General features: G+C 46.4%; 1 protein-coding gene across 3 annotated transcripts; it reads right to left on the reverse strand.

The window, feature by feature from the left end:
* Positions 1-16447: 16447 nt before the first annotated feature.
* On the reverse strand, positions 16448-104159 carry LOC126538522 (uncharacterized). Of its 3 annotated transcripts, XM_072286752.1 has the most exons (6): positions 103665-104159; positions 32371-32597; positions 25758-26230; positions 24979-25165; positions 21778-21863; positions 16448-17066 (listed from the first exon to the last, which is right to left on the reverse strand). In XM_072286752.1, exons 1-6 carry the CDS (start codon positions 104122-104124, stop codon positions 16643-16645), a joined length of 1857 nt encoding a protein of 618 aa, XP_072142853.1. In that variant the 5' UTR covers positions 104125-104159; the 3' UTR covers positions 16448-16642. The 3 variants fall into 3 exon arrangements, 2 of the variants coding, with proteins under 2 accessions (XP_072142853.1, XP_072142854.1); XM_072286753.1 differs by lacking the exon at positions 21778-21863 and having other exon boundaries at positions 16644-17066; positions 103665-104158; XR_011893060.1 differs by lacking the exons at positions 16448-17066; positions 21778-21863; positions 24979-25165; positions 25758-26230; positions 32371-32597 and adding an exon at positions 93838-94362 and having other exon boundaries at positions 103665-103753.
* Between the last annotated feature and the right edge of the window lie 40020 nt (positions 104160-144179).

Here is a 144179-nt window from a genome sequence, read left to right on the forward strand (position 1 = left end):
GAAAAAGCCGGCAATCTTTACTGGAAGCCCAAAGCCGATTTGACCGCATTGACCACACAGTGATTCCTCAAGAGAAGCAAACAAGGTGTGCTCATTGCCATGAGAAGACCACAACACGTTGTGAAAAATGCGACATCGGAGTCCATGTGAAATGTTTCAAATTGTACCACTCAAAGGAGTAGTATATGTGCCTAGTGTCCTATATGTAGGACGGCTACAAAAACGCAGTTCGAAAAATTTTTTTTTTGAATAAGAGGTTGATTCTACTTTCTGAGGTACCAGAAGCAATTATTACGGGAAAATAAATCACTTTTCTTAATTTCCCCAAGTTCAGGCATATATGGATTAAAGCTGAGTGGCTGAAACTTGCTTTCCTCGAGGCGTTTCTAGAAGCTAGCGCTCGATAATGGAGCCATGCTGGCTGCGGTGTGAACGAACTAGCGAAGAAATCAAATTGTGGCACGACTTGGTCGCTTGATCTGGCTTTGCTTAGCTCCATGATGCCGAGGGAGATTTAAAAAAAAAACTGTCGTTTGTGACTGTCGACAAACCACATTGTGATCGTTTAAGAACACTCTCTAAAGACAGTACTTAGGACTGTTTGCCGATAGACAATGGCGATAGCATAGCCCTTATGTAGATTTCCTGAAGTTAATATTCAAAGGTCGCCACCAACCGAAGTTTTCAAGGAATTAATAGAGCGCATGTATTGCAAGGAAGTTCACTTTTTTTCAAACTGATAGGTTTTCAAGGATTCCATGGAGGCGTACGAATTCTGATATTGATAATCAATAATATTGGCTTTTCTTTAATTGAATTGTCATTATTCCTATAAGCCTACGTTATGTGGGGCATTTAAGTAAAAAGTTGTACACAGCAACTTGACGGGCCTTAAAGCCAAGTCTGAGGGTAGCAATGGCAGGTACAGGCACGAATTCGGGACCGACGACAGAAACAACACAATATAATCCAATACAGTGTTGGCTTATACTTGTGCCACCAAAAAGAAATGCAATATAAGGAAACACTACAAAGCATAATAGTCAAGAAATCCATAATTTATGCATGACCAACAAAAGCATCGAAAAGACTGAAACAACAAATTCAGTCATAATCAAGTACCGCTGAAGAACTCATAGAAATGCGAAACAGGACAAGAGGTGACATCAATGTTATTACGCTGGTGTATGTTTAACAGGCGCTGTAAGCGATGATCTAACATTTGAAAAGCATGGTTAGTGCGAGGATGTGGCCCACACCAGTGGTCTGGTAACCATGGATGCTATTCCATTCTGTTTCAAATTAACTGCATTAAGGACGTAATGTATGACTGGTTTTGTTTGTCGTCTCTAAGATAGGCTAACGGCATCCTGACGTCTAACAGAAAGTGCAGCGTAATTTCAACTCATTGAGGAGAGTTGCAGTATGAGCATCTGCCGGAGCATTACAGATGGTACGGATTACCTTTTTTTTTTGAAGCAGGAATAATCAGTTTATGTTGGCAGCAGAGGTTGTACTCTATACCAGACAGCAGTAGCGTATGTGACTCAGGAAGAAAGCATGTTTGACTTTACATGGCAGTGGTTTTAAGTGTAAGAGTATTCCAGCGACTTGCGCAACTTTTCCTTCAAGGAAGTCTATATGATCAATCTATGACACATGGCTGTCAAAAAACACAGCTAGCGTTTTCGCAGACCGGAGTAGCTCTATTCTTGAGGAGTTTAGTAATATGTCGGCCTCTAAGTTCAGACGTTTATTATTGGCTTTAAATAAAATAGCTTTGGTTTTACAAATATTAATTTTAAACCATTGTCCTGTGAGCACCTATCTATTTCAGCAAGGACAGAATTTGCGGTTGAAATTGCGCTTGCAATATTGTTCGACAAAAAAGAGCGGTAGTGTCATCTGCGTAGATTTGATATTTTCGTTCATAATCCACAATAACAAGATCATTTACATACGCATAAATATGGGACTCCTGGGGAAACAAATTAAGTATATAATGTAATGTCCCTTAGCGTGGCATGGAATTACAAGTTCACCATACTGGGCTCGAAAGAAATGCGCGTATCGCGTGAATACACTGCTTTGTACAGTGTCTGTAACCAAAAAGCACCATTACATTTGCATGTGTGTGCGTGCGTGCGTGCGTGCGTGCGTGCGTGCGTGCGTGCGTGCGTGCGTGCGTGCGTGCGTGCGTGCGTGCGTGCGTGCGTGTGTGTGTGTGTGTGTGTGTGTGTGTGTGTGTGTGTGTGTGTGTGTGTGTGTGTGTGTGTGTGTGTGTGTGTGTGTGTGTGTGTGTGTGTGTGTGTGTGTGTGTGTGTGTGTGTGTGTGTGTGTGTGTGCATATTTTTTTCTCTTTATGTCTGTAATTACCCTTCCAGAGTGCAGGATAGTAAACTGAATTACTGTTTTCCGATAAGCCTCCCTGCCTTTCGCATCTCATTTATCTCTACATTCTAGAGCCATTAGCTTCGTCCATGGGTTATTGATTACTTGCGAATCATTAAGGTTTCCTCGTAAGTTAAGCTTCGTTTACTTTGTTGACATCTGCGGAGCTTAGGGACTCGCTTATTCACAATATCTGCACCAAAGGCTCCGGACAATTTTTCACTTATTGCTGTGACCGTCTTTTCTTTTTTTTCGTGGGCATTAAAGTGTGCCCATCACTGTACGCGATCTGTCACGCATTGACGAGCAGCTGAAATTGTCAAAGCTTTTACTTTCTGTTTTCGCGTTTCTCGTCGTCGCTTTCCTTACCTTTGAGCGATTTCTGGCTTCGTTAAGAATGTGATTAGAAATCTTAGGATACTTCATGCATTTGCCACTATCTATCTGCCTATCTGTCAGCCTCTTAAGCCGACGCAGTGGACCAAGATGTCGACCAGCTTGAGGAACTAGCTATGCGCTCGTGGTAGGGATGCCGTCGTGGTCGTTGCATCGTCGTCATTTACGATTCGTGACCTGACCCTCGCTGTACCTCGTCATGCTGTCGTCTTCAAGCCTTCTACGCTGACCCCATGGCCCAAGTTGTCTGATAGCTTGGGCCACTAGCTATAGGCTCGAGCTCAGGATGTCGTCGCGTTCCTTGCAACGTCGTCATTCAAGCTTTATCATTCGACTCTCTTCATGCCATCCTCCTCACCCCATTGTTGCCAGGCAGTCGTTACACATATTCTTGTGTTGTCGCACCTCCGTCATGATGCCGTCTTGATCGTTTTATTGTCCTCACCCGAGCTTCATCCACCGACCCTCGCCATGCCATCGTCGTCATGCAGGCCTCGTGAAACAGCCGTTATCATGCCATTGTCATCATCGCGTTGTTATCATACTGTTCTCACGCGCTCGCAGTCATTGCGTCGTCGTCATACAGTCGTCGTCACGGATTCGTTGACATGTTGTTGGCATGATGTCATCGCGGCTGTGCCGTCATCGTCATTCTAACTACGCCATCTGACCCTCGTCACGCCATCATTATCACACAGTCGTCGTCATCCCGTTGTCGTCATGTCGTGTTCGCTATAACCGCCTTCGGTAATCCACCGAAGTCATTCCTTCTTCGGGAATTATTACGGTAATTCTACCGTAATAAAGCTAGTGTCATTCAGTCGTGAGTAGGCCGCCGTTTTTATGCCAATGGTCGCCATTACGTCATCATCAGACCATCGCTATGATGCATCTGTTGTCATTTGGCCGTGGTCGTGCAATTGTCATTACAGTTTCGCCATCCGGTTGTAGTAATACTGTCGTATTCACACCATAGTCCTCATGCACTCATCATCATTCCAGTGTCATCATGTTGTTTTCGTCATGCTGGCGTCGTTAAACCATGGTCATCATTTAGGAATTGTTATAATATTAAGGCGAAAGCCTAATATGCCTCATCAGTCAGTCGACCTTCGAATTCCTTCAGCAAGATCGCGTCGACCACACGAAAGGTACAAAAAGGCTACGAATACTCGTCCTTTGGGGGGAGTTGAACCCACGAACTTTGGTGTTAATGAAGGCTACGAGCCCTCCACCTTTGAGGAAGTCGCACAGCGGCCATTTGTGGGAGTCAAACCCACGACCATTGCTATTAATGATGGCGAAGTTAATTCAGGCATAGTTAAACAAAATAGAGTTAAGGCAACCCACCACTCTTGGTGGTATTTAAGGGGAAGTTAATTGAGGCACAAGTTACTAAGATATAGTTAATCAGGCCCTCGAACCCGCGGCCTTTGGTGGTAGTTGAACCCACATCATTTTTTTTTACTTTTTAAAATATTCTGTCCGCAAAATCCAGGCCCCTAGTCAAGCCACTGCATAGGCCTTTAGTCTGTACGCCTAGACATCCGTGTGATGCTCAATTAATTTGGTTTGATTTGATCAGATTTGATTTGATCGTTGTCGAACCCTAGACCTTTGGTAGGAGTCGAACCCACCACCTTTGAAAGTAATTAAGGCGGTGGGTTAGTAATTCGGTAATTAAGTAATTAGAGTATGTGGCATTAGGTATGGGCCGCCCCCTAATGAACCTCTCAGACACCCACTTGGGCCACTGGGCATGCGCTGCTCTTCGACGTTTAAAAAGATATTTTAAAATTATCCCGGGCTGGGCGCAATCGAACCCATTTTATATAAAAGACAATCTTTTGTCTAGATATATACGCTCGGTGAAACGCCCGCACGGCACCACATGCGGACTTCGCGGTGGTGCTGCCAGACGGCGCAGCGTGTCCAATGAAAAGGGCGAGAGAGGAGCCCGGCACCCATGACACGCTTCGGCGTTGGTTATATGGTGTGTCGGTTCATATCATCTATGCTGTTCGCATTACATCGACATTCATTGTTAGACAAATGGTGCTGTAAATATTTTTAATATTCCTTATTTCATATACTCTCAAATGCAAATTCATTGCGCAATGAAGTGAGCTACAAATTTCCGAACGAAAGAAATATCCCAATGTGTACAAAAGGGAATAATAATGAAAAATAATCTACTAGAAGAGGTTAACAAAACGTACTCCTACAATTCAGTCTACACTAAGTAAGTCAGTTTGGACAAATACCGTTCTTATTTCAGCAATATGTGGTGAGGTCGCCTAATGTTTCAATGCAAGTAACAGTCGTAAAGAACCAATGCACAAAGAAGTCTAACAAAATTTTTATACTGTTAGCGTAACACCGCGATCATTTCAGTACGTGCTTATATGTTCCTATTGTAAGCATCACTGCGGTAATAAATATGATCGATGCCAAAATAGTTCTAATGAATTTGTTTCACTGATATTTCAGTGTAGAACTGCTGGCAAATCGAGTGCGGTATATTGGGAAGTGAACGCCAGTCTGGAAAAATAATTATGAATGACCCACGGTATATGAAATTGCAGAATCCGTTACTTGTGCTGGCAACACTCTCCAAATAAACAAAGATGACTATGATATCCCTGGACGCGGTGGCTTTTTCCCTTTGCACTTTGCTCAATTTGCTCGATTGTAGCGTCGAATCAAGGAGTTTCTTTGAAGCCCAAAGAGTCCTTGCTGCCGATCACCTATCGTTGGTTGGTCTCAAGGACTTCAGCAAGGACAGCGCGAAAATAGTCGCGCTGCGTGAGGAAACGTCCTGCCTGCCAGGCTAGCCGCATGATATATATTTAAAGACAAGGAACGTTTCAAGCGACACGGAGGTCAAATATTGAAAGCCCAAACACCTAGTGGGTCTGTCCGAAAGGTCCAAACACTCGTTTATGGCATTGCATCTGCAGCTATAGATAAGATGGGGGGCTCTTTCCTACATTCGTATCGAACTCTGCGCTTCGACTTATGTTGCAATTTATCGCATAACTTCGTCCAATATATGGACAGTAACATCTGTCATGCTTTCAGAACTTAAATACACATATTCAGCACTAACCGTATGAAGCTAACTCTGTAAAACTACCTAGTCAATGTGTCTTCGGATACAAACAAATAAAAGTGCCGTTTGTGAATCGGAGTGGTGCTTTCTCTTTACTTTGATCCTTGTTACAAAGTCGTCTGCGTCCTATGACTGGCAATTGTTCGTGATCGCAGTGCGGAGTGCTCGAGGCACGATCCGGGTTTGGGAACACAGCAGGCACTCACCGTCCGTAAGGATTCCCAATCGCTCGCGAAACTACAGAATTTGAGTAACGAATACCAATCAACGTAACCAATTTGCGCTTTACAGCGAAGCTGTCTATGGCTAGGATCTGGAAAAGAACGTGTCCCCGAGGTGTTGGCAAAAACAAATTATCATGTGGGCCGATCGCTCTCAAAGCGAAAAAAGGGTCCAAGCTCAATGGCAGATACTCCTGTGGGTTCGGGGACCTGGAACGCGCCCTTGAACTACCCTTATCAGACGTGGGACCCAAAGAGGTCCCAGGCACAAGGGTGAGACAAATGTTTATGAAAAAAAATGTTTTGTATAACTTTTTCAAAAAGATCGCTAAAACTTTTGAGTGCCACTGCTCGCGCGTTCGTCGCCGTTGTCGTCTTCTTCCACAGCTGGCTCCGATGTGCAAAAAAACTGTCATCCTGAGCAATGGCTCGAGCGTCGTCGCAGCTGGCTCCATTGCCACTCATCATTCCAGCGTAGAGTTTTACTTCTCTTATGTTGTCGTAATGAGGAGGCCAGGTTTACGGGTGTATGAGCCATTGGTTAAGGGGGCATGAGCCATTCATTGTCTTACGTGACTGGCTTATTTCACAGAGGTTATACGCCAATGAGTGTGCGCACCTATCTCGCCATGATGACCACACATTGGGACAATAAATATATACGTACCTTTGTTCAGCATTCTAGGTCACCTCTGTGTCGTGCGCTAAACAGTTTTGCTGGTCTTCTATCTTGACCTAGTGGAAGGGCTCTGTATTTTTTTCTAAAATACTTCCAAAATTTATCGAGGCTTTTTTACTCCGTTAGCATTAGGAGCATCAAAGTGGAAAAAAGGGATTCTGTGTGAAGCACGTGCTACAAACAGAGGGAGGATCGGTGAGATTACATGAGCGGGTATATGTGTATGCATGCATACAAGGTGATTACTTTTAAGAGTTCCAGAATCGTCAAAAACCATCTGTTGCAGATAACGTAGTTATAGTCATTCAGCTAAATTACTCAGAGAAGCGGATCTTGCTTTCTCGAGAAGTCAAAACAAGCGTTCAAATTATTTAAAAAGCACTAATTAACTTCGTTGCGGCACATATTGCAAGAAATGCGGCCGGAGAAGTTGCAAGGCGTTTCCGCTTGTAATGAACTTCCAGAACGGCAGCAGTTTGGAGATATTCGCAACCAAACTTGTGTCAGAATTCACTATTTTCCACTTACTTTATGAAGAAAACGCTCTTTTATGCATTGAAGCACGAACGTAACTGGAACGCCCTTCTATGTTTGCCACACTTTGGGAAATTATACTTCTTCGAATCTTGTATAATCCTGGAAATTCTTTTCAAATGGATTCGTATTGTAAACTCCCCGGCTACAATTCGTCAGTTGTGGCATGTGCCGTAAGGTAATTAATTAATAAAATTAGTACATTTCAGTAAATTAGTTGCGCATGTGCTTTGATTTTCCTTGATAGCATTACCCGCCTCTCAGAATTATCCAACTCAAAGGCATGTACTATGTTATGTTATCTATCATAGGCAATATTTGAAAATTCTGGAAAACTTAAATACGACCACCGTGTATATTACAAGTGACGGTGGCCTGCGCTCCGGGCCACCGTTAGTTGCACTTCGCTCCTCGAAAAGGCACGACTTGTGCCGAATGAGCTCCTGAACAATACATTGCATTCCGATGGACGCGATTCAAACCATGGATCCGTTACCTCAAAGAGGTGCCACGTAATGCTGACGCATTTCTCTCACATTTACCGCTAAATCGCTACAGATTCTTTTCAGAGCAACGCCATTTGTATTTGTGTAAATGCGTGACCAGTTGTCTTGGAATTTAACTTTGTGCACAGTGTCTGAAGGCAAATTAGCGCTGCTGTGCGCAGGTCGAATGCTACAATGCTGGAAGGAGCGCTGTTTGCAGTTGCTTCTGAATTTTTGCGAGCAGGTAGGCTGACCATTCACCTTGTTGAATGAGAAAACAGCACCTTCTGCTTACACCGCCAAATTAAAGCTTGTCAAAACAACACGTCGTCTCGCGGTCTGACATGTGTAATAGTATTTAGAACTTCCTAGCTAGTTATCGTTCCTACTAGCGTGCCGGCGGACAAAAGTCTATCAGCGAGGTCATTCCTGCTGGTTAAAGGATTAGTAACAATAATGTCGGGGCAGAAAACTAAACTAAGTAAATGTAATGAATCTTAAGCGTACATTATTATAGTTTATTAAGGCACCCACCTTGAGGAAAGTACGCTCAGAGGTATGAAACGCCAGCAAGATATTTCAAACTTATAACACGGAACATTTGTTCTACTCGCCAGGAAGAAAGAAGTTGTCTTGAGTGGAAGTGTTTTGATCAAACCGTCATATAGCGCCAGTCACCTTTTTCAAACGCAAAAGTTTTTATGCATGCTGCTATCCGATGGCGCGTCATCTGCTTCTTTCGGTAAGCGAGGAAATCATATGCCGTTGTTTTTCCACGGCGGTGACATGCATAATGATACACAGTGAAAATCTTTCGACATTCTCTCTTTCTTTATTTTATTTTTCGGGCTTGCGGCATCACGATGATTTGAGAACTACGAGGCATTAAGCGCATGCCGTGATAGAAGAAAATCTTTTGCTTCAAGCCTTAACACGGATCGGCTGATTCTTGTCGGGGCTCCTAGGTGGTGAGCCACAACTTCGAGTCGCGAATAGCACCTTGCTTCCTCCGTAACGGGAGGATGCTGTTTCCCCATTTTGCTTCGAGATATGCTAAGGTGACTATAGCAATTCAATAAAGAAGAAGTCATAAGCGTTGTCGAGCGGGGTAACAGTTGTTGCGCTTCGCCTGTAGCTCCGAGCTACTGCTTGGAAGATCCTTTATTACTCATTTCCTTTGTGCCTTTGCCGCCCAGTTGCCATGTCAGGAACAGTAGTCACCAAATCCTTCCAGCAGCTTCTGCCTAAACACGGTTTCCGTGTGAAGGTCCAGCCTGATCACTTCCGCTTGCTGACTCGCTACCACCTTTACCGTAATATCAGACAGTGGTGTCGCCACAAATGCTACCCGCCTGTGTTCCACAGGTAAAGATAGCCTCAAGAAACTGTGGGTTCAGACTTTTTGGTGATGTTTTTTACAACAAACCTGGTACTGCGATTACACGCGCTTGTTATATGCCTGTTTTCGAAGTGTCCTCAGGCCACATGGCGTCGCGAGCCACTGCCATACGCCACGCTATTCTCGCCATTGCGAGCACAGGTCAGTCAGTGTATAGTGTCCTTCCCACACACACTCAGTGCTTACTCTCCCCCTTTTGTCTTCTTTCTATTCCTCTTTCCCTCACCCCCAGTGTAGGGCAGCAAACCATGTGCTCCTCTGGTTGACCTCCCTGCCTTTTCTGTCCTTGCTCTCTCGCTCTCTCAAAGTGTCCTAAAGAAAGGAGAGAACTGACAAATTTATATTTCAGGCAAATACGAAACACGTTAGGGGTGATTTGGAGGCATATTTTGTAGTGTCTTGGCCAACTAGGGGCTAAATAAAAATTTCCAAACTCTCATTTTCTGATTCTTTAGAGCCGTTAGATGAAACGCTTGTAAAGTTTCCCGGTTGCCCTAAGAGGACAAAAATTGGCAGTAATTTGATATACAGAGAAAACATGCGAGAGGTTATGAGTGACCAGTACAGAAAGCATAAACAGGGTATGTTGATTAAAGCCTGATGAAGAAAATATTTCTATAAACGTTCCAGATCTTAATACACGTATTTCACGAACCGCCAAAGCAGTTCGCGCAATGACCTGAAAGAAGTCGACATGCCACAATATTGACAATTTAGGATTACAAGGAATATCTTATGGTAGATCTGTGGGCAAAGCTTAAATATTGTGATGTAAACTCCGTTCCACCGTAACTTGGCAAGCGGGGAAGGCTGCAGGCGCTGCGTCTCAATAGTATAGCGCTAGAAAGCCACGTGACTAATCGCATTGTATCACTTCGCCCGCGCCGCGGCAGACCGCTCTCTACAGTGGGAGCGTGGTCTGCTTAAAACGAGAAGAAAGAAGAATTCACCGGCGATTACGATGCTCCCAATGCGGGAATGAGAGAAGCTGTAGAGGTTCTTTTATTTCGCGATATATTGGCTGGTGCTCACAATGTGTCTCGCGCGGCACGTTGCAAACGGAGCGAAGTGAGGCGCGACTGCCTCGCTGATCGAGAGATCGCGAGAGGCAGCGCGTGGGTGACGCTGCCTTCGCTCTCGTTGCTTTTTCGTACCCCGCTGCGCTCCGCGTTTGCTCTTATCTTTTGTTGTGCTCGTTCGCTCGGTTATGAGGCACGACGCAGGTGTTCGCCGCAGGAAAGGGCGCCTAAAAGCTGCGTCTAAAAAGCCATACTGCGGACATTCCAGAATCATGTTTCCAAACAAAGCACGCGCCACGTATGCCCGTGTGTTTGGCACGGCGGGCCAAAATGAGAGCTATCGTTTGCTCAAAAAAAAAAAAGAAGAAGAACACAAGAAAGAAGCGGTGCCGCAATTCAGACATTCTGGAAACGTATTTCGTGCCCCAACCCCTTAATCCGTCTGCCCAAGTTGCTTGTTCCAAAATTTGAAAAGGTAGGTGGCGCCACATATGTAAAAAATATTTTCAAGCGACCTTAAATTCAGAAAATGCCTGATGATATGTAATGAGAAAGACAAAATTTACTTCGAACAAAGAGATTCGTATTAAAAAGAAAGAAAAACATGGGAGCTATGTTCCATGCACTTCAGAAGCGGATGGCTCTCTTCAGAGTGAAATGCGGAGGTACCGCAGCCTTCTCCATTTGCCTGTGAAATAGACCGTAGTTATTGCCTTCCTAAAAAAAATTATCCAACCAAGTGCTTTAAATCGTTATACCGCGGTCCTCATCCCCAGAGTTTGCCGAGTCCAAAAACAATACATTACAACTTGTTCATATTATTGAACTTGAACTGGCGTTTTAGAATAATGTGGCGTGAAATTTCAATGTTTACTGCTTATTTAGTAGTATATAATATAAATGACGAACGCTCGTATTCCCCTATTTTTTCACACGTTATGTGAGGTTAACATTACAGTTACCCTGCGTCCTTGTTGAAGTATACGAGCGACGTTGTTTATATGTGGGTAACATAAGGGGTGACTTGTGGGTGGTGTGTAAGCACTGATCAAATTGTGTGAATTAACTATGGCATTTGCAATAAATTATGTGTGCGAGCACTTTGAGGCATTATAGGTGTGTTTTACGAATGACGCAGGATATAGCCTGCGGCCACAGAATAAGTACCAATGCCACCGAGATCAAATTTAGCCCAAGTAAAGAAAAGCCTGTAAAAATTTGGTTTGCTAAGTTACTTAAGTGTGGCACGACGCTTATGTCTGGGGAAAACGTTTTAACAAGGACTCAGGAGTGTTAAGTGGCTTTTGTCCGCTATGTCTCCCAGTGTTCCGTGTGAACACTACTCCAGACTGGGCTTTCTTTTAGTGAAAATTTAGGGCATGCTAAGTGCAATACCTGCTGAATTATTAACGGGTCTGTCCTAATTAGGACCGTTCGAAATTATTACTGAACGCTTCATTTTCCTGTGCTTTTGTCTTGCATTATATGAGCTTCATACTTATTCTCCCTGGTGTCCTCGTTCAATCTAGAAAAGTACAGGGTGTATAGTTCTTTAAAGGGACATTAAAGGCTAATACTAAGTCGGCGTGGACTGTTTAAATACCATTCCAGAAACATCGCAACGCTCGTTTTTGCCAAGAAATAACTTAGTTTACGAGAAAATTGCATCTGAAGGGTCCGAATACCTTTGTCGAACTTTAAATCTCCTGCCAACCAACCGGGGGAGTGGTGACGTTGCATACGCCATCGTCGCCCTTTGCTGCCGTCGGTGAGTGAAACAGCGTCCCACAGACGGCGGTACCGAGCCAAGACAGATAAAGACAGAGCGGTGGATTCTCCGCTGCAGCTGCTGTTTGGCCAAGTAGTGTAGATGGTTCGGGCATCTCGTGACATCACATGGAACTTGAGTTCTCTGCTACTTGCCGTTTGTGCGAGTTTCGCGAGCCAGCAGAACCGGCGCAGCACTACGCGATGACTAGTGAAACGCGAAAGCGCGGGCGGCGCGCAGTCTAGAGAAAACGAAACCGTTCGACCACCCGTGTCGTTGTCAAGGGTAATTTCAATTAGTTCTTTTGTCTAAACATGAAATAGATCTGGACAAGTAGCATTTTAGTTCCTCTTATAATACAATACGAGGATGTTTTGTGCAACGAGTGGTTGACCACTAGTGGCATAATTTAACTAAGGAGTGCTTTTGTCATCGGGCAAGTGCTTGAATGTCCTGGGGAGTCTCTAATCATGACATGCATTAACCTCAATTTCTCGATTATTAAGGCTCTGTTCGCGATAATATTGACGCCTCAGATATTCTCGAGCACTAATCTATCACTTTAGCTTGACTTAATATTTGCCTTTAGTGTCCCTTTCAGTGACATCTTACACATGCTGTGTAAAACAAGTTCGAAATATGTGGGTTAATTACAATTTGCAAAAAATAGCATACGCGAGTGCTCAGAAGCGCTACGAGTGCGTTGTACGAACGGTAAAAAAATTCGCTTGGCGCCTAGGGAGAGCCGTACATCCTTCCATAATCAAATTCAGGATAAAATGCACGACGTTCTGACCACCCTACACACCCCTCCGTTTGTGGGCGCGGTATACCACACGAGCGCATTGGTCACGTTTTCACTGGGAAACACCTCACTCCACGTAAAAGCGTGGTGCAGCAACGCATTAGACAGCTTCAACAAAAAACCAAAGTCTACTTCATACACTAAATACCTAACAAAACTCGTCCGGAACCACTGAAACAACACTGTCTCGTTCCGCTCGTGTCTCATCACTGCGTGTCGAGGCCGCCTGGCTTCGCGTTTACGAGCAAGCGTGAACTCGTGTTCCCACACATTCTTCACTACGCATCGAAGCTGTTGCGTTTCGCGTTTCTGGGCGAAATGCTCACGGCTATGCTTGGTGCTCATCGCCACCACTCAATGCTGCTCCACTTTGCCTTTATGAAGCAACATATGTTCGCATTGTAAGCCACGCTACGCTGCGCATTGAACACGTTCCTGCATTGTTCAACGCTTCGTTTAAAACCTCTGTCTACTCCACACTCGTTGCGCAATGTGACCCCACTCGGGGAGTGTTGGAACTCGCGTCTGTTCAAGGTCAATAATGACCCTGGCTGCACTGGGCCGCCATGGTTTGCACCACCACCCGAACCGGCCTATCGTGCCCGGCAGCAGCCAGCAACCGCAAAGTTGAAGCAAGAGGCAGAAAGAAGGTTTCGCCTTCAAAATTCGCAAATCAGTTTTTGATGACACTCGACCGGTCGTCCATCACAACTTTGGCATGCTGAAGGGGGTCTGAATGGTGGTTCCAACTTTTTAATTGAAGCAAAAGTGTGTGAAGAATGTGCATTCAAAGATTATTTTCAATCGCTGCCCAAGCCACATTACATCTTAGGTTGCGGGCTACGGAGGCGCAGCAACGTGTGGATTTCTGCAGAGAAGCCAGCAGGAGTTCCTGAACAATTATTGTGCACCGGCGCCGAAAGCCGATGGTGATGCGGCGGCGTGTTCGCTATGAAGTGTCAGCCAATGAAAGGCAAAGCATTGGCAGCGACAGCAAGCATTAATCTTGCGCTTGAACTCCTCAGATGGTGTCGTAAACATATGAGGGTGCGACGCGGCTTAAAGCTGCATGCTAGGCAACTTCTGGTGTGTGTAAGGTAGGTAACCAGGCAGCTACCAGGCAAGTGAGATCACTAGCGTCATGAGCGCCGTCAGTGGTGTTGTAGGCATCACACTACGATGCTTCACGAGGTGACACTGGATGAGACCGATGGGAAACCGTCAGCCAGTGAAATATTACATCCGTAAATAGTATTGGCCAAGGTACCAGCGGAATTGCGCCATATTGAGATTGCAAGGCCAAATTGTGTGTTTTTTTTTTTTCATTTATGATAGTACAAATAAAGGCCATACACTAGGAATTACATGTTCATGTTCTTTCTTTCAGAGCCAAAACACTGAGAATGAGCAAAACGTGAACAAGGTGAATGCTGGGGCCAACGTTTCGACAAGTGGACTTGTCTTCTTCAAGGCGACGTATGCTTTCCTCGCCGCTTTCCTCGCCACGGTGGCGAGGAAAGCATACGTCGCCTTGAAGAAGATAAGTCCACTTGTCGAAACGTTGGCTCCAGCATTCTAGACCATAAAACCTGGTCAGTGCAGCTTTGGTGTTTCGATGATATAGCATTTATCCAGCAAACAGAAAAATCTATCTGGACCATCACATCATGGAAAATTCGCCAGGAGTGCAATTGCTTTCGCACTAAAAAGATTCAGACATGCAGCATGTATCGGAGCTCCGAAGTGCACTCGTAAAACAGTTGCACCATTTGGGGTGTATATTTGCCACACAACAACAATCGTCATCTGCCTTGCACGCATTTCCTTTCTTTAACGCTGCGAGCCCAGTACTTCCAAGTCACGAACGACATACGTGTTATCAGCATGACATTGCATTCTCTACATGAAAGTAACGAGCGCACCGTTTTCAAGAAAGGAAACGAAAGCAAGACAGATGGCGATTATCGTTGTGAGACAAATATACACCCCCAAGGGGGCAACTGTTTTTAGAGTGTGGCTGTAGATCTCGGCAAAGGCAGACCACGAACAAACGCTGCGAACCCGCAGCCCGGCGCCGGGATCAATAGAGCCACGCGACATGTAAAAGGATGAATGTGACACAGCTGAGTGTAAAAATATGCTAAGCTTAGATAAAGTGAAACTTATCAAATCGGCTAGAATCATGCGAAAGAATCACACCTGGTACAACCGCGAAGCACTTTCAATGTCATGAGTAAACTTTGGGCAGTGACAAAACAGGTCCGTAGAACATCCAGAAGGTGTGCGGACTCCTTTCCACAGCTACACCGTCTACCAGTTTTGTCAAATGCATGCAAGGCCAACATTCTCGCTGTGGAGAGTATACAAAGTTTACGCACATGCTTAGGGCTCCTTCGGTGCACTCAACACCACCGACAATTGCCATCGCGAGAGACCATTTGATCCAGGCATACGTAGTTGCCGACTCTCTCAGAGTGCACATTCCCCATCTGTCAAGAATACCCGGCCATCAATTAGCTTCCCTAATCGCCGAGAGACTGGAAGCAACCTTTTCCCGAGTGATTAGCGCTCATCTCGAGTCTATTCCGTCGTCTTATGTACAAGCGGCGAAACCTTCATCTCTCCTGTGGTGCCTGCGACAGCCTCGAACAGCAACCTCGCTATTCCTGGAATTACAAAGAGGGCCAATCATCCGTCGCTGGCTCCGAAGCAACTGATCGTGCTATTACTGCATCGGACATATTGTCTACCTCAGTCTGGATAATGTGGTCGTTATCTATACTCTTCATCCTTTTTTCGTCTCTTTTCACTACTGTATGTTACATGTGACGTGGAATAGTAGTGAATAATGAAGTAGCAAGAAGCCAATTCGCACATGAAAACACTCCCATTTCATTTCCTCCTTTGCAATGTGAGCGTATATCTCTCTTGAAAGGCGAGCGTGTGCCACGCCTTCGAAAGGAGATAGAAAATAGATGAAAAGGAGATGACGTCAGACAGTGAAAACACTGTCTGTAGGCCCTGGGCTTCTATATGAGAAGAAAAATGCTAGAGATATGATTCAAGTACGGAGGAGCTAAGACGTTCTTAACTAGAAAAATAACTTATGTCTATGCTTGATTTCTGAAGCAAAGTAGGTGACCGCAGAAACTGAGGCGAGCGAGCTCTACAAGATCGATGAAAGAAATCACTGTGAGGTTTAGATGTAGCACGTGGTCGTATCCCATACACGCTGCATGTAATAACTTGCATTCCATGCATGTTATTAAAGCACAATCTACCTTCTTAGTTTTATCGAGTCTCAAGAGTGGAAATATATATAGTGTTGAAAAGCGTCTTTCGGCAACTCGGGACCCTTATCTTTACAGAAGTTTAGACCGATATTGGCTCAACATTTGGATGTAGCCAATAGCCACGAGCAAGGTTGGGTCTCGGAGCGGTCAATACACAGCGGCGGCGGCGCACTTCTTCACCTCAGACAAGGCATGCTAAAACAGCTGCGGCTGTCGGTTGGAAAGGCTTAGAGGCAGCGACTGGGAATGGAAATTTAAGTTTATTGTGTCCATTAAGAGCGACAGTTTATCGTGTATATAGCCATATTCGTCTCTCTACTCTCAGTTAGACACACAGACAACAACAAAAAAATCTCATGGCCTTTTTACAGCGCACTGCTCATTGCAACCAATGGCGAACATGATCCTCATGCCAGAGTCGACAGTTCTGAACTGTCTATTACACTAATCACTATGCACTATTTTGTGCACAAAAGCGCCCTCGTCACGTAATTCTTCGCAATGTCTGCGACGTGTTTTTCGCCTAGCTCGCGGGCAGCCTCACTCGATGTGGTGCAGCATCTGGTAGACGAGGACCGCGTACGTGGCCAGCATAGACATGGCGGTGATGGTGCTGCCGCGGTGCGCGTCAAAGCAGTTCCAGCCCGACATCTCCACGCGCGCTCCTCGCACGGCCGTGGACAGCATCAACAGCTCCTGATTCAGGGCCACCTCCTCGGCCTGCGTGCGGGACGCAGAGACTCCCGCGTGCTGGTCGCAGCACGCGAGGCGCAGCACGTGAGGCGTCAGCGAGTCCTTCGCCAAGCGTCCGGGCTCTGAGGCCGCAACTAACAGGGCCACGAGGAGGACGACGGCTAGGGTGACGTCGATGGAGGCCGCGGTGTAGGCGGCTGGCTCGTCTACGTCGGCGCGTGCCATGATCCACGGCACGCCGAAGATGAAGCACAGTACCGTGTCTCCGCACCTGCACAGGAAAGTAAAAAAAAAACGATGAGAGAGAGAGAGAGATAAGGGAAGGAGGAAAGGCAGGGAGGTTAACCAGACTGAGTCCAGTTTGCTACCCTACACGTGGGGAGGGGAATGGCGCGTGAAAGAGAGAGAAAGAGACAGAAAACATGAGCCTACAGCGCACTTTCACATGCACTATGTTAGGTGCAGGATGTCTATAGCCTATAGACTCTATAGTCTCTACAGACTCTATAGTCTATAGACTAGGTACAATTTGAGCCTTCTAGCATGCTCATGCGACAACGACAGCAAATTTTCTACCATATTGAGTAAATTCGAGCAAATTGTGGAGGCTTTTTCATTACGTTCGAAGGGGGCAAAGAAAGACAGTAGTCTTACTAGATCTTGCGGAATCACACTCTAATTTTCATCCAAGATGTTTTCGCATTAGTAACTTAAGTTGACGATTATTACACTGTACAATTTCATACTTTTCCCGCTAATTACTCGCACGTTCGAAGCCTTGCCCGCATGAGACGCTTTCGAGCACTAGTCGACGGGTTTTTTTACTCACCAAGTCTGCAATTCATTCCCGCACATTTGCCGTCTCATCTATTTGTCATAAAGTCCCCCCCCCCCCCCCCCCCCCCAATTTCACTTGAGTTCGATGTCGAAGTCACTTATAGCTCCTCTGGGACTAACGGGCTAAATTCTGCATCGTTCGTGAAACACACCTATACCGCTCCGAAGCGTCTCAATACGTAATTAAATGCAAAGGCAATTAATAACTGACCGATACACTTTGAACATCGCGTAGACATCAGTCATAACTTGCACTTAAATTTCCCTAAACCTAAACAAGCGGTCTCATTTGGTTTACCTATGAAACCTGGTAACAACTTACTATGGACCGCCTAAAACGCATGAAAATATTGAGAAAACGAAGGCTCTGTTGTTATATACATAGCTTCCAATTTATTTAAATTAAATTTTAGAGTTTTACGTGACAAAACCATGATATGATTATATGACACGATGTAGTGGATTACTCCGGATTATTTTAACCACTCAGAGTTCTTTAATGTGCACCCGATGCACGGTACCACAAGTGTTTTTGCATTTCGCCTCCATCGAACTACGGCAGCCATGGCCGGGATTCGATCCCGCAACGTCGGGCTTCGCACCGCAACGCCAAAGTCACTACGCCACCGCGCGGGTGCAGCTTCCGATTCAAGAACTATGTTTATCTGCGCATTACATTAAACATTATTTTCAACAAATGTAAACTCGGTGAGACTTGGAGATTTTTCGAAAGAGCTTATTATACAAGGGATAATGCCTGTATATAAATTTCAAACCGAACCCTATTTCATCTATTAAGCACAATTCATTTTCCCTGTGTTGTCCTTGTGTCAGTGTTTGTCGGCTTCTTATGATATGACTAATAAAAAAAAATGGGCCCCTCGCTTAATCTCCTTCTTTCTCGTTTATTACATAAGGAGGGTCTCGAATCCGGCAACATTGATGCCTTCAGTTAGCATGTGTGGGTATATTGACCAGTCGCCTTCACCCGAAAAGATCACGTTCTCGTGACGCCTGCGGCCGAAAGGACATTCCACGTTCGCCGCCAAGGTCTGTGAGTGGTGGCGCTGGCTAACACTCCCAGGGTTCTACTAGGAAACATAAATACCCAAGAAAGTGAATGGGCAAACGGCGCCGCGGTAGCTCAATTGGTAGAGCATCGCACGGGAAATGGGAAGGTTGTGGGCTCAGTCCCCACCTGCGGCAAGCTGTTTTTTCATCCATTTTCATTTCCATTAATTTATCGTTTCCTTATTTCTTTTTTTAAGCACAAGTAATTTCCCCTATGTTGTCCTTTGTGTCAGTGTTTGTTGGCTTCTTATGATATGACTGATAAAAAAAATCTGGCCCCTCGGTTAATCCCCTTCCTTCTTGTTTAAACCCTACATAAAGGCATTTTTTTTGCAAAGGGCGATTGATGCATACAAATTAACCTTCGCATACAAACCTTCCATTACGTTCTTACCTTTTTCACTAAATTTGATCTGGATGGCTTTTATAGGTCGACCAGGGCTGCGGGATAAGTTCTGTGACGTTTGTAAAACGCGAATATAACGCCGTAGAGCGCCCCTGATAAGTAATTTATTGCAAATGGCGTAATTAAACCACAAAACTTGATCTTAGCCTATGAATCGCCCACAATATGCAGCTTATTTCCACCAAATATAAACAAGTTATCTCGCAAGGTTTTGAAAATGCTAGAGAAACACAACGCTCCCCTCATTTAAACTTACTGAGACTCACATTTGTTTCTTCTCAATTGCTCGCGTAATGAGATTAGGCCAACCAATGAGCATAGCTTAAATCGGTCACACACAAATGCTCGAAGCTGGAAGCGGCGTAACGAGTGACGACATAAAGGAATATGACGAGGGATATTAGGTCTTTTCTATAGTCCAGTACTAGACTACACAGCATCTACGTTCTAAGCCTGGAGCGCAGCGATGACAAGCCTAAGGCGACTGGGCACATTCGCCGAATATTAGGTAGAAAATAAGTTATCAGATGGCATCGCACCGGAAACGTTACTGATAAAAGCCGTCGCACGGCGCGGTCTCAAAGAGATCAGCAAATAAACAAAAATTAAAATGTCTGTATTTATGCCTGCCGTTACGTGAAAGAGCAAATTTTCGGTACAAGACGGTTAAGACATGCACTGACTTAGATATCGGAAAGTGCGTGAGGCATCTAAGCTATGCTAATTGCATAAAAATCACGCTATAACCAACTTCACGATTACTCTCGACGTTAATGCAATTAGCATTCAAGCAGTGTAGCCTTGAAGAAAGCACATTTATTTAGAATCTCTGCTAGTGATTCTGAAATTACCATTCCTCCGGCTGTATGCGATGCACAGTGTGTCTGGTATTGGCCCACTTTGCTGTGACACTCGTTGGTCATGACCATGGTGGCATGACGGCGACTGTATGACGAAGACACAGAGACGACGATGGGATGACAAAGAAGAAATGTCTTCGGTGGAACGATAAAGCCCGTATGACAGCGGCGGCATGACGGCATGGGGATAACGATTCTGAAATGATGACAATAGTACAACACACGACAGCGCACCACGATGACGATACCACGACAATTGGATGACAACGCCTGCATGAAGACGATAACTACGACAGCACGACGAGACTCGGATGACGAAGCTGGAATGACAACGATGGAACGGCCACGACGGATTCACGACCACGCGCACACAGCTAAAGGTGCAGACTAGTATATAACTTGGGTCACTAGGCTAGATAATGGTTAGAGACAAACACGCAAATATAAACCGGGTAGTGCGAGAATTATCACAAGAAGGCGAATTTTATCAAAGAGAATAGCAAAGGTCTGTGATCCTTATCTAATTCAGTGGCAGAAGGTAAGCACCATGTATGGGCACATCATATACGGCGGTGCTCGCGCCGTTTGGACAAGGAGTAATGAAATCGCGAGGATGAATATGCGACATTTATGAGCGGTCTGAATGTTCGCCAAAGCTTCATGCTGCTCATTCTTTCAGTGTCGAGGGCACCGACCGAAACATCAAATGGCTCCGCCGAACCAGCAGCCGTGCGCTGCCATTGCAGACAGTAGGGAGCATCGAGGAAGGAAGGCCCCGGCAAGCCCAGGTGTGTTGAAGAGAGTGTGTCAGAAGTTACGAGCTGTTTTTCGCAACGGAGCACTGGCACTTACATTCCAAACAATATCGTTGCCATAGCAACCGCGCTCGTGAAGCTCTCGCTTTGACGCACTGCCTTCGAAAAGTGAGATAGGATTTTTGGGCCCCTGTATTTCTCGAAGCACATTGCATTCGTAGGACATGGTGAGTTTGGAGTGCAGTGTGTGAGCTTTAAAGTTGTTTTTCGGGTCGGTGGGTGTGTCAGCCAGCAACACAGCCACTCCCGTAATCACGGCACGGGTCCTTGTCGTCTTCTTCAACGTGCCACGGAAAAAAAACATGGGCGCGTCTGCTTCACTAGCACTGTTACAGATGTTACGTAGGTTTCGTTTTGATGCAGGTCAGAAGCGCACACTTCAGGTGACTCGAAACAATGCAAGTTCAGAGCTCGCGCCATCTGCCCCGGCGAGCTGATTGGAGACACAAAGGGCGGTGCCAAACCAACATGGACGAACTTCTGGCTTCAAAAGCATGGCTTCGGAGCCTCCCCTATTCTGTTTCTTCCTTCCATGGTATGGAACCTTCAAATACACCACTACGAACAAAGATGGAGCGCATGTGTGTATACAAAAGCAAACAGACAGGACGGAGGAAGTCTGGTCCCCGTATTCTCAAACGGCACTCAATGCGAAGCTCTTCCTTCCTTCTACCTAGTGGAGGATAGCGGCGCTCTTCGACTGATGAAGGCGCTACACTTCTCAAGAAGAGTCGTAGATGACCACGAAACGCCGTGACCTCTTCTGTCGAGGGGTGCCGCTGCTATGCACTTTCGTGAGCCGAGGCAGAGTGTTGAGGGGAGGAAGGTTCTAGAATACGGGAGTGGAGGCACGCAATGGCACGTCCCTAAGAGCCCGGTGAAAAGGCCTCTGTATATCATAAACCATACCTGTAGTCAGGCACGTGCGCTTTAGCTTAAGTGGTGCGGGTTTGCAACTCGCGTCAGATGCGTGCGCGTGCCGGTGAGACGTACCAGATGAAGAGCAGCCAATTGTAGAGGTCGTCGCAGCGGCCGATGGCACGGCACAGCGACGCATGGCGTAGCCGCAGCTCCCGGACCTGTGTAGAGCCCCGTCAACGTATTAAAGAAAAGCTCCGGTAGTATTTTGACCATGCCAAGGTAATGGCATCCCTAGGTTCCCAAGAACCCGGTGTCATGCGTCTGATAGATTTGTTTCGCAAATTCGAAATTAATTCTAAATAAGCGAAAAGAATCTCAACAACGAAAACGAAAAACGACCGCGCAGTTGCGCGAAGCTCTTCCTTCAACGTCACCAGCGGCACACCAGGGGGGAAAGTGCTCAAGGCATGCTGGTTACGCCAGCGCGCAGAACGAAAGCGGTGCAGAGTAGACGCTCAGCAGATTCGTGACCGCTCCGGACCATTTGTGGAATGTCTTCGGGTGATTAATGTCAGCAGCACCAGCTATTCGGAAATGTCAAACAGTAACAGCTGCGAATCCGATAAACAGCCATGAATCGCCATTAGCATTCGACCCACCGCCATGACAGCCAGCGCCCAGCATAACACATCGCGATGCAACGTAAACTCATGGTAACACTAACCACTAATTTGACACGTGCTGCTTGCTTTTAGGTGTTTTCCCCTTTTCAGGGAAACGTTTCACATACTCACTATGAGATGTTGTTGATCGCTGCTTTCCGAATTTGTATGTCCATTTATAAGGCGCACTATTTCCCGGAAGAACGTCGTTGAGTGTCCGAAGCACCGGTACACTTATTTACATCGGCATTGCACAATGACTGCTTGTCGATCCCTTTTAGTATCATGCAAGTCGTTCATCAGTGACATCAAATAATATCACAACGTAGCGAAACACTCATATTTTGTGCATCTAAGCACTGTCGCATCACTCCGAGTCGCGTTGATGTGAGCGACTTGGAAATAACGAAAACAGCGAGTGGGAGACCGGAGCACGCGTTGTTATACTTCCTACTCATCATCCTTTGTGCTCTTTTCATGCACACAATTGATGTTTTCCGTAAAGTAGACACAAATTAAGACATTGCGCGTATGATCGCTCATTTAGAGAACGCATAATTCTCTCGCGATAACGCTGAGGACAGTACCTTTGGCGCAGGCTGAATGAGGCAGTCAAATGAATAAGCTTCGCTATCGAAGGGGCCTCCACATGTTGCCCATTTGGTATCTGAGGCAAACAGTGCCTCTCGGAAGCAAAATAATGAGTCAGCATAAGAATACCTGAAAATATAACCATGGGTGTAGGAACATTTAATTTAAACAAGTACCGGGGAGTGCGACTGGCAGCGTTCGAGAACGCGGCAACGTGCCTATGTTGATAGTGCGCCGTGTTGTTTCTTCTCGCTTTTTGTTCGTGCACCGTGCGAAATGTATAACAGTTCCTTTTAAATCCGTATGGTCAAAACTGAGCTACAAGAGTGGTTTTCTTCATCCTGACGGATTAATGAATTACCTTCAGGTCAGCCGCTCAAGTAGGCCTGTAACACCTCGGTAACTGTGACAAGCCCAACCTCGTGGCTCAACGCGTTCGGCACCAGCTCAAGCTGTGTGCGCGGCTGGCGAGGGCTGAAGTTCGTGCATCCCACAAGGCAAGACGACTTGCCACCTATCATGTGCCCGCCTGCGCATAATGTAACTTCTCGAGACAACAGTTTCTCACGCGAAACACAAGCGCACTATTGCTAACTATATTCGATGCTGTTGACCCTGTCCTGCGCCATTCATTCCCAGCCCACTATGCGTATGCCACTTTTTACACCATAACCCAATGTGGCTAGTAAATAAGGAGCAGGCAAGGCATGTGGCTCGAAGAAATCAACAAATTTTATTTGTTCTGCGCAATTTTCAAACCTGCTTCTTTTGAGGGCATGACGGAAGTGTGTAGAGAAACGTACCCAGTGAATTTCACTGACATCCGCTGACAAAAAAATAAAAAATCGCCGGAGTGACCCTTCGACGTTTGACGCTTCGCAACGCGGGGATTCGTTTTGACATCGCGTTGCTGGAAGAGCGCGCCTTCTTTTAGCGGCATGCCAACGGGCACGCAGCGGTTTACATAGCAAGATACGGCGTTCTTACAGGGGGTGACACAGTTTGAGCCAATAGAGTGGTATTGCTAAGACGTTGATGTTCCTTTAATAAATTCTGTATTTTATTCTGCTACAGTTTTGTTCTTTCTGTCTACAGCTATATTGATGTGCTAGTATTGTTTTGCGTTCTTAACTTTCATAACTGTTTTCTTGCATGAGCTCTGAACGCAGTCTCTGTCAATTGGGCCTGTTTTTATATACGGAAAACCTGTTACATGACCGAACGTTTTGTAATTCTGATTGCTATTGTCACTGTGGTATGGCAGTGGCGCAAAGGGAAAGAAACCCCAACATCGAAGCGGACTTGCACGAACTTGCAGCACCAGCACTAAGCTTATCCAGCGATGTTGATAATTCAAATACAGCCAAATAAACGGTTCCTTATCTGCGACTGCTAACAGAGAGAACGACAGTAGAGTGGACATCTTCCACAGGTGCCCAGCTAGGATAAAAGCTTTGCTTAACTTGTGATCTGGTTTGCCTGAGCTTTACCGTCGTATGTAGTAGAGCGAAGCTGCTCAGGGGAGTTTCGCAGGTGTTTTGTGTGCTGGTCAAAGCCGGCGTAAGGCGTTGTACGCTGTATCAGCCAGCAATTTAACTGCGTCAGAGTCTCAAATTTTCCTTTTCCATTGGCACGTAATTCTAAAGTATTGCAATATAATATGTAGCGTGTGTATGCCTCCCTCGACTAAACAACAAATTCTTTTCGGGTTTTGTTTTACCCAGTAATCCGTTTTCATTCCCACGTCATGTTCCACCGGATTCATGCAGAAAGTCTGATAAGAGTGACTGCGTCTGCGTCGGTGGAAACTGACGGCCTGGGCACTATTAAATAACAGTCGAAAATAGCCCTATTGGGCGCCCGGAAGCATCGAATGAACGCCCGATGAATGAACGCCAGCAAAGAGATCTCTATGGTACTTCCGACACAGCATGTGAGAACTCGCTTATGCAGCTTCGCTGTCTTTGATCATGTATCAGTTGTTCAGATTGGCATACACCTAAGAAGGAGTTTCTTTTTCTCTCGCTGAGGGTGTAATATGCAAGTCCATACAATGTCCCTTAATTACAGTGTCGAGTACCTCGGCGGCTGCGAGGTATCTCCCCTGTGGTTCGGCGGCCAGTTTGACGCTGGTGGACAGCTGCTCGGCCATCGCGCCCAGGAAGAGGCACAAGGAGACGTGCAGGGCGATGCTCCAGCGAGGTACCGCCACAATAGCCCCGTACAGGAGAGCGTCCAGCACCGGCACCACGTAAACTGCTGGTCCGCTGGCCACGAATAAATAAACTTATAGCAGCAAACGGGTGGTATTCCTCCGCTGTACTCATTCGGCACCGCTAGAACTGTTTGTAAGAGCAAGCTCAAGACAATCGTGACGTTGGACATACCATTACGGAGTGTTACCGGCCACTGGCAACGAACGAGCCTTATCAACTCAAAGATTTTTTACTGCGGCCCCTGCTATATCCAATTCTCTTTTGTCACACATGGGAAAGCTTACTATTTATTGCCCATGCGGATTACACCAGCTCTCATAAACGTAAGTGCACGGAGTTACCACGTTCGTTTTTTTTAATTCCTTCAGGCATTTATTTTCTTGCGTGTTTGGGTGACGTCGCGCTGTTACACTTCAATCAACTGCAGCATCGGTTGCAGGTGTTTGCTAGGAGTACCCCTGACGCCCACGCTCGCCTTTTTCTTGACCCCACATTACATTACCTAGCAACTCGCTTGCTACAGAGTGCTTGGGCGAGATGAGATGGCAAAGCCGAGGCATTGAGGTTGATCAGGCTGCACCTCGTTTACTTTTGACAACGTACAAAACTTTCGACGTAGAGACAGGGATAAAATGTGCCTCACCCATCCCCGCCAGAGGGGACAAAGCCGTACAGGTACGACACGCAATACTCTCGCGGGCCTCGGCGACGGAGCGTCGAGATACGCAGCCCCACGAACACCAACCAGCTGAGCAATGCAAAGCCGCTCGAAGCGATCACGATGCGGCGCATGGACGACCAGTTGGAAGGCTTGGCGAAGTGGTCGCTGGTCGAAGGCTGGCCCCCGAACATGGCGGCCGCCGAGTGACGCAGCAGGGAAGACACCCTGGCGCCGTTGAGGGCTCCGTGGACGGCTGTCAGGAAGGACACGAGCGCCCGGCAGAGGTCGGACACGTCAGGCACGACAGCCATCATGGTGTCCTGGTCGCGCTTGAGGGCCAGATACAGGGAGGCCGTGCAGTGGACCGCGTATGCCGCGCAGACTGTTGGGCATGCGAAAGCTGCCGCACGCTCGAGCAGCAGCCTTCGCCTTTTCTTGATGCCGCCTACGCTGGACTGAAAGAAGGTGAAAATCGCTGTTCATAACTTCGCGACGCTAAATTTAGCGAATGTGTAGTGACGTTGACGATAATGTCGCGTTTTCTCGAGTCCTTCTGGAACTTTTCAGTGGCATTATTTTATTGACGTAAGTTTCTAGCCATTCAGATAAGTAAAATCACTCACAGGACTTAGGCTGTGTTCAATGCTTCGCTTCCGATATATCCCAAGGGGCACATATCTGGCCCTCCAAGTCTCCCTATTTCTAAAGACATACCGAAGACCATATTATCAGTTAGCTCGCTACATATCACAGCTGCTTTTCTAAGTTAAGCAGAGTTTTAAATGTAAAGCCAATTTGCAAAAACAGCTGCTGTTTTCCTGTTTGACCTTCGGACAATGACTCATCACCGCAGGCGGTAACTTTTAGCTTTTGTTTAAAGCAAAATAAGCAGGACCTCTGGGAACAAAATAGGGGAAAAAATCTGAGCAAGAATTGATTATTTAGCAATTTTGTTTGAAATATTAGGCGTATTAAGAAATAACCAGGCAAGCTCGCGAAAAAAATTACTTACACTGCTGTCAAAGCCCTGTACTTTACCAGTCTTCATGTGACACTAAGGATAAATGCTAAATCAATTAACACAGGTAACGTATACATTGGAAATTCTATGTTCAGTAATTTCGCGTTAATGACTGTTAATAAAAGAGAAAATGAAGGACAAAGTTCCCTTTCTTGAATTTTGCGCCCAAAGCCCAGTGCTGGTGTGTCAGTGCAGCGCCCAAAATTTGTATTATTTCTAATACAAATAACCGCGCCATACGCAGCTGCCGCCGCCGCAGTACGGTTGATAGCGGCTGGTAATGGCTCGCATCGATAGGAGGCAGCGTCATCGACCACGCCCACGTATGACGTCTTTCAAACGTGACACCGTTCAATTACGTCACATGATGCGCACAGCACGCATCGGCCAGGGCTCATCATCCACGAAGCAGCGGCATCATCCAAACGCACTATCATCCGAATTTGAAGAAGGAAGAAGAATAGTAACAAGAACCAAAGAAGATACATTGTACATAATAAATGTCGTATATGTTCGCTTCATTTACAAAATCTCTTTGGTCACTTCATCCCACGTCCACATCCTCTGGGAGTTATCTATAGCATGACTGAACATTGCTACTGCTCGCCTCTCCTTCGTCGTCTCATGCTGGTGGTCTCAGTTAACATTTCGGTTTTGCAACCGCGCTTGTGCCTGCAGAATATCCCGCATTCATCTAACTCAGCGTGCAGTTACAATCTTGGCAATGTAGGGAAAGAGTTAGATGAATGCGCGATATTGTACAGGCACAAGAATGAAGATACGCGTCTTATGGTAGAGGCATGGCATATCTATAATGGTGGAAGTGCGTGCGTGAGTCAACCTTCGATTACTTTACATAAGGAAGAGGTTAAGCATCTCAACGTCTATCTCTCACGTAGACCGGCACATGTGTGTGTGTACATTTGTAGTGTATATTTCATATCACCACCCGATGTGTTAGCCCAGTGGCAATCGCCTCCTGCTGCCACTGGGCTAACAGCTCGGGGTCGCTTATTTGACTCTGGCCACGGTGGCCGCATCTCTATTGGGGCCAAATGTAAAAAAAAAATACAGCAATAATGCATCTCGCGATGACTGTCGACAGTATTGCGTTAGCATCAAATCAATGTACCTACACAACGTATCGCCACCGTCTAAACTAATTATGTAGGAGGCGCGTACTACAGCGGGTCTCATCTCTCGCGCTTCCCTAAAAAACACTCGGCGCCATTTAGCGCCGCCGCGCGAAGTTTCCGAAACGCATGGCGTGCTGGTGCGCGCGAACGCTGAGAAGTGCGTCATGCGGGCAACCGAGCGCTTTTCTCGCGTTTCTTCCTGAACACGCTGTGCCATCTAGTGGCACTGCGCAGAAGTACGCGCATGGACTCCGAGACGAGACGCCTGGCCCGCCTGTGCCTACGAACGCTGAGAATTGTTTCCTCGCTTACTGCACACTGACTTTCCTCGCTTAATCTCGTTTACTGCACACTCAGTGACACATGCTCAGTGATTCAAGTGGGCGAGAGGCTCATTGTAGAGCGTCACATGCACAGTGCATTTACGACGCTGCTGACTAAAGGGTCGGTGTGAAAGGCGTACAGTGGAAATCGGCTCATACCCAGTGCATTTGTGGGGCAGCGTGCTCACGCGTCTGGTTGCTATCCTTGAAGAAACATTGTGACGTGGTTTCGGTATCGCTCATGATGGGACAAACTTGGCGCATCATTTAAATCCGTCAAAATTTCTGTGTCTATCCATCAAAGAAACCCGTCACTCAGTCACATAAGACGAATTGCTATAGAGCTATTAGTATATAAAGAAACAATAATTTCGAAAGGAAAGACCTTGGCGGTGATGAGTTTCGAACCTGCGATCCCGCACATAGAAGCCGATTGTCTGACTTACTGTGTTAATCTTCTGCAAGCGTGGCGGCCTCCTAGATGGCTGCCACGCAGCGCCAAGTCTCGGAGCCCACGATTTCATTGTCGTTTTCTTTCTTTATTTGTTTATGTGACCGGTAACGTTGCATGCACCGTCCAGCGATTTAACGCAGGTGCTTGCACCACTGTTTACATGTTGCGATGATTAGCGGACGAAGCTGTTGTTTAACTTTATGTTACTTTTATTTAAATTGCTATTCGTTACATTTCAAGATGCAACATAGCGCAACAATCATGCCAACTGTTAATGAGAAAGTAGAAGTTTATGGTTTGGGATATTGTACTTCAAATAACTCAACCCGAAAGCAGCATTTGAGAAAACCAGCAAGAAAATTGAGGCGCAAACATTGGATAAAGAAGAGACACGACAACGCTGGACTAGAAGACATTTTGTTGCCTTCGCGTCTAAATGTTTTCGCTGGTTTTCTCAAGTGTTAGCATGAACCAACTGACCCAGCAAGCAGTACTTCTACAAAAGGAGCATCATAAATAAGTGTGCCACGTTTCTTTAATGTCCATCAGCTCGCTGGAAAGCCAAGAGTACACAAATGGTAGACAGCTATTTTTGCAGCAACATTCAGAATGTGGTAGAGACATGTAAACAGGAAGAAACTGCGAAATGCAAGTAATGGAGTATGCATAGAAATGAATGGCGTAATGATAATAAACGCTACACAAGCCTAATAACGTACACAAGACTGTTAAAGTATCCAGATTTAAAAAAAATCTACACAAACAAGCAAGCAATTCATTTGCTGAGAATGGGATTGTTTTAGGAGATGCAAATATGACGCTCTTTATTGCATCTACTTCTTCGAAGGAGGATGAATTAAGGTAGGAAAGTTATGTGAATGGTTGCGTGCCAAAATAAAATGGTTGCATCAACAATTGGGCACCTGTCAACGTCGTCGTCTCTAATGTGCAATCCAGTTAGTCCCCCATTAAACGCCTGCAAGATATTGGCATCACAGCGAATTAGGCTCTTCGACTGTGCTGGCGATCTTCAGCTGCTGTCTTCGAAACGTTGAGATCATCTTCTTTTACTTGTAAACTTGCCCTTGAATTTACATGCTGGCCTTTAACTGTAAAGTGTGTGTTGAGGCAGGAATAGTGGAGATTCCTGTAATACATGGAATGACAGAAGCAGAAGGTAGGAAATACTGGAGCTTTCAAATTTTGAATGTAGGCGGTCCTTCGTGTAATGAATATTTTTCTTATCTGACACAGCGACTATCTGTGGTATTATTCTATGTCATCAACAACAATGGCTGACAAGGAAACGCTGTTATAAATGCTAAGAAACAAGAAACTTTCTACGGTTAAGATTCCATGCACTATTCAAACAAGAAAACTCGTATCGTCAGCCCAATGCAAAACAGCTAAAAACGCTCGAGGTCACATAGCGTGGTACACTGGTTAAGAGAGCGCGCATTATTGCCTTAATACCAATATTGCACGCACTCGGCTTTAGAAATAGCCATTATTCTTATGGAAAAATGGTGCATCGTACTTTTTCGGAAGCCTCTGTGCGCAACCTTCTTGCATAAATCCACATAAATCCTTCTGCATTGAATGGCATGCGCTCATAGGCTGCATTTCTTAACGAACAGTTTCATTTGCCTATATTTTTGAAATTCTTCAGTTTCGAACGTGCCCCGCAGCTCACACGCTGCCACGTCGCAGTTATCGCTTGCATCACCACTCATTGCTGCGCATGATAAAAAAATATCACAGTCTTGCGACAAGAGTAAAGTAATGAATCCGATAGCAGCATTTTTGAATATTGCACGAACTGTTAGACTTGTAGCTGTAGTGGCAGCAAGGATTAAATTAAACGTAAGCCGAATAAATAAAAACGAACTGTTGTGTTCGGATTCCTCTGTTTGTAAGCTGTCATCACATGATTTCATTTATGTTTATTAATTAAAGCCAACGTACTTCTTAGAGACTTTACCATGACTTTTCCGTATCAGGTTTATTTCGAACCTCTTTCCTGGGCGGAGCCCGGAGGTGCTGCACAGCGGCGCCAATAAAGTGACATCATTTTCTGGTTTGAGCTCTGTTATTGTAGCGCACTTTTAATATTTTAGTCTTCGAAGATTTAAGATGAAAAGCATGCGCTGTCGGTGTATTGTTTCAAGACATTTGTTTGTGGACTGCGGAATGGAACTTGTGGAATGTAAGACCTCGTCTGAGCAACTTCAGTGAAAGATTGGTGTGACAATATAACCCGCATATATACCGCATGTCATATAGCACGGCATGACATGTACATATACCTAAATATACATGGAATCCCGTGGTGACCACGACGGCGAATATTCGTTCGGTGCGTCCATATAATTGCGATCACAATAAAAAAAAGAATGCACAATTAAACTCAAGGTCACAAATAGGCAGCAGCTGTCTATAGCTTCAACGCCGCCATGCCATTGTCACTCGTTCATGCGGCTAACAGTAACATCACAAATAGAAAGTCTTTAACAACGTGCAGAACTTCCTGCGGCCTTACCTAGAAACGGCGACGAAGCATTAGTGTCAGACGCTGGCAGAAGAGCCCAAGAACGATCCTTAGGTGTATTTTACGGGGTAGTGACGTCTCGAGCCCGGCGTCGGGGTCTGAGTGGGCTTCGCACATTCTGGGTCGTGCCGCCTGTCAAACTGCAAGCTATGACCACAGCCACCGCTTTGGGAAAGGGCCACCTACCGTAGGGCCACCTACCGGAACAGGCGAACCTCGAGTTCGGCCGCGAAACGGCTCGAGTGGTCACTCTTATCGTTTACTATGTTACTCTATGCACAGCGTACGGGAAGCTGTCAGCCCTCGGCGCACCTAGACTGTGTCCCCCATCGCAGATCGATCTCGACATAGGGTCCGGGCGGCCGCGCACGGACGCGCCATATGCTGCCACCATCATAGTAGGACGTCCCCCCCCCCTCGCCACCGGTGCCTTGCGCGCGATGGAAGACCGCACGTTTCCTCGTCGCCTTCCTCCCTTGCGCGCGCGAGACTGAGCCATCATCCTGAATACACCCTCGCACGATTTCCCTCCAACACTGTGCTTACGCCATGGGGCCACGATGTTATCGCGCTTTGACTTTATACTGATCATCACGGCAACGCCAATGACGGCGGAGCTGCGCCTGGGGCGTCCATATAACTGTCATCGCAATTAAACTGCAGGAAAGGTAGCTGCCAGTGTTTCAGTGGTTGTGCAGCGGGGAACACCGCGTACGTATGAGAGAGATGCGCCGTATCCGCCTTCCCCTCTGATTTTTTCTACCTTGTAGGTTGGTGGGTAGATCCGAGTCAGACATGCGTGCCAGCTTTCTTTACAATGAGTTTTTTTAACTGCTCGCAGGTTCTTCCCAGTAATCATTCAAACTTTATTGTGTCTCCAGGGCAAACAAGGAGTAACAGCCGGGAACAAGGACTTTATGAGCGCGTCACGTACTCACGTACTCCACGTACTTACGTAGGTCACGTGCGCTGGCGCTGCGCACACAAATTTTAAGGCGGGAAGGGAGAAGGGTAAGGACATTCGGATATCCCTCATAGATCCACGCATTCTCCACAGTGAGCGATTGTAGGACGCAGTGTACCGCCGTACGCTCGAACAGTGTAGGAACGTACCTGTTCTCCAGGTCTGGAGCCAGAGAAAGGAAGGCCGTGCAGCTTCAAGACCCAGAAAAGCTCTTTGAAGAGTGCGTCGACCAAAACGCTGTTATCCGGGAGATCGCTGTTCGATGGAGGCTCAGGGAAGTCGACTACCGTTGCCGACACTGTATCGACATAGTGCCGTCCCCTGGGTGGCTCACTTGTAGCTTCACACGGGAACGTTGCCTTCATGTCGTCGTAGCCTGTATTTATTAAAAGCCGCTGTGTATTAGGGGCCACATTCATATTGATGAACCCTGTTCGCGAGTCAGCTTGTCAACTGTGGCCGCTTGAGCGACATTGTTTGACTGCACACGAGTAGTAGTACAAGTGTAGAGCGTTTTCACACCAGGACAAAAGAAGTGACAGTGCACACTATAGCGCCAAAGTTATCCTGTCACATTTATTTTTTCCTTGTGCGCAACGCGCTGCGTGTCTACTCCTTTCAATGAATCATCAACAAGCCAAAATTGCCACTTAAACCCTATAATAACCAACGTATTGCAAACAGGGTGTCCCGCTAACTTTAGGCAAGGTGGCATACCCCCTCCCCCCCCCTCCCCGCCCACGCCACCACTCCTCACACACATTTCTAACGCAGCGCAAGATCAATATTGACACTTGACAGCTATTCGGCGGTCAACGTTTTGCTGCCTTTTTCGCTACTTTTGGATTGCTGTAGTTATCGGCATCTCCTGGAGTGTGAAGGCCAGTTTTGTCGTCGATTCGGTGCCTCGCGCGATTAACTCGAGATCCGTTCAGTTGTCACCATTTATTTAACGGTCACGCGCATCGCTGTTGCTTTGTTAGCTCAACCTTCCTTGTTTAGACGGATCCAGGGACCAGGAAAGGGGATCGGTTCGTAGTCAGCTGGTCTGTATGGTCGTGGAACGAGTTTCGGCTGGAAAAAACGCCAGTTGCATTTAACTTTTCCTTTTGCTTCGTTACTTCATCGAGTGACGGCTCGCCGCAACGCTGGCAGATCCTCTGGACCATATACCCGCGATATGGATTAGAAAGGATGGAAAATAAAATAATGCGAGACGGCACCCATCATCAAAGCTTGCAATAACCGTTAAACCAATAAGCAATATGACTGTCACCCGTTACCTCTTTTGGGTTTTCCCTAACTGTACAGCACTTTTCGTGCAAAATTGGCAACTGCAAACAAGAATCGCAAGGAGTTGAGACATTAAGCGATGTACTCAGGGATAGTGCGAAGGCAACACCCAAACAGGAAGGAAAAGTGAAAATTAACAAATTTAGCCTTTGTTTATTAAAGTTTTTATGAATCAACATCTTTTCATTTAAAAAGGAAGTAGAGAAAACGCCGCCGGAAGTGGAGAACAATTCCGTGTGTTTTGAATGGCGCTTCGGCGGTTATCAGTCCAGCCGCCTGACGTAGCCACTTCTCTGCTGTGCTTATGTAGGTGTTTTTCGAACCTTCTGCGGTGGGCGCAGTACGCCTAGAACCGCAGCGTCCTGCACTCTACGCGTTTGTATGGGACTGGCAGCCACGCATCGTTACGCAAGTTCCCAAATAACAATACGACTCGGTTTTGGCACTTAACTTGGTAGAGCAGTAAATCAGGGATCCAGAAGAACTGTGATTGTCCCGCAGAGATATATTTCTCTATAATTCTTCCAGAGCTAATTCAAAAAACGCTACTATAGTGGGATACAACTTAAATCTACGGTGAAGCCTCGCCGACGGCCTCAGTAAAGGTACCCGCCTCCCTCATTTGCATAGACAAGTTACCTTAGGTTGCCCCCCCCCCCCCCCCCCTCTGAAACGAAATCCTGGGTACGTGCCTGCGCGGTGCGTTCGAGAACAAGCAGTCGTGGTGGGCAAGCGGGCATGTGGGGTGCGCTTCTTCGTTTTTTCCTCGTATTTCGCTCACTTTCTTTAGGTAGTAGGAATATTTATGACGCAACAGGCACGAAGTTCGAAGCTGCTTAATTATACATTTTTTTTAACACTATAATTTTTTTATAGTGTTAGAACTCTTTAGAAGTATTGCACTAAAGTTGATACTTGAAAGGTTGGTACGTATTTTGACTAAGTCCGTGATGAAGCAGAATACAAGAAAAGGTTGGCTTGTTAAATACAATGACCAACATCGCGCATTTGACCATGATCGCCTGGACTGCTCCGGCATACTTTTAAGCTTAGGGAAAGGTCAGGTGGGACAGCCTGTGTATCGTATGCTCGGTTTGATGCCTCAAAAGGTTGGTTTACGTGGGCAGAAAACTTAAAGGAAAGCTTAAAATGTGTTTTCGATATACTGGAGTGAAGTTTCAGTCGTAGGTGGTTCAACAAATCATTGACTAATTGATTGATTATTACACTAATTAGGTTCTAACTGAAATAAGGTGTCATGGTTTTGTACAAGCTTACTCTCCGCGGTCAGAAATAATGGTGAATAATTTGTTCCAGTTTTGTATGGCCTGGAACAGTGTTTGGGCATTAAAGTGTTAGCGTAGTCGTTTGATTGGTTGCCTAACTTTGCCGTCCCAAATCAATATATAATACTTATGACAGGGCTTGTGTACAGAAGAACTTCATTTGAAAGGGGCCCCGCCCACGTTTCTCACCCGCTAGGCTCTGCATCAGAACGTGTTGCTTGTCTTATCCCGAAAATAATGCAAAAAATAACTACGGAAATTGAAGCGGCCAAACAAAGATTATCCTACTAAGAAATATAAATATAAAAGCCAATTAAAAAAAAACAAGGAGGCCTAAACTTTCGCACATCACTTACCCTGTGAACACTTGTGTTGCTTCGAAACAAAACGTGGCTTTCATCGAGCGGAAGCAGAAGCTGTTTCGCCATTATGACCTGCCCGCGACAACCTGTGGCCACGGTTTCTCACCGACCATGTTGCCTTAGGAGCGGTGAAAGCAACATTCTTTTGAGAATTTCTTCGACTACAACGCCCGATAAACATTCGTGTTGCCTCACTGATCCAGCAGGAACCCGAAAAATAAATAAACATTCCTGCACGCTAATGATGGTTGTTGCCAAAGCCTTTGTAATGGCAGAAAATAAGTATCGGCCTTTCCGATAATATTTCTGCGTGCAGTAGGTGACGTCAATGTGATAAAATGGCACCAGCGTTGCTGTTGTGTACGCCTGTGTCTGGTGTACCAGTAGAAAGCTGTAATATGCCTATGGCCAAGTTAAACGTCTCTAATGACTTTCTTTCGTATAACGGAATTAGAATGCAATATTCTGCGAATACGTGAGGCGCCGTCTCGTATGATGATGAAACACCCCTAGAAGAGCCTGAATCGTCATCAGCCCTGGCGCGACGCGACGTCAGTGCGCCACAGAACATCCTATAACCTACTCACTGCGCATTGTGTAAACCACACCTACATAAGGGGGGGGGGGGGAGTAGTGCCAGTTGTAAAGATATATTAATTTGGGTTGCACACTACTGATACCTCTACATGGTTTAAAAGAGAGTAAAACGCGCCTTCTTTTACTTAAAGGTTGACTACATGCAAGATGTTAACGTGTACAGTGTGACATTCATGCCTGGCCAATCAAAACGCGAACAGCCTAAACATATACGCACGTGCGCTTGTTTCACATCCGCTGCCGAAAGTCACAACGTCAACGCTATGGTCGGCGTAGAAACATATTTATTGAGTCAATTAAAATAACAAATTAGATCTCAGTACTTTCACTACTGCCAATGCAGCGTCAGGTGCTATAGTATTCAAAAGTGGAATAAATACAGCATGCATAATTTTGGATCCAGAAATCTGTTTAAGTTTGACCGCCTATTGTTGTTCAACGTGCATATAAAGTTTGATGCAACTGTGATCTTTGCATGCAGCCTCCTAAGGAATCCGATCATCGCTGCCGTGAATTTAAATGCGGTGACATCATAATTAGCGCCAGAAACCGTTTACGCCGAGGTGAATACTCGCGCATACTTCAGTGTTGTCAGAACTGGCGGTCGAAACGTGGGCAACAGCTTCGCGACATGGTTTTCTGCAAGTATCGCAGAATTTTCATAAGTCCGATCTTGGCATAAGGTGAGCACATGTGAACTCCTTAATTTGCGAAAGATTTCTCCGCTGTCACTTAGCACAAGGAAAAGATTGAAGCGTTCTGCTACTCTAGGCGAGTGCTTTCCCCAAGTCTCCTATACTTATTTGCTAGTAATGACACAAGGTATCGCTGTCATATGATTAATATGTAAAGTATCAAAAAGAAAATAGAGTATACTATACTTGCTAAACAAGAAGGTAAACAGTGTTTCTAAAGTATGTTTCAGCAGCGAAATATGGCGCTAACTACAAGAACGGTATTTATGCAAGCTCCCCAAATGCTGCGTGCGCAAGTAGACTGTCAAGGCCGCCAATGCCAACTCTGAAATCGAGGTTTTCACGACGTGTCGTGCAGTCATGACGGAACGCGCTTAAAGATAAAGACAAATACCGATCACCAAGAATGGAGTAACGTTAACGTTTCCGCTCCAACACGGTATCATTGTTTACAATCGGACTACGAACGACAAAATAGTCGTCTAAACAACGTGACCGGTGCACCTGGAGCATACAGGTGACAAATTATTCCCAACCGGAGCAATGGTATATAAGATGCAACCTCTACACGCTACGTCTCTCGGTAACGTTAAACGACGTACTTTAGCGACTGTTCTATCGCATTTTTATACTCATCATCAAGAAGTCTCTAGTGTAGGATCCGGAACATTGTCACTAGTAAATCTTTTTTTTAAGGTACGGCGGCTTGTTTTCACCTTCTTCAATGTTAAATATGCTCGCAAACACTTCCCTAACTATACATACCACGGGCTGCACACGACCCACTGGGCAACAACTGCAACACGGAGAAAGCGCAAGAGCAGCAGAAGACTTTCCTATGGGCGACACGTGTCAGACTGCACCAACAAAGAACCAGTCGTACTACCAGATTTCCAGCTAGAGCTCCTTGGAAACGGAAGGTATGGAAAAAAAAAATCATCTACGGTCACCGTTACGTGGGCATCCTACTTCTTCCTCTAATATGTACTTGGATGTGTTATGCAAAATCGAACGGATTGCCTACACGCCAAATAGCGTGCATGCTCAGCAGATGACGACGTGGGCCCATACGCGGACAGCGCAGTCATTTCCTTGACCCAAGGTTGTTTTCACTCTGGCCGCACGTGTGCTATAGTAATTCGCGTGATCCTCTCGGATCATCAGTGGCCGCGCGCTTAAGGACTGCCAAATGAATTTTTCGAAGATTGGGAGCTGCTCTCATACTTAATGGTTGGGGTCATTACTTATAAGAAAGCAGAATATTCTTGTAGTCTTATTTCTGACATACATACATACATACATACATACATACATACATACATACATACATACATACATACATACATACATACATACATACATACATACATACATACATACATACAATGAACCTCACTCGCTGATTGCGTTCACGTTAATACAGCGCAAGGGCTCTGGCACGCTTGACACGCTTTAAAGAGTGGCCAGCAATTATTTCCCCTGAGTTTTATATTACACAGGTATCGTAGAGCTTCCTTCATTGTTCACTTCACGTTTTACAGTTAGACGGTTAACGAAAAACAAAAGCAGTGCTGATTCCATTTTCTAACGAGCATTTTATTTTTCGCTCTTGTGGTGTGCCGATCAAAGGACATTTCGATCGCGGCGCCGCAGCGGCTGGACATACATCGGAGAGCGAAAATTTCGGAACGAGAAATATATCGTAGCAAATCATTTAACCTTGGCCAAGGTTTCCACAACGCAGGCATAAATGATTTCTCTATCATCATCGAAGGGCTCAAAAACACTACTCTGCATATTCAGTAGCGGCCATACCTAGTTTATGCCATGCTCCTGCAGGAAATCTCATTAACAGCGTGATCATGGTTATACTACAGTTGTCAAAAATTTGTATTATTTATTTATTTATTTATTTATTTATTTATTTATTTATTTATTTATTTGTTACCTTACTAAGGTTCGATTACCCTAGGCAGGGGCATGACAAACACAATTCAAAACACAAATTTGAACATTATGCAAAAGGTGGAAGTAGCGAAATAAGATTCAGTACTAGAGCCCATCACACTGAAGTAGACATGCAAAAAGTCTGTTGAACACGTCAAAGAACAACTAGTCAAATACATCAGGATGGAATGTATTACATTCCCTTTTTTCCAACCAGCGGCTCTCGATTCTCAGGCGTCGCCTGCACCGCATTCTCAGTATGCTCAAGCAGTGGCCGCGGGTTCAATCGTCAACCGCGGCAGCCGCATTCCACCGAAAATGGAATGAGATTACACTCACGCGTTCCGATTGCGTGCTTGGGAAAGGGACATTAAGCAGTACCACTGTAAGCAGTTCTGATCTCAGAGGTATGATTACAAAAATGTGTTTGATGATAATTAGTGATAAAATGTTGAACGTTACCGAATCCAATCAATTAAGGCCAACCTTCCTTACCTTTTATTTCGTTTAGAGCGCAGCTTTTAAACATTATAATGCGGTAGCAATTACTTGGACACTCCAGGCTCATTTCCGTGTCGTCTCCGTCTGCATCGCCATGGTGTTCCCTAAAATGTCCAAGTGCATCTGATAACATCGTGGCCGCGCGATGTATGCTGTGTGTGCGTGTGCAAACGCGTGACGGTGAGCCGAGGATGGAGGCTCGATTTCGCGCGCGCAGCTAAGAAAGGCGGGGAGGAACGGGCTGGCTACCAGGACGCGTAAGGCAGCGGGGGGATGGGGATGGAGAGACGTCCGACTTCGGTGGCGGCTGTGCGCGATTTTGAAAGCGATCTGCGATTAGGGAAGGATCTAGGCGCAACGAGGACTGATGGCTTCGTGCGCGCTTTGTCCTCGCCTCTTATGTTGAATTCCAATGGCGGAGTCGGAGCAAGTTTTTCTGCTCGTTTCGGAGCAAGTTTGTTCCAATGGCAGAGTGAGGGCGGGAGTAAGGTGTTCCAATGAGAGAGTCGGAGGGGATCCAGAACGGCAGTCGGTCCGTGGAGCAGAAAAAGATGCTCCGCCAAAATCGGCGGAGTGGACCGGAACTCTGCGTGACGTATTTCCTTTACCACGTTTGCCTGCTGGGAGGCGCCACCGGTCACGACTCGCGAGGAAGCAAAAGCTGCTGCACGCTTGGCGAGATATCCATTCCGCACTTTTACAAAAACAACAGGTGAACGGCGCTGAAGAGACAAGTGACCGGTGCGGCGGTGCTGGGAGCAAACAGCGGAAAAAAATGACAACACGCAAGGTATCCTGGGTAACTCGGTGATAGAACTTCCGCTTCCGCCTTGCTCCGGCGGCGCAGGGTGTGTTCCACTCGCGGATCCGGAGGCGTTGCTCTGCGCCAGAGTCGAGTGCTCGCTCGCGGAGTCCGTCGGCTGCTCCGACTCCGCCATTGGAATTCAACATTAGTTTATGTTGAAGCCGAGGGGCAGCACGAAGGTCAGTTCACTCGCTGCTGCTGCCGCGCTTCCTCACGCCAGCGTTTTCGCATCCAGTGTACGCGGTTAGATGATAGATGTGTTCATGTTTGCTTGTGCGCGCGACACCGTGCTTGCTAATTTAGTCAGTAAGCGAACGTTCACAAGATTATATGGCCGATAAGGGCTACTATCCTTCCCATAGCTGTTTAATTTGGTATCACGATTGATGCTTCACCTCTCGCGCGATACTGTGACATTTTTTTTGTTGTTGTATCCCGGATTGTAAAGTATTTTCTTGTATTTGAGCAACTATTGCTCTAGAAATGCTGTCAAAACTTGTTTGCTTGGAGTTTAGGTGCTCTCAGAATGCAATGAAATCCTTCTGTACAAATAAGAAAGTACTGTGGCGGAAGCAGACGGTGCCAGAATTCACGATGCCAAAGGTGCGGAGACAGGAAGTTGGCGTCGTTACCTATCTCGCTTAGGCTCCTTTTCTGGCTTATCAGAAATCAGGGCCGGTATTTTGTAGCGATGCCTTTTCCGATTCTATGCTTTTTCAGGCTTTTCGCGCTTGGCCCCTGTTCAGAGTGACGGTCTGCCCACATTATCAACGCGATCAGGCGGCTGTGTGTGGTGGATGATAAGAATAGCATAGAATAAGGCATAAGGCATCGCTGCAAAATAACGGCCAGGTATTTCGAACCACATTTTACAATGACGCGGCTGTGTTACGCCCACCGGGACGCCCACACAACCTGCGCCAGTGACAAGATATTAAAGGAGTACTGACACAAAAATTTTCGATCTTGTTTTTTTCCGCTGCAATAAGTAGCTAATGACCCAGTAATCACAGCACGAAACATCATTTGCTTCAGAGCAGGACAGGTAATTATTTGGAGTCTTGTTTGTAGCGACCAGTTCAAGTTTCGGTTTCGTAGAGCAACGAGATAGGTCAAAGAAGGAATGTAAACACAGCTGGGCACGTGATCACACAAAACTGCGACGTACGCACGCCAGCGCGCTCGCTAGTTGCTAGTTCGTCTGCTACGCCTGCACGTGGTTTGCGATGTCCTCGCCATCATCGTTGTCCTCGTTTTCGTCCTCGGTTTCATCCACCAGCGGTGACTATTTCCTGCAGGCGGGAGTCGCCGTCGTATTAGACGTGGCCAACCACTTTTGATTGGATCCACTACAAAGCAAAGCAGTGACTCGGAAAGTGCGGCAAACGACAGCTATCAATGTCCATGCGCACCGCTACAAGTAGTACGAACCATTCGTCGAGGGCGCTTTGGGAATGAAACATATTCCGGAGCAGGATACAGGGCGGGGTAAAAGTCGGCACAGCATCAGGCTTGGGGGTGCGTAGCCTTGGTGGAAGATCGTCGGATTGCTCTAAGCTCGGTGTGTATTGTTTATACCAGGTGCGCTCGAAATGAAACGAGCAAATCCGGCTGCCCTTCAGCGGGGTCGATTCTAAGCGTCCAGTGCGGCGCACGAACTCGGACCACTTCTGCCGCTTATCGACGCTGAGCAAGCCAAGCGAGCTGGTGTTCGCTGGGAAATGGTATAAAGGCCTAGCTCGCTAGCCGTCTGGTCCGAGGCTGATGGCCCCTGCGACCCGTCCGCAGCTCGTAATATAACACCTATATTCGTCAACACAATGTACGTCTGCACATTTAAGTCGCTCATAAGTGACAATACAATTAATTTTCCCGACGCCGTCGGTAGCGATGAGAACACACGCTAGCAAGGCGAGCCCTTTCGCTTAGACGATTGCCGCGAGGGCTGCGCTGACCGCTTGCGAGTCAAAATCACGGCAATGATTTACTGTTTCCCTCAACGTTTTATAACTTTCGAGGTCACTTTACTCTGAGTTATTTCATGTCGGAAACAACTTTTAGCCGATTTATTGCGCTGCCGCCTGCAACGAAAAACAAAAAAAAACACGGGGGCTATAGGAGCGGCGAAAAACTTGCTCGCAGGGCACGCCCCAATGGCAGCGCAAACTGGTGACGTAGTGTTTTCTCGCTTGTTTACATTCTTTGCTTGATGCAGATGTCGGGAGGTGCTTCGTTAAGGTGCTGCGCTAAGCTATATTCGCCGTGCATATTTTGCAGAGTGTGTGTGTCTGCCCCCATAAATCGATCTCACACGTTAACGCGACTTCGAATTTTTGTGTCAGTACTCCTTTTAGAAGGCAAATGTTAAGGCAGCGAAAGCTGCGTTTGCTTATATTCTGTGTCAAAGAAACGGCTTCATCTACGAATTTTAAAAGTCAGTCAAAGACCTCAGTGGATCATGTCCCGATCGGAGGCGATGGGTAAATGTATGTGAAAGTTATACAGATTCTGTAAAAGTTTCCGTCTCTGTGTTTCAACATGCTGATCTGTCATCATAATTTGCGTTACTGAAAGTGGTTCACAGTACTTCTCGTAAGTTGGCGGATTTTCTTTTCGAAGTAGAAAATTGTCGGTCAGGTGTGCATACCAAATTCGAAGTCGACATAGGATCACCTCAAAGAAGCCTTGCTGGTGAGGCACGACTTCCAATCGCCAAGCCGGGGTTTTGTTGCGTGTAACTTGTTATTTATGCAAGCATTCTATTCTTGTTGCAAGTTTAGTATCAGGGCCTTACGAATCACTCGAATAATGTGTTTTTGTGGAAGTTTTGTGCGAGTTACGTATTTGTGCGCTGTCATGGATACGCATCTATCTGCTTCTTCATTCCCTGGTATCCCAACATGGCTTGGGACCCAGCAGAACCGCATGGTTCTTCCATGGTTATTATGAATCACCACGCTTAGGATATCGCCAAGCAGGAGTTAAGACACCGAGTTTATCTTTAGAGCACAGAGTGCACTTATCGAATATGTATAAATGTAGCCCAGTATCAAGAAAGGGGCTGACAGATGGAGTAGCACACTGTGGTGTCACTGCACTGACCCTTTAAAACTAACATGCCGAGGATGACGCGGCCGCCTTTGACGTAGATAGGTCCTCCTATTGAAACGTTGGCCAGCCTTTCTGAGGCACCTTATCCCTGTTTACAAACTTTATCATCATCATTAGCCTGGATACGCCCACTGCAGGGCAAAGCCCTCTCCCATACTTCTCCAACTACGCCGGTCATGTACTAATTGTGGCCATGTTGTCCCTGCAAACTTAATGTCATCCACCCACCTAACTTTCTGCCGCCCCCTGCTACGCTTCCCTTCCCTTGGAATCCAGTCCGTAACCCTTAATGACCATCGGTTGTCTTCCCTCCTCATTAAATGTCGTTGCATCAGAAACTTTATAACACTGTATATATGAAGGCATTCTTCCGCTTGTCGGTGGTAATTTTTATAACTCCCGTCCATATCGCACAAACTTAGGCGGTAAAGATTCATTCGTATAAAAATAATTTATCCGAATGCTATTTTCTCCGTTCTTCGTCGCGGTTCCGGCACCCACGTATTTCTGTGTTTCAAAACCGTTTGTGTGAAATTCTGCGTGATTTTCATATTTGTGCACAATAGCGCGGAATGTTTTTTCTCCTTTAGATGTGTTGGCTTCCAATCACATGGCTGTGTAAAATCGAACCATGGGGCCAGTCTTTGTGACCTTTCAGCAACCTGCAGGACCTCATGAAGAATATAATAATGGCCGCAGCATTCCTTGTGTCGTAAGAGAACTGGCCGAGTAATGTTCAGTTTACTTGCGTAGTGTAACCGTGAGTTGCATGGTGTTACGATGTTGTGGCATATATGCTGCGGTAATGACCGAATTTTCATTAGGTAGGAAATAGTAAGTAGAGCTCTGCGGCGCTGTAAGGAAGGCTGATTAACGTCAGCGTATAACCTTCGGAGGTGCGATGTTCTGTAGGCATCGCTTGCCAGTCCTAGGCCGACTTTATGAATTGGATCAAGTTTAGTGTAAGAGTGCTATAGCTTCACTATAAACTAAATTACCGTAGTCGAGAATGCTACGTAAAAAAGGACCGATACATACGTAGTAGGCATGTTCGGTTGCATCCACAGTGCTTTTGCTATAACACTTTGAGAATATTTAGTGCTTTATTTGCCGTAACTTTTATTTTCGTAATGTGGGCCACGAAGTTTACTTCTGGGCCAAAGCTTACGCTAAACATTTGTAGTATGGTTCTACCGGCAGTGTTGCGCCCTTCAATCTCGAAACTAGATTTCAGAGTAAACCTGGGGCGCTATAACGTAAAACTATTCCAAACTTTTCTATTCCAATTCTGCTATCAACCCTCCACGATTGGTCGAAAACGTTTTTCGACCACCCCCACTTCACCTGTCTGTCACGCGACGTCACGAAAACCGCGATAGCTCCCCATCTGATATGATGTGTACACACTGATTATGCATGATTTAAAAGAAAAACGAAAAAAAGTTATTTCTGATTCGAACCCTTTTCACCATTAGCCCTCGGTTATTGGTAAAAGGTTTTCCGGCTGCACCCACTTCACCTGCCTGTCACGCAACGTGACAAAACCGCACAAACTCACCGCGTCAAAGTGACGTGTACGCGATAAAGATGCATTAATATGCCGAACAAAACTGAATTTTCTTTGGAATAGCCGCAGGCTGCCCCGTTCCGAAAGGAATAACAGATGGCTGCCGCCGATCGCTGAGACGCTGGCTACTCGCACTTGCCGGAGAGCATGGGTGTATTTGCGTTATAATAAAACTTCTTGCATGACCGTGTAACGTTTTCGAGCACTTTCGGCACGTTTACCACCTCAATCTGCCAACTCTTCTTTGCTGAGGGTCAGTTTAGCGTCATTCTTAAGCTTCCGTTGCATGCCGCCGCGATTTTCGACCAGCCACCACAAGCTAAGTAAGGGAAAGCCGCCCAATCGCAGACGCCGGCACCACCCTCTTCATCCAGTCATCGATTTTCAGTGCACTGGCTCTGCCCCAGCGGATCCCTCTCCACTTGAGCGTTCTCCTCGCCTCTTGTCAGCTAATTAGGTACGACAAGCCGCTCAGTGTAGGCGATGTTATTCGTTTTTTTCAAGCAAACAAAACTGACCTCCTACGAACGAGGAGAGTGTTTGATTGGTCTCTACAGACAACCCTGTGGGTGATCGCCCGGTGCTTGCGTCGGTGGTTACGCAAATTTGACGCCAGCAGTTTGGAATAGAAACATATTGGAATAGTTTTACGTTATAGGGCCCCTGGCTTGGTGGGAAAAGACAACTCTAACGTTTTTGTTGGGTGAAAAGTGGAAATCATTTTTGTCAGCCCACAGTGTGAGATTATTTATTGTTATATGTAGTTGTCTTTCGCAGGTAGATAAGTTTGAGGCACCACAAGCCATTTGCAGATCGTCGACTTATATTAATTGCACGCCAGAGGATGGAAGGATTTTATTAACGGAGTTCATTTTGACTATGAAAAAATGTCGTGCTGTGAATAAAACCTTGTGGAACGCCATTTTCTTGTGTAACTGCGCGTGAAAGTAAAGTGCCCAGACGTACCTGAAATGTTCTACCTTACATCAAATCAGATAGGCATGTAGTTTAGGGGCCCTGTAACGTAAAACTATTCCAATATGTTTTTATTCCAATCTCCTGATGTCAAATTTGCGTAACCGCCGACGCAAGCATCGGGCGGGTACCCGCAAGGTTGTCTGGACATACAAATCAAACGCTCTCGTCGTTCATAGGAGGTCACTTTTGTGTGCTTGAAAAACGAATAACATTGCCTGCACTGAGCGGCTTGTCTTATCTAATTGGCTGACAAGAGGCGAGCAGCATGCTGAAGTGGAGGGGGATTCGACGGGGCCGAGCCAGTGCACTGAAAATCGGTAACCGCATGAAGAGGGTTGTGCCGGCGTCTTTGACTGGTCCGCTTTCCCTTATTTAGTTTGGGGTGGCTGGTCGAAAATCGCGGCGGCATGCAACGGAAGCTTAAGAATGACGCTAAAACTAATCCTCATCAAAGACGAGTTCATAGAATGAGGTCATAAACGTGCCGAAAGTGCTCCAAAACGTTACACGGACACGCAAGAAGTTTTATTATACGCAAATATACCCATGCTTTCCGGCAGGTGCGAGTAGCCAGCGCCTGAGCGATCGGCGGCAGCTATTTTTTATTCCTTTCGGAACGGGGCAGCCTGCGGCTATTCATAAGAAAATTCAGTTTTCTTCGGCATATTAATACACGTTTAATGCGTAAACGTCACTTTGACGCGTTGAGTTTTTGCGGTTTTGTGACGTCGCGTGACAGGCAGGTGAAGTGGGTGCAGCCCTCAAACTTTTGACCAATAGCCGGGGGCTAATGGCGAAAAGGCGTCGAATCAGAAATAAGTGTTTTTCTTTTTTAAGGTCAAATCATGCATAATCAGTGTGTACGCATCATATCAGATGGGGAGGTATCACGGTTTTCGTGACGTCGCGTGACAGCCAGGTGAAGGGGGGCTGGTTCAAAAAAGTTTTCGACCAATCGCGGATGGCTGATTACAGAATTGGAATAAAAAAGTTTGCAATAGTTTTATGTTACAGTGCTCTAGCCTTGCGCCGCGAATTCCCAAGTCAGTCAGGTCTCTCAAAATTCTATATCGCCACGTGGTATCATAAGCTTTTTTCTAAATTGAAGAAAACCGTGAAACAGTGTTGTCTGTGTAGAAACGCATCACGTATTTCATGTTCTAGTCGGACGAAGTGGTCAGTGGTGGAGCAGCGCTTTTCGTATCTGCGCTGGTCCATGTCTATTAGGCGTCTTGATTCGAGGATGAATGTGAGTATTATGTTTATAGTACTCTCAGATGCTTTGGCTGGGCAACTTGTTAGTTCAATGGGTCTGTAGCAGTTTGGGGATGTTGCCAGTTTACCGAATTTTAGAAAACGCACAAATATTGCGTTTTTCCAATCTGTAGGCATTACCCCAGATTTCCATATCTTGTTAAAACGTTGAAGGAGTGCCACTACCCATGCTTGAAATAGGTGCGCCAGCATTGTGTAGTGGACATGGTCAAGACCTGTTGACGCATTTTTATCAGCCCACAGAACATCTGTAGTCGAAAAAGTGGCCATCGCACTGGTCATCGTCTTCAGCGCGGATCTGGATTTCGCCACAAATTACCACCTTATCATGGTATGACAGGCGGCATGTAAAAGTTCTGCAACGTGACATGTACCTTCCATCACCTTCAACATTCTCCAACGCACCATCTTAACGCTTCAACACAACGACACCGTATCGACGCCTGTGACACGATCCCCTTAGCTTTCTGTGTCCCCAAAAGTAAGAAGAAAAAAATAAAAAATTAGGTGGGGATGCCCGCACCACCAGTAAGGTATAGGAGGTGTAAAAGGCAATAAAAAACAAATGAAAAGGGGGAGCCTGAGCTACCCCAAGTGAAATTTACGTAAAATCCGATTATAATAAACAAATCGGAGACTAGCCTGAATAGGTGGTCAGGAGAAAAATGTGTTCGCCGTAGGGAAACTTAGAATTGTTTCGCATAGTGGAAAGGCGTGCTCGTATTTAAGAACCCCATAACACCCCAGAACCGCCCACTTACCGCTCCGGCTGCCATGCGCCGCACGAGCGAAGTTTATTAAAACAAATCGAGTCGAGGGCGCAAAGCGCTCTTCGAAACTTGTGCATGTCCAAGGGTAGGCCAGTGTCGTCAACGTAGCCTTGCAAGAAGGCCGCAAGTCGTAGGCGCCGATCGCTCTTCGGGGTAGGCCAAAGGTAGGCGGTCAGTCATGGCGCTCTTTGGCCATACCTGGCCCTTGCGCCACTAAACAATACACATTCATTCATTCAGGGGTAGGCGATTGATGCTAGCATAGCCCAGCAAGAATTCCACACCAGGCGTCCAGAAGAAACGGCCAGGCAGATGAAGCCGATGTTTGGGCTGCACGCTTGGCTAAAGACAGATTATATGGAACGACCAGAGAGCACGCGGAGACCAAGGAATGGCCTCGAAGAAGGGGAAGGTGATATGACATAACCAGGGAAGAGAGAAGTGAGGAAATTGGAAAAGAAAGATGAAGCATGCAGCTGGGTTCAGCTGACACGTCGAAGCCCCGCGAATTGTAGGCTGAAACAGTGCCTTTGACACGAGCAAGCATGCAAAATCAACATGAGTTAAAATAATGAATAAGGTAAATGAATGAGAGTGAAGTTAGGAGGCATCGGGAACTAGGGAAGGGGGAGAGGAAGAAGAGCCGGAAAGGATGGCGAGACGCGCTAGCTGCAAGAGCCAACGTTAGCAAGAGCAAGGCTCGCGATCATCGAGAATGAAGTAAAACAGAGTAACTGTTGGGAGACAGAGACTGAACGTGTGCTTCGTCGCACAATTGTCGATCTACGTACGCCGTGTGGGGGCAGAGGGTGAAATAGTGCGTCACGTCGTCGCACGTGCAGAGGTTGGAAGCACGAAGGTGGAATCTATGGAGGTATGATACAAAATGGCCGTGTCCCGTGAATAAGTGGCCAGGAAGTTTGGAGGAAACCAATCGGGGATAGCGCGTACACTGGGAACCCAGTGGTAGAGGCGTGTGTCGCAGCCCTTTCGCTGCCAATAGCCGCTCCACTGATGTTGCGCGATGCGGTAATAGCGCGCGCGCACTGTCTTGATGGATGCAGTGGTAGTTCGAAGCATGCCCTTTTGGAGCCGCCGACGACGCAGTGGTGTCGGCCAGCCCATTACCCAAAACGCCCCTGTGTTCAGGGACGTGGTCCAGGACTATTCGTCGGTCTTCGCCGGCGAGCAAGGTGGGCGCCCTTTTGCACCTCCACACTTGGGAGTCCGCGTCTCGAAGATGTGAGATCGCTGACAGCAAAGAGAAGCAGTCCGTGTAGACGTCGACGGACGCTCCCACAGGTAAAGAAGCTATGTGCGCTAGCACCTCGGCGAAGGCGACAGCCTCAGCGCTATACGCGCTTGTGGCGTTGACAACCCTGAATTTGCGCACAGCCGTCAAGCGTCCGCGAGGGTCGAACACAACAAAAGCCGCCCCTGCCAAGATACTCGTGAACGCGCCGTCAGTGTAGATGTGATAAGCTGAGCGGGCAGCGTTGCTTATCCGGGTTGCTTCTATCCCCTTGGCAAGAGCCTTCCGCTTCAGGCGTGGTGGTGAAGCATAAGAAAAAAGGACAAGTACGGCAGAAGTCAAACGAGAAAACAATAATAAATTAAAATAATTCGGATCCTATGCACTGCGCGGAATCGTTGTCAGCAAATTTTGTGCGTTTGCTTTGATTGACATAATTAGCAGTGATGTTGGCAGCGAATGCGTAATTTCTTCAGTGTTTAGTCTCATACTAGAGTGGTGAGTTGATGTTAAGCGTTAACATGCGTGCACCCCTGCTGCTTGTGTAATTTACAGAATATACAGGAAGATGTCCTTGCTCGCGGCGTTGTTGTGCATCATTTTCGATATTCTCTGAGAGGGTTGAGCATTATTATTAATGCCTCACATGGCACATCCCATCGTGGAAGGAGTAGTCAACATTAATTCAACCACGAGACTGTATGTAATTCACTTAATTATTGCAAATGTATGCATATATCGTACACGTGCATTACCGGTCTGCACCACGTTTCACCGTGCAGTGAAAACGCTCCAGTTCCGCATGACACTTCTTTCGGGCCTGGGTGTCCTCGGCGCTGAGCGCACCCTTTGGAGTCATTTTGCTGGCGCCTGTTTACGTGCTCCTTCTGCATGCGTGAGCGGCCACATTGTTCAGACGCCATTTCCTAGCGCTCGCTTCAGGATAGGGGCGATTGTAATGTTTCCACTACAACAGCCTAGCTCACGACCTCCGCAGTGAAGCACCCGCATTTTCGGCGCATGGGAAAGCAAGTAAAGGATGCGCCATACGTACAAATTGTGAAACGCTGGTGCGGTGGCATCAGCCAGGTGTTGCAAGAACCCAGCTGTGCAGGCCACGGCCGTACGCGGGCGATCATGGATGGAGGCTGTAAACGTACCCTTTGAAACGGGTCGGTGGGTTGCGCCATCAGGCTCTTGATAATATATTGCCTAATGTCCTACCCATGGCAAAAAAAAAGAAAAAGATCAAAGGAAGAAAGAAAACACGAAGAATTCCCATCACCAAACTTTCTGAACCTCTACTGGGAACTTTGTTTTTGTACGCATCCGTTGTTTGTCGTTGCCCTACTTTTCTTCCACTAATCTCCCAATCGCCTCTTTGCAGAAATCGCCTTTATTGCGGTCATGTTCACCTTCCCCCTGCTCTCGCTGAACCCAAGGGCTTCAAGGAGACCAGAGGTGCCTAAATCGACCGCTGGGCACATATCTTCACATTATAATAAAACCCGCTCCATCGCTTCCGTAGCTTTACCGCAGCAAGCACATGCTTCTTCTTCCTTCTATCTCGCTTTATAAGTGCATATTCTAAGGCATCTTGATCTCGCTTTGAAGAATAATGAGCTTCCCTTTGAGTTATCACGAATAGTCTTTCCTGATTTCGTTTTTACTTCTTAAGTAGCTACATAGAGCAGATTTCTTTTGCGTTGCCGCAACCCATGAGATTACCTCAGCCTCTATGACTTTCCGCTTGATGTATTTTGTTGCCATGTTGCTCACCATACCAGTCGCATAGTTGCTGGTAAGCTTCCCAGCTCTTTTCCTCTCCTGTGAATCAATATATTTACCTGTACGATTAGCTGAACGCTCTCACAGTCCATTTACTTTCTTCCATATTCCTCAGTCATGCTTCATAATTATTTCACTGTGAACTTCCCTCACTTAAAAACTTGTCCAGCCCACATCACGCTGCACAGCTTCATTTGTAGACTTCCCGTGAGCGCCCGATGCGATGCGTCCCACTGACCTTTGGTTGCCATCGAGTCCTGATTGTACCACTGGTTTCAAGCAAACTACCGCACTTATATATATATATATATATATATAATGTCAAGAGGCGTTATAGTTCGATTGCTAAAGCACTCAGATGGCAGAGCACCGCAGCAAGAAAACACAGAGCTTCGGCAACACAGGCACAAGGGTTCCAACCACACGTTGTCGTCGTCTTTCTCTAAGCAGTGCCTACTGCTCGTTCTTCTTCAGTACAATTGCCTCCCCGGGGAAGAGGAGCCGTCTCGGCGACCTACGGGCAAGATAGCACAGGTGGGTCAAAGTACGGCTTGAGCCGCTGAACGTGCACGATTTCGCGCCCTCGGCGGCGCTTATCGGAAGGCGGCTCAAGGGGTTCTACCAAATAGTTCACAGGAGACGTTTGACTGACGACACGGTAGGGACCCTGGTACTTGGACACAAGCTTGGGTGAAAGTCCAGGGCTGGTAGCGGGAACCCAAAGCCAGACTAGTGAGTCAGGGGCATAGGGTGCCGGAGAAGAGGGAATATCGCGAAGGTGTTTCTGTCGCTGCTGATCTTCCGAAGTAAATGTGCGGGCGAGCTTCCGGCACTCTTCCGCGTGCGCAGCAGCCTCGGACAGGGTAGTAGCCTCCGTTGTGTCAGGGCGATACGGAAGGATGGTGTCCATTGTGCAGGAAGGCTCGCGTCCGTAAAGAAGAAAGAACGGGGAAAATCCTGTAGTGCTCTGTGTGGCGGTATTATAAGCGTACGTCACGAAGGGTAGAATTCGGTCCCAATTGGTTTGGTCAGATGCGACGTACATGGCTAACATATCGCCAAGAGTGCGGTTAAAGCGCTCAGTCATGCCATTGGTTTGCGGGTGGTATGCAGTAGAGGTACGGTGAATTACGTTGCACTCCTTGAGCAGGGCTTCTATAACATCAGACAGAAAGACGCGGCCTCTGTCGCTCAGCAACTCTCTGGGGGCTCCATGGCGAAGTATGATATTACGCAGAAGGAACCAGGCAACATCCCGCGCAGACGCGTTGGGCAGAGGCGAAGTTTCGGCGTAGCGTGTCAGATGGTCAATCGCCACTATCACCCAGCGGTTGCCATCTGAAGTACATGGAAGGGGCCCATAGAGATCAACTCCGACCCTGTCAAAGGCCCGTCCTGGACAAGGCAATGGTTGCAGTGGAGCGGCTAAGGCATGAGGGGTATTCTTGCGGCGTTGGCAAGCGAGGCAGGAGCGAACATATTGGCGGACGAATCGGTACATCCCGCGCCAGTAATAACGAATTCGCAGGCGCGCGTATGTTTTGAGTACGCCTGCATGTGCACATTGCGGGTCATCGTGAAACGCTGCACATATATCCGAACGTAGGTGCCGAGGAACCACGAGTAACCATTTGCGCCCATCCGAGAGGTAGTTACGGCGATATAGGAGCCCGTCACGACCAGCAAAGTGGTGTGCTTGGCGACGTAATGCACGGCCAGTAGGAGGCCCTGATGGGTCTGACAGAAAAGCCAGCCTAGCGACAATCCATGGATCCTTCTGCTGCTCCGAAAGCATATCCGTGGTGGTGAGGGAGGACTCGCATATTTGTACTGTCTGATGATTGGGCTGGCCTGACACTGGGGAGCGAGACAAGGCATCCGCGTCCGAATGTTTACGGCCAGAGCGGTACAGCACTCGAATATCATACTCTTGGAGGCGAAGCGCCCATCGCGCGAGGCGGCCTGAGGGATCTTTTAAGGACGACAGCCAGCAGAGTGCATGATGGTCTGTGATGACGTCGAACGGGCGGCCGTAGAGGTAAGGACGAAACTTAGTTATGGCCCAAATAATAGCCAGGCATTCTTTTTCTGTAACGGAATAGTTTGCTTCCGCTTTCGTGAGTGCGCGGCTAGCGAAGGCAACAACGTATTCATCGAAGCCAGTCTTTCGTTGTGCAAGAACAGCGCCAATGCCGACGCCACTGGCATCCGTGTGTATTTCTGTCGGTGCGCTTGCGTCAAAATGTCGGAGTATGGGGGGTGAGGTTAGAAGACGACGCAGCGTCGTGAATGCGGCATCGCAAACTGGCGGCCAGGCCATGAGGTCGTGGTTACCCGCGAGAAGCTGCGTCGTCTTTCTTTAAGCAGTGCCTACTGCTCGTTCTTCTTCAGTACAATATATATATATATATAAACATACAAACACGTGCACCGTGGCGTCTGCATCGTCCACAAGAAGGACGACACCTCGCTACACATGTGCCGGTGGCATAGAAAAAAATAAAAAATCAAGATGAAAACTACGACTGAGCAGGCGCCACAAAAGAGTGCTCAGCGAATCTGCAGATAACGCGTGGCTCAAGTAGCCCATACGAAAGGTGAATAGACCATGTCGCCAGCAGACAGAGCTCAGAAGCCAAGCAAGGAAGGCGCATTTGGCTTGGGTCGAACTTCAATGTTTGGGAGGCCGACAACTCTCAGAAGGACCCTGTCGGTGCACCAACGCACTAAAGATCTGCTAATAAAAGGCCATTGCAAGATTGGCATGACGGAAATCGTATGCACCTCGTCCGGATACGCTACTCGGCAAAGACACAATTTCACTATACCTCCTTTCTCCTCACACAGCAACTAGTTCAGGTTGTCATTCTTCCCGCATACAATATCGGAGTGGAAGCAGCTAAAAAATAACGTCATCTCTGCGCCAACATTACCTTCCTTCTTATCATGTTTACAGTGACGTTTTCCTTGTTTGTATCATGTTTCCAGTGAGTGTCTTACTTCTTTGGTGTAACCTTGTGTGTACCCAGCCTTGAGGCTTTGTATTTATTCATATAATAGTTTATTAACCTGTGCATTTTCTGTACATACCATTGTATATATTAAGCTTGTATCAATCAACCTGCTAAAATCACCCCACGGTGATTGCAGCATTCATACAATAAAAATTAAAGGCGATGAATATACCTCTCCAATTCCACACGCTCTCTATCGTAACATTTGATAGGTTAATGGTCACTGGAATGCATAGCCTGTGGAAAACAAACATGTTGCATCGAAGTACCGCGCCCATAATTCCATCAGCAGCTCATTCTTTTCAAACGATCGTCCAAATGAAACATCTACATAAACAAATCTAATTTCATCAAGATGGGTATTCTGTATTGGTAAGGTGCTTATCCTTAGCCCCATATTAGTGCTGCTTGTGAAGATTTACCGCGACCTAAGCAACGCATTTCAGGAATGAAGAGAAACACTATGGTGATCTGTGTATTTCTTTTTGTCACCGTGCATCTCGAATAGACTTCTTAGCTCGTTTATCTGTTTGTTTCCCGCAGTAGTCATGAATGCCTGAAACAAAACTCATGCAAAAAAAAATCAGGGGTGTACATCAGGAGGTAGAGCGCTGGCTTAGCATGCGAGACGTACAGGGATTGATACCATGCACGTCGCCTGGAGCACGTTTTTTATTTTTTGTTGTTGTTGTTGCTGCATAGGAAAAGGGATTAAGGTGGCGTTTAATGCCCCCAAACTCGATAGTGGGTTCTGAGGGACCGTAGACAGTTCCGGAATAATTTTGACCAGCTGGGGTTCTTGCATTCGACTTCGACTCCCACCAAATGGCGTCCCCGCAGGGGCGTCTGCTTCAGCAGGCGTTTGGTGCGTTGCGACACCACGTACCCGAGCACACGAGGGTTGGACCCTCCCGCGTGTAGCCGTGCCCGGCTTAGCCGTGTCCGGGGAAAGGGGGATCCTGGGGGTTGAGCCGATGCCGGGTGTTCGGACCTTTAAGGCCCCCCGGCGGAGGCAACACACCTCTCTGGCCTCTGCTTCACGTCGACGGCACCCCCTGACTGACCCACCCGGGGGAAATCGGCAGTCGCCTCTTCCTGTCTCTCTCTACTCAAATATTCGTCTTTCTCTCTCACTTTTGACCTTTCCTGTCTCCTATTTACTTCATTTCATTTCCAAGTTTCCGGGTGGCTAGGGTTAACCATGTGGGCGTGGCCTTCCTTGGTCATCGTTATATGGTTATAGCAGTTATGTATGGCTAGTGGTTTTTAAAACACTCCCGTGTTGGGCTCCATGGTGGGTGGCCAGCTTAGCTGCCGAACTTATATGTAATTTCATGGACAGAACCCCCTCTTCAACAAAACCTGATCCGAGGACGAAAAGGCACCGGACCGAGGTAATGAACTTCAATAAACCTAGTGATAGCTCCACAAAATTTTTTGTCATCACGTCTGAAGCTGAACAAAAATTCAAGACATGTCCTCCTTCCTCATCGCCAAAGCACTTAACGAGTGTATTGGTGAGACCTACAAAGCCAAGAAAATGAATTCTGGAGACCTCTTGCTCTTGCACGGCTGAGCATAGCAGGCAGATTAAGAAACTTGAGAAGATCGGTGAGAACAGTGTGTCTGTCTCACCACATCGGACACTGAACTACGCGAAGGGTGTGATTTCAGATACAGAACTCCTTAAGTGCACAGACGAGGAAATCGAAGAAGCCTTGAGAGATCAGGGTGTTCTATGTGCAAGACGAATTAAATTTAGAAAAAATAACATTGAAACTCCGACCAAACACATTGTGCTGACCTTCAACTCCTTAACGCTTCCAAGTGCCGTTAAGGCCGCTTACCTGTACCTTAGAGTAAGACCATATTTGCCTAATCCCCGCCGGCGCTTTCGGTGTCAGAAATATGGGCACGGATACCAGTCATGTCGCGGAAGAGCTACCTGTGCTAAATGCGGTCAACCAGACCATGGTGATGAAACGTGCACAAACGAGCTGTGCTGCGCAAATTGCGCGGGTCAGCACGCGGCATTTTCCAGATCTTGCCCTCAGTGGAAAAAAGAAAAAGAAGTGATTGCGTTGAAGGTACGGGAGAACATATCATACATTGAAGCCAAAAAGAGAGTCGCGTTTGCCGATAGAGGTACTTACGCACAGGCTGTGCACAGAGGGCGTGCGCCGCCGATGGTGTCAATTGGAACCCAGGTGGAGCTGCTGGACAAGGTTTCAGCTCTCCGGCCCTCCTCACCCAGTGAAATAACAGACGCTCGTCGCAACCTTCTCCCAAGAGGCCCAGAGGCTGCTGCTGAGCCTGACGGCAGTCAGCACGCGGTAGAGGCCACGAAGGTCTCAACGCCGGTGCTGAAGGAGCGCTTTCATTCCAAGAAGACGGCACCTTCACCAAGCACCATCAACGATGAACGCCCAAAGGGCGATGATATGATGGAAGTGTGTCCGCCGGACACGAATCAAACAAAAGAGCCTATATCTGGTAGGCAAACCAAAAAGTCGGGTATTGCCCCTGGAAAACACAAAGGGGGTAGACTTCCGGTCATTCCCCCTGCCAAGGAGAAGTGACCTACAAAGCATTTTAGCAAGTTTCTTGCTCATTCACATACGTCATCTTTGTGACCTCTTACATAGAATCTCTCGTGAAGTACTTGATAATCCACATCATCAAATATGGCTACTATTGTGCAGTGGAACTGCCGTGGTTTAAGAACCAATATTGATGACATTTACAATCTTTTCGAGGATGCTGAGGCTTCTGTTATGTGTTTGCAAGAAACTCATTTGAAAGGTTGCCATAAACAACCTCTGCGTCGATATAGCATCTTTCGCAAAGATAGGGAACAGGCGTCAGTCGCATCTGGAGGAGTCGCTATAGTGGTCGCTCAAGGAGTCCCAGTACGCGAAGTGAAGCTTAACACCAACTTAGAAGCTGTTGCAGTAAAGGTTCAGATAGGGAAAACAATAACAGTATGATCCCTGTACTTACCACAAGGTAAGAATATCGCAATAAAAGAATTTGAAACTCTAGTGAAAGAACTTCCAGAACCTTTCCTTTTATTGGGTGATTTTAATGCTCATAATAACATCTGGGGCAGTAACCACACTGACGCAGGAGGGAAAATGGTAGAAGAATTTTTAGACAACTGCAATTTGTACCTTTTTAATGATGGAAAGCCAACATATTTTATTGCTAAATCACAATCTACTTCAAGCATTGACCTCTCCTGTGGCACGCCGTCACTTGCTGGGTTTTTTACTTGGGGCGTGACGGAAAACCCACGTGGCAGCGACCACTACCCTATAATACTCAAGCCGATCGACGCGCCTCCAACAATGCCAGCACGAAGACAGAGATGGAAGCTGGGTAAAGCAGACTGGTCAGTTTTTTTTTTTGGAAAGCTCCGAAATAAGGATTGATGATGTCATCGCACTCAATATTGACGACTTATGTGATGCGATAACGAAACAAATTTTAGATGCAGCTGAAAACTCCATACCACTTTCACAAGGGAAACTTCCACGTTGACCAAAACCGTGGTGGAATGATGCATGTGATAAAGCTCGTAGGAAACAAAACTGTGCATGGTCTCGACTAAACAAGTACCCAACTTTCGAAAATTTATTGTTCTTTAAACAAAAGCGCAGTGAGGCTAGAAGACAAAGACGGATAGCAAAAAGAACATCATGGGTGAAATATGTGAGCTCGATAAACAGTCAAACAACAAGTAAATTAGTCTGGGAGAAAGCGAGAAAAATAGATGGTGCTCATACAGAATACACACTCCCTATATTTGACGACGAAACAGATCTTAAAGGGCAAGCAAATATACTTGGCGAGCACTTTGCTGGAATTTCGAGCGACGCTCATTACACTCCCCAGTTTCTTAATTTAAAGGCCAGGGCAGGAAAGAAAGATCTTCGGATATCACTGAATAGTACTGAGCCATATAACTGTCCTTTTACAAAAACTGAACTCTTCGATGCGATATATTTAGGGAAGAGCCATTCAGCAGGCCCGGACAACATACACTACGAAATGCTGCGACACCTACACATGAACACGTACGACACAATCCTTCACCTCTTCAACAGGTTGTGGGCGGAAGGCTATTTTCCAAAAGCATGGAAGAAGGCGATAGTTCTACCACTTCTAAAACCTGGAAAGGCACGCTCTGATCCTAACAGTTATCGCCCCATTGCCTTAACCAGTTGTTTAGGAAAAACATTCGAAAGAATGGTTAACAAACGGCTTGTACACCTTTTGGAAAGTAACGGGTTACTTGATCAGTACCAATGTGGCTTTAGAGCCAATCGCAGCACAATCGACCAATTAGTCCGGTTAGAAACAAAAATCCGTGAATCTTTCGTCCAAAGGCAGCATTGTGTCTCCGTTTTCTTTGACTTATCAAAAGCGTATGATACGACGTGGAGACATGGCATTTTAATGGACTTGCACAGATACGGAATAAAAGGGCACATGCTTCGTTTAATCAAAAGCTATATGGAGGACCGAACTTTTCATGTGATGTTTGAACCAACTTTCTCCAACTGTTTTATACAGAAGAATGGAGTGCCGCAAGGTGGAGTATTGAGCGTTACACTATTTTTAGTGAAGCTCAATTCGATAACTACAGTTATTCCTTCTTCCTTAATGTGTTCTTTATATGTCGATGACATTCAGCTTTGTTTCTCATCTTGTAATATGGCTACTTGCAAACGGCAACTCCAATTGGGTGTAAACTCTATAGTGCGATGGGCAAACGAAAATGGTTTTAAATTTTGCGCAGAAAAAACAATATGCGTACCTTTCAGTCAATACCGAAGGCTCACACCGGACCCAACATTACATATTAAAGGACAGCAAATCACAGTAAAGAACGAACACAAATTTCTTGGTATGATCTTTGACAAGAAACTCAACTTCAAAGCGCGCATCGCTTATGCAAAACAGAAATCTCTGAAATCCATAAATTTAATAAAGCTCCTATTCCACCGATCATGGGGTTCAGATAGAATATGTCTGCTTCGCATATACAATGCAGTTGTCTGGTCACAATTAGACTACGGATGTTTTGTGTACGGCTCAGCTCGAAAGTCAGCATTACAGGTTCTTGATCAGGTGCATCACCTCGGACTACGTCTGTGTTCCGGCGCGTTTCGTACGTCTCCCGTACAAAGCTTGTATGCAGAAACCAACCAGCTGTCTGTGGAACACAGAAGACTATTTCTTGGAAACATGTAAATAATGAGAGTACTGTCCTGTTCAACGCATCCTTTAGACTACTATTTACAAGGCCGCGCTTTGAAGTACATTTTAGCAACAAACCGGCAATCATTCCTTCCTTTTTCATCAGGTACCGAAAGCTGAATGCGGACCTATGTTTTGACGTAAGAAATAAATTCTTGCAAGATGAACCTTCTTTTGCTCCTTGGGAGATGAAACATGCGCAATGCGACTTTAGGTTAACAAAAAACAGAAAACAATTTTCACCAAGAGAGGCGTTACTAAGCGAATATTTAGAAATAGAATCAGAATATAATTTTTGCGTGAAATACTTTACAGATGGATCAAAAAGCAATGGCAATGTAGGCGCTGCAGTGACATCAAATCAATTTGAAAAACAAATGAGACTTCCAAGTCAGGCTACTGTCTTTACTGCAGAACTTCATGCCATTTCGTTAGCTCTTGAAGACATCATGAAAAGAGGAAATAACCAATCTGTTATATTTAGCGACTCCTTGAGCTCTCTTCAAGCTCTCGCATCTAGGTTACCATCTAGAAATAATCTACTGAAGAAAATTAAAAAAACAATGCACAACATGTCACAAGAGAGTGTTAAATGTCACTTTCTGCTGGATACCTAGTCATGTAGGAATTCCCGGTAATGAAAGAGCAGATTTTATGGCAGTCCGTACCAAAGATTTGGAGCTACATGATGTTGTCCTACCTTGGCAAGATTATAAAGCCACTTTAAAAATAGCAGTTAAAGAACACTGGCAGAAAATGTGGGATCAAGAAAAACTTAACAAGCTTCATTGCATAAAACCTATTCTACGAGAATGGCAGAGTTGTCGCCTCAGACAAAGATTTTACGAAGTTATTTTATGTCGCTTAAGAATCGGTCACACAAGGCTAACACATAGTTACTTAATTAATAACAAACCACAACCAACATGCCAACACTGCGGTGAAATTTTAACCGTGCTACATATTTTAATAACATGTCCTGGCTTAGAAAAATGGAGGGAAAGATATTTTAACATTTTTTACGAAAGAGGAATCCCTATCCATCCTATGTTCTTACTGAGCGATGAACCACTGGTCCCATATGAAGATACTTTTAACTTTTTAAAAGCCACAGGAATCCTACAAGAACTGTAGCACATATCATGTCTTATATTTTTACTTGGCCATTTACACCATTTTACAGCATTTAAACAAATAAGCTAATACAAAAAACATGTTCTTGGCGCATTATAGTCTGCACGGCTGCTGCGCCATAAAAATCCCAAATCATCATCATCATCATCACACCCACCAAATGGCGTGGGTTAGAGTTCCTTAATTAACTCTACCTAAATTAACTGTGCCTTAATTAACTTCGCCTTATTGAAACCGAAGGTCGTGGGTTCGACTCCAAGCAATGATTGGGAGTGCGAGTGATTTAATTAACTCGGCTTTAAAGAACCGTGCTTTAATTAACACCAAACGTCGTAGGTTCGAGTTCCACCAAAAGTTCAAAGGTTCGTAGTCTTTTTGGAGCATAGCGTAGTCACGACAACGCCGGATTATCCGCCTCATGAGCCACGTAATCATCTCACCTTAAAAAATGTGGTAGAACCCATCCTGCGATGACGATCGATAGTAATGCGTTTATATCAAATTAATTTAGTGAGAAAACGCATTGCCATCGTCGGAACGAGATGAGGCGCGTACTCTAACGGGACTACTCCATCGCGTTTCTCTATGAGAGTTGTTGGCATCTAGCACAAAGGCTGCCGCCGCCAGACGGGCGCATGGCCTCCGAAGTGCACAAAACGAACAAAGTAACCAGCGTGCACACATGCATACATAAAACCTTTAAAGTACATGTATCACACTAAGAATTCGACTGGATTGAAACAAAAGGCTGCAGTTCTTCATTTGTTGAACCCCCACAACAACCCGCGTTTGAAAGGTTAGCGTACAAACTTGGCCTGCGTGTCGCTGGCGGGGCTTGGGAGAACCAGCGAGCCAAATTATTTAGTTGTTGCGTGTTTCTTTTTTCTCAACAGAGACGTTTGTCGTTTGCGCGGCACCAAACCCTTAACACCTTTTCCCACCCCAAGTCTCTCCTGCCCATATTAATGCCACGCACGTTGTTCTGCCGAGATTCGACTCTGCAGCCAGAATCAAAGTGACACCGTGTGGAACAGCCTCCACTATTATCCGCTATCTCCAGGGCTAGTTCCCCGTGCGGCTAATTATGCGCTCCACGCAGAGACGCCAAGTACAGCTGCACGTAGTCACGGTTTCACCGGTAGTGGGTTCACAATATACACCACAAGGGATTTGAACCCGCCACCTCCCATATTCGAAGGAAGAAGCATTCATCGCATCTTGTCACGAAGCTGGTTATCACATCATAGTCCGTATGGGTATATGTTCCTGCCGATGCGTCATTGCGTCGTAGATTACGACAACGCGAATGCAGTAATAGAAATGGTCTGTGAGCTTTGCAGGACAACCTGTACAGTTGCGCCTGTACAGTGATTGCAGACGTGGGAATGCCCGACACAACGTGTTCTTGTTTCAATGCTATTATAATTTTATTGTAATTAGCATATTTAGGGCACTTCAAGCACTTTCCACGTGCTGTCTGTATGTATGGCTGCCTGTTTTCCTGTCGTTGTCTCTACCATTTTCACGCCAACTTGGATCACTGGATTGTCTATGGTCTAGTGGTTCACAGCATGCCCTTGCTGTGTGATATCAGGGAACCGGATTCGAAGGCGATCGTCGGGCCAACTTGGATCACGCGAATCTGACATTGCATTACCGTATGTCAAACCGTGGAGGCCCAGGAGATGTCCTCAAAAGGGTTAAAAGAATGCCAGTACACCCTTCGGTAAAAACTTCTTTCTTTAAACTACACACTAACACATTATCAGTTAAAACATGGATGCATAACAGGGGTATTTTTGTCCCGTGGTCCATTAACTGCTTCTTATGCAAGAAACCTGAAACGATAGAGCATGCTTTTCTAGATTGCTGGGATCCCATCTTTTTCTGGGATGTGCTACATAGGACTTTAAAGAAAGAGTCACCTTTAGATCCACATGGAATAAGATTCTTACCGGTAGAAACAGAGGCTTTTCCGTATGACGCTATAATGATCATGGGCCTCCACAGTTTGTGGAAAGCTAGAACGCAGTTCAACAATGCTGATGTCAATTCGCGACCTACACGTGATCACTTCATTGAATCTGTAGTACGGTTCAGGGATGTCCATCGGGCACTCCCTGAACAACCAACATGAATTGACATGCTAGATAAACTTGCAGCATTGAAAAAATTTTGATATGTCTTGTTGACATGTTTTTCCTTTTTCTGTATTGTTTGTGTATGTCAAAGCCGGCAATTAAGAAAAAAAAAACATTGCATATGTGCCGTATTTCCGCAAACTTATGTTACTGAGCGTCTGCTACAACTTACGTGCCGCCGTTCAATGAACATCGTTCATACGAACTTGGATTACTGGGCAACTGTACCTAGACACGTGCCGCATTTCCATGACATTCTTGGATTTCACTTTGGGTCGACGGGTATGCACAACTGTGTGTGTATCGCGCTGTTAATTTGGGCATTGAATCCTAGCGCACATTCCGCGTCCGCAGAACCTACGTTTATTTTACGTATTAGTCCCTTTGTTTTCAGCAGAAACTTTTGTACCCGCCATGCTTGCTCAGTGACTATGGTGTTGGGCTGCTGAGCACGAGGTCGCGGGATCGAATCCCGGCCACGGCGGCCGCATTTCGATGGGAGCGAAATGCGAAAAAACCCGTGTGCTTAGATTTAGGTGCACGTTAAAGATCCCCAGGTGGTCGAAATTTCCGGAGTCCCCCACTACGGCGTGCCTCATAATCAGAAAGTGGTTTTGGCACGTAAAGCCCCATAATTAAAAAAAAATTATTAAGAAACTTTTGCGCTCACCCGTGGCGTCCCAAAGTCGAGGAGCTGAACGCACTTCGAGTTCAGCGCTCGTGTTTGCTGCCCGGAATACGCGCCGATCCGTTGTCCGTTTCCGTTATATTGGAATCGGACAGCGAGAGTGCGTCTGTTTGGGTGCATCTTCTTGTTTCATCCGTGTTCGAAGACATTTCAGCTTTGAATAGCTGCATGCGTTTTGTGCCAAACATTGTTATCAAACCAAAAGTGCATTTCCAACGCAAAACTGAAATTATGGAGGCACCTAGAGAGGCTTAAGAGAAAAATCTTGCTCCAACGCTTCGTATTGCGAAAATTTAATTTCAGGTTTCTCCTCTGAAATTAAGAATCAAGTGGGCATAGAGAGAAACACAGTACTACGGGGAATCAGTACCTCGTTTCATTACAGCATCACCGGAAAAGTTTGGAGAACTATTTCGCCGAAATCCTTGTTCTGGGACCTTCGAAATTAACGCGGAACAGGTAACTGATTTTGAATGAATGTCCAATTCATTTAACGACTACTTCAAATCTATTTTTAATAAAGAAGATGATGACATCGTTTTTTTATGTCTCCTTGCCACGTATGCCAGACCTCATAATCACAGAACAAGGCATCTTCAGCATGCTGTTAAAAGTGAATGTAAAGAAGTCACCGGGGCCAGACAACAACCCAAATTTGTTTCTTCAAACATATGCCGAGTGGATGTCTAAGTATTTGCACGTGTTATTTAATAAATCATTATGCGACGGTGAACTATCGAATGACTGGGTGAAAGCCGGAATCAAACAGTTACATAAAAGTGGAAGGAGCAACATGAACAACTATTAACATACACAACTTGCAAATTAGTAGAACACAGTATACATAATCAAATGCTAAATTTCCTTGATAACCATAATTTTAACCAATAATCAAAACGGTTTTATAAAAGGATTCTCGACGCGTACTCAGCTGATAGAAACAATCAACCAATTTGCAACAACAATTAAAATGCTACATAAATTGGGTCTATGTTATTGGATTTTTCAAAAGCACCTGACAACGTTCCTCACAACAAACTACTCTATAGATTACATCATGTTTTAAAAAATAATCAGCTAACTGAATGGACTCCTGCATGCCTAACCTACAGCAGAAGTTGTTTCCCTTCGTAACAGTGTATCTGCATCAGTAACGGTGGATTCTGGAGTACCCCACTGCTCGGTGATAGGGCCACTTCCGATCCTCAAAATCAACGATATTGTACGAAGTATTGCAGTTCATATTAAACTTTTTGCCAACGATTGTGTCTCGAACTCCCAAATAATGCCAAATCGAATCGAGCATTGCTGAACAGTGCCCTTCAGAAAATTGCTTCTTGGTGTCGAGAATCGCAGATTCTGAAACGTTGAAAGAACGGTTTTCATCACAATAAAACATAGAAAGAAACATTTACACTTTGATTACAGTATTAATAAGGCTTTCCTCTCTGTAGTGACTGTAAATATTTAGGGCTTTGGATTTTGAATGATCTCTACTGGAATTCTGTCACTGCAAATGCGAACCTAAACTGTTTCCTCAGGCGAGCGCTTAAGCTTTTCTCCCCTTCTGTTCGCCCCTTGGCTTACAAATCTGTTGTGCTGCCCATTTTAGATTACGCTGCAATAATATGGGACCCTTTTACAAATACTAACACCGCCAAACTAGAGCAGCTACAAAGAAGAGCGATGCGTTTATATTTATAACGCATTTACGAGAACTTCACTTACTGGCTTAGTAAAGAGGGCGAATCTTTATTCTCTAGCACAAAAAAATTGTTGTTCGCGACTAAAATTCTTGTATTTACTAATAAAAGACCATTGGAAGATTGGTATGATGAAAATCGTATCCATCTCTACCGGATAAGCTGCTCGGCAAAGACATAATTTCACTATACCTCCCTTCTCCTCACGTAGCAACTCGTTCAGGTATTCATTCTTCCCGCGTACAATAGTGGACTGGAACCAGCTAAAAAATAACGTCATCTCTGCGCCAACAGCAGAAAGATACAGTACCGTGCCTTCAGTTTGCCCGCAACTGCTGTCGTGTCTATAGTAGTAGAGTTTCATTAACCTCTCTCGTCGTGTTTTTTCCTGCCCCGTCCTTCCCCCCTTTATGAGAACTGCGAGTGAAGAATGGCAAAGGTGTTATTCACTCGTTTCGCGAATACCCTGATTTTACCCATTCTCCACCTCTTCTCACTGTCCCCTCTCTGCCATTCCATATACCTCTCTTCAGGACATGCATGTTAGAATAAGGGTAAGCGCTGCAGTTTCTGCAATCCCTTTTGCGGGGTGTGACGGATAACTACAGCTGTCAAGAGGTTAATGTGACGTCGTCCAGGGAGCTCCAGAGGGCACTATGCACATGTAACGCGATGCAAATGTCCAAACGAGTTTCGTGCGCAGCCTTCCCTCTTTTGCACGCTTCCTCCATGTATATGTATGCTCTGAACCTTCCCCCGACATGGCGTGCAAGAAAGCAACAGCACCAGTGGAAACGTTGCAGGAGGAAGCAAAGAAAGCTTCCCTTTAAAAAAGTCTTTATTTATTGGCGTACAGTGTCGTGTCGTCGTGGCGTCAACGCGTCATTTGCGGGATTTGTAAACAGCGAGAACCAACTGGCAGACTTGAGAGCCAACTGGCCGGCTTAATTGCCCATTAGACTTTCTGCCTTCAGGAGCAACTTTATCCTGTTGCCAAGGCGCGAACGGGCTATGAAGTTTACTTCAGAACTGCAAGACTGTTTCTTTAGCCTGTTCATTATTTGCGCCCTCCACAGCTATACTGTGGAGGTACTTCCTTTTTACTACACTGAATTAATAAGTGAACTTGTTTTCGAATTACATTCTCTAATAATGTTGTATTCTTGGCATCATTATCATACATATTCTACACAGAGTACTCAGTCACCCTCTAATGAAATGCGTTCAATTTTTGCCTGATTACGCCCACCATTGTGATGCGAATAATCGTAACTTCAAGTCATTTTCTCAGAAATAAACCTTGAATGAAACGCTGACGTCATCCTGAGCAAGATCAACAAGCGCCGTAGTGCTCGATCTTATGACGCCGCTAACCGCAAGCTTGTTTTTGTGTGTTTTTTTAGGGGGGGGGGGAGGAGGACGTGCTTTTTTACCGTAGAAATGTCCCCAGACGTCTCTGATGTGACGGGCACGCTAACCATTGCGCTACCACCTATGTACTGTCACGTTGTAGTGATGTGAAGAACAAAACACTTCCAAAAGAGTGAGTCACGAATATAACTCATAATCAGGTCAGCTTTCGCTGGAAAACACTCAAAACACAACGATGGCGGCGCGCATTGTAGTGGTTCCTCTTAATCTGATCTACGGATCAAGACATCGGTTCATCAGATTGGAATGTGCGTACATTGCAGCGCAATCTCGGGCCCTCAAATGTGATGGAGAATGTACGCCAGTAATCGCTTCACGCGCGATCTGATAAGATAACCCTCCTTCGCTATTGAATCCGTGACAACGTACTGGATATTAGAAGCACATGCAGGTGCGTCTCGAGCTAACTGTTAACTTCGGAACAGTAGCTAGAAGCTAAAGAAAGCTCCACCCTCCCGCGCCCCCCCAAGAAAATTTTGTACAGTTGCTTTCAATATTAGCTGAAACATAGTGCTCGTTGTAAAAAGGGCCCCCAAGACTGCACAATAGTGCCGACATACCAAAAATTCAAGTGCTTAACACTTTTCAATTACTGGTATTTATGAAACCAGCATTTCGTGGTTCAGTGTACCCCTGTAGTCCAAGGGCCAGTTCCACGACGGGTATTGTGCCAGAGCTCATATTTCACGTCAGCATTATTTGCCGCACAAACACAGCATTTTCTCTTTAAATCTTAACATTAGACAGCCAAAATACATGCAGCGAAACCCTCATCCCAATACTTCAGGAATTTTCGTTTTAACGTACATGTCCGCGCTGATCCATATGTTATAAAGTACTGAAGATGTATTCAATGCCTTCCTCGAGGCAACCCGCCGTGGTTGCTCAGTGGCTATGGTGTTGGGCTGCTGAGCACGAGGTTGCGGGATCGAATCCCGGCCACGGCGGCCGCATTTCGATGGGGGCGAAATGCGAAAACACCCGTGTACTTAGATTTAGGTGCACGTTAAAGAACCCCAGGTGGTCGAAATTTCTGGAGTCCTCCACTACGGCGTGCCTCATAATCAGAAAGTGGTTTTGGCACGTAAAAACCCATAATTTAATTTTTTTTTTCCTCGAGGCAGCTGTTTTTATTCCTCATGATGCCAGGATACCGAGCCTGATGCCACCAGCGCTCAGAAATCTCATCGGGAACGCACACAGTGTTTTCGCACACCCTGTGTCATCTATGGTAGCGGTCACGTGCTTCTTGTATCAGTTATAAAGACACAAGTGCGCGGTTGGGCACGTGTGCTTAAGCTCATGAAGTTTATATGCGCCAGGTAACCTATCCAAGCTTTCACGCTTGCTTTATAAGAAGCCTACAGCACCACCCGTATTCCAGCTGCTTTTAACTACGCCAAACAAAACTATTAAGCCAATACAAGTATTGGTGACATCATTTTATCATTAGAGCGCTCAGAGTGGTAAGCTCTGCATGCGGAGTAACTTGAGAAGTTGTGTGCGTCATGAACAAAGCTACGTTAATTAGATTTTCAGTGCGTGATCTTACGTGGCTAAACAAAATGAGGAGTTTCAAGCTGGTCCTCGAGATTATCCAGCCGAGAGAAGAAATTTCGATTAAGCATGCTTCTGTAAGAGCCATGTGAACAAATATTTTCCAAGTAAACGCTCTTGGAAGGCGTAACTGACGCAAAAAAGAACATCTGTAATGTCACAGAAAGAACAGCGCTTCAAGACGGGACACAAAGGAGGAACCACACACACACACTGCCCTAACAACTTGAAGCGCTGCCCTTCTGTAATAACGAAGCAACTAGCCTGTCAGTCAATCCTTGCAAACCTGACCGCACCTAGCCTTTTATGAGGCTTTCATCATTAGTATGGCCTCGTGACCATGTTCCTTGTGCCTAGTCCGCTTTGGATTGTAATACACGCTGTTTTTTCGAAGGCAAGCAGTTTAAAGTTTTGCTGTCAATATATCAGTGAACTCAGGCCGCCGAAAGCTTGCTTGGTCGCAGAGGCGATGCACGACGCATATGATCGAGCAGATTTAGCGCGTCGCTGGCATCAAGATAATGCGCTGCAGCCGAGGGAAGGAAGTTAACGAAAGGGAACACCGTGGTAGCTGCTCACGGAGCCTTGCCGACGCTTATGGTGCCACCGTGACGAAATCTGTGGCGGCGATATTGACGGCTGAGGCGTATTTTATTCTTTTTTTTTTAATACAGCAAAGCCGTTAAGAGGAATTTTTAGCTCGGGCCCAACTCCGATGCGGCCTATTCAAACGGATGTAAAACACAGAAACGATTTTCTGAGATAACCCCTTGTCCGATGTTAATGAAATTTGTTAGATTCGAGAGAGAAAGGTGAATTCTAGTGACTATTGGAAGCTCAATTTCTATTTGAAGCCTGAATTTCGGTAAAAGAATTTTCAGAAATTCGAAAGTGCGAAAAAAATAGAAGAACGAAGTTTACAAATTAATAACTCCGTATCAAGAACTGGTATCGCGGCTCTGTAAACAGCATTCATTGGATAATTCAAAGCGCACAAATCCGCTATGTCGATTTCAATCTTACGTGAATTTGTTACGCTGTGTACAAGGGTTCTGCAAAAGCGGTATCTACATTTAAAAAACGTTCTTGAGATTTATGTGTAATAAGCGGAGTGGGCATGGCAGACCGAGCTTCGGCATGATGTCTAAGCCTTTCTTCTGTATCGCGCAGGCTTTTCTGCTGAGCTTAGCCGGAGCGTCAACGCCGCTTCATCATTTGTCTGGCCATTTCAAGATACCGCCGGATGAATCTTGCTCGTGGACAGCGGGAACAGCGACGCAGTGCCTCGTTTTCGAGGACATCATCTGCGACGCATCCTCAGCGCCACCTCGGGACCAAGTGACGTCATCATGCCTGACTATAAAGGAACAACTACAGCTCTGCGAGTTCAGTGGGCATGGCAGACCGAGCTTCGGCATGATGTCTAAGCCTTTCTTCTGTATCGCGCAGGTTAGTTCATATTTTACTACGCTTAGAAGTGATTGCCGCAGTATATTGGTCGTGCCATGCCCACAACAGTGCATTATCATAGCATACAATGTGTATTCTGTGTGTCGGCTTCTTCTTTGCGGGGATGTAGAATTGAACCCTGGTCCGCAGACAGCAGAACTTCTGAAAGAACTGTTAGAAGGGCAACACAAACTTACCGCTGAAGTGGCGGCACTTAGGACTCAGCAAAGCACGATGGAAAAGTTAATGTCAGATATGGCGTTACGTTTCGACGAAATCAATAAACAAGGTGCTCGCGTTGCATCCCTTGAACAATCGGTGAATCTTCTGCATAAAAAAATCATTGACCTAGAGGACCGGAGCAGGCGGTCAAATTTGATTGTTTTCGGGGTACAAGAAGGCAGTGACGAAACTGTTACTGATTTGAAGCAAAAAGTCTTGAGGGACATCTTTTTACAGAAACTTAATGTTACCTGCAACTCGGTAGGGAGAATTCATCGGTTGGGCAAACCTAGCAAAAATAGGCCAGTTATACTATATTTTCAAGATTATAACGAGAAACAAGAAGTATTGAAAAACGCATACAAGCTTAAAGGATCGAGAACGTCAGTTCAAAGCGATTTTTCTCCGGACACGCGCAGAAAGCGGAAACTTTTGTGGGAGAGTGCAAAAAGCGAGAAAGAACTGGGCAAGAAAGTAAAACTTATCAATGATAAGCTACGAGTGGATGGAAAATTGTTTATGTGGGACGAAAACACTAACTCCAGAATAGAATTAAATACTCGTCAAAGCTCATCCGCCCCCCAATGAATTAGTTCGACTACTAAGAATCTACGGGTTTTAAACATAAACGCGCGCAGCGTAGTGAACAAAAGTGCCCTGCTTGAGGCTACCCTTTTAAATTACGATCCACATGTTGTCGTGATTACTGAGACTTGGCTGAGCGATGACATTGAGAGCACAAGCGTTTTTCCACCTTCTTATCAAGTATTTCGACGTGACAGGCCTTCCAGAGGAGGCGGTGTAGCTGTACTAGTCAAACATAGCATACCTGCTTTTCTACTTCGGCAGATTGAAAATCACGAAAGTATCAGCCTAAACTTTCGCTGTTGGGGACGATCCTTTTTATTATTCGCGGTTTATCGCGCACCTCAGTCACCTACGCAGTTCCTAAATGACCTTTATGCGCATATGTCGACTTTTTCTCAGGATAAAATACTTCTCGTTGGTGACTTCAATCTGCCCGGCGTTAACTGGGATAATTCTGCTTACAGTTACGATCAGAATGTCGATTACTTGATTGATATTATGCTAACTAATAACTTGCAACAAATTGTGACACAGCCGACGCGCTTACAAGAAGATAGTGAAACTATGCTTGATCTCATTTTTATTAGTCGCTCTATTGAAAATTTTGTCACCTCTGTAGAAAAAGGTATTTCGGATCATGAACTTGTATACTTTTCGTGTCCCATGGACCGTTGCGATATTGCCCTTGATAAAACAGTGATTGTAAAGGATTTTTCCCGTGCCAGAGATGAAAGTGTTTTGGACTACTTAGATCACAGGCTGAGTGAATTTGATGGGAATGACGTCGTGGTGCTCTGGAATAAGTTCAAAGAAATGTGCCATTTCTGTCTCGATAACTTTATTCCAAACAAAGTTTAAAAAAAGTCCAAACGAAATCCGTGGATTACACGAAAAGTACTGCAACTTAAACGAAAACTAAAAAGGCTAAGGCAACGGCATGCACTTTGCACTGAGATCCAGAACATTCAAGAGGCCTTGAATCAGGCTGTATTCAAGGCTAAGCAACGGTATTTTCAATATACCCTGCCTAGCTTTATGCGCAGTGCACCAGGAAAATTCTGGAACCATCTGGCTAGCACAAAGAAACCCATTGACTGCATTGTACACAATGGTGTAACGGTTACTGAGAAGCGATGTATAGCAGAACATTATAATCAATTTTTTCACAGCGTATTTTCAAGTGCCCCGAACCATGTACCCTTCAGCCGTACCCCTTGTTATGTTGATCCTGCTGTTATATCGACGAGCGGTGTGGTTTCTATGCTGTTAAATTTAAAAACGAAATCATCACCAGGACCGGATAACATCCCAAATGCCTTTTTGTGCCGCTATGCAGAAATGGTTGCACGTTTTCTAGTGCGCATTTTTGGTGTATCTTTATCTTCAGCCGCCCTTCCCAAAGATTGGCGATCGGCTCGGGTTGTACCGGTGCTTAAGAAAGGCGAAGCGACATTAATAACGAACTATCGACCGATTTCCCTTACTTCATCTTGCTGCAAACTATTGGAACATATTATAGCTAACCAGATAAAAGAATTCTTAAGTGACAACAGCATCCTCACACCGGTACAGCATGGCTTTAGGAAGGGGTTTTCCACCGTCACTCAGTTAGCTTCAGTCATCCACAGCTTTGCTAGCATTCTTGATAAACCTGGTCAGATTGATGTTGTATTTCTGGATTACAGAAAAGCATTTGATCTTGTTTGTCACCATAAGCTAATTGAGAAGCTCGAAATAATAAAACTGCCGCCATACTTAATTAGCTGGATTTCTGCATACTTAACTAAGCGCACACAATTCGTCAGCATCAGCGACTGCTCTTCAGATGAAGTGCCAGTTACTTCCGGTGTTCCTCAAGGAAGCGTGCTTGGCCCTTTGTTATTTTTAATATATATTAATGATATTGTAGAAGTAATCGCTCAACCCGTTCAATTAAGATTGTTTGCTGATGATTGTGTTTTATTTAATGAAATTAAATGCCACGAAGACCAAGTCCTCTTAAATTCTACCCTTCAGAGCATTAATTCCTGGTGCCAGCAGTGGAAAATGGAGCTCAACATTAATAAAACAGTTTCTATGAGAATTACTAAAAAAAAGTACCCTTTACTGTTTACTTACGATCTTGCATCTCAACCCTTATCCGAAGTCGAGGAATATAGGTACCTGGGGGTTATCATAACGCACGATCTTTCCTGGAATAAACATATCTCTACTACATGTGCTTCAGCTTTAAGAAAACTTGGTCTGCTCAGGCATAAATTAAAAATGGCACCTCCAGAAACCAAGCTGTTGGCTTACAACACCATTATAAGGCCTACACTAGAATATGCGGCAATTGTTTGGGACCCGCACACGAAACGCAACATCGATGCATTAGAAAAAATTCAGCGAAAAGCTGTGCGCTTTATATTTTCTAAATACCGTCCAACAGACTCTCCCTCAAACTTAATGAAAATGAATAATATACAAACACTAAAATTGCGGAGGAAGATTGAAAGGATTAAGTTCCTCTATCTGCTTCAGAATAATCGGCTATCTCTTAATCCGCAGCAATACATACAACCACTAACAGGGCGATTAACAAGGCACCGGCATGCCAAGTCATTAACTCCGTATTTTGCCAGGACCAACACCTTTAAATATTCCTTGTTTCCTCGCACAATAACCGAATGGAATAACTTGCCCATATCGCTTCTTATTGACACAGACAGCATTGAATGCGTTGAAAGCTGAACATGCGACAGTTGAAAAGTGTTGTTTGCTCCTTTTTATCTTGTTTTGTTGCAGTGTTTCTGAAATTGTTTAAATTTTTTTTTTACTGTTACTGTTTTTTTTACTCTTACTGTTTTGCTACTCATGTATTCTTGCATTTCCTTGTTGTTGTCTTTTTCTGTATTTCTGCCCCTCCTGCAAGGGCCACTACAAGGCCTGCAGTATTTTCTAAATAAATAAATAAATAAATAAATAAATATATCAATTTTGTACGTTTTAGATGTGCTGTTAGATGCAATGTACAGAATTGTGATATCATTTTTCATTCCCGAAACACAGAGTTGTAAGCTTGACGGTTTAGCTTTCCGGAAATTTGCGAATTTTGCCAATTTTTAGTAAACAAATCATGACGTAAATAAAAAATTCGAAACAAAGCGCAACAAACCGCGTCCACTTTGGTGCAGTGGTTGCCGAGAAAAACGAATTCTCCTTTCGCATGTATTTATATACGAGCACTCGAGCTAAAGCTTGCTCTTAAGGGCTACTTTCCCCGCTATCGTGTCCGCGTGTAGAACAAAATCCCGAATATAGTACTATGCTGGACCGACCCACGGCGCAAGGGGACGCAGGCGTTAAGAGGAAGCTTTAGCTCGGGCCCAACTCCGACGCGGCCTATTCAAATACATGTAAAAGGCAAAAACGTTTTTATGAGATAACCACTGGACCGATTTTGATGAAATTTGTTGCATTTGAAAGAGAAAGTTAAATTCTAGTGACTGTTGGAAGCGGAATTTCGATTTAGGGCTTGAATTTTCTTGAAACGATTTTCAAATATTTCACCGTTTGAAAAAAATAAAAGCACGAAGTTTACTAATTCATAGCTCTGCATCAAGAACTGATATCGCGGTTCTGTAAATGGCATCCATTAGATCATTCAAAGCGGACAAATTCAATATGTCATTTTACATGTTACGTGAATTTGTTACGTTGGTTACAATGGTTTTGCAAAAGTTGTATTTCCCTGTGATTAAATTTTTTTATATTCATGTGTAACATATCAATTTTGTCCGCTTTAGATGTACTACTAGATGCAATTCACAGAATTTCATTATCATTCTTAGTGGTTGAGTTACAGAGTTGTAAACTTGATAGTTTCGTTTTATGAAAATTTTCAATTTTTGCCAATTTTTAATAAAAGATTGACGACCTAACTCACAAATTCGAGACCGACTGTCACTAGATATTATGTTTTTCTTTTAAATGCAACATACCTCGTCAAATTTGGTGCAGTGGTTGCCGAGAAAAACGAATTCTCCTTTTAGATGTATTTAGACAGCAGCACTCGAGCTAAAGCTACACAGCTAAAGCTACACATACAGCTTCGCTAGTCATACGTCTTCACAGAGTGGAAGGGAACTGCGTTTTCTTCTTTTTGCATTGATTTCGCTTTTAGAAAGGGATAGTGCTTTAATTACAATGTCACTCACTCTTGTCTCGTAGATTTAAATATGGGTTTCAATAAACTCTATATCCCATTCATCCGCAAGAGTAGGCGTAAGCGGGGAAAGGCTCGCTATCTCGCTTACACACACACACACACACACACACACACACACACACACACACACACACACACACACACACACGCACACACGCACACACGCACACACGCACACGCACACGCACACACACACACACACACACACACACACACGTTCGCGCACACTCACACAAACGCACACACAGAGATACGACACATGCTCGCCTGCATTCACATTTTACACGCGGCCACGCATGCACACAAGCACGCACACGATACTGCACGCGCGAAAAACATGCGTATGCTCGCACACGCATACACGCACTTGTGCGCAAGCATATTCAAATACCGAGACACAAACCCGCGCGCACACGCAAGTACAGGTACACAAGCACCCACACTCAAGGTGTGCACACTCACATACACTCCCCTCTCCTGCCCTGTTTCCTCACACACACAAAAAAGCATGCGAACAGGCTGAATGACATTCGCTCTGCTATTACCGTTCAAAACTCCAGCTGTAATAAAACGCTTTACGGTTTAAATATCGCGCATCTTCAAGTCAATGTGCCCTCGGCTGAGAGAGTGCAAGACCATTTGCTCCTGTCGTGTGACATAATCGCCCATCCCCAACCAAAACACTGCTTCAACGCCCCACCAATGTTTCGACTAAGTTCCATAAATGCATTTGATTTGTTACAAAAGACTACCCTTTTGGCGCTAACAGTTCCTGTTTGTTGATACTCGGCAATTATATAGAAATGAAAGTGTTTAAAATTTTGCTCATTCAGTTAGACATGTGCATTGCCGTGAAGTTCCACAGGATGGTGAAGGTGCAATGTCCAGAAATCCTGAGTACGTCCATGCTACAAGGCACGATAGTATCTTTAACGCAACACAAAGATATGCGTGTGCTTGTTGTTATGCAGTCCTAAGAATAAAATCTGATAATAAAAGCGATGACTTAAGAAATAACCAACCCATTCCTATGTTTTAGGAATGTAATGCAAGAGGATAGACAGTTGGGTGAGTTAGTACGGTAACATAGTCTTGGCTTGTAGCGCGAAGTGAACACGGACACAGAAAGGAGCAGACAGGACGAGCGCTAAACGCTCAACTAAATTTTTATTAAAACGAAGAACATATATATAGGTGATGGCAAAAACCGCAGCATAAGAACATGACAAGGTAAAGAACATCACTTACACATATCAGGAGGTATGGAAATCAAAGAAGGAAACAAAAAGAGATTACTTCAGACTAGTCCACGTATTGCGAAGGTACTGAAATTCGCAATCTATCAGAGACAACGAAGCATGGCTAACGCAAGTGTCTCCTAATCTTTTGATGCGGAATGCCTCGATAATTTCCCGTGTAGTTTGGCATTTGTGTCTGGAAAGAGTTTTTGTGTCTTCAAAGAAAGGTTTACAACCACAATTGCAATCCTAATGCATCACATTTAGCGTCACACTGTTTCAATTGTGGTTGTAAACCTTTCTTTGAAGACACAAAAACTCTTTCCAGACACAAATGCCAAATTACACGGGAAATTATCAAGGCATTCCACATCAAAAGATTAGGATACACTTGCGTTAGCTATGCTTCGTTGTCTCCGTTAGATTGCGAATTTCAGTACCTTCGCAATACGTGTACTAATCTGAAGAAATCTTTTTTTGTTTCCTTCTTTGACTTCCATACCTCCTGATATGTGTAACTGATGTTTTTTACCTTGTCATGTTCTTATGCTGCCGTTTTTGCAATCACCTATATATATGTTCTTCGTTCTAATAAAAATTTAGTTGAGAGTTTAGCGCTCGTTCTGTCTGCTCGTTTAGAAATTATGGGGTTTTACGTGCCAAAACCACTTTCTGATTATGAGGCACGCCGTGGTGGGGTACTCCGGACATTTCGACCACCTGGGGTTTTTTAACGTGCACCTAAATCTAAGTAAGTACAGGGGTGTTTTCGCATTTCGCCCCCATCGAAATGCAGCCGCCGTGGCCGGGATTCGATCCCGCGAACTCGTGCTCAGCAGCCAAACAGCATAGCCATTGAGCAACCACGGCGGGTATGTTTGTCTGCTCCTTTCTGTGTCCGTGTTCACTTCGCGCTACAAGCCAAGACCATGATTTAGAAAGTAAAAATAGAAAATATAACATTTGAAGAGCCCTCCTGAAAAAGCAACTGAAACCAAATCTTGAGTTTTGTGTTTCCGCCATCTGGTGGAAGACTGTCGAACTCAGTCCTACGTGGCGGTAAAAAAATTGAAGCACGCAGGGGCCGAATCTTAAAACGGTTCGGTTGAGGAACCGTTCGTTTGGCCTAACCTGATTGGCCAAAATTTTGGTTACGTCACTGGTTGAGGCAGCAGGGCGGTATCGCCATTTATGAATACGTCACGCATCTGTCAATCACCTTCAAAGCGAACCGTTTGTAGGAACCGGCAAAGGGGTAGTCCGCTTTGGGTTCCGTTGCTGCAGCTTGGCTGTTGGCTTGCGACCCTGGTCGCGCGCGCCGGTCGCGCGAACCCGGAGACACGCAGGCGTCGCGCGCACGTGCGTTGGTTGCTTTGGAGGCTATTACTTGCCTTCACCGTCTGCTTGGCGTTGCTCTTTCGGTATCGAGCCCGGCTGGAAATGCGATACGCGTTCGAAGTGACGGATAATGAGTTGCGCCGCCCTTGCCAGCTTTCTAACTAGACCTTTTGCAGTCTACGCTATCAAATGGAGGAGACTCGTGTGCAAGTGTACCAGTGGTCATTACACTCAAAGGAAGGAATATTGCGCGCTGCGGTTCATCGCCACCGGCCTGCAGATCCCAAAGGTCGGTCGGACGCGAAGCATTCATCGGAATGGCCTAGATTTTTGCTGCCGACACTGTCCACAAAGTTGCTCTCGCGATTACTGTGTTGGCCGGTAGAAGGGCTGGGTCAGCTTTGCCGTGACCTCCGCTTCAAAGCCAATGCAAAGATCTTTGCGTGGTGAGATCGAATTCCCAGTGCTATCGCGAGCGTGAATATCTCGCAGATCGCCGTTCAGCGATCAGAAGGCTTTAACCTAGCCTGGTTCAGCGCTTCCTTCGTTCGGCTGATAAAACTATACAGTCAGGATGGGAAGATATTGTGGAGATCTCTTCTTTGGCTGCCCTTTTTTCTCTAGTTCGGGAGTGCCACACTTTGTTCCTCAATTTCACGGCACAGCACGCACCGTCACCACCACACTCTTCGATTTTACTTCGCGCAGACAATGCAAGGCCCGTATATCGTAATGTTCGATTTCAAGTTCAATAGCTTCTATGACGCCACGCGCGGTGGGGCAGATCGCAGGAATAGCGGCAGCGCGGCGGCGAGCGAGTCATGTCCGAACCGATGACGAAGGGCGAAAAAAGAAGGAAAACTGATATAGTCGGCTAGTAAAGGTGTCCCTAAGAACCAGTTCACGGTTTTGTGGTGCTCGCTAGTTACGAAGTGCTGGCAGTGCGTTCGTGTTGCGTGCATCGTGCGAGCTCCTGGTAGCAGACGACATGGCGCTGCGCTCTGCCAACTCATTTACACTAGCGATACCGCCTGTCGGCTGAGAATGAAAAAGAATGACATTAATAAACTACTTCTGCATTGAGTAAACGCCCAGCAGAACAGTTTATATTTCAGAACTTGGCGTATAATATTTAAATTATATTTTACATTTATTTACCAAGCAGAAAAATTTTGCAATTCATCAATTAGCTCGTTATATAATAACGTACACTTCAGAGGTGGCACCCTCTCATCTATTGGTCGCGTCATCCCCTTCTTCCACCACCGGCTTGGGAGTGGCACATCTAGTGACGCAAGCGGCGAAGCGAACAGTTCGTATTCCGAACCGCTATAAGATTCGGTCCCAGCATGACATAAAACGATAGGTACGAGTGATTAAACGAATCGGCTACGGATTCCAACGTTTGCGCAATTGACACGCTCGGGTTTTTATATATACCACGTGAACTAAATTGCACGACTGTGTGCCAAAAATTGCTTTTGGGAACAGTGCTAAGCCACGTGTAGAGAGTTGAGATAGGCATCAAACGAAAGCCGAGTCTCCTGACTACATACGCTGCAGCGACTTTTACGATAGACGCCGTAGTTTTATCACAGCTAGCGTTTTTGTCTCGAAAATCGAGTACAAATTTTCGTTGTTTCCATAGGATTCCATTGCTGAATCTTTAGCCACTCTGGGAACAAAATTCTTGCTTTCCAGAGAGTGATCACTGCATTTCGCTCGTGTGGATTGTCTTCCAGAACATGTCTGTCACCTGCCTTTTTCAATAATCGACCTGCAGCTTTCGTTTTTCACGAAGAACCCGCTCGTTCCATTGAAAACGAGCTAGCTTCATGCCGGGGCCACTTGGGGCGCTAGTTGTTACGTGTCCAGAAAAGCTGGATACGTGTATTTTGTGCATTTTTTGGTTTCTTGTGTGTACTACGCAAGATTGACACTGACCAGTTGCGTTACATGTTTCTTTACAGCACTAATTAAACCTTACTTTTACATCACAGTTATTTTTACACCAGCCTAATCGTGTCAGCACACAGTTTTGTGAGCAAAAAAGGAAAATTGCGCGTAGATATCGTCAAATAATTTCAACGAACGCAAAGAGTACGAGAAATGCAAATGAAACTAACCGCCGTGTGCGAGTGGCTGGCTACGGTAAAGGAGGCGTGACGTGTAAACCAAAATACAACAGCGAAAAAGAAAAAAGAACTTCCACACACAGGAGTTCGGAATCCTGATATACCAAGCAACGAAGCGCAAAAAAATCATGCGTCTTTCAAACATATGCATATGAAATGTGGTTGATTTAGGCAACTTGGGACATGTTCCCTGCCCCATACATTTATGTCTTTGACCCTCGTATTGTTGACGGTTAATGGTTATAAAGATGTGCAGATGCGATACCGTAAAAAAAAAAAATCCTCATCAAACCAAAACGCTTGGAAGCGCGCCGCGAGTAACAGTATTTATGAACGCAAGCGTATAACTGAGTCTGAGCTCGTGGGATTCAATATGGCGGCGCCTGCGGGATTGTCTCCACCTTGAACTGTGGTGCTGGCATCAAGGCACCCTTGTTTGGCTGTACATGTCGCGCCACCTTGAAGCGGCGGTGAGAACATGCAAGTAGGCCCTCTCCGACATTTCACTATTGTCCGTACTGCGCTCAGGCCCGCCTGAAAGCCTCTTTTTCTAATATTGCAATGGATTCACCGCGGCCTTTCGGCAGCTCCTCCGTGAGAAGTATGAACAAAAAGAACGAACGCAGATAGCATTGCGTTAAGGATTGCCACAACCGTGAAGGGGATGTCGGCATCAAATTGTACCACTTCCCTTCAAAACCGTGGGAAGCAACTCAGCGGCTGAGGTGGATGAAATATTTGGTGTCGCTCTTGCAAATTTCTGTTAAACGAACTAAGACGAAAATGCAAAAAGATCAAAAAACAGACACACGAAACACCAGCAGGCAGCACCTCTAAAAACGCACAATAAAGCTAGAAACGCATAAAAACGCGTCAGCTGGTTCCCGCTGTTGTAGATTGGTTTAGATAGTTGTTTAGCTCGTCTCGCTCCAATACAAACGCTCAGTGATTGTTACGTGTCAAATATAGCTTCGTAAGCGCTCTGCGCTGGAGCTTTGTACGCACTGTGCTTTTTGTTGTGCATTAATAAGCCAATGTGCTGCTTCTTTCTGCACCAAGATCAAGACGCGAGTGCAGGGACCAGGCTCATTCATACCGATGTCTTCTCGTGCTTAGAGCAACATAACTAAGGTCAGAGGGCACCGCTGCACACGTCGAGTATTGGCAAATTAGGACTTCTCTCGCGCACGCTCGTGTACATTTGTTGAGTCTTTGCGTTGTTTAGTCTCAGCTGATTGCTCTCTATAATGTTAAAGCGGTGATGACCACTCACACTGGAGCCCGAACCACAATAACTAAATTTGATCGAGGCATTTTGTGAGCGGAGAAAAAAGCACTAACCTGCCAATTCGGCAAAACCTCTGCAATTGTGAGGTGCAAGACACGCTCCAAATAATGAAGCTACAAATGACAGTTGAAAAACTTCTACGACCGTATTTGTTCCCTTAAATGGCATAAAATATTGATTTGTTAACTTACTTTGAGTTCGACGTCGTAAGCATGCTTCCTTTATCGTTACAAACACTTCGCGATCGGCGGTGGTTGTTTAGTGGCTATGGTGTTGTGTTGCTGCTAAGAACGAGGTCGCAGGATCAAGTCCCGACCACGGTGGCTGCATTTCGACAGGGTTGAAAGGCGAAAACACCCGTGGTACTTAAATTTAAGTGCGCGTTAAACAACCCCAGGTGGTCCAAATTATTTCGGAGTCCCTCGGAATAATTGTCCATACCATCTGCAATACATCGTTAACATCACCACGTGCCATGGCACTCTTTGGCCATAACTGGTCCTTGCGCCATAAAACACCACACATCATCATCATCATCATCAGAGCTTACCTACTGGTTGTTTTGATGCCTAACCTCGCACTTCAATTGCTGCTGCTGAAACCAGCGTAGTTAAGGTTTCATTTATAATCTCTATGTCATCTTAATCTATGTGTTCGAAAGCTGCATATTTGCTTGCAAGCACGAGCCTGAGTTTTCTTCTTTGACCCTAACTAGGTCTCGGTTGGCCTGTTGTTCTTGACGAATTTCGCTCTTTTTCTTTTCATATTGAGGGAAATCCTGAAACCCGCTAGCCTATGATCACTGCACTTTACCATACCTAAAACTTGTTCATCCTGCACTATGCTGTGGTGGGCACAGAATATGAAATCCATTTCATTTCATGTTTTTCCATTAGGACTTTTCCACGTCCACTTCCTGTTGCTACGTTTCCTGAAGGGCATTTATGTATATGTATGCTATTTGTTTACCTATTCCATATACGCTAGGGAGTGATATAGTATTCAACCGCTAAATCTGCTTAGACCAGGAATAAACTATTACTCAGATTATTTTTCAGAATGGCAGCTCGCAAACAAATGTCATGAAACAGTACTTTCACACCGCTCGCCTTTTATCTTCATTCTTAGCAGACTAATACAATTGCTGCATAGTCTCAGCTCTGACATTAAGAGTGATGTAATTTCATTGGCGCCGCTGTTTACGGACAGCTCAGCATAGCCTGTGCAATGTCATTCCCTACACTGTGTGTTAAAGATCGTGCCACAAATTTTGGCACATTCACGTATGTCGCGTCCGCCTATAGCTATAACATCGTCCGAAGACTTCGAACGCAATGCTTCGGCCTTGAGGCGATACTGTCATTAAAAAAATTGTTTTATATGGTAATCTTGCGGCTTACTATTCTTCCTTTGCCAGAAGCGAATGTGAAGTTGTGTGTCAGCGTGGGATACGTATGTCGTATAGAAGGGCAATGCAGGTGTTTCGTTACTCTTATCTTGGCATTCTGGTGATAGGGATACATCTTCTCTTGGACCAGGGATATAATCACACAGGAATAGGCATTCTCCATCCAACCTAAGAAGGATGACTACGTCACGACCGCTTTCTGGGAACTTCCGACCAAGACCGTTAGGTGTATGCATCGATCTTCTGCAAGCATCGTCGCCAGTGCCCTCCGTCGTTTCTATTTGAAAATGACGCGTATCCACTAATGTGTGTTCCGTAATTTGTGGTGCTGCAGATTGTTTGCTATAATCTTGAATTTCTCCTAAGGATTTTATAAATGATGGCGTAAGGGCCGTGCCCCTTTGGAGGTAGTCAGTGCTTGCGTGTTGCGTTCCGGTACATGAAGGAGGCGATGTCCAAGAAGGTGTACCGCCTTCACGACGAACTTTGAGAATTCGTTTTCTATACAGCGTGTGCTGCAGAACATCTTCGTCTACGACATATTCTACGTGTCATTTTTTCACAATACAACGTCTGCTCGACTGTGTGGCTTCTTGAGCAGCTTGGTGCGCTCTTCTGGTGCGAGGAACCCTCCTGGCCACGCAAGCATCTTTTTGGTGTACCTGTACTGCTTCGCAACATCATGTAGAAGCCGGTTCTGAGGGTTTTGTTTGTAAAGTTAGCACATGATCCTCACGATACGTTGCTAACCGATGTACATTTCGATATGTCACTTAGCTACTTGTCGCCGTCCAATTCTTGCGGCTTGATATGACGCCTTCCGTTCCGGCTTTTTTAACGAATATTATTTGACCAGCCAACAAGGCAAAGCTCCTGTGTTCTGATTGGCTTGCGACAAACGCGGTGTTTGTTTTCCGGCGACGAACATAGGTCTCGGACCGATTCGCGCGCCGAGGGCATTGTCCTGTCACGCGATGTAGATTTTCTAGTCGACGACGATATCGGCAAGCAGAAAATGTACTTTGCGCGGCAGGGAAATGTTCCTGCTAGTGTGAATGGGGCTTTGGGACGATGCTGCTCCGTCTGCTCAGGAGGAGTTGCCTTGCCTGCTGTGTCACGCCAGCATATCGCACCAGCTCAAAGTCAGACCGCAGTAGTTCTAGCGCAGCGCTGAGCATTGCTTTCGTGGTCAATGCTATCACCCTTCATGGGTAAGTGGCACATTTTAATGAGAAGCATTCGTTACCTCGTACTTGGCGCTTTGCGGTAGTAGGCAGGCAGGTTATATAGAGAGGGATTCCTGTCTCGACTCGTTTTAATAAGAAGAATGTGCGACCGATGCTTAACCCAAACCTCTGCCGTTAAGCACAGCAGCCTAAAGCTTTGAACGCTAAGCCGCGATAGCCTTTTTTTATGGACGATGTTGAAATGCTGACGCCTATGGCGTTTCCGGCTCCCGGAATTGCTTCCGCCAAAAGCATAGCCTTGAAGACCCGCGATCTATATCCGGAGGGCGCAACCCTATGGGGCGTGGAATTGGGCACCGCCGACGGCCTGACCAGAACCACCTAGACTACGTCCGCACTCGCCCGCACCTATCCTCTGACGTCACCCCACTCTTCCCTAGCCGTTCCACTGCGCGTGGTGTCGCCCTTTAGCAGCATATGGCGCTAGGTGCTAGGTGCTACTAGGATGCCTCGATGCCTGCCCGCCGCGCCGCCGTTCAGGGTGGTGACAGCCCCGCGGCGCCGCCACTTTGGTTTGAAGAAGCGCCTCGCGCGCCCGCCGAGCTATCGTTGCAGAGCGCAGGATTCTCACCAATCGCATCGGAAGCTGAAAATTTCTGGCATGTGTGGAATTATGCTTTCGTGCTGAAATGCAGAGCTCATATTCTGTTGTAAAAAAGCACAGTAGTCATGTTGGCAGAGCGCTGCGGTGTTACGAGGAGAGGCGATTGGCGAGTCGGAATGTTAATTGAGTTTTCACTGTCGCAATATTATTTCGTTTGGACGGTGGAAAATTTTTTTGACAAAACCGTTTGTGAAATTACACAACGCTTTTCTGTTCCCGTGTTGGTAGGCTCCCTCGAAACTTTGAAGCACATGTTTCGTTTGCTGCGCTTAACAGCAGTTCACGGCCTTATATCACAGAGTCTCGGCCGTATTTTTATTTCACAGTGATCCTGTACACGATGAGTCTAGATTACACATGAGCTACAATTTTGAGCTTCCAATTAGTGTATTGGTGGCATAATAGCACTCTGCATAATCATATCTCTAAAGCAAATGCGGAGGTTTAAATGTGTTTTTAATAACAGCGGTCGTTTCATGCACTGAGTGAGGTTTACAGAAGACAGGTAGCTTGCGAAAATGTATATAGACTTTGCAAAATAAATTTTATTCAAGGTTAGCACCAGTGACTGTCTTGCTGCCATATCCGTCACATGAATCATCAGGCTGCATCAGCCAACGCAAATAGATGCGTAGCCTGAGCGTTACAAAGCGCTCAAGTAGTCTTTTGTTCAGAGTGGGGTGGTCACTGCAGTGCACCGAAAAAGGAGGTACACATTCTTCCAGGATGCGCCTCAAAGTTTTCATGGGGCTTTTCAATCGGCATATGTCACTTTCCTCAGAAAACTTTTTGAAGGAACTATCCCAGCTTTCAACGAGTCTCAGTACTCCACGACTAACGTAAGTAAGGTTCCTTCCACCACTCACATATTCCTTCATTTGTACAAGAGCATGTTCCTCTCCTACTTCTTCTGCAGTAAGCGCATTTGTGCACACAGCACAAGAAGTTACAGTTAACAGCAGTGGCCTCAACAGAAACCCTGATAGATGGGCCACAATGTTGCTTTCAATATGAGAAAGAGGCTCAAGATCTTCAAGATCAAAATCATTTACGTCAACTGGGACTTCTTGCTGTACGTGCCTAATTTCCGCAGAAAAAATGTCTACGAGGCACTCACTGTCATCAGTGTCATAAGTGGTGGATTTTGGCACTTTCAAGAACTGGCTCACGGAAAGAATCTTTATGGCATTTTTCACGTCATATGGACTTGGGACTGGTTTCAGCATTCTTATAACAGAGAATAAGTTCTCCAGGCAGTCCTGTGCAAACCGTCCTGCTAATACAAACTTGTATCCACATTCCTTCAGGAGAAAAATGTGCAGCTGCAAAATAACATTCGTCGACATAACAACACCTGCCTGGCATGGCTTCCATACCTTCTTCACACCAATGCTTAGGCTATTAATGACCTCAACAGTGAGGTTTAGCACTGAAATTGCTTCCCTGTATTTCTCTTCACTCATGAAGCTAAGAGCCACAACTGGGTGGCGAGCTGTCATCAGGGAGTACCACTTACAGATCAGTTCAAGAAACCACGCAGTTGTCTCAGCTTCAGGGGGTAGTAGCCGCTGCTCGATATAATACCGAATAGCTGCAGGCGACTCTAAATAATTGTACAGCTATTCCTACTTTCATTTTTGTAAAGTGCCCAGTGGACACATGCACATGGTTTAAATTAGGTGCAACTTGTAGCTGATCGCTATCTAAGTTCAAAAGAGCCTCAACGTGCTCAACAGTTATTTCAGTTGTCGGTAAGTTGAACCGTGAAACTATCTCGCTACTCAGGTGCATCGGATCTTTCCGAACAAAATGTCCCCTCACGTTCTTCAGCACATGGGCAGGGTCTGGCATAAAATGTAGTGTCTCGTTGCTTATGAAGGGATGCGGCACACTGGACACTGTAACAGCGTTGCGAGAGCTGCTTAAGTTCAGTGACCTCCACATCGCGCGGTTGGAGCTTGCCATGTTAGAAGTGACACACCGCACACGAAGGCCAATGTCTGTGCAGAGCTTGATAAGGTGGAATACGAAGTCCTTGAGCACATCTCCACTGACGTAAGCACCTGTGTAATGAAAAGCAATTACTTGTTTCCAACGGGTATTTGTGCCACCCACCCTAAAGACAAGCGCATGCTTTGCTGGCTGGTCAGATGAAGGCAATGTTATCATTCCAAGCAGAGTATCGTTGCCACGGTCAAGTTCTATCCCACTCCGGATTTCCATCTCATCAAGAAATAGTATGCAATCTTTTTCGATATCTTTCATTGAAGATATTTTTGTTTGCATTGCAGACAATATTTCATGCAGCACGCCAGGCTTGAAAGACAGATGCTGCAATCTTCTACATAGTGTGCGCCGTGATGGCAGGGGGTAGCCTTGCTCTATGAGGAGGTCATAACCTGTACTTCCACAGGCGAACTTGAGTTGCAATGCCTTTTTTACTGTGCCGGCACTCCACGTGCGGCATGTTCTATCCTGCCTTTCTAGAGCTGTCTTCTGGTCTTCGTTCAGATATTTCAAGTTGGCAGTCAAAATTGTGACCTTTGTTTCCAGCTTGGCTGCTTGCCTCGTAGCAGTCCTCATCTTCTTTTTAGCGACAGACAGACTTTCCTTAAGCTGAGAGTTTTTCTTCTGCATGTCCTGGAGAGCTTTCCGCATTTCGCTTGTTGACAGTGAGTCAACATCCAGGATGTCACAGTGCTCCTCCTGTTCCTCTTCTTCTGTGCTATCGCTGATGCAGAGTTCACCTGTGTCTAGCTCCTGATCGTTGGGAGACGAAGGTCCGGGTGAGGCAATATCTGTCGACTGAAATGATTCGGTAGCTGAAGTTGCAGAATCAGCTAAACTTCGTCGCCTCACAGGAGGTTTCCTGCATTTCGGTTGCGCTGCATGGAGAAATAAAGGCATTCATATTCAATACGCATAACGCTTGTAATTGGAAGCAACACAGTGACTCACAAGAAATCATTACTTACGTCTAAAATCAAAGAGAGTCGGAACTGCAGTAGACTTCAGCAGCCGCCGCCCGTCTTGTCTAGCATTTTCGTACTGGTCAGGCTCAAAGTGACGCTAGAAAATGTTAACACGGAAGCAATCTTAGAGACAAGCAGACCACACATGCAAGCACACAGAATAAGCGGGACAGGCTCTTCTGAACTATCATGCAGAGGAATATTCACGAAAGTGTCATATTGACACCACCGAGCTGATCACTGCTAACATTTTGGTTATTTACTGGGATGCTGAAACAAATTCGCATCATCGAACTTTCGGCTTATACCACCGCGATTATTCACGTACTGCTATCAGGATCGCAGTGAAGGTGCACTGAGTCGCGACACGTTGCGCGCACTAAGTAGAGCGACATAAGCATGCGCACCTGCAGCTGCAAACAAACAAGACAGAACAGTAAAGGGAAAACTACCGAAGGCACCTAAGTCTCCCTACATAGGCTTTCCAAAAATATATGACTAAATAATGCAGCGTAAACAGCAATTTATTTACAATTAACTAGCAGTAATTAATTGAAACCTCTAATGAGCGCAGCGTAGTTATGCTGGACATAAGCTATCCAACGATATAACACTTGCGGCTGTATACTAAACATAGGCTGCACAGCCACCGCGGACACATTCTGTACACGTCACGTATGAAGAAGAAATGCTACGCGTTAAACGACAAGCAAGCTTCGATCACATACCTCGCATATCTTAGATGTGTCAGTCACTTTCCACTTCTCCCGCTTAACTTGAGCCTCCCATTTCTTCTCTCAGGGTCTCGGGGAAACCGAAAAGTCCGCAGTCCTTTTTTCCATGAGCCGGTGAACAGCGGAACGCAGCAGCCCGTCATTCTCTTATCTTGTTCACCCACCCACGGGTGAACGATAAGATTACTGTTACACTGCAAGAGCGTGTGCGAAAATGTTTTCAATGTCGGTTGCTCACGAGAGCACGAAAATTCCGCCTCACCAACTCGTCGACCGCACGGGAGACACGTGCAGCGGGCAGCAACGTCGAACCAAAATGGCGGCGCGTCTGCCGAACGGCGGCGCGGAGCGGTACAAAGGCTGTCACCACCCTGGAACGGCGGCGTGGCGGGCAGGCATCGAGGCACCCTAGGTGTTACGCGACGTACGTGACGCGCATATCCTGCGCCGTCGAGACACCGCAGGAGAACGTCGCTGCACGTGGTTCGCTTTTTTGCCTTTATTCCTCTGTGTACACGTGCGGCTTGTTCGATGTCATGGGCCGATGTTGTGTGCCAAACTGTGGAAGAAACTGCGACAGCGGGTCAAAGGTCAGGCAGTTTGGGTTCCCAAGTGATCCCGAACGAAGGAAAAAATGGCAGCGGGCAGTGCGACGGGACGTTGTCCACGATACAAAACTGAAAGATCCGCTGGTAAGTGTAGTCTCGCTTTTCAATTCGTGCAGTGATGATTTATATAAACAATGTACAATGAAAGTGTATTAGTCAAAACTACGATATTCCATTGTTATATAAATACGTTTTCAAGTGACCATTTATTTACACGTGCAAACCACGTGGGCTCGCGTGCGTTTGCGATGGTGTGTGTATATTCATTCGTTGAATGGCTCATGGGTCAGTAAAATGCGCTTTTCACAGATCTCGCACTTAGATTTATAAGCGTATGTCATATTTTTGCAGGTGTCAAGGTGTGTTCATATTATGACGGCGCTGGTTGTTTCGCGGGTTTGTGAACGGCATTTCAAACTCGAGCACCTACGTACATCAATATACACGGACTGCGACGGAAGGACCATCGAGGTACAAATGAAGCTCACCCGGCTTCCGCCTGATGCCATTCTAACGATCTTTCCCGACTGCTCGCAATATATTTCGGATTCTCGCCAGTCGAGAGAAGACGCCGATGCAAAGCGAACACGTGTGGAGAACGAACAGCTTCAAAGGGTCTTAAAGCAGTCAGCTTTAGCGCACAAGAACGAGGAACGAGAAAACAAAGTTAACAGCCTCTAAGACATCAATTCACGCCTGCACAAGCTAGGAGGGAAAAGGTTTTGGACAGCGGTACCTTGCGAAAGCTGCATGTTCTTTGCTCACATCAAAGTGACAGCAGATGCTCCTGAGATTTTGGTGTCAGTGACTGTGTCGTCGGATATGTCTGTGCGTGTGTTTTGGAGAGGTGCTCGTCTTACTTATGAGAAGTATTTTGAGATCCCGGATCATTTCCACGATTTCCGCGTGCTTGTTCAGCTCTTGGCTAATGTCGAGGACCACTGCACTAAATGAGAGCCACAACAAGTGGACAAAGGAAAGGCTGCACTGAAAATGGTGATCTCACTTCTTGATGACATTTCAAGTGGAGACCTTCTGGAGGACGAAAAGGTGGGCGCTGTGATGTTCATCAAAGAGCAGTGTCATCTCCTCATGAAAAGTAATAATGCTGTTCGGTACTCTGCGGAACTTTTGGTGTTGTGTAGCATTTTGTACACTATTTCACCGCACGGCTACAAGTTTTTGAGGAGCAGTGGAAAGTTAGTGTTGCCTCATACTGAAACAATCAAGCCTATCTGTGGTGCACATGATGTTAGTCCTTTAAAGGAGCAAAATAAAAAGGGCTTCCTAAAATATATGAAAAGGAGGGCAAGTCTGCTGAAAGCTCATGAAAGAAATGCAACATTAATGGTAGATGAAATACACATACAGCAGTTCTTTGAATACAAGGGTGGCAGCATAACAGGGGCTGCTGCGAACTGTTCTGAACCTGCTAAGACAGTGCATGTATTTATGGTGCAGCCTCTCCTGCCACCGTTCAAAGATGTTGCACACATCCTTCCAGTGTCAAAAATTACTGCGGAGGAACTGCATGAAACTGTAAAAAAAGTAGTCTTGAGACTTGAAGCGAACCTTCATATCGTTGCAGTCATCACAGACAATAATTTCATTAACCCGAAAGTAATGGCTATGTTCACTGAGGCCCAGAAGCTCGAAATTGTGTACCCCCATTCAGCTAATCCGCAGCAGCCACTCTTTCGTATTGTTGACTTTGTGCATTTGCTGAAATGTATCAGAAACAATTGGCTAAACCAAAAAAATCCTGACCAATGTCTATATTACCCACCTTTTCCCTGTTGAACTGCAGAAAGTAAGAAAGTAAAGGGTGCTTCATTCACATCGCTCAGAAAGCTTCATGAGGCTGAACAAATTAATACTGTGAAAGGGCTTTTGGACTGACGTACAAAGCATCAAATCCGACAAATATTGAGAGGCAGAACGTGAAACTCGCTCTGCATATATTTAACTTTTTTGTTTCATCTGCTTTGAGGATAAGAGGCGAAACCCCGCATCTGACGCTTGCAGATGGTACTGCAGATTTCATTGACCTAATTGTGCGATGGTGGAGCATCGTCAACGCCAAGAGACACAGAGTGAGAGATGTGTGGCAAGAGCCAGTACGTGGAATCAATGGTGGGCAGCTGCAGTTCCTCGACACATTTGTTACCTGGCTCGACGACTGCAAAAGTAGGTGTGTGCATAGAGGTGCGTTGACAAAGGCGACCCACTCAGGGCTCCCGCTTTCCGCATACGCCTTGATCGAGGTGTCAAGATATTGTTTGGAGGAGCTCGTTTTTACGCTTTTACCGGTCTCCTCGAAGCTCGCTTTGGAAAGTACCGGAAGCTGTGTGGGTCCCATTACAATGTGTCGATCACACAGGTATTTTAAGCTGAGACAAAGATCCGCCTCCAGAGCACACTGATCTTGCCAGATATACCAGCATCCACTGATACTAGCAAAGAGACGTGTGCTGAAATGCTGATTTACAAATATAACATAAAGCTATGAAGCTGCGACCTAAAGAAGCCCCAGAAAGACATGCCGGCATTGGTGTACATCGCTGGCTACTGTGCATATGCTGCTTTGAAGCACCAGCCTTGCAATGACTGGTGTGATCTGTTCACAATTACTGATAGAGAGCTTGAGCGCAGTGAGCAAGTGCTGATTGATAATATGAGCAGAGGCGGCTTGAAATTTCCACAGCCATGTGTCGTTCATGTGGTGCTGTGCACCAATATTGTGCTAGAATATATTACAGGCAAAGAATATGAGAATATGTTTCATGCAGAGAGTAATCAGAGAGCTGCACTTCTAAGTGTGATGAAGTATTTGCTCTGTGACAATGAAGACTTTGACACTTGTGCAACTGGTCACAGTCAAGAATCTATGTTAAAGAACATCCTTAATCCAGCAGTAAACACTCTGTTGAACAATTACGCAGCCTTCAAAAACGAGAAGGTAAACAAAGAAAAGAATAATGGGAAAAAGAGAAAGTGTATTACCCTCAAGTGAAAATGATGTGTGCTGTTTTCGCGAATGTGTATGATACAATACATACAATATATGAACTGTGTGTTATGTTGTCTTGACTACTCTCGATTTTCTTTTAATTATACAACATTGTGAAGTTCAGCAGATTTCTCTTATTAGGCTAGTGAAGTTGATGTAGGTCATATTTTATTGATGTGAGTGTTGTGTGTTCGAATGCCATTCTGTGATAGTGGAAACCAATGCCAAATAAAATGTGTGATATGAAATGTACAGCTGTCTGTGACAGACTGAAAAAAGAAAAATGTTTTTCCGGCGCATCCTCTTTGTAGACCCAAATTCTGTAGTGCATATTGTTTTGTGGGGGCCATTGCCCGCTTTTCTCCAAATGCCGAAGTTGGCTTGGAAAGAACTTGTCTTAGTTCCTTAAGTCACGCCAGTGCTAAATTTATACTGGATGCAAACAAATTCCGGATGTATAACTTCGAACATGCTGCAGTATTGTGCTTTTTTATTTCTTTCGATGGCACCTCATGCGAAGGCGGACGGGCTGAGTGTGGTGACGTAACGGGAGAAGTGCCGAGGCCTTCTCCTAGTCTAGGTTGTACTGGCCTGACACGTCGAATGCATAATTCTCTCGTTACAAGGCCAGCTCGCTCTTTCAAAAACACTCGGCGCGCATTCCTCGTCTCTCTTTCTCGTCTTCTTTCCTTATGACTGCTCGCACTGTGATTTGTCGTGTTTGACTGCACTATCTCCAGGACCTGCCAACTTCTCTAAGTAATCTTGTCGTAGACCGTTTGCGCTACATAGAAAGTGTGCCACGTTGTGCCGACTTCATGATCGCACTCGCTAATCATATATCGACATTTATTCTCCGCAGCAGAAATGCCATCCTCGTTTTGACACACACCACCTGGTATGGCCATAAGTGGTTACGAATGTGCACCACAAAGTCGCTGACCAAAATTACAATTCGTGTTTCTCACGCTCATGCTCGTCCACTGCACCTATGTAGAGCCCAACAATCGGCATGTGGCAAGCTCGCGTCAAACAGCCGTTGTAAAAATAAAGTCATTGCCGCCATCCGATCGTCTTTAACGCTGTCGTCGGCGTGCTGTCGGCGTCACACACCTGTGATCCCGGGACCCACACACACAGCTAGTCAACTTACAAAAGCATGCTGGTCTATTTGGTAGCGTTTTGCGAAGCCCCGAGCAACACTCGACAGCCTGCAAAATGCTTCGCATAATACGAATTCCCTAAATGCGTGGAATATGCACAACTTTTTTTAGCTAAATAACTTAAAATTGGATTCTTGGTGTTAGTGACTATGATGCTTCTCTGGTGATGTCACAGATTCTATTCTCGGCCACGGCGGCCGTATCCTGGGGAATGCAGAAATCATCAACACCTTTACTATGCTTTGGTTGGCCTTCCAGCAGGGTGGCCCAGCAGGGTGGCCCCTCTCAATTAGTAACGTTTTCGGCAAACCCCAAATTGAAATACACCAGGTTCTCAATATAATTCCGTAGCCCTCCATGACAGCGTATGTCATTGTCACTGCGTTGCACGTGGGCAGGTAAACCTACTCGATTAGGCATTGCACTTTTCTTCATGTTACCTACATGCAAATGACCAACGTTTCACTGTAGTTGAAGCTTAAAGGACTACTGACACAACAATTTTCGATCGTGTTTTTTCTTCTGCAATAAGTAGCTAATGACCCAGTAATCAGGACACGAAACATTATTGGCTTCAGAGTAAAACACGTAATTATTTGGAGCCTTGTTTGCAGTGACTATTCCAGGTTTCGGTTTGAGAGAGCAACGAGATGGGCCAAAGAAGGAATGTAAACACAGCTAGACGCGTGATCACACAAAACTGTGACGCACGCATGCCGGCGCACGAACCATCGCGAGCTTCGTGTTGCCACTTCGTCTGCTACGCCTACACGTGCTTTGCTATGTTGTCACCATCATCGTCGTCCTCATTTTCGTCCTCCGGCGGCGACTATTTCCTGCTTGCGTTCGTTAGCTGCCCCAAATTAGACGTCGCCAACCACATTTGATTTGATCCACTACAAAGCAGCGACTCGGAACGTGCGGCTAGCGGCAGCTATAAATATGTGTACGAACCGGTACTAGTACGAGCCATTCGTCGAAGGCAGTTTGGGAATGAAGCATATCGTGGAGCAGGTCACAAGGCGAGGTAAAAGTCGACACAGTATCAGGCTTGGGGGCACGCAGTCTTGGTGGAAAATCATCGGACTGTTCTAAATCGGCCGGTTGCTGGTATACTAGGCACGCTCGAAATGAAACGAGCAAAACTGGCTGCTCTTTAGTGGGGTCCATTCTAAGCGTCCAGCGGCGCGCACGAACTCGGACCGCTTCTGCTGCTTATCGACGCCAAGGGTATAGCCAACGAGCAAGCCAAGCGAGTTGGCGATCGCTGGGAAACGGTATATAGGCCTAGCTCGCTGGCCGTCGAATCCGAGGCCGACGGCTCTTGCGACACGTCCACCGCTCGTAATAAAGCATCTATATTCTACACAATCAACGTCTGCACATTTATGTCGCTCGTGAGTGACAATACAGTTAGTCCTCCCGGCTCCGTTGGTACCGATGAGAAGAGAGAGAGAAGTTTAATGAAACGAAATGCTGAGAGGTTGGCCTGAGGTATATTCCTTTAGCCAGCTACTCGGCATTGGGGGAAGGGGAAGAGGGAAAGAAAGAGAGAAGAGGTGCATGATGGGTGACGATGACGATAGAAGGAAGATGTAGAACATATCGCAAGCAATTTAGCATGCTCAAAGTCTGCAATACAAGCCCGTAGTTTTTAAGAAGTTCAGTAATGCCTGGCGAGCCGCTTCGCAGAGACGATTGCAGCGTCGGCTGCGCTGACCGCTTGCAACTCAAAATCAGGCCAACGATTTAGTATATCGCGCAACGTTTTATAACATGCAGACTTTCAAGCTAACATTATGAGTTATCTTGCGTCAAAAAAAATTTTAGCCGATTTTTGTGCCGCCGTCAGTGGCGAAAGAGTTAAGCGTCACGACGAGGGGAAAAAAGGAAGACCGGGACTATCGCAGTCGTGAGAAACTTGCTCGCAGGACCCGCCCCGACGGCAGCGCAAACTCATGACGTAGCGTTTTCTCGGTTTCCTACATTCCTTTCTTGATGTCGATGTCGCGAGGTGTTGCGTGTTGCGGTTGGCTGCGTGCACGTACTTTAAAATTGAATGTAAGTATATTCTGAGATATATTCGCCGTTCATATGTTGCAGACGATGTGTTTGTGGCCACATAAATCGATCTCACACGTTAACTCGACTTCGAAATCGTGTCAGTGCTCCTTTAACCAATATAAGGCATCGCAGTCCCAATCCTGCAGCCAACGATTACAACCGCAAAAGATGGAACGCCTCGTATCGATAAACAGTAAACGCCTCACTGTAGGCGTCATTTATTATTACGTACAGTGTTTGAAGCCTTGTTCGAAAAAAGCGGTCTTCGCTAAAATGAAATGCACGTACCTGTCCCATAATACGCGCACTATACAAAAGGTACCACCACTGCCGGCACACTGTTAATAGAGCAGGATGTCGTGCGTGAAGGCGCCGAATGTGAAGAGATGTGGGAAGTGTCGCCGCAGGGGCCTTGCAGTGATGTCCTCCTTGCATCCCTCCAACGCCACGCCCGCGGAAGGCAGGCTCAGCATCTCTCTTGGCAGCCGTAGCTGCCATGCTATGCGGGAAGTCTGTGTACTGGAAGATGGGCTGGGGGCCTCCTGTTTTATGCAAGGCTGACTGCAGATGTTCGTTGGCTGTGCGCTGGAAGGTGGGCTGGGCGCCTCCTTTTTTACGCAAGGCTGACTGCAGATGTTCAATGGCTGGTTGGGAAACAGGAGAGAAAGGCTCTGCCCTCGAAGAAACCGGTCACGGACGCTGTACGCTGCAATAGGAAAAATATGAGGTGACGTTGGCTGCATTCATTCATTAGATAGGATAGGGTGTCCGGTGTTCCGGTACATGCAAAGGCGTTTGCCGATTACTCGGTTACAGGAGGCGTAAATGAGAGCGGCCGCATCGACGGCGCCAGCTGCTGGCGCAAAGCTTTGTCAGAGAAACGTCGTCATCGCCTTCGAGATTGCACGGGTTCACAGATTTCGCTCCGGTCGTCGGAGGGGGTTTGGGCGAATGGCCGGACCTGCAGGAGCGTAAAAGTGAGCGGCCGGAGTGGTGTAGCTACCTGGTGGCTTAGATCTCAACCAGACAAACATTACCAAAATTTCAGCAACCTGCTTTATCCTGCTGCGTTGCTGGTGCAAATTTTCGGCAGCGACGTAGTTGTAAAGACGATTACACCGTTGTCGAAAGTTAGAGACCTTAAGCGTGTCCGCTATTCCGGCAAACGGGGGTTGTTTGGGCGGATTACCGGATGGTCGGGGGCGTAAACGTGAGCGCCCGTACCGGTGCAGCCGCCTGGTGGCGTAGAGCTCAACCAGACAAACACAGAGCTAAAATTGCAGTAACCAACTATATTCTGCTTCGCTGCTGGTGCAAATTTTTGGCAGCGGCGTAATGGTGAACACGATTATACCCCGCTGTCGAAAATTTACACCAGCAGCTAAAGAGAATATATAGTAACTGGCTCTGTGTTTATGTGGTTGAGCTCTGCCCCACCAGCTGGCGCCACCAATCTTGCCGCTCACGTTTACGGCCCCGCTCATCCGGCAAACCTCCCGCGCTTGCCGGAATATCGGACGCACTGAAATTCTCTATTTACACCAGCAGCTAAGCAAAATATAGTAACTGACTCTGTGTGGGGTTGAGCTTTGCAACACCAGCCGGCGCCACCAATCAGGCCGCTCACATTTACACCCCCACTCTTGCTGGAATACCGGACGCACTGCAAGTCTCTAGTGTTATGTTGTCCGCGCCGCGCTGCCTTGAAATTACCGTGTTATCCAAAGGCTAGCAGTGCCCTCGGAGTCACTGCAGAACCGTAGTCATTGCAAGTGCACGTAATGGTACAATATAATGAAATAGGTTTGAAGCAATCATCTCGATCTTGACGAAATCAGATAGGCAGAAGAGTAGGTACCGATAGATGTAAAACTCGACTAAATAAAGCGGGCTAGTGGACCTGTTGTCCCTGCCCCGTTTCAAAGGGGATACGAACAAAGATCATCATCAGCATAACCGAGCAGAATCATCATCATCATCATCATCATCATCATCTGGCGGTAGTTGTAGGCGGTAGTCGAAGGCAAACCGCGCGTGATCTCAACGTGCGCATTGTCTCTTTCTACAGCGAAAGCTGTACGTGACTAACTTTCCGCTGTTTTTTAAGCGTCCGGCACCAGAATAAAATCATCATGTGGGACAAACCCAGTGATAGTCCAGCAAGGGTCCAAGCTCAACGGCACATACCCCTGTGGGCTCGGAAACCTGTAACGCATCCTTGAACTATTCTTGTCACATGTGGGACCCAGACAGGTCCCAGGCACACGGGTAAGAACAGTTGTTCTTGAAATATTTCCAGCGCGTTAGAATTGATGATGCCACACCTGTGATCATCAACGGAGACTTCAGCGCGGACATTAAGTCAGAGAAGAAATGGTTCATGCAATACATGTTGGAACAGTTAGGCTTGCAAGGTTACTCTAACTCCTACCATGCATCACCGGACATGCATTGATTTGATTCTAGCCAAGAACCACTGAGTGTATATCACAGTGATGATAAATCAATCGTGAATACCCTGACAAAATAAGGAGTCTCCATCGAACATCAACCATTGCCTTTACAAAATCGTCCATTCAAACACATTAACTCCCATCATCAAACACTTCAAATATATGAGAAGCATTCCACTCTGTGAAGATTGAATGGCAGCGAAAGCTCACGACAGTCAAAGCTCTCAAACGAAAAGCAAAGTGCTTTCGCTACCATTGCATCTTCACAGAGTGGAATTGTAGTCATTTTCATTTCTTCCGGCATAGCTCCTCTGCATATATCGCCGGCTATATTGCAGTTCTCTCTCGTGCTATGCATCGAACATTTTCCCATCACAAGCGTCTAGTCCAGTGGTCCCTTTATTTAGAACTGCAGCTTTAGAAATAAAGCCGCCAACTGCGGTGAGACGGAACCGAGCAGTACTAGGGAGTATCATTTCCTTTGATGTCGGTGCAAAAGAGGTTGCCTTCGCCGGAGATATCACGCCAGCGATACTCCACTTGTGCGCTTTCTGATATATCTCGTTCACATTGTTGCATGAGGGGCTCCCAATTTCTTAAACAGTTTGTTAGATAGCTTTGATGACCGTGAGCTTAAGGGCTAAATATAGCCCAACGCAGCGCGCGGACACGCTACGTGACGTTGGCGAGGACAGCGTCTATAGTTCGATACACTGGCGCAGCCAACGTAACCGGACGCGGCCAACGCGCTCCAAAGCACCCGGTGTCTACATGGCTCTTGCTCATCCGCGCGTTGGTAGCGCCCACGACGCCGATCTATGATGCAATGCGAAGAAAAAATTCGGCAGATCCCACGACCTGTAGGAATTCGATGTTATGCGAAGCAGTGTACGAAGTCCCTATCAAGTTAACGAAACTACCATGCGAGCACCAAGACACAGGTGGCTGTTTCATGACCTACATGACACGCATGCCACATGTCATGAATGATCATCTGTATTTGTCATACACTCTTGTCATACTATGCGAATTTGTTACTTTAAAGACGTAGGCGGCTGTTTCATGACCTACATGAGACGCATGTCATGACAGTCATCTTATGACCGATCATTTTGTTCTCCATGCACTCTAGTCATACAATGCCAATTTTGGTACATACCAAATTAACGAAACGGCCATGAGAGCCCCAAGACGTAGGCGGCTAGATAGATATTGACAAAGTGGCAAATGTTGGCCAAGAAATGCTTTGCATTTAAAAACGGCGCCCACGCTGCTTCGCCGTGAGGTGAGGCCCTACCCCCTCCGCGCTCTAGGAGAAAAGTGTGGAGGAAATGACGCAGTAGGTTCTCCGTCTTTTGCTGGTATTTTTATTTTCTTTGCTATACCGGCCACGCCTTCCGGGCCACAATGGCGGCTTTGTTATAGTTCTGTGCGCTCACACGTGTTGCTCCGTGGGTTTCGTACCGTGGCAAAGGCGCCGTGCCAGCAGGTTTGCGTTGGTCGCCGTGTTTTGTCGCGCTGCGTTATCTGGACCGTGCTCTACCGGATGTTGCAGTGGCCAGGTGGGACAGGAGGAGCTAAAGTTCGTGAAGTGAACGCGCATGCAATGCTGTACGCAATCTACCGCGCCATGGCAATGGCAACCGACGAAGTAATATCTGCGAGAAATTTTGCCCTCTTTAACGGAATCCTGCTAACCTGCCATCACAGGCCGAAAACGATCCGTTTCAGAATCTGTACAATGAACGCTTTGCAGGTCAGTCATTGTTGCTTTTGAAAGCGCATATGGTGAACTTGCGGCACGTAGAACGTACGTTATGAATGCATAGTTCGTGTTCAGTAACAACTTGCTTTTGTGCATATTAAAACACATGTTGCTTAACTGTTGCTTGTTCCTCGCAGTACTCGCGACAGCACGAAGTCTTTTAAGCAGAGCGCGTTCGAGGTTCATGCACACCCGCACAGGTGTACCACAATATACGTTCTGATAGAGCGTTACGCAGAATGTGTGCATTTTGCTGACCTCGGCACCGTGCGCCTGCCAGCCGACGCTTCATCCTGGAAGATGGGAAAGAAGCGGCTGCTTTGACTGAAGGAACGAATCCTCCTACCGCAGGTGTATGTTATCTGCGCGCGTGAGAAGCGCAGGAAAGTGAAGGTTGGCGGATGCGAGAGTCGGCAAGGCTCCACAGAACGTACGCTTGCGAACACATCAAACGGCTGTTCCATGGTCGCATGTATAGGCCGGTTCTACGCGCGTACTGTTCTGCACCGTGCGCCGGCTATCGCAAAACTTTGGTTCCGTGATGCTTCACTTACTGTAGTAAGAAGGCACCTCAGGCCTCAGTCAATGAATCTAAACGCGGAGTCAGAAATGACATTCCGCCTCCTCGCCTGCGCGCTGTTGTAGTGATGCGCGGCCACCCGAATTTTGTTCGATAAAGCACGACGATTCCTCAGGCGAGAATGAGTTTGTGCTCATAAACTCCAAATGGATCGCAAATGGGTCGGTGTGTCGTACGTGTCTCCATGCCCAAGCAGAGAAAAGCAAGTAGAAGGCAGTGATAGGTAACCTTTTTTTTTTAAATACACACAAGAACTGGACAGCGGCCTTTACCTGCGGTTGATGAGGACAGTTCAGTTGGCTGGCCTTATAAGGCATGCTTGTTTTCATAAACGCCGGCAAAGGCAGCCGATTTGACCTCACGGCCCAATTTTCGAAGTTCATGATGAACTTCTTTCAACATGACTTCGGCAACGGCAATGCAATGAGACATCGCAATTGCTTAGTATTGCTGGGGAGCGCGCGCGTCCGAGCAGCCCGTTCCGCGCAGCGCAGCGTGGTTTCGCGAGAAGCGTAAACAAGAAAGAAGAGCTGGCCGGAAAGGTGCAGCATCGCCACGAGCAACGCCAACTTCCGGCTTCACTTGAGCTTCACAAAGGGTGACGTCAGGGCCTCTCCTATGTTCGCTTCTGACACTTGCGGCCGCCAGGAGTGCCGCGTCACCATCGCCGCGCGTCTGCTTCGGCTGCTGCTGTGGATGACGGAGCACCTTTTTTGCAGCGCACGACATCGTCTGCATGAATGTTAACTTCCAAGAGGCTTTGGCAGTCAAGTATTAAGATGCAACTTTTATTTCAACTCGGCTAATGCCAAGTGAGATTATAGTTACTATGAACGTAACTGTTCCGTGTTGCACTTTTGTTGCGCAGAAGCTCATGGTAGTGGCCCGCAGATATTTGTGCCTAATTTTTTGTTACCTTTTTCTCTTGGCACAGGGTACTGTGTTTCTTTTCGCGTACCCTGCACTCACAAAAATCACCACCGCTGCCGAAAATGTATGCTGTAATCACGTTACGCTGGCAGAATGCAGACGTCGCGTAGACTATGTATGCATGGTGGTGTCGGGCATAACATGTGAAACCATAGCCTCCATACATAAAATGTATTTAAGGCAATGGTGAGACATTGTACGCCCAGGTCCGATTTTGAAGATGAGGCCGTACCAATGCATCCACACACGTAAAAAAAAAACAATAAAAATAGGCAAATATTTTTGTGTTGAAATTGAGGCCCCTTGCTCAAATAAGTAACATAGGTTGGCAACTTTCTCACATGGCTCTTAATGTCCAGTGAATTGGCCTTCTGACTGCGGCATGCCTACTCAGCTCTAATTGGAATGGCTGATAGTCCTGCATGTGATGTTTGCGGATGCGAGGAGAATATTGAACACTTATTGTGCCATTGTCCTCAATTTCAAGCACACAGAAAATCCATGTCCAACACATTGAGGAAATTAGATGATCGTCCTCTGAGTGAACAGACGTTACTAGAGCACCGTCCCGACCGATCATCGGCTCAGAAGGCAGTGAAGGCACTTTTATGTTTTCTCAGAACTTCTGGTTTGCGCGAGCGTCTTTAACTCAAGTGCTGTCCGTACACGTATCTACACCTTCTTTCTCTCTTCTCTCGCTTCCCCTTCAGCCTTCCCCCAGCGTAGGGTACGTAGCCAACCAGACTATTGACTGGTTAACATCCCTGCCTTCCTATATTACTCTCTCTCTCTCTCTCTCTCTCTCTGACTGCGGCGATTTGCTGCGGCATCGACGTTGTTAGATATGGGGCTGTTTCCTGAGCCCCCTTCGAGTTCCCCAGACCACATCGAATCGCAACACAGCTGATTGAGAAGCGCAGAAACACGGAAAGCACATTCCAGAGGGGCGCACGTGCAAACAAGTTGAAGGCCCCCACTTCGTACGCCGCCGGTGGGGCTATTCAATGCTTGACTCTGCTAAAAAGTGAAGGGATAGCCCGGCATTGTTGCAAGTAAATTGGGTCCCGAAGCAAGACGGCTGTAATGCGCCGTGACAACCTTCTGGCTGTAATGCACCGTGACAACAAGACGGCTGTAATGCACCGTGACAAGAAGACGGCTGTGATGTACCGGGAAGGCCTGGCAGCGTCTCACCGGCCGCCTTTGAAGAGAGCATTGCACCACAGTAAGGCAAGACCGCTGGGAGCCGCCGGGTGTGACACCACCGCACGGGTGCCTACCATTGGCCGAAAGTGGCGTCATCTGAGCGGGCTCTCCCATTGGCCGAACATGACGCGCCTTCCAGAGATCGAAGGGCTTAAAAGACGCAGACCGAGAGCATTCCAGAGCCTAGAGCATTCCCTGATTCACCTCTCTCGAACTTCTTGCCGCGGGCCGCAGCGTCCGAGTTGCTGCCGGCCCGTAATGACTGTACGACTGTTCATTGACGTCTCACTGTAAATAATGTAAAATAAACCTCCCAAGTTTTTTTCATCCCGAAGTCCGTCCTCAACCCCTACAACTGGCGCCAGCGGTGGGATTTCCCACAACGCGTACAGAGATTTCACAGTTGCAGGCTCTTCTCTCAAAGCGTCCCATGTTTGATGAATTTCGCTCCAAGGAGCATCGGCGTTGGCGATGCGGAGCTTACGGGCTGCTAGGCACCTTTCCGTAATGCCCCACAATTTATCATTTGGGTCGAGGTCGGCGCCGCACGGAGGCCGTACGGTAGCCGCTGCACACCGCACGAGTCTACAGTAGCCTCCATAAGGTGTGCAGTGTGCACTTGGCTGCGGTCGTGCTGCAGCCAGTAGTAGCCGTCAGGAAATGGGCCGTCGAGCGCGTATGACACCAAGGTTTCCTTGATAATTTCGCAGTATGACGGGGCATTGAAATTTCCATCAACTGTAACGAGTGGACCATGCCCGTTTTTGCTGATGACACCCCCCCCCTCCCCGCTCCCAGACGGTGACGCTGCAACGGGCACTAGACAGCACATGTTGCGTGTACTCTGCACGGTACCTAGAGAAACGAGAACTGCCAATATAAAACCTGTTCTACGTACGACGAGTGCATTTTTTTTACACAAAGAATAAGCTTTCTTACTAGTAGTTGGCGCGCACGAACAAAAAATGAAATACTTTACAACTGTTATGGCTGTTCACTTTATTGAAAGATATCAATACGTTTGAGACAGACAGACAGACAGACAACGAACTTTATTTAATCCTGAGGAGCTACTTTCAGGACCTCCTAACGGGAGGCCATTGTAGCCGCTGGCCGCGCCCACGTAAAGAACAGAACGCTGTGACGCTCCGCTCTTTCCTGGGCCCTCTGGATAGCCTGGGCTATCCAGAGAAGTTTCGTATAATTCAAAAACGCGAGAATGCTGCTGCGGGAGTAAGCAATGTCGATTTCTGCTCTGTCTCGTATCCATAGCTGAAACGTGTTTATGTTAGACCTCAACTTCATTCACGTCTGTAGTTTTGGAGGCCGCCAAACCCGCTGCTGCTGCTCCCACCTTGTAGAAAACGTAGACTCATCTGTAAAGATGACTTCGCCCCATTCTTCAGCACCCCAGTGCTCGTACGTCCGAGCAAATTTTAATCTTTGCTGGCGTTGGTTGTCGGATAGACACGGCTTTCCTGCCGCCACACAATTTCGGAGCCCTGCTTCTTTGAGGCGCCTTCGTATTGTGTCGTGTGATGCATTAATGCGTACCTCCTCTTTAATTCCCTAGGCGTTCAAGAAGGAATCCACAAAAGCCGAGGTAATAATTAGTTGGCCTTCATCTGGTGTTGTGACTATCGGCCGCCCGCTGCGAGGAGCGTCAGCTATCCTGCCATGGTCATCCATGAATGCCTTTATTACACGGGTCACTGCGGATTTAGATCGCACCATCTGGCGGCATATTTCTTTCTGAGGCACGCCTTCGACAAAGAGAGCAACGTGCCTTCGTTCTTCTTCCTGAACGTGGCGTGGCATTATCGGAAAACACGCGTAGGAGACAGCGACGAGGAGGCATTGAGCGACAACGACTGCTTATTGTTGTGTGTGTTCCACAATTAAAATTTAATCCCTGCTCGAAATAGCAGACATTGCTCGTCGCACACGTCTGCTCGACGTGCGCAGACGACGTCGTGTGCTGCAAAAAAGGTGCTTCGTCATCCGCCGAAGCAGACGCGCGGCGAGCGGCGATGGTGACGCGGCGCTTCGGCTGTACGTATACGCTTCACAATACGTATCTGTATGTACCAAGGCGGGACCTAGCTATGTCATACTTGAGAGGATGCAGTACGCGCTACAATGTCTGGCCGCTCGATACGGCACTTATAAACCCCAGTGGGTACACAGGGCACAATCAGCACAACATGCAACAGAGTAAAACACAAATGATTCACGCGCGGAAGCACCAAGAGGGACAAGAGCTGTGTTTTCACATATATCTGTCACAAGTTTTATTCAACCTGCGACCTACTATTGTTCTAGTGTAGCATGAGGATCACCGCGGTTTCTTCTTCCGCGCATTTCGCGTAATTAAGCATATAAGGCTTTTAAGAAAACGTTCCTTTTCACTAAACAAGGTTTTTTCTCCTATGCTTTCCTTTGCTTTACTGGCCGGTTGTCTTCGTATGGTTGTTACTATAGAGTTATGCCAAGTCTCTCTGCCCTACTCGTCATTTCGCCTGTATTGTGATGCCTTTCTCTCTCTCTCTCTCTCTCTCTCTCTCTCTACCTGTCTATCTATCTATCTATCTCTCTCTCTCTATCTATCTATCTATCTATCTATCTCTCTCTCTCTCTCTCTCTCTCTCTCTCTCTCTCTCTCTCTCTCTCTCTCTCTCTCAAATCTCACTCGAGCATAAAACGGCTGTAATGGGACATGCGTGGCTCTTTTCACTGCACGTGGGCGGAGCGCCGACCTCTATAACCTCGAATTCGCCAAGAAGCCTCTAACCCCTTTGGCACATCATGCACTATCGGTGGCATACTAAGTGCCTAAAACTGCCGGAAAGAGCGGGGTCAAATTTACTGCGCACGCTGCGCCGTGCTCCCATATGGGCTGCAGAATTTAGTGTATTTTCCCTCTCCCAAATCACGAAGCAGAAGAAGAAGAAGAAGATGGCAACAGAACTGAAAGCCTTCCGACAACCCTGCACTGACTCGCGAAACGAGTACGTGCTCGCAAGAACGATTAGGTGGTCCAAAATCAAGCTTGCTTCAAAATCGCCTCAACTCACCTGTGGGCTTCGCGGCGTCTTCAAAACAACGTCTACAAGGTGAATGCTCCTGTTTGAGGACGATCGACTTCACAGGTTGCCTATGAGGCGCAGGCGTTGTGCTAGGAGAATAATTTCTCCCTTCATCTAAACTGGACAACTTCTCCAAGGTTGCTTTGCGCTTCCTGCCGCGGCTGCGACGGTGACGGCAAGATGATGCCCTGTACTGCTTTCTGATGACGGTCATGCCTTCTCTTGCTCCCACCCGTCCGACAGTTGGACAAGTACGTGAATAATCTCCGACTTCACAGGGGCAACACTTACGCGCAACCCTTCTCTTTCTGTCGTAGTTCATCATGTAAAGCTGACAAAGGTTCATGTAACTGCACGTCTTGCTGCTAAAGAACGACGCACAGAAGCGCGACAGCGCAGCCCGCAGAGCCTCCAGATTTGCAGAAGCGTGCGCCTCTTCCGCGAGCATCTAGCAGACTGCTGGGAGGCGAGCAGACGTATAGACGCATGCGCGCATGCGGGAACGCCACCCGGTGCTCCGCGTCTGCCAAACTGAACGCGGGCGGCGTTCGCGGCGTCTGCTGAAGTTTACGTCGTTTCGCGGCTATAGACTAAGCTTGCGACGCCGCTGATGTGGCGGGCGTTATGTGTATGCTTCAGAAAAAAGCAGCCTCGTCTTGACGCTCAAGGCGCGTTTATAGTCGACGCTATTGGCGCGCGGGCGAGCGTCGCTCGAGGCAGGGCGCGTGAGAGCGTGTTAGCCGCGTCCGGTTACGTTGGCTGCGCCAGTGCGTCGAACCATGCGTCAAACTATAGACGCTGTTGTTCTCGTCAACGTTACGTAACGTGTGCGCGCGCTCACGCTACGTCGGACTAGATTGAGCCCCATGCGCCGGCGGCGCCTCGCGAGTAATGGCGGATTGAGCCTACAAGACGCGCGTCTATTTGGCTCACATTTTCGCCTTGGTATACATCGTTTACTATTTTTGTGAGGCAGCCAGACCACCGACATTTGCCTGGAGAAGATAGTTTTAAAATAGCGTTTGTCGCTTTATCATATTTGTATCACTATTTTCTTTAATACTTTCCATATTGTATTACACTATGCGGGAATAAAGATTTTCTTTCATCTTCTTTCTACATTAAACGTATGCACCTTTGCGGGACGTTTTGGTGAGCGTCCCTTCAAGACCTTTAGTTTAATCTACGGGAACGCAAATGCAAGAAAGCTTTATTGATCGTGATGTTAAAAAGAATTTCACTCAAAGAGAAAATGCAGCAGCCGTGGACCTTCCACTTCTAGATCCAGTGACCGAGCATGATGCAACACGTAGGCGATGACAGGCTCCGCAAGCGCCGGCACAGAAATTTTGATATCGTAATTTGAGCAGGGTTCATTCGCTGCTTGTTGGTCTGATCTCTCAAGGATTGCGGTCATACTGATGTTGTGTGATCACAGCCCAAAAAAATTTCCTCGCTTAGTTCCCGGGAATCACATTACAAACACGAGCGCAAGTAACATATTATTGCATCTTTGCTAAACATTTCTTAGTCCACAACATGGGCGAAATCCCGCTTCAGGAACTGTTCGTTCCTAACATTGTCCTTCACCCAAGTGGTCTCCGCTGCTGATCTTGTCGGCGCTGAGAACAATGCTTCAGGGTGAAGAAATAAGTCTACCTCTACCATCTGCGCTTGTGTGAGGCGCGTGGGCGCCAGCGTTCGCGCGCCGGCAAACGTGCGCGTGGTTTGGCCTTTAGGCGTTACCACTTCTGGTCGCTGAACTGAAGGAACTTCATCGAAATTTGGGACAGAAGTTGGCGAGAGCGGCGCTGGTGTAAAGAGAACGCCATTGATCTGCCGTGCAGGGACGGCCGCGTGGGCGATGGAGCAAAATTTCCAATAGAAAAGGCACGTATCGCACATTTAAATTTCCGGTTGTTTGCAGACTAACCATGCAACGTGAACTTTAGGCAAACTAATTCAGGGGGTGATGGGTGTTAGTTCTTAAATTACGCAGCGCAGCATTGCGTTCATTATTGCTTCAGTTCTGATATACTTGATATAGTCATGTATATTTGGCCAGTATGCTGAGGGAATTATATGTATTTACGAGTATATAGTCGTTTAGTAGTATAGTTGCTTTCGGTATTTCGCACGTTTAATTAGGTCTAGTTTATTAGGTCATTTAGTTAACTTGGTTTCAGTAGTTGCATAGGTGATTAACTATTCAATATTTAGTTTATCTCACTTCATTCAATCAGTAGTTGGTAATTAGTTTAGCTGGTAAAGTAGTTAACTTCGCATTAGTCAAGTTAGCTACCTATTAATTTGCTCGTAGTAGAGCTAGGTCAGTTTAGTACGCTAGGCTACTTAACTTAGTTTAGTGAGTTAGTTTCGTTATTAAATAAACACCATAGTGAGTCATTGCATGTTTTGTGTTAGTTATAATAGGTTTAGTTAAGTAATTATTAGTCTGTTAAAGTGGTGAGTTAAGTTGGTATAGTTAGTTATTTATTACTGAATCACTAAGTTATTTAGATTTAGGTATTTCTTGTTAGTACAGTTATGTTATTTATTAAGTTAGTGCCTTAGTTCAGTTGTGGTAATTTGGTAAATTAGTAAATTGGTTATTGAACTACTTATAGGTAATGTAGTTTGGTTAATTATGTTATTTAGTTACCTGAAATGGTTCTGGCGAATTTAGTTACTGAATAAGTAATTTAGATAACTTATTAGGGATTATTCTTTAGTTAGATAAAGGTAGTTACCTTTGGCACGTTAGTCATTAGGTAAATTGGTCAGTAAAGTAAGCATGATTAGTTAGCAATTACTTGTTTGCAGAAGAACATGCAACGGGAACACTAGGCAAACTAATTCAGCGTGCGATGCGTTAGTACCCAAATTATGGACAACAACACTGTAGGATGAACGTTACCCTCCGCCCCACCCCTTCTTCATATTGCATTTCTCGTGCGGAAAGTTCCTGTCAGGTAACTGTCTCTATTTACACTAGTCTTTAGTTACGTTCATTAATTCTTTAGTTACATTTAGCTTCTCTACTTCTTAGTTATTAGTCAATGAGTTAGTTCAGTTAGAGCAGTTGCTTCAGTTAGAGTTAATTTTTGCATATCGTCAGTTTAGGAAAATGGGATATTTGGTTTAGTTTAGTTTGTGACTTAGGTAAAGAGGCGATTCGTTATTATTTAGTTTGGTTTGTAATCTTCTAGTTATGCTACTCATTAGTGAAATCAGTTAAGTGACTTAATTAGTGATATGCTTTAGTTAAGTAGGTAAGTATAGTTAGAGTTATGGTTGTTATTAGTTTAGATAGTCAGTTTAGCTAGTTAGAGCAGAGTATTTTACACTTCTATCCTGGGGAGGTATTCTCTAAGAGTCCACCTAGTCCAGATGTCCATTTCGTGTGCTGTTGGAGCTCTGATTGGAAGGGCGGGGCTGCATGTCCGCATTAGCGAGGCGCCACAGCCAATCATCACTTCAGCAGCAGACGAAATAAACATGTCCACTAGTTGGACTCTTACAGAATACATCACCTGGCCAGGAAACCTTCACCCGAAGCTTAAGTCACTCGCGTCGCAGGGACACAACATTTCAGTTCACGGTGCACACATGGTCACGAACAGTAGCGTTAGCGTCAAAATGCTTTGACGCGAATGTCTACTTGTACCAGCAGTGCGGGCGCTACCATAGCGTTACGTGGTAGTTTCGTGATCGGAAGGTGTTGCGCTTGGTGCGGTGCTCCCTATTCGCTTTTGCAATGGCATCCTTTAGATGATAAAGTTTTCTACAATAAGGCTTTTTTCTTACCTCTACTCCGTGCAGGTTCGTGCAGACGAGCGCAGTGACGGGCACAGACTATGGCGTCGTATGCTGCGCTTGGTTCAATGGACTACAGCCAATCACAGCTGACTGCGCGCCGTCTTCTGCATGAGCATACGAAAAGGACCTGATCCCACAATTTGTCTGACTTCACACTTACTCACTGCGCATGTACTCTTGCATGAATCTAAACGCCAACGTAGGAGTCCACTTTCATCAACAAACATAGACAAACTGCAGCTAAATACACCGCAAATGCGCAGTGCAAGAAGACAACTTCTCTATGCGTACAATTAAGCGCGGAGAATTAAAAACCTGCGCCATCCGTGATTAAAATTGTTTCATCTACTTGGAACATTAGCTCACCTTCCTCTCTAATACAAGGTTACGGCAGCATTTCGCTGCCGTGTATGTAGCGAACATTCACTATCGTCACTCTATCAGCGCCGACAGTCACAAACCATTGGCGCCACGCGTTCTCAACGCCACATAGAGTTCCGTACATAATGTCTAAAGGGAAGTCTGACACTATTGTCTAAGGGAGCTGCAATCGGGGCCGTGCAGCCATCGTGGCAATTATGGAAAGTGCACGGATTTGCCTGAACTTCGTTCTTTTAGCTCAAAGCGGCTTTGTGACTTAGCAAATTGGTGATTTTAGCAGCATACTGCCTTGTAAATGCAATAATCGACAGTTATTATGTATCCACACAGTAAGTGGATACATAATAACAGCACAACAGCCAACAGTACAGTGTGTAAAACACACTGTAACGTTGGTGGTGAAAATAAACTTCAACTTCAACCTCAAGTGATAGCACGCGCATAGAACACACGAACGCTAGGAAATTAAGCAAGAAATCATTTCGTTAGGCCAGTGTTGGCTTTTTGACTGATAACTAGGTTTCGCACGAATTCGAAAGTTAAGGTGCTAGGCGTAAATTATTTTTAAATAGAACGCGTTTATTTTTGTCGCTAACGGTGCTGTAATATTGTGTTTAGGTACGTAAAAGTCCAAATGCGCACTATTAGTAACTAATCGGTACACGTTCGCTTTCTTTTACGCATGTGAAGTGCGGCACTGCATATTTATGAACTATATATGGCTCACAGTTGTCGGGGAAAGTGTGGGAAAAGGCTATTTTGCTTTTTTGCTGGTTTCGCTCAGTGTAATGCTTGGTGTTGGTTAAAAAGGGTTATGTTCAAATACGCATCTCTTCGACACTGTAGTGGTATGGGTCCCACAAAATGTATTTGTGTTTGACATTGACACAATATCTTAGTACGCTGAAACGCTGCGTGAAGTGCAAAAATGTCTCTGCCCCCTCCACTGTTCCGATCTCTATTGGTTTCAAGTACTTTTTACAGCGAAGCAGTATAGCTCTACCTCCCCAGTGAGTCTATGGTTTCCGCGAGCAAACACTCGGGAGGCGCGCGCCGCTGCGCCTCTGTTCCTTGCAGCACCAGCAGGTGGCGCTCGCCTACGCGCATCCGTGGCAGTGGGTGGCGAAATTTGCGGCCCCAGGTGCCACTACCTCGCTCTCCCTGCGGCCTCGCCTCACCCGTGCCTTTCCTGCTAAAATAAACTTGCTACCGCGACTAGCGGCGGCGCCGGCTGTGCGGGGAAAAAAGAAAAGAATCACACAGCTCGCCTAAGCGCATAGCGCTCGCCGCAGCCGTTTCGCGCTAAAGGTTGCTATTGCATAAGCTGCAGTTGCCAGAAAGTGGCAACTGTAGCATACCATACAGGGAGTGACGTAACTACACTTTCGCATGTAAAAAAAAAGAACCCGCCTAGCAACTGATTTGTGTTGGGACAGTGCAATGGGAAGGCCACATATAGTGAGGACTCACGAAGAGCAGCGCGCATACGAGGCGCGACAAAAGCGTGCTTAAGTGCATTTCTTTTCTTTTTTTCTCTGGTCCACCCTTTGCAGGTGCACGAAGCAGCGGCGCAAGCCAAGTCGCACGTCTTTGAAACGTATTAGGCTAATAGCTAGGTAAAGTGCATGTGATTGTCGCCATGTGAATCAGTTCAAGCTACACTGTGAATATATTTCCTTAATAAAACAAATGTTCTGGGAGCTGCCTTGCCAGAAAATTTCTGTAAATCTCTGTTTTCGACTTTCCTGTTACTTTATAAGTTCTTTTCTGTTTTGCTTTAAAAGAAATTTTGTTTATAAAGAGCGTCATTCGTTTTGTGTTACAAAAGAAGTTCTGATTTCTGTTGTAAAGTTGTCTGTTATTTTACCATTATACTATGATTTATTTTAGAGAACATGTATGTGTAAAAATAATTGCCCGTATTGTGCGGCAGGAAAAGTTCTGCTTTCTGTTTACATTTTTCTGCTATTTCACTTTTCTTTTTGTTCCACTGTGCAGAAATTTCACGTGTAAAGACAATTCTTTATCGTTATGAATAGTCAGCGAACCAGGAATTTCGCTGAGACCAATGTTTCGGCAAGGGCATTTCTCGTCGTGAGTGCAGTTGCCTCACTGACGAAGAGAATTTACTATGTCGAAACGTTGGCTGCAGCCGACATTCCTTGTTCGACCACTGTTTATCACTTCTAGCCTACATCTTGTTGTGAACTTTGGTCGGCTTTCAATTTTCTATCGTGTGTCATTGAAACTTTACAGAATCATAAATATCCCCTAAACATGCACTTTGTCTCAAAACAAAAATTAGACCATGTGGCAAAAACAGAAAATATGTAACTGCAGCGCAAAAGAGAAAGGCAACGAGTAGCGACAGTACATGTCTCCGTTCTTCTGACTTTACTAAGATTTTTACCCTGCTGTTTAATATGGTCAGCACTCTTTCTCTCAGTGGCTGTATAAAAAAATGTAAGCTAGGACATCATAGAAGACTATTTTCTTGTTCATTTTACATCAAAAGATCCTTCGACAGATAAGAAAATAGGAATATTACCAGAAGTACTCATGCATACTAGGTTTAGGAAACAAGCAACACCAGTAAGTCCAGTTTTGTCTAGTCAAAAAGGGTTTATGTACAATATTTACGCATTTGCAGCGAATGCCACCGCAAAAACAAAACTGGTATACCGAGCACAGCTCGTCCTCTTTCTCGTCTTCTGTGTAACGTCTTCTTCGTCCGCAAGACATTTGGCTCATAACATTACCCTCCGGAGGCGAAGGCATCGACTGGGTGCAGTCAAAATACGACTGCACGGAAGATGCTCACAGCACACACAGGGTTATTCAGTTTCTGGGACAAAATATGGCTTCAGACGGACGACGCATGATGTCAGTCCGAGGTGCAACCGATGGGGACGAAGACGACGGAGCGATTTCTTAGGCTACGTGGGTCACTTGCTGGCACACTCGATATAGGCCGGTGTGCGGGAAAGGCAGAAAGCCCGACACGGCACGCTGAGGACCAGAAGAGGACAAGGGACCCAGGGACAACGTGGGTAGTCCTCTGATGCCTTTTGTATCGCGTTTGCTTTTTGATTTGCGACTCGCTCAATCCAGCGCGCGCAAATTGACGTGCATGATCAGCATGGGCAACAGCCTCTTGAGCATACTCGACAGGGGGGCGCGCGGACGAAGACACTAGCGTGTCTATGGGAACGTAGGATTTCGGCCGAATAAGAGGAAGGAGGGTTAATAACCAGCGGCCTCATGTCTTGACGTGTTGTATGCGGATGTCACAAATGGCATTGCAGTAACTCAATCCTTGTGGTCGGCAGACACATGCGTTAACAGCACGTCTGTAGTTGTTGGGTTCAGTCAATCCGTCAAGCCACTCATATGTGGGTGGTAGGCCATGGTCAGGTTGTGTGGCGTCGAGCGCGACCGTAGAATGTCCTCAATAACCTTCAAAAGAAACTGTCTGCCCCGGTCGGTTAGGATTTGCTAAGGTGCACTATGCTGGAGAATGACCTCATGGAGTAAGAAGTCCGCAAAGTCAGTCGCGCAGCTTGTCGGAAGAGCGCGGGTGATCGCGAATCGCGTCGCATAATCTGTAGCGCCGGTGACACATCTGTTTCCTGGGACAGACAGAGGGAACGGCTTATATGGAATGTCTAGAGGCTGAAGATGACCAGCAGGTGTGAGTAGCGGCTTTTTCCGGAGCTGATAAAGGTCACAAGATGTCACGTAACGACGCACCGAGCGGGACATAGCTGGCCAGTAGAACCGACGCGGTGCGCGACCATATGTGCGCGAAGCACCGAGGTGCCCGCTGTCGGCGTATCATGAAGCTGAGCCAGAACAGTCATGCGGAGGTGTGCCGGAATTATAAGTAAGACGTTAGGACCATGAGAAAGCAAACTGCGATGATGTAAAGTGTCATCTCGCAGCAGCGGAGAGAGGCATTAGTAGCCTGGGAGTTCAGACGGTAGATAATCTTGCGTAGGACCCGATCACGGCGTTGATCAGCAGCAGTGCTGAAGAGTTCGGATATCGCAAGCACACAAGTCCTTTAGCCGCGAGGTGCAGGTTCCGGTTGGTCTTCAGGGTACCGGGAAATGCAGTCGGCATTCAGGTGCAAACGGCCATAGTTGAAGATGACTGTATGTGAGTACTCTTGAAGCCGTAATGCCCGGCGTCCAAAGTGACCAGTGGGATCTTTGAGCGAAGACAGCCAGCATAGACCGTGATTGCCAGTTACGACGGTAAGTGGCATGCCATACAGATAGGGGCGAAATTTTGCGACGGCCCAAGCAAGAGCGAAGCACTCTCTCTCTGTAATCGAATAATTCCGCTCAGTGGCATAAAGGAGGCGGCTGGCACAAGCCATGACACAATCTTGACCATGTTGGCATTGAGACAGAACAGCACTGACGTCATGGCCACTGGCGTCTGTACTGACTTCCGCGGGAGCAGAACCATCAGTGAGCTAACACAGGTGACGTAGTAAGTGGTGCAATGAGCTGCGAAAAGGCAGACGCTTGGGCAGGACCCCGGGCAAAGGGAACGTTTCTCTTGCGCATGCATGTAAGATGCTATGCTATCTGCAAAATCTTTCACGAAACGACGAATGTAAGAGCAGAGGCCAAAAAACGAGCCGACGTCTTGCGAAGAACGGGCCGCCCGCTGGAAAGTTCGTAACAGCGCGTACTTTTGCAGGGGAACGTCGAACAGCGGCCGCATCAACAAGACCACCAAGTGCGATCTCTCGGCGTCTGAAACGGCATTTGTACGGGTTTAGTTGAAGCTGGGCGTCGCGAAATAGCTGGGGAATAGTGGACAGTCACTATAGGCGACTGGGGAATCTAACTGAAAAACGACGACGTCGTCAAAGCAACATAAGCAAGTAGGCCACTTGAACCCGCGAAGGAGGGAGTCCATCATTCGTTCAAATGTCGCGGGGCATTACACAACCCAACGTGCATGACTTTAAACTGGTAAAGTCGACAGGCATAACGAAGGCGGTCTTTTCGCAATCCTGCTAGTCCGCGGCAACGATCCAATAGCCGGACCGACGATCTATGGAAGAAAAGTACCTAGCACTATGCAGAAAGTCGAGTTCATCGTCTATTGGCGGCCCAGGGTAGGCGTCTTTCATTTAATCTTGTTCAGGTGCCACTAGTCGATGCAGGACCGCTAGGTGTTGTCTTTCCTTTTGAGAAGCACCACATGGGACGCCCCAAATGCTGCAGCATTTTCTCAACTTCTGTTCGAATAACACGGCGTTCGGACGCGGACCCTCAGTAAAGGCACCTATGCATGGGTCTGGCATTCCGAGTATCGATGCGATGGCTTACAAGTAGTGCCTGGCCAAGATGGAACGAAGAAAAATAAAAAACTTCGAAGTAAGATACTAAGGGGGAAGGTCAGGGGGCATTCATACTGTCAAGAGGGTCGTCAAGCGTAGTACTCGTATCCGGGCTCGCAGAGGACATCTGTGGAGTCCCGATAGGGCCAGAGCGAAGCGTGCGCCTAAATGTGTTATGCTGCCCGAGGTAATGCCTTCGGGCAGAAATTCTGGGCTGCGTTCAAAGTTGAGAATAGGTAAACGCGCCCGGTTCTCCGCAACAGTCACAACTCGGTGAGAAACGCTGCACGCCGCATCAAAAGAGCGTCGAGTGAAGGGGAGATTACATAGTCGTCATCACAAATAGGGGGCTCTGAAGTCAACATGACATACGTCGCGGTAGCTGGTCGCAGACGAAGAAACTCGACAACACATAAACACGGTGGCGAGTGGGTGTTGAGGTCAGGTTTTCGCGTGCTGTGGGGAAGCTCGCATGCGCAGTCTTCCGCAATGACCACTTCAAGTACGTAGTCCTGGCCCTTGTTTCCTGCAACATTGTTATAGAAGAGACGCTTCAAGACCAAGCGAAACAAATACAAAATCTGAAACGCATGCGTACGACATCCGATCGGTACACACATTTCACTACGGCCAAAAAAAGCAGCGAACGCCTTGTGCACTGACCGCCTGTTTCATTCTGACACAGAATGACTAAGAACAGTTGCGGAATACTGTCCCTAGTTTACAATGCTCGCGACGCAGCGTCGTGCGCCGTCGCAGAGTATTTACCGAAACAGCGCGAGTGCAGGCAGAAAATTTAATAAATGGTACACTTGCCTACTTAAATTTACCTTGAGTACCTGTGGAGCGCTTTCTTCGGCCAACCCTATAGGCCATATAGGCCAACCCTTTACACACACACACACACACACATATATATATATATATATATATATATATATATATATGTATATATATATATATATAAGCGTGTTTGTACACGAAGTGTCTAGAGATGCCCTTGTAATGCGTTGCCGGTCCATTTTATCCTGTGGAACATAAAGTGCCGTCTGGGGAACGCCACGGGATAGGCAGTGAGCTTGCGTGCCGCATTCAATCTAATCCTTTCCGACGCCAAAGCTACCCAACGCGCACCGTATCCTACCCACGCTGCGGAGTACTCAAATGGGTCAGCACTTGCAACTTCCGGGGTCAGCACTTGCAACTTCTTATAGCAAACAAAAATGTTTGTCTATGCGAAATCGCTTTTGTGGCTTGCGCTGCGCAAACGAACATGAAGGCGTGGTTTAGAGCACGGCATGGTCTACAGTCCGCTACATGTTTAGAAAAAAGGGGACGCCCCGTCCGGATGACCGAAGCGCGACAGCCGATTGCCTCCGCGACTAATATAGTCCCGCTCAAAATATTGTGCTTCTGAAACGCGCAATTCTAAGTAAAGACTTTTGTATTTTGATGACTAGTTTAGTAGAGCTCTGATGTTCAACAGCACGTGCCGGATCGCGAGAGTAAAATAACCCCGTGCTTTCTACAACGCTGCGCGTCGTCTGTTCTTTAGCTTCATTGCAAGTGACAAAAGTAGAAAGAGCAGCTCTGCATGGGGGGGGGGGGGGGGGGGGGGGCTTTTGCGCTAGTTTACATGTACACAGCACATTTACTACTCGTTTTCCGAGCTTAAAATGAATCGGTTGCTATCGAACAAGTACTTCAAAAAAAGCACTTATCGAAACCATTACAAACCTGGAGCGAGAAAAACGATCGAGGCAGGAAAGGTACAAAAATGCTTCATTCATCGTTTTAAATAAACTATTTTGGTTTAAATCACATAAAATTAATATTTTTTGGGTTTTGTGTTTCCCCAATTTTTTTCCTTCTCACTTTTTTTTTTGCAAGCCTGTAATCTCGCCACTTCGCGCAAGGCATTCCTTGCGAGTTTTCCGTCATGGAGCCCAGCGTGGGGACATCGGAATGCAATCCTTTGTTGCCGAACGAGCCTTGTGTCGCCTCGATGTCCACACCTACAAGGAGCCTCGACAAGAACAAGAGTGGCGACATCCTGAATAGAGGTTCACGCAACATGATCCTCCACTGCTACATGTATTGTCGTAACAGGGAGCCTGAACACAGCGTGGAGGACAAGACCAAGTTTGTCGCCGAGATGCTCGATGTCAGCGAAAGCACAGCGTTAAACGTGAGGAGGGAGGTCAAAGCGTCGCATATTTCGGGTGGCAAAATGTCGACGCCCTCGCGAAAGCGCCCATGAAATGCGGAGAAAAGAAGAGGCAGCACGAAGTATGACAGCTTTACGTTGTCAGTGCTGAGGTCATGTGTGCACGATTTCTTTCACCGCAACGAGATACCGACGGTCGAGAAGATACTAACGAGTTCTCGAAGCGTATGGATCTCCCATCATTGACGCTGTGTACAGTGCGTCGTCTGCTTGTCGAGATCAGACTCAAGGACGAGAAGAGGGGCCACGATTCGCTGCTTATCGACCGGGATGACATCGCTGAGTGGCGGAATCACTACCTTCGTGACGTGGAGCGCTACCACGCAGAAGGCTGAAAGATCTTTTTCCTGGACGAGACATGGATGACGGCGGGACACTCTCGGTCGATCGTGTGGACAAACACCGTGGTGCCGAAGCGCGGACGCCCGTGCGCTCGATCAAACGGCCTGTCAAAAAACAACTGTCTGGAAAATACCAGCGCCTGACTGTCACGCACATCGGAAGCGAGAATGGCTTCGCCGACAGCTGCTTGGATGTATTCCGAGGCGAAAAAACAGGCGACTACCACCAAGAAATGTACGGAAATCGCTTCAAGGGATGGTTTAATGATGTTCTGTTGCCAGCTGGTAGCGTCATTGTTTTGGACAAAGCACTTACCATACCCGACAAGAAGAGCAACTGCCGACGACAGCTTGGAAGAAAGAAAAAATACAGGAGTGGCTCAAAAGCAAAAACATCACCTGCAGCGAAAGGATAGTGAAAAAGCAGCTGCTTGAGTTGATAGCATCTGTAAAGGGATGATTTCTGAGCTACATTGTAGACAATGCAGCTGAAAGGGCCAGTTACATTGTACTCACTATCCCACCGTACCACTGAAAATTTGATCCTATCAAGTTCGTGTGGAGAAAGAGGAAATATAGCATCGCTGCGGACAACAGAGACTTCAAGCTGTCCATGGTCGAAGACGTCTTGAGGAAAAAATTAAGCACGTAATGGCGGAAGACTGGAGAAAGAACATTCACTAAGTGATGAACCTGGAGGCAAAGTCCAGGCTTGACACGTCTGGGAGTGACCACATCCTACCTATCATCATTCAACTGGGTGAAGATGACACTGAAGAAATCTACTTTGAATGCGAGCTGTCTGGCATTGAGCTACTCGACGAAGCATAACAGCTTCTTATTAACGAAAGAACAGCCCTTATTAGGGCTACCAAAATTGGTTTCGCTACCAGCTACCAAAATTGGTGGGTTCGCAGCAGCCAACCATTCTCTCGTGACATCTCAAATAAATAAGTACTTCATGTGGTGACATATTCCTTTTAATGGAAGCTCAATTCTGAAAAAGCAACGTCCTGCACAGACCATGCTCAGTTTATGTACTGGCATGGAAATGTGTTTGGATGTTCGAAAATCTGAATGCAAATGCAGTTATTAGCCCTGAATAACTATGCAGGGCCCATAACGGCTCATTCGCGCAGCCACTGTCAGCCTGACACGAAAAAGCCGTAGTCAATGCGAAATTGACAGCTACTCTTAGCAGCCAGCACGCCGAAGCGCATTCATGTGGTTGCATTGGTTATTTTGGTTATCTGGCTCAGGCAAGTAATGCGAATAAGAGAACGATTATGAACATCATTAGATTAGTGAGGTCCAAAGTGCTCACTAGGGCAGCCATTCTCGAGTTGACGGGCCCTATGGTGAAGTAGCAGGAGCCAAGGCGAAATTGACCGCCAGTGTTGGCAGCCTGCAAGCCGAAAGGAAAACAATAGCAGCCGTGTTGGAGCCATCGTCAAGGTTTACATGCCCCTAAAGGACAATACACGCAGCCAAGCAATAATAAAAACACACCGTTGGCTCGGTTTACTTCACCGCACAGTCATTGTTAATTTCATCAAGACACTTCAACAACCAAGTTCAATGCAGAGTTACATGCCCCTGTCAGGTGGCCTGCTTCCAGGTAGTTGCGCTGCACTTACTGTTCTGTCCAGCCTATTGAGATGAATAATGCAAATGTGATCAGAAGGCCCAAAATACTCTATTGGGCAGCCACCATCGAGCGTGGCGGGCCCTGTGGTGAAATAACAGTAGTCGATGGCACGCTTGAAAGGCAGTTTGCAGTCTGCACTTCAAATCGCAGTCATGCCGTAGCCATTGTTTTATTTGTTTATCTGACTGGGCAAGTAACACGAATGTAAGCACAATTATTCACCCTGTATAGCTCTGCTAGCATTGTGTGTACTAAAATGCTCAGCAAAAATGAATGTGCGTTAAAGAGGCAATTTTTTTATTCACAAGCCGTCGGCATAGTTACGGCCAGATTCAGACAATGACATTGGTGAATTAATAAATGGTGACAGTTGCAAAAACTCTCAGTGCAATGCTTTACTGGGCTCCATTCACTGAAAAATGTCTAACGATGAAATCGTCAGACAGGAAATGACACTCCGCTGCACAATGCTATTAGTGTTCAAAATCTGTACCAGCATATGCAATGGGCAGAGAAACCGTGTGGTTACTAAGACTGGAAGCGTGAAAAATGCAACATCATAGCAAGGTGCTGTTTCGCAATATGGCACCCTTTCATGTGCACTCCTGGCAAGCTGCCGCATGCACTGATGCATAAAATTGAACAGAGCTAAGAGGCAAAGTTTCTCTGCAACCCACATGACGCTTTTAAAAAAATGTATCTGTAAACCTTTCTGTTTTCATGGGTGATCGAAATTTCTTTTGTGCAAGTTGGTTAATCACATGGCGGCAACAACGCAAGAAGAAAGGACAGAAAACACAGAGAGTAGGCAGATAGAGAAGACGAGGTAGACCAGTGAGAAAGGATTTGAAGAGATGGAAAAGGCCAGCCTTGCAGTTTACAGGAGTTGGTGCTTTGAATGAGATGGGTTAATGAAAATGTGTAAAAAGAATTTGCTGAAAGAAAACTAGCAAAAACAAATGCTAATATAAAATGAAAGAGAGAGAGAGCGAGATGCAAATGAGAGGAAGGCAGGGAGGTTAACCAGACTTAAAACGTCCGATTTGCTACCCTGCACTAGGGGAAGGGAAAGGGGAAGTAAAGACGAAAAGAAGAGCGTGACAAAAATGAAAGCGTGAGAAAAAAATATGAAAAGGGACGAAATGGGGTCATTATAGTCTTTCTAATAGGCCACTGTCACGTAGAAAAGTCAACAGAGCCTTGACCGACTTTTGCTGCGACGAGAGTTCATATCGGCATTCCAAAACTGACTGTTCTGAAAGTGGCCTGTCGTCAAGGCGTGCCAACGCGGTCGCTAGTGACAGCCGGTGCGCGCTGTATCGATGACAGTGGCAAAGCACGTGTTCGATAGTCTCTTCGCCGCCGCAGTGTCTGCAAGCCGCGCTGTCGTCCATACCGACTCGGAAGGCGAAGGATCTTGTGTAGGCGACACCAAGCCACAGTCGGCAAAGTACTGCTGTTTCGAGTCGAGAGAGTCCAGGTGCGGGTCGAAGTCGAAGGGATGGGTCCAGTCGGTGTAGACGTGTATGCTTTAAGCTGGGTGTGTTCCATAAAGTTTTGATGGCTTCATTTGCAAGCACACAAATTTTCGTTGCAGCGTCTGTTCTTGAGAATGGAATGGAGTCTTGCAAGCCCTCCTCGTGTGCAGATCGTGCTGCTGCGTCGGCATGTTCATTGCCCATTATGCCACAGTGGCTTGGAATCCACTGCAACGTGATGTCGTGTCCTTGCTCGACGAGGTGGTGAAGCAGCAGTCTGATTTCCATAACTAGTTGTTCGTGGGGTCCTCGGCGTAAGGCAGAAACCAAACAATGAAGAGCAGCCTTGGAGTCAGTGAACACGCTCCATTTCCTGGGTAGTTCTTCAGAAATTACACGAAGTGCACAAAGAATAGCAGCAAGCTCCGCGGCAGTCGATGTAGTCTGGTGAGATAGTCGAATCTTTATGGTGGAAGGTTTTGCAGGAAAGATCACCGATCCTGCAGACCCATTCACCGTGGTTGAAGCGTCAGTATAAAGATGATGATGCTCGTTGTACGTCTCATACAGCAAGAGCAGTGAAAGCTGCTTGAGTGCTGGAGACGAGAGTTGGGCATTTGTTCGTATTCCTGGTACCATTAGTCGGAACATTTGCTTGAGCCAAGCACCATGGTGGAAGCGGAACTTTCGCTGGAGCTGTATAACCTGATGGAAGGTATGCACGATAAGGCAGGACTGTTTCACAAAAGGAAGCACGTGGTCGATCCTCTGGGAGTGATGCTAGATGATGGGCAGGGGCTAGAGCAAGGTGTCTTACGTGTGCTCTGAGCGCTTCCATGACTATATGGGTCTTGGCTGGGAAATCGTGTGCAATGGCAATTATTTCAGCCGTTGACGAACACCGCGGCAATCCAAGACACACTTTAAGTGCCTGGGCCTGGATGCTTTCGAGTGTACGGATATAACTTCTGCAGGTGTTGGTCAGCACAGGCAAGCTGTATCGCAAATACCCAAGAAAGAGCGTCCTGTACAGTTGCATCATTGCATGTACTGAAGTACCCCAAACATTTCCTCCAAGAAACTTAAACACATTAGAGATATCTGTCAGGCGCTTCTTTAGGTAGGCCACATGAAGACTCCAGCAGAGGTCACGATTAATTATTACGCCTAAGAATCGGTGCGTCCTGACATAAGGTATGCTTTGACCGTCGATAGAGACATCGCATGTACTCAGTGGCTTTCGGCAAAACGCGACCAATGCGCATTTTTCTGACGAGATCTTGCGGCCTTGTTCATTTAAGTATGCCGATGTTGACGTGGCAGCTTTTTGAAGCCTGGCGCGTACTTGCGGCTGTGTCACACCAGATGCCCAGACGCAGATGTCATCGGCATACATTGATATTTTAACTGTGTTCGGAAGTCGTTCCACGAGACCAATGAGTACAAGGTTGAAAAGTGTGGGACTCAAGACACCGCCTTGTGGAACTCCATGGTGCGTATAGTATTGCGAGGTTGGGCCAGCTTCAGTGTTAAGAAAGAGAGACCGCCTATGTAAATAACTGCGAGTCCAACGATATAATGGACCGCCTAGGCCCATCGATTCCAATGCTTCAATTATGGCGTCATGAAGAACGCTGTCGTAGGCTCCCTTTATGTCTAAGAACATTGCGACAGATAACCTTTACACGTCTTTTGGTGTTGAACATAGGTTACCAGATCGATAACGTTGTCGAGAGAACATCGGTGACGTCGAAAACCAGCCATGGCGTCCGGGTAGATTTCGTAATGTTCAAGGTACCACTCAAGTCTGGCGAGAATCATTCGCTCCATTACCTTCCCAACGCAACTAGCCAGCGCAATTGGTCGGTATGAAGTAATCTCTAAGGGAGACTTGCCAGGCTTAAGAAGCGGTACCAGGCGGCTGATCTTCCAATCTTGGGGAACGTTGCCTTCCTGCCACGACTCGTTATAGATATTAAGGAGTGCTCTTCGTGCCCGTTCACCAAGGCGACATAGCATGCGGTAAGATATGCCATCCGGACCAGGCGACGACGACCGATTGCATAGGGCAAGCGCCGCGTCAAGCTCTTGCGTCGTGAAAAGCCGATCCATGCGTGAATCTCGTGAATCTGGAATACGGTTCAATGTAAGCGAACCTGTACGAGTTGGCTGGCCCGCAACCATAGCACAGAAGTCTTCCGCCACATCAATGTCTTGTCGGCGCTGGAATAGTGCTAGGGCCTTAAACGGGAAACGCTGTTCCGGAACAGAAAGTAGACCTCGCACAGTTCTCCATATTTGAGATAGCGGTTTGCGGGGATCTAGCGACGCACAAAATTTCGACCACCGCTGAGCCTCTAGTTTGTCCATGCGGCGTTGTATCTTCTTTTGCATTCGCCTGGCTGTTCTTAGATCCTGAATTGACTTAGTGCGTCGATATCTTCTTTCGGCACGACGGCGAATCGCACGAAGCCGCTCCAATTCCAGGTCGAATTCAGAATACCTTGAAGAACACGTGAGTGTGCGCGTGGCTCTCTGTGCCGTTTCCTTGATAGCTTGTTGAAGTCCACAAGGGAGGCCTTTGTGACAAGCGTCCTCAATGCGGGATTTAAAGACAGTCCAATCTATTCTTCGTATCGTGGTGGACGTATACGTGTTCGACATTCCCTTGATCTTGAGGTAAGTGGGGATGTGGTCACTTCCGTGCGTTTCAATGTCCAAAAACCACTTAACATGTGTGGCGAGGCGGTGGGAGACGAAAGTCAAATCGAGGCAGCTGCTGTACGTTATTCCCCGCAGAAATGTTGGACTCGCGTCATTCAGCAGGTAGAGACCATTGTTGGAAACTAATGAAGCTAGTCGTCTTCCCGTCGCGTTAACCTTAGAGCTTCCCCAAATGGTATGGTGTGCGTTGAAGTCCCCGGTGATAATCCATGAACCAGGTTGTGTTTTTAAGATGTCTTCTAGCCTTTTGGTGTCAAATCGGCTTGATGGAGACAGATACACCCCCAAGAGTGCAAAGGTGACATTCCTATTTTTAACAGTCATGCACACATACTGATTGTCGTCATGAGGTTGCACCGGTTGGACGACGTAAGTTCACGGCGAATAAACACGACGACCTTGCTACTTTTGATGTCGCTTGATGAGAACGTTGTCTCGTAGCCGGATAGTCTTATTGGATGGGATAATCTTGGTTCACAGATGACAATGATTGGAAATCGGTTAGTGAGAACAAATTGACGAAAATCGGCGATGCGAGATCTTAGACCTCTCGCGTTCCACTGAAGGATCGACGCTTCTCTGACCTCCTTACGAAATGACTGGTGATTGTCAGTCATGGCTTCACTCAAGGCTTGCTAGGACAGGGCTCAGTGCGTCGAGCACTTGTAGTCCACTTCGAGCAGATGGAGTGTCAATGCTTGTCAGCATGGCCCTGATGACATTCACAATGGATCGCAGCACCGGGATCATTTGGCAGTCGACTGTTGAAGCCTCACCAAAAGAAGCGGGCTTCGATGGGAACATCAAGCGTGGAGGCTCCTTAGAAGACTGAGAGCTTGCAAGCGCCGGCCACTCTTCCACGGGGGCAGCGTTTCCCGTCTGAGGCCTCCTTGTGCTCTCGGACGTTCTATTTGAGGATGATGGCGTTGGCGCAAGCGGCGCACGAACTCCACCCTGTCTTGAGCGCTTTCGTCGATGACGACGTCGACGCCGGATCTTTTCTGAGGCTTCTCTATGGGTTGAGTTATCCCTGACCATTTGCTTCAGAACTTCGAACTCTTTTTTGAGTCTTGGGCATTCTTTAGATGTCGCTTCATGGGTGCCTTTACAGTTGCCACACCTAAAGTTTGTTGCACGGCAGACATCTACAGTGTGTGACTCCGCGCACCGGGGGCACATTGGGGAGTTTGCGCAGGCGCCCTTAACATACCCGATCTTGAAGCACTTGTGGCATTGAAGCGGCTTTGGGACAAACCGCCGTACGACATGTCGAAAGTGACCGACCTTTACGTGTGAAGGGATGGAATCCCCCTTGAACAAATAAATAAAATGAATAAATAAATGAATAAAAGGACAGGAATAAGAGTAAGCGCGAACACGTCTGTGAGCAGGCACATATTCACACACAAACGCGAAAACTAAGAAAATCTCAAATATAAAGAAATGTTGGCAATAAAAAAATTGGACAAACGCAAGAAAAAAACACATACACACACATTTACAAACAGACGTGGGTAGAGGTATTAGGAGCGGGTTCACAAGCCGCTGTGCCTACCTTCTCGTATGTCTTTTTTTTTCTTTTCTTTTTACTGTTCTCTTCACACTATCTTAGGAATTTGTAATCGCAACATATCACGATAATCGAAAAGCAGCGCGGAGCTGTGTTGTGGGAAAACACATCGAGTGCTGGCAGCACACCTTAGGCGTGATTGTGTCACAGCACGCATTCTACAGCTTGCGCGTGCAGTGAACACTGGTAGACAGAAATCAATCGACGGTACTACACAACGCTCGAACACCGCCCGCTAGACGCTCGACTATCTCACTGCTGACAACGATCGTTCACGCTTAGTTGACGGCAACAAATCTTTGCGTTGGAGGCTTCTTTTTGCAAATATTTTCTGTTGAGACACTCGTAGGTTTGTTTCATACGCGCACGCTTTTTTCATTTCCCCTGAGAATGGTTTTGCTCCATCACTTCACCCCGTCCAACGAAAAACGCAACGACACAGTACACGAACACACCTGCCGCTAACAGTAGACACCAGACTTTGGCAAACTTTCCTCGTCGTAACTTCACTCGGGAGCAAAATAAAACAACATGGAACAAACACGCAGGATGCGTGTTTGTAGCGGTGTCGCCGCGGCATCCTGTCTTCAGGCGAAGCGTAGCACAGCGCCAGCGATGCTCGCTGCAATATTTATTCGCCCGATCACGGCTCAGAATAAATGCACGTGGCACAAATGGTGCATCATAAGCTCGCAGCAATATCTCCGGCATATAGACTATCACAAACAGTTCGGGAATTCACTCTTACGAGGGGCTGACGCATACAGCTGACGCGCCTTAGCCCAGTTCAAAGCGCGGGTAGCTATCTTCTTGGTGGGCGGGGTCTTCGGCCGTCCGGCTCATGAGGTCAGTCCAGAGTGCGCGCCCATTGGTGAATGCTCGTGTGCATCCGCCTCGGAGGAGTAAACGCCCCCTTTTTTCTAAAGTTGTACCCGACTATAGACTATTTTACGGAGGCGTTTAGGTGCCCCAATCTTGGGCTGTTAACGCCGCTGTTTTCTGTCTTAAACGACGAGGTGTGCGTTACTACAGTGAATTCAGCGTGAAAATAGTTGCATAAATGCGTTGAGCGTTTCATGACCATGTTACTTCACTTTACGTCTGATAAAAGATAGAAATTGTTTATGTAAGAACCGAAGATGGCGGCGCCCATGAATCCTATATAAAATCGTCTATAGAACATGTCACTGGAGGCATCCATCTTGAATTTGCGAGGCAAGCGAGGTGCCTCGATGCATGCACGACAGAGGGCGCGCGCATCGACCACCCTCACTAGCGAAAGACGGCAGCGACGCTCACCACTCCACTCAGCCAGCTTGTAAGCGGGCCGTGTTTGTCGCCCAGCTAGCCCGTTTGCGGCTAAGTGGAGGGCGCATGCGCATTCGCGCTTCCGCTCCGCTCAGCTGCTGAGCTGAGCGTAAAAGCACCAAAATAAAGCACTCTTCATTATGCAAAAAAGAAGTGAGGCGTGCAGACAGGACACAAGAGTATAGCAGTGGACAACACGAACGCCGAAAACTGAGCTAGTTGGTAAGGATTCATTATGCAAAAAAGAAGTGAGGCGTGCAGACAGGACACAAGAGTAGAGAAGTGGACAACACGAACGCCTACTTTCTCTACTCTTGTGTCCTGTCTGCACGCCTCACTTCTTTTTTGCATAATTAATCCTTACCAACTAGCTCAGCTTTCTGTCGTTCTAAAACACTCTATTATCTACGCAATGTGTCATTTGCCGCAGCGTGCGGTGCGCTGTGGGACGTCACAACCGCCTAAAACGGACACCGGTCGCCTAGCGCAACATCTTGCAGTCGTCGCGATTTCCACAGCAAGATCGGTAGCGACGAGCGTAATGGCAGACACACGACTATGCGAGGACGAACATGCGCTATGTCATGTCTCGGCATCACGTTCGTGCTTCGTCAGATGGCGCAAGAATACAGTTTGGCATGCGCTCGCAGATACCGTGATATTTCGGCCCCGCCTGTGGAACCGATATAAAATATATTTCAACAACTATATAAAGTCACTAAAGTTCTTCAATTTTAAAAAATTCCAAAGAACGCGTAAAAGAAGTGCTCCTTCGAGCAACACGGAAACAATTGTGAATATTCAATGACGTCGATGGTGAAAAATTCAGTCATGATTATGGACTATTTTATTCTATAGCTGTTGTGTTTGCGAAAGAATAAATGAGGCTAGCTGGTAGGTTTTTAATTTTACAAGGGAAAGCTCTCTTACAATTGAAGTCGATAGTCCAACACGAGTAGCAGAGACAGACCTGTCTTTTGCGCCTTTCTCTGTTTTGTGTGTTGTACTTTCGGGTCAAGGCGTTCTGGAAATAAAGCACCTCGTTTTCTATTCTACAACATATTTTGTATCTTGCTTATTACAGTGCAATTGGACGCGAAATAAAGTGTAGACCAAGACAAGAAATAACAGAACCTACTGTATTTTCTTTCTTTTTATTTATTTGCCCGTTTTATTATGTCGATGGTTGTTTGTGAGAGCGTCCTTGGCTGACCATCTTTGTGATGCTTTTTATGCTATCGTCCGTGATCGTTTAGCTATCGTGCTCATGTCCTTTTTTTTTTGCCCTTGATCTTGTGTCCGGTGTTGCACAGGCTTCATTCCCTTAACACTCCCTACCTATAGCAAATGAATAATTGTGATGATGATGCTCAAGATATCTCTCAAGAGGTCAGAGTGGCTAAGCACACATGCCTTACACTAAAGTGCTTAATGAAAGTTCCTGCTCAACGCGAACACTGCTGTTATATATTCACATATTCTAACAACCACGCAAAGAGACAATACACAAAGACTAAGGATGCCATGGAACAAGTCCTGCCCGCATCTTTTGTTGTCTCTGTTTACGTTGTTGTTGCGGTCTGCAGTTTTATCAGTTCGCCGAACTTGTCATTCTATTGCAACATACTAACATATCAATTTAAAATCCACACACTATGAGTAGTCATTGCTTGTGAACGAATTCAGTATTCTACTCATATTGCTCACAATTGCACGTTCACATTGCCATCTTCAGTAGAATAGCGTCATCCATGCTGGCATTGACTTTCGTCTAAAAGCTTGTATTTCTTTATTACAGTACGGAGTCAGTTTAGCTAGAGCTTGAAATTCACCATTTTTGCATGGACGCGGAGCCAGCCAGCTGTTTCTGCATGTCGACATACTTGAGAAGTGTCATTCTGCCATAAATTAGAAGTACGTTTCATTTGGATAAAATCTTTATTTAGTTTTTGCTTCTGCAGAACATAATCAGCGGATAATCATGGGCACACGGGCACCCTCCGACCATACCTTTGGGGATATGTGCACGTGCTCGCTATCTCGCCCTGTCCGGCAGGTCAGAAAGCAACTTCTTTGTCCTTTTCCTTGTCACTTTCGTTAACGCACTCCGCCTAGAATCGCCGTCGTGGATGATGTAGGATGGCCGTTGGGGACGGGGCCCACGCACTGTCGCCTCCACTCCAGGATTCATGGCGATGGCTTTGTGCAGCATCAACCTTAATTGAATCTCACGACGCAAGTCGCTGCCAACCGGAGCATCTAAAATGTGTTCCAACTTCTTGGTACCCAGTTTGATTAACTCTAAACAGTCAAACTGCTGGATATTGTGGATGCGCTCAGCAAAGTTCGGCATATGATGGACTTTCCTGCAGCAGTAGGTCCGAGCAGAACACTTGGAGGAATGGCACCTGGAGGGCAGAAAAAGATATGCAGATTTACCGCATTAAGAGGACGCTTTAACTCGTGGCCAAGTTCGTTTTTGTTTTCTTTTTTTTTCCAACACGTGTGAGACGGAAAAATGGTGTGGCTAGATAACGGCTTAACGTATTTTAATAAAATGTGTTGATTTTCAGAGAGAATGCCAAGTCCTACAGACTCTGCGCAAGAAAATTTTCATTCGGGGCCTCGTGCATTTGACAAAAACTGCAAAACCTTGATAGTTTTTTATGTAGTACCAAGTTCGCACATCGGTTTTTCTGCTCCTAAAATACTCATCGCAGCTCTAAATAATTTCAAATTTTCAATTCTGGGATTTCGCGTGTTTTAAACCAGTCTCATCACGACGCACGGCAGTCTCGGAGTCCGCTACAATTTAGCATTCATGATACGACGCGCACATAAATCAAAGTACTCCAGTATTCCCGCGTTGCGCCCCCATCGAAATACTGCCGTCGAGGCCCGAGTCGAAACCGCGACCTCAAGCTCAATAACGCAACGCCTACACGATAGGCTCTAAGCTACGGGGTCAGGAACACATAGCATATATATAAACTGCATCAGTCTGAACATTCGAAGCAGACGAAGTGGTTTACGAGCTTATGACTCACTTAAAGTGCCGTAATATAATGATGGTTTTACAGGGTTCTACTCACTTAGCGGCATACTTCAAATCGCTTTGTGTTGTATTACATCATCTTTCTCCGCTCTTAATGCCTCAATAGGACCAGCTTAGGGAATTGCGATATACTTTTTTCTGACGGCGTCACAGAGTTGTAAACTTGTGCACCCTTTGTTTCTTTTTTGGATTTCGAACGTTTATGATGCAAGGCATATTGGTGTCCAAAGTAAAAAATTTGGTCTTACAGTTTGGTGCATTTCCTTTAAAACGCTGCTAACGCTCTGAAATTCTGTACAGGGAATATCAAATTAAACAATTTTCCCTTTTGAGGAGCTCTTGAGCTGAATCTTCCTCTTCCATGCCAACGTCAACGAAACTCTGGACCACGCAAAAAGCTCACATACTGTAGCGATAAACTAGTCTCTGTACGAAATTTAGCGTTTGAGGTACGAGAAGATGCGCCACCGCATGTTCTAACGAACAATTTCTTTTTTTATGGCGGAACTGAAAAAACAAAAAAGAAACCGCCGTTACCGTTCCCCGGAAATGACGCATGACCCGAACGTTTGGAACCATCGCGGCTCCTCTGCGTGACGTGGGCAACTGACCGTTTCCAAAAATCTTTCTACGCACGCGCCAAGCCGGCGCGGCGCGAGTCGCCCTTGCGGTGGTTATCGTAACCCGACTTGGTTGGAAAACAATGCGAGGCAACGCGGCTACTCCGGATGGTGTTGCTACGGAAAAACTTGTGGTTACGCTTGTGTTTTTAAGGCTAAAGCCTTTATAAACTCATGGTGAAGTTTTTCTCAGTAGTCCTTACAGCCGGAGTCTCCGCCGGAGCGTCATCCCGCCATATGAACACAGATTAAAGACAGATTAAAGAATGAAAAATGATTGATAGTGACAGTTAGTGAATGACAACGTTATAATAGAGATTGGTAGAGGTTGATAGTGAATACTAATGACTTGTAACGGCTACTAATGGCTCCGAAATGACAAATATGTCTAACGATGGCTTGTAATGACCACAATTGTTTACAAATGACTAAAAATGCTCAGTAGAGAGCAGTAATGAATAATAATGACTTAAATGACTAGTAATTACTACGAAATGGCCAATATGTCTAATGACAACTTGTGACGACCAAAATTCATTAGAAATTACTAAAATGCTCAGTAATGACTAGTAATGACTATACTAATGACTACGAATGACCAACATGTCTCACGGTGGCTTGGAATGACCACAATTGATTACAAATGACTAAAAATGCTTAGTAGTGAGCAGTAATGACTAAAAGAAAGAAGGGAAGGAGAAGAGGCAAAGAGAAAGAGGCAAATAATAAGAGAAGGAGGAACAGGCTTTCGCCGTTCACCTCTTCAGAGAGGTATTAAGAGACGCTGGAATTTTTTTTTTTCGAGTATGCCGGTTAATCAGGTCATCTTCGGGTCCAATAACTACTACTATGGAAACGAAAACTCGAGCTACTTCCGATTTCATTCTGCAAAATGTATGCGACGGGGGATCTGTGGATATCTGCAGCCAGGCGTGCGAGCCCGGACGGCTCATTGTGGCAGCCAGCGGAGCATTCTCGAATCTGCTGGGCGCACTTCATCACCGGCAAGTTTTCTTCAAAAAGAAACTCCGCGAAACCATCGCGTCGTAACCTCCCTCAGTCAAACGTAGGCCGGCCATCGAACCTGACAAACCATCCGGACTATGTACCCACGTTGATCACGTGCAGCAAGACTCCGGGCGAGGCTGCTCTACGGCGACACAACCACTGCATTTAAAGGCAAAGAGGGACTACAAACTTAAGTTGACGAACGAGCGGTGAAGAAAACTTGTTTTGCTGCCCTGTGGGTCACCATGTCACGTCACCACGAATAGATACTGCGAAAGGAGTGTAGGATCTCGTCCGGCTGTGTATTCAAGTTCGCTCAGCTCTTAATCGTTCCGGGGCCGTCACAAGTTTGGCTGCCTTGCTTACTGTAGGCGCTTGCATAAGGTCTACAATACGTCGTTGTGCCGACGTGTAGATGGTTCGTTATCACATCGGCTAGCTTGTTATCCGCCGCTCATGTTCTGCGTGTTTTAATGTATGCACCATCGCAGGCCGTGTTTCATACGTTTCCTTGCTATGCAGACTAACAAGACAGTGCGAGCCCAACACTCGCCCTCTCCTAGCACAGTGCGCTGCTTTGGGTTGCACGCAGCCACACTGTTATTATTTTCTCATGTAAATGCAACACGCGGTTTATTTTATGAAGCCGACGCACTAAATCCCGCAGCCAACTGTATTTGCTTGTAAGAGAAACATATCATTGCATTGCTGTGAAACAGTGTGGTCCACTAGCATTTCCACTTTCTCAGACGTTGTAATAACCTGAAACTTAGAGACAGCGAAAATGCGCTATTTTAATACATTGGTAATGATCTGCGTGTAAAGAATTTTTTGGCACCATCATAATAATTTCTAAAGGTATCTAAACATTGTTCCTTGGCTGCATATAACATATTGGGCTATGTATAAACTGTACAAGAGCTGTACTCAGATTCCGGTCGTATACCATGCCGAGACCACGCACACGCTGCCCGTCTCCATAGACGGCATGCACGTCGGTCATACCAGTCCAACCACCTTCCGAATCAGCTGTGTTGAAGCTTATAATTTGATTTGCCACGTAGCCGTCATCATGTAGCGCCCAGCCTCGATGTGTCTGACGAACGGTTGTCGTTTTTGAGGACAGATACCGCTAAATGCCGTCGTTCGTTACGAATCAATTTGAGAGGTCCCGTGTGCGCAAACGGGAGGGGTGTATTGTCTTCTTCAATCGTTACTCACGCTCTGATTGAAAGCAATTCAATAAAGCACTGAAACGACGCACAAAGCGGCTCGTATCGATACGCAGAGCATGGACTGCACGCTGGCGTAGGCCTTATTTTCCAACCAAGAGGCGTGGAACGAGGGTCGTTTTCCCTGCGGGTGGAGCTCACAATTTTGGAATCAGTCAATTAGGCAGTGCCCATGGCACGCGCGAAATCTCAGAGGTGATGCGCTGAGATTTGCGTCACATCCGCTAACCACCAGGCGCACGCATCACCTTAAGTGCTATTTGCAATCTATTGAGAAGTATAGAAGGGCAATTTCTCTCCTTCGCACACCAGTTCTGTAACGAGACGAAAGCAAACAGCTGGGCATTCATCATTGTGAAACTCCTATGGCGGAAGTATTTAGGCTCTGGCCTAATTTTTTTTTTCATTTCTACCGGTTTGAAGTGGATTACGTGTGTGGAGCGTATGGTTCAGCCAGACAGACATATCTGAAGTGACTCGATGCCGAACGCAATCAACTGCAGCGTCTGGCAATTTGCGCTGCCATAAATTGGCCTACACAGTTTATCTTCAGGGCAACGAACTGTAGGGGGGAGCACTTGCGATGTTTCCTTAACTGCACGTAATTGATTATTCCTCCAATGCATATGTTATGCCGTCATTACTCACTGGGAAAGACGAACGCACTTCTTGAATAAGGCACTTGCTATTATGGCCCTATAGTGCAACCCGCAAAAAAAAAATCCAACAATATAATATCCCCAACAAATCCCTATATGTGATGCAAGATGCCATCTAGACTGGCCCCATGCGATGACATTGCACAATTCTGCTATATCGCACTATCGAAAGAAAATTCCACATCACGTGGACAAATAATGCAAGCATTCTATGAAATTTTAGCGAAATGTAGCAACTACAGAGAATTTTAGGCTGACTGGCAACGCCGACAGCGCTATAAGGAAATTTTCCTACATGTAGGGATTTTATGTATTCTTTAGGAAAATAGGGAAATTTGGCAAAATATAAACAAATTTCGCACCCACGCATTGAAAGAGGGAACATCCCACATGACGACGTGTTTTAAGTTCAGTCACCGCAAAAATACCTCTGCATTAACATGCAAAGTATGACTTGGTCGTTCCAGAGCGCAGTGAAAATATCTGGTGATGTAAGCGACAGGCTGTGGAGGCCCTTAGCTCTAAGAAAATGGTGCTACTGCGAGTTTGCCTCCCATAGCTCTAGCTGTGCTGCCGATGTCCGTGCACTCTGAATTAAATATTTATCATGAAAGGCGAAGCAAGCGCAACATGCAACACGAAACGAAGCGGCACATTCGAATGTGGGCGTAAGGCGACGCAGATAACCCATAGCGCCCAGCGCAGCAATGCGGTGGCGGTTCTAAATAGCCGACTATGTACGCGTATGCGAAAATTTGCAGGCAAAAGTCCAAAGTCATAGAAATATTTGATGAAGTCACAGTGGTCATATGCCTGGGCGAGTTTCGCTTCGAAGGAAACAGGCAAACTTTAACGCGTGTACGCTTACTTATCTACAAATTACGCGTAACCGCCTGAGTGTAGGGGAATACACGTCAGCACACGGCATGCAAAAAAAAAAAAAAAAGAAAGTTATTCACTTCTTCCTAGATTGGTGTCGTCAAGTGGGCAACAGCAACAAAAGTGGTCGCTAGAAAACAGATAAATGGAATCGTGTACAAAGATTCATTAAGTGCGTTAAAAGCACCTCGCTTAAGGTGTGAGCATGAGTCGCCGATAAGGGGATATCCAAAGCATACTTTCTTGCGCAAGTAAGTCTACTTCATCTCTATTCGGTCCTAGGTCACGTTGTCATACCCGATGATGAAAAAAGTGTATAAGTGAACATCGAATGCAGCTCCCAATATGCTGTGCAAAACTACAGTACCCATTAAAGACAGCCTTCAAGCTGTTCGTCAGGTTCTCACTTCTAAATGGCAACGTGAAGTGGACTTGTAAGGAAATAGAAAACTTCACTACGCCAAACCTTTTCTTGGAGAATAGAAATTCTGTAAGCACCAAAGGCGTCTTATAAATGTAATCATAAGCTGCCTACGTACAGGACAGAAAAATCTAAGGCGCAACTACTTATTGCAAAAAAGGAACAACAAACCATATGCAACGAATGCCAAGAACCGCTTACACAAACGTACACTTTAGTTGCATGTCGTGCTGATAAAACACAAAAGCAAACCGACCTCAGAACAACCCAACCTTTCTTTTATTGTTTCTTCTTTGAAGAAAGCGCCTTCTTAAAGAAACTTTAGATATAAGACAATAATCACTTATATAGTTCTGTACAGCCCTATGGCTTGCGCAGCGTACGCTAACGTGGGTGCTTTCTCGCCACAAAATAAACAAATATACCATTACAATTCTTTCAGCTTTCGCGAGGCTCTCATTTACAACCTATTAAACCAAAGCGCCATTTCGTTCCAGTTGGTCTTAAGGAGTACCGACAGCAAAAGAAAGAATTGTCATTTTTGTTGTATTGCTCGATAAGCCGTAGATTCATTAATTAAGTTACGAATCCTCAATTTCCCTAGAACGCATCAATTAATTAATTACGTTACCTCTTAATGTGAGACGTTCAAGACACGCGCGAAGGGCCGCATGGTTTCGGGCGTGAGAAAAGGACTACCTGTCACGTCACTGAAATTTGTTGTGGCGGTCTCGTGCTACGACACCACTGGCGCGCGCGCACACACACTATGACGGTGCAGTTTAGTTTTCGTTAACAAGGCTTCTGCACGACAGCCTGTTTGTTCGGCGCTTTCATATTTAATTTGTGCAACATGCTTCCTCCCTAACCACTAAGCTCTACTATGTTTTACCCATAGTGGAGGGCAGTGTCTCGACCGGAAAAGATATCGTGAAACAATTTTTTCGCTATGACCGTGCAATGTTCCAGGGACGGCAGCCATGCTCCCAGAAGCAGAGTGCAAAGCCGCTTCAACAGTTTGAGCTTTTGTAGTAGTAGTAGTAGTAGCAGCATGGCGGCGCTTTAGCCGAGTCCATTCAGCACTCGTCTGGACGACAGGAGAGAGAGCGTATCGCGCTGCGTTTCGAAGGAAGGGTCGCTTTGGCAGCTTTCGGCGACGTGGTCATCGTATGCCCTTCAACAGCCACACCCCGCCACACCCGCTTTAGCAAACGTGATAACTCTCCTCTGCTCACGTCCGATGCCGCGTTTTGAACGGGTCGTACTAAAGGTACTGTATTTTTCTTAAAGCGAAGCTTTCTTTGCCTATGCATTCTACTTTCCCCGCTGCTGCTGCTGCTCTGCTATGGCTGCTGCTATCATGCACGCCGCGTCGGGAGGGGGGAGTGTCACAGCGTGTGCATACATGACAGGAGTGAGTCAGAGAGAAACGACGGCGCGAGGAATTCGTTTTCACCCCACCGCGTCCAATGTGCACAAGACCTCTGGAGCTGCCTGGGCGTCACCACATTAGCCTCTTGACAGCTGTAATTATCCGTGACTACCCCTCAGAAGGATTACAGAAACTGCAGCATTTCTCTTTTTACTGACGTGCCAGTCCAGAGGGGACTTAGGCAGAACTATAGGGAGGAGGGAGGAGAAGAGGCAGTTCCGATACAAGGGCGAGGGGGGGGGTGACGTGAGAACGCAAGGATAACCTACTACTATGCCACAGCAGCTGCGGTGATTCTGGATAAGCTTAAGTTCAAGATACTGTACAGTACGCTGCTGCTACTTCTGGAAAATAAACACCATCCAAATATGTGAAACGGACAAATTACGCCGGGCGTGCAGAAGCAGAGCCGCAATAGTTGAAGCGCACCGCACGGTCGAGGCGACAAGATGGCAGCGGTCCACCGCAAAATCAACACTTGTATGCCCGCCGCGGTAGCTTTGCGGCTATGGCATCGCTAGAGGTCGTAAATTTTATCCCAATCGTGGCAGCCGCATTTCGGCGGGGGCGAAATATAAAACGCGCATGCACTTATACTTTCAGGCACGTTAAAGAACATCACGGTGTCAAAATTAATCCGGAGTGACACGTAAGAAAAAACTTTACCTGAATGCCAATTCTGCTTTCCTTACACAAATACAAATAGGGCGCCGAAATGCTCTTACTGGACAACCGCTCAACTGATTTGAAAAAAAAAATCGCACATTTAAGAAAGTAAGCCGAATTTTACCGAGTGCAAGAATAACTTTTTTTTTATTCACGACCTCGAAAGGTTTACAGATTTCACTGAAAATCGGTGAAAAAAAAAAAAAAACAAGAACATGGGCGATGTTTACAAATCCGTAACTCTGCACCAAAAACGCATCTTAGAGATTATAAAGCGGACGAACATGATTGTACAGCTTACGTAAAGCTGTTAGGAAGCGTACGAGGACTTCGCAAGTGCTCTGATCTCTAATTAGCGGCACATCTCGGAATGGCACACATAGTACATCAGTTTTGCTAGCTTTGGATACCTCAGCAAGTGCTGGTTACAATAACTGGACTGATGGATGAATAAATGCTCCGTACAATCCCTGAAGCTCAATATTTCCTTTTAAACGCAACAGGACGCATCAAAATTGGTACAGTCGATGACGACAAAAAAAAAAAGAAAGAAATACGATCTCTTCGTTCCCGTCTATTTAGATCGCAGCTCCGGCGGTAACGCGGTTCATAAGTTGGTGATCATTGTACTTACTCGTCAGCTCTGCCCGGCACGATGAACCGAAAGTTTTTTCTCTTTTTCCGCACTCTGGGTGTCGCCTTCCCGCCAGAAGTGCACACGTCGCTAAAGGGAGACGACAACTTGGTACCGGAATCCCGCGGGGTTTCCTCCACGTCAGGACACATGGCGATTGCCGACTTGAGCACCGACTTGAGTTGAATCAACCGACGCAGGTCTTGTGGCTCATTCAAGGTTTCCCGAAACTTCTCGCTAGTCACTTTAAGAAACCGCGAACTTCTCGTCATTATGACGCTTGTTATAATTTGGATACAATTATTAATCTTCAAGAGACATCTATCACGACAGGCTCTGAGGAGGACGACTGCGCCGACTGCAAGACGAGAGTAGCCCTGTAGGCGGACTGAAAAGAGAGGTTGAGAGGGAGAAGGAGGTCTAAAGGAGAGGAGGCACATACCGCTTTGTGTGGTGTACAACGCGCAAGCAAGCTGTGATCGCCGCTGTCTGGCCATTTTTCTCCCCCTATCCCCTCCCCCACCACGCTGCGCCTTGCTCCCTAGTGGGCTGCAGAATATACGCGCCGTGCACGTAAAACCCCTCAATCTCCCAAAGTAGCGCCATTCACTTCCCTCTTCCTCCGCTCGGCGCGGCCCCGACGGTGGCGCCGCCGGTGGTGGGCCTGCCGTAGCAGACGACGGCTGACACGCTACGGGAGGAAATCCGCAAAAACGTTCGTTCGAGCCCTGCGGAGCAGTTTTTTCAATCGAGATCTTTCTTCGTCAGTCGGTAACTGGCCTTTAGAATTTCGTGTTGGAATTGTGGAAGAAATAGAGAAAAGGACCATTATTCAAGGCGTATTTAAGGCGTAAAGCGCGCGACGTTGAGAGTTCGTGTTGCTGAAACACGACGCAAGCATGCGGTGTACTCAAACACGCGCGTAATTAGTAAAGTTTCAGGTGTTGACAGCGTGAAAGTATGTGTACGTGGTTTCGTAGGTTCATTTATGTACCTGTAGGATACTTTTGTTCGGCCGGCGCGTGAGAGATTGCTGACCGCTCACAGCCGGAATGGCTGTGTGCGGTCAGCAATGCCTGGCAACAGGGCCGTTTTTTTTTTCATTCCGGGGTGCTTTGGCAATCGTGACGATGTATTTTTTTTACAAGTACTGCTCCAGGAGAGCACATGTAATGGCAAACGGAGGCCTCTGAAGAGCACGTGACATTACAATAATGCAGGCGTCGCAGGGAGCGTTCGCATACAAAATTGGCTGTCCGCGATCTTATTCCCCATTGGCATGCACAGGCTTCGGCGAGCCCCATCCAGCCCTGGTTCTAGCTTTGGTGTTCCCGTAGCCGCTTTGGTGCCCTGGAGGCGCCGTCAATGATACGAAATAATGACAAGGTGTTACAACTAGTAAATAAAATTTATTGAAGAAATACAATCGCGCCGAGGCGCCAACTTCTAAAGCAGCGCTAGCGCGCCCGCGCGAGTATTATGAAACGCCAACGAGGAATTTACCGGCCCACGTACGACTCTACGATCAACGTGCGCGTTAAACATCCCCAGGCGAGCTAGATAAAGTTATCCGGAGCCATCCACGACGACCTCCATCCTAGCTTTAGTCGCTTCTTAACGTTAAAAACGTTAATCACCACAAACCAAATCAATACATGCGGGCGTACATTCGAAGCTAAAATACTGCATCGTAAGTCATATTGAGCCTTGCAAAAGCGTCGAGAATGTGCCAACTTCTGGTGGAGCTCAAAACACACCCTGAATAAAGTCGCTTTTATGTCATAGGCCAGCTGCAGATGCGTGCATTTCACCGCAAGACGAAACTACATGAAACAAAGAGAGCACATTCGAAAAAAAAAAAAATACAACCCGCTGAAAACCACGCAGAGCATGAACACACACTTTTTCGAAGCGGCAGGCGTGAACTAGGCTCGAAATAAGAGGTTGTGAGTAGCCGTGGCCCTTACTTCACTAAGCCGTGCGTTCTTTGCCACTTCCTCGAAGTCAGCCCGCCCGATCCTGCGAATCCACACTTCTTTTCGCGTTGCGCCCGCCGGACGGTAAAGCAAAAAGCTTTTTGCCCTCGCTGTGTCTGTTGCGGCAACCGAAGGCGTAGCAGCATGGCATCGCAGTTAAGTTCTCGGCCCTAAACATTCTTTTACGCTACCGCACTCCGTCAGTCCGCCTGCCGTACTTTCGTCGCGCAGGCCCAACAATGGAGGTCGGCGCGCGCTGGAAAGAAAAAAATATACAAAAGCGCAGCGCCTGCTCCGCGCTGGAAAGAAAAAATATACAAAAGCGCGGCGCCTGCTTCCACGTGACACAGATTGGCCAATGGGGGAGCGGAGGAGGCTGGGCGACAGGAAGCGTGGAGGAGGAGGCGCCAGGGTGAGCGGGGTGGCGGAAAGATCTAAGAATGGCGCTACTTTTGAAGAATTGAAGGGCTTTACGTGCACGCCGACGGACGCGCCACTGGTGGCGGCCTTGCGCAGAACACGTGGGAGAGGAGCCTGACGCGCGTCGTAGTTTGTTGTGTCGTTAATCGTGCTTCTCTGTCTTCTTCACGTTTTCAGAGCAAGATAAGCAACACCATTCGCACGTGTGGGGTGGCCAAAGCTTCAGGGAATGTCGAAGAATTGTTGCAGGGTGGGGCGCTCAAATACCGTTGAAAACGTGCCGGCGATACGGTTGTAATCATTCCCGGCAAGGCTTCATCAGCGGCAGCAACGGTAGCAAAAATGGATCGTGGCTTCGAAGGGAAATTTCTTGTTCTCATCCTTTCCTTTGTCTCGTCGGTGTTTTTTTCCACTCGATCATAGTTAGACGCGTGAGCAACGAAGTTCGTCGGCAGTGCAGCATGATGTTTAAAGGCATTTCGCTAAAGTTCGGAATGCTGTTTGCCGCTTATATTGTTTTCCGCTTCTTTACCACGTTGCGCTAGCTAGGCAGCACGACTGCACGAGCGCATTGCGTTGTATGTTAAAGCTACTGAAGTTCGCAAGAACTGAAATTGTTGGTTTCATGTGCCGCGATAAATCGTCGCACCAGCTTTCGCGCACTTCATGTTTTTACATCTATTTTATGCGTGGCTTTGTACATGTTTAACTGTTGCTAGTTGCTCCATGCATAACTCTTGTCGATTCTTTTGAGCTGCGAAGTTTTCACCCTGCCTTGTTTGTAAAGGGTATAAATCGCGCTGTGTCTTATCGGAATGATACCAAGGAAGTGCTTCTTTAACAGCTTTATTCTTTCGCCCGAGGGCATCTTAGATATTGTTTGCATTTTTGGAAATGTGTTTAGAAAATAGGTAGTTCAGGGCGAGAATTGCTAATAGCCGCTGCATATGGTATTTTTGTTCCATTTCTCGCTGAAAAGTTCGCGTCCCGTTTGGGAAGTCATCACACCTCGATGCTGCCTGAGCAAACTTAACACGCCGAGTAATTTGTTTGTTTCACAACGTAGTCCCTTCTTGCATGTAAGTTTTGTACTCAACTGAATTCTTTCTCATACTTACGCTGCAGACGACTAAACCGGGCCTTGCCGCCAGCGCCCATATACTTTGACTGGCGCTGCACTGCCTTAAAATATATCATGAGGCACCTCTCTCTGGTAATTTAAAAAAGTACTGAAAAGTTAGTCAGTCTTTAGCTTTGTACGTTTCCAAGCAGCTCCCTTGGGGAATTTAAAATTGCACAAACTGCAGCGGGAGCGGTAGTTCATCGGCGTATGCAGCAGAATTGCCTCGTCGGTACAGCCCTAACACGCGCTTTTATTAACCCGTGTGTTTGGTGACTTCGTTGGCTAGTGTACGCGTTTCCATCAGTAAATTGGCAATTACTCTTCTTGAGGCGACTTCGACTGCACTTATTCGGCGATGTCACATGTATTCATCGGCAGAAAAATCACAATGGCATATGCAGGGATTGCACCGTGCGGATTTGTTTGATATAAGTCTGCACTAACGACGGGTGCTTATTATTCAGGTACAGAAGCAGCAGTGCGGCAAGGGTAGAATAAAAAAAAAACATCGCGAGTTTGCGTCACTCAACAAAATTTATCGGCTAGTGAACATGCGCTCCATGTTATGTAAATGGGGTTCATGACGTTTGTCTGTGGGACACACCTTGCACGTATGTGGACCATGTTGTCCCAAACACCGGTAACATCGTGTTCATACCCGCTCGCACAGAGGTCAGCATCTTCCCTACAGCTGTCACCGCAGAAGAAGCAGCCTGGCACCCGAACAAATGAGAAATCGCAGCCGCGAACTTCGGCCATCCTTGCTGCAAAGGGTTGTCGTCTGCTACGGCTCCCGCGTGTACTGTTGGAAGCGTCCGCTAGGTGGCTTTCAGTGGCGCCTCTATAGGCGGTGCACGCGGGCGACTTTTCCCTTTCTTACAATCACAATCAATCGTCATTTTTCCGAACTCTTGCTCAAGGCAGAGCAGGGTTGGTTCTGAATAGTCTAATCACTGGAGCGCAACACATATATCGATGCATGATTACGCATGAATAAGAAAACCACCCCCTTCCTTATTAACGGGTAAATATTTAAAAGAGACGGTTAAAACATTCGCGCATGAAATTACTGTTGATAGCAATACGAACGAACGATGGTTCTCCGGTCCTTCTTGATTTCTCTCGCTGTCGTTACGCTCTGAACACGTGTTCAGTGACTCTGAAAGTTCGACGCTGAAAGTTACACGGTGTGTGCGTGTCTCTGCTTGCCCGTCTGCGTGCATGTGCGCGTGTGTGTAAAGACGACACATACGTGCTACGCGTTACGTCACACAACACGTGTCCAGCCAAAGGGATAACGATTGCCGTTGAGTAGAATCTCTTGATATTAGAGTGCGTTATGCCTTTGGCTCGACACGTGGTGTACGAAGTAACGTGTCGGACGGCCAAATTTGCCGATTTACCGCAAATTAGACGTTGTTGCTAGATAGCGCTGTGCCCACATACATTGCAGTGCAATTCGTGCAGAAACAGAGGGGACCTCTGTTTGTGCACGAATTGCACTGCAATGTATACTTTCTTGGCGAGATGCCGACGTGCACTAATTACTGCCTTGATCGGCAACCCCAACGCGGAATCTTAGGTGATTTATCAGCTTCAATGGTTTCGTTGTGGTATCAGATGAAGACGACAGCCGATATGCTCGTGGCGCAAAGGTGTAGCGGTTTCGACGAAAAATGTAGGGAAAAAAATAACATTCAAGTCGGCGAGCTTCACCTATTATACGACGGTGAACACTGAAAAATAAGAGTAAGAGAGGTTAAGAATGATTCGGCAGCAAGACAAGTAGTTCTTTAGCTATGCATGCGATGAATAACATGCGAAAGTGTCTGCAAATCATGAGTAACAACCACACGAAGTTAACAGACAATTAAAATTATGCGGCTTTACGTGCCAAAACCACTTTCTGATTATGAGGCACGCCGTAGTGGAGGACTGCGGAAATTTCGACCACCTGGGGTTCTTTAACGTGCACCTAAATCTAAATACACGGGTGTTTTCGCATTTCGCCCCCATCGAAATGCGGCCGCCGTGGTTAACAGACAATGAAGTCAGTGAAAACGTAATGGGAAATTATTAGTGTTTTTTTATTTTAATGATTAAATTAAAAGATAGAGGGAATTGCGCACCTAAGAAGAGAGCACTAGTCAGAGGTGGAAGCCCCCTGTATGCATTCTAACAAAAAAAGAAAACATGCCCCACAGTTATGATTCCTGCTACACTTTTCTTAGCCTGATTGTCTGTTCGCCTAATATAATCGATACATAGAAAAAGTCCAGATCCTCTTTTCCCTTCATCCATCTGGCTCAATTGGAATTGTGAAATGCTTCGCTGTAATTTATAATTGAGCAGGTAGGCGCGTAAATTTTTTTAAGCAAAGCAAAGCTAATGTTCACTGGCTTTGCTGACCGCGGCTGGTGCTGTCTTGCTGAATAACTCAGACGCAGGACCGCACTCGTAGAAAGAAATGTAGTCCCATCTGTACCACCACCCCCACAGATTAGCCGCTGGCCGTCGCTCCGTACTCTGCGGAATTACGCCGTGAAACAACCAACCGTTACCAAAATAACTCGAGCGCAACAAATAGAAGCCTTCAAACGCATAATTATTTCATTCAAGCCATTCTATGCCTCGTTTCCCCAAGTTCTGCGCGTCTGCCCTGTCACCGGTAGGGTGGTTCAATTTGCTTAGAAATTCATCAATAACCTTAAACAACCAATAAACGAGGTACCAAAACCAAAACAGGTGGGTGCTTCCTGTTACGTCACGATCAGTTCATGACGTCAAATCCTGCACTACCATAATATAAACACGCAGGACACGTGGCGCTAACGCCAAAGAAGCGAAGTTGATGATGCCTCCTGACGACACAGGGAGCTTTTACAGATCTTCCGAGCTAGACAGCAGCGATTTGAGCCACAGTGCTGTTGTAGTCTCTGACGTCACAAAAACAGCCTGGGCAGTAAAAAGCCATGAATCAGGAACGCAACCAATCTTTGAAATCCATTTTCAGGAATGCTACATTACTTGCAGCCTTATTTCTTGGCACAAATCATCACAGTGCAAAAGCGAGAGTATATTAAAATTTTATGAAGATCAGTGGATAAAAAAGAAATCACCGCAGTTGCCCTTTAAAGGTAATGCTGTTAGCCTTGGTACAAACTAGCACCTTTAAGGTGTAAATATTCGCCGGGCAGGCACGTGATTAGTACGCCGCGAGACGCTGTGGAAATTGTGGACAGTTGTATAGGATTTATTTGGAACCTTTATTAAAGATTCCCTCACATAGATTTGGACATGTGTCATTGATATCCATAATTTTCTTCGTCGTCTCTTTTTGCCAGACGAGCAGATTCTTCGAAAATACCTGCTAGTGGAGGTGCGAAGCGGGCTCAACGACGACACTGCCAAGACGGGCGTTTGACAGGTAGAGAGAATGAAAAGGTCACTGAGCCAGCACGCCAGAAGGGGGAAAGAGAAGACGCAGGTAGAAAGCTTGCGACCTTGGCAATAGATCACACTAAGCTGAGCGGTAGTATCGCTGTGTGACAACCAGTGGTGCACAAGCGGGGTCGAGCTTTCAGCAGAAAACATCATGTTGCTAAAATCCACATTTTTCATGTCCCTGTGCTGCCCTTTGCCGCACGCCGCTGGAAGTGTTTTGGAAGGGTGCCGGGACTTTCGCCGGTTGATTCGGGTACTTGTGCCATGTATATTATGCGTCAGCTGTGCGTTTAGTAGACCTCAATTAAAGAGTAATGGCTCCTCCGGGGCAGCATGTCGTTCCTGGAAGTCATGTAGCACTCACTGACTACTTGGTGAGCAGGCCTGAGTGCGTTGTTGGGCTGATAAAGGCACGCTGAGTTCCGCGTGCCGAAGTGACAGCCTCGAAGTTCGTTGACGCTGATGTTGGCTCTTGGGCACTTAGCTTTTTGGTATTTCTTTTACACATTCTTTAGAGATTTTCCATATTCAAGAAGTCTTGATCCACAGCCTTCCGCGTCGAATTTTCCATAGCGGTGCACTTGTTTACATCGACATCTAAAGCATCTAAAGCCACAGATCATTGTTAGTTCCGATAAATGTGGAATCGGCGAACCGCTGATATGACGCAATGTCAAAACGTAGCAAAACTTACATAACTGCGCATATGAGCCGCGTTGTTCCACCTTGAAACGAGTCAATATGAGGGGCCAAGCCACTTAAACATCGGCAAGTGTCATCATGACACATATTACAGGCTGCTATTACTATTTTCATCATACTTACAGCTTGCGTGTTTAATGAAGTATTATAAGAGAAAACTGTGCTCGGAATAAACACTCATTCATAGTTCTGTCGCGAAAACGCTGATATCATCGATGAAACCGCTGGTGTAGCTGAGCGAGGCCGTTGATTATGCTGCTGTACCGAACAAACTGTCTCTTGTTTCGCTTGTGACGCGATGGTAAACAGTACTTATCTGGAATTAGGAAATATGTCGGCATAAGAACGCGTACAGACCCACCTATCTACGTAGCTAATTCCACTGGCAGCTATTGGGAATAGAGGCCTACTTATACTGGAACAGCGCTGTGTCGCCGCTTGCCGCTTGTTGTGATAGCGCCGTGCGAAGTTAATAGTAGTTGATATGAAATCGTTATAGGGTCACAACTGAGCTATAAGAGCAGTTCACTCTGTCTTAACTGCTTATATTTAAGTTCGGGTCCACCGTTAGTGGGTGCACGAACTTGACGCAAACAGGCCTAAACCCAACCTTCGCTAAACAGGATCAACATTGGTTCATACTTCCCTCTTCACAGCTTGAAAGGAGTGAAGCTTCTGCATTTCAACTTCGAATCCATGTTTCCGGCTTTTCAGCGCGAGTAATTGTATATACGAGCGAAGGGACAGCGGCCATCGTGTAATCTATTCGACGGCCGATCGCATGGGGTCCCGTCGAACGATCGTGGTCGGCAAGCTGATTTTGTCAGTTACGTCGACACGAAAGCCCGTCGCACTACGGCAACCCGTGCCCATAGGTTCAGTCGTTGTGGGCCCGTTATGATAAAAGGGTTTCAGCGACACATTAATTGCGCTGAATAGTCGGTCAATCGTTGGCGTCAGCGTCTTGTGGGTCTCGCATCGACCCAGTGTTACCGGGCTGTTCGTTAGGTCAGACACGCGCTGCCAACGCCTGCAAGAGAGGGCCGATGCTGCAGGAAGACTTCGTCAGCAACGAAATGTTTTTTGAATTGCCGCCCGAGTGTAACGCAGGGGTTTTCCGATAAGTTTGTTAGCCATCAATGCAAGGCGGTAACTACTTTGTTCATGGTGCTGTCCTTGGCCGCTTTCTGTTTCAAAGTGGAGTTGCAGTCGTACGCTACGCTCGTTTTTAGCAGCGCACCGTGGTAGATCGAGCTACGAGTGGAGTTTCAACGCAGTACAGGGCACTAGTATTTGCTGCAGGGTGGATCCGGGCGCTTCTTTCTTTTTTTTTTTTTTTTCTTGTCGTTCTTTTTCTTCCCTTTTTTTTTTTTTTTT

Source organism: Dermacentor andersoni, chromosome 3 (assembly GCF_023375885.2).
Source record: "Dermacentor andersoni chromosome 3, qqDerAnde1_hic_scaffold, whole genome shotgun sequence".
Taxonomy (NCBI): Eukaryota; Metazoa; Arthropoda; class Arachnida; order Ixodida; family Ixodidae; genus Dermacentor; species Dermacentor andersoni.

Excerpts from the sequence above, each read along its gene's own strand:
- LOC126538522 (XM_072286752.1), bottom strand. The coding sequence starts at position 104,124 with ATGCTCGCGGAAGAGGCGCACGCTTCTGCAAATCTGGAGGCTCTGCGG. Across the intron at positions 21,864-24,978 it reads GATACCTCGCAGCCGCCGAG|GTCCGGGAGCTGCGGCTACG; the intron begins GTACTCGACACT and ends GGCTCTACACAG. Across the intron at positions 17,067-21,777 it reads AATTGGCTGCTCTTCATCTG|GTGCGGAGACACGGTACTGT; the intron begins GTACGTCTCACC and ends TTTCCTGTGCAG.